The 144,179-nt window shown below is 36.8% G+C and overlaps 1 protein-coding gene across 3 annotated transcripts; it reads left to right on the top strand.

Moving 5' to 3' along the window:
- The first annotated feature begins 43,530 nt into the window (after nucleotides 1-43,530).
- Nucleotides 43,531-109,496, top strand: NETO1 (neuropilin and tolloid like 1). 3 transcript variants are annotated; one of them, XM_061364661.1, is made up of 11 exons: nucleotides 43,537-44,595; nucleotides 48,188-48,241; nucleotides 49,614-49,751; nucleotides 58,023-58,271; nucleotides 78,355-78,396; nucleotides 78,511-78,638; nucleotides 91,796-92,024; nucleotides 103,810-103,923; nucleotides 105,951-106,509; nucleotides 107,676-107,750; nucleotides 108,961-109,496. In XM_061364661.1, exons 1-10 carry the CDS (start codon nucleotides 44,568-44,570, stop codon nucleotides 107,734-107,736), a joined length of 1,602 nt encoding a protein of 533 aa, XP_061220645.1. In that variant the 5' UTR covers nucleotides 43,537-44,567; the 3' UTR covers nucleotides 107,737-107,750; nucleotides 108,961-109,496. The 3 variants fall into 3 exon arrangements, 2 of the variants coding, with proteins under 2 accessions (XP_061220646.1, XP_061220645.1); XR_009727101.1 differs by lacking the exons at nucleotides 103,810-103,923; nucleotides 105,951-106,509; nucleotides 107,676-107,750; nucleotides 108,961-109,496 and adding an exon at nucleotides 90,177-90,318 and having other exon boundaries at nucleotides 43,531-44,595; nucleotides 91,796-91,930; XM_061364662.1 differs by lacking the exons at nucleotides 91,796-92,024; nucleotides 107,676-107,750; nucleotides 108,961-109,496 and having other exon boundaries at nucleotides 43,532-44,595; nucleotides 105,951-106,145.
- The last annotated feature ends 34,683 nt before the right edge of the window (nucleotides 109,497-144,179 follow it).

Here is a 144,179-nt window from a genome sequence, read left to right as displayed (position 1 = left end):
AAGATCTGACATGAATGCAGCATTGTACTGCAGCTATGGTATAACTGTTCTTCTAGTCAGCATAAGTGTGTAAAAAATGCCCCTTTTTTACAAAAAAAAAATAAATTCTTCAACAAAATTGTGGAAAAAAAAGTTCTTTATTTCACAAATGAAAAGAAAATTCTAGGTTTCATTTAGCTGTTCTATGGCCATCTTCCAAGCATTTACACTTCTTCCCATAAAACTGATGACTCAGTCTGGCTTCAGTGCTCCTGATTCTGTTAATAAAACCCAGGCCAGAATTTACAAAGGAATCACAAGTCATGAATTAAGAATAATGATGTGCATCTCAGCTCTTTCTGCTTCCACTGACAAATGAACACTCTCAGAATAGCTTTGAAAGAATGAAGTGTTCAAGTGTTTTAACAGAATAAATGGATACATAAAGCACTTTTCCCTCCATACATAGTTAACATATACATAGTTGAACATATTTAACCAAACTTGTCTCTTTGCTTTTGCAAAGTCAGTCTCTTCTAAAGTTAGTAAGAAATTGAATAAAAATTTCTGCAGAATTTGCTTTTTTTTCTGTCATATTTTATTCCAGGTAATGTTTCTTCATTATTTTGCTTTTGTTTCTGATTTTCCACTACACTGTAAATCTGATTCTTAAGGTAATTTTTTTTTTTTTTTGTCCACTGAAAATAAAGATTCCTATACTACATTTGTAGGAAATTGTTTACATTATAACAGAGTAAATCCCATGGTAATTTATAGTTCTTGGGTTAATACTATCTTGTGCTCTTTGTTTTGCATGTTCAACATCATGTACATCAGGTTCTTAAGAAGAGGAGATGATGATACTGTTAAGAATATAAAAGTTATACTGGTCATTGCTGGTATAAGAAACATACTACAAGTATTGTTAATTGTGAAAAGAATAAAGCAAACCCATTATTGGCATGTTCATTTGTAGATTAATCTTCATATATGGACTTGCACTAGCTCTCCATCTTCATTTCTTACTTAAAATTTGCATGTTCTTTTCTCCTTTGCTATTATCATTTTGGCTTCCTTGCTCCTCTCACTCTTGCTTTGGCTCCCTCTCTCCACTTCTGTGTTTTTCACAAGTACTGTCCTTTCCAGTTCCTTCTGGTGAACTGGAGGGTGGTGAGGCACTGGAACGGGTTGTCAAGAGAAACTGTGGGTGCTCCAGCCCTGGAAGTGTTCAAGGCCAGGCTGGAAGGGACTCTGAGCAATCTGATCTAGTAGAAAGTATCCCTGCCAGTGGTCTCTTCCAACCCAAACCATCCTATGATTCTATGATTCTGCCTACTCTTTATTGACCCTGTTTGCCTATGGGGTAGCATAGGCAAACATGAAACTGGTGAGCACATAGCGTAATCAAATCCTGTTTGCTGTTAGCACTGTTTACCACACCAGGTTGTAATACTTAATAATTTTTTTGGAGATTAACAGCTCGTTTTTTTCAGGATATTAAAAATATACTAGAAATATTTCAATCTAACCACAGTGGAACTTCATCCAGTCTATATGGACATATACAGGTGGTTATTAAATAAATTACAGTTTTGATGCAAGCTGCAAGACAGCTTTTGCCTAGTATAAACCTGAAAAATCCTGCTATAGTAAATAGCTATTCTTGCAACAGTTCCTAAAGCTTCATTTTACTCTTTCATGACTTGCTTTTGATTCTAGCAGCAAAAAAATGTCAGTCTGCAATTTTTTATGTGCTCTGAGATGACCCTCCCTCTGAAAAGATTTGGATATAGGGAGTAAATTCTGCTCTCTAGAATGTTATTCTGTGCTGCTACCTTACACTCAGAGAGCAAGTAGTCATAATAACTCATTTTGGGGTTGCGTCTTCTCAATAATTAAAGAAACATGCCTAATTGACATAGTAACCAGCAGTGCCATAAATATTAATCCCTAGGCAAGGGAGGAACGCAGGGACTTCAGACAACTTGCCTATGATCTCATAGCAATTGAAAAAATAGATGCTAGAGTAGAAATGGTATTTTGGCTTTCAGGCTGCTGGCACTGTTGTATCTCAGCCTAGAGGAGAATCTTTATAATGTTGATCCCATGTTGTCAAGTCAAGTCTGAAAATGAGTCCTGAGCATTGCAGTGGAAAATGGAAGTCAGGTTAACAATACATTTAACTTGAATTAAATGGCAACATGCTTAATTGCAGCAAAACCTAAGTTCATGGTTGATAATCATAGTAATAAAAAAGCTGCAGGATACATTGAATGACCATACCTGTCAATGTAAATGCCCCAGTCAAAAAATATAAATGAATGCAAGTAAGTAGTGATACTCCCCGAATGCATGTTAAATAACTAGTGAGCTGAAACCAGTGACTCCTGGTGACAGAAGCAGGACATTGCATGGTGTACATAAAAAGGCCATGGATCCTCTTCTGTGAAACCATCAGCCCCTTTTAAATCTTTTACTGGAAAAGTTTTGTGACAAGGAGTTCCACAAGTTCTCTATGCATGGTAAATGAAAATTTTTCTTTAGTTTCTTTTGTATCTGGTTTATTTGATGCTCTCTTGCTCTTGTTCTAGACTTTAACTAGCAGTTAAAAAAAATTCTTTTCCCTTCTCTGCATCAGTCATGGGTTTATTATCTGAGAACCAGTCAGAGCATGAAATTAAACAAGACATTAAACCCTAAACACTTCAGTAATGCTTTCAGCTACCTGCAACTTACATCAGATTTAGATAATTTGGATAATTTTATTCTCAGCCTCATCTAAGGTAAAAAATTTACATAGTTTATCTAAATTTTCAAGCCAAAATCAATAATTGAAAACATTGTTTTTAAATGGAAGTTTTAAAATGGGCTGCACTGTTTCTAACAGAGTACAAAATATTGAGACGGTAGCTTGCTTTTAGTCTATAAATGTGTCTGACAAGTTTTCTGATAGTCCTTTACAAGGTTGACATTCAAGTCAAATAGAGAAACCTAGAAACCATTTATACAAAAAGCAAAAATAATAGAAGACAGACATGAGTTGATTAGAATGAAAACAGTGTAAGCAATCCTTAACTACCCACCCTTTTAACCAGTCCTTTATTAATGATGATTTGGGAAAAATATACTTAATCAGATGGTGTTGTTAAATCTTCATAAAACTACTAATAAAGCCTGACATTCTCCTACAAGATTAAAACAATATTACATTGCTGTTTGTCCACTTCTGTGAAGGCAAATGCATTTAAGAAGAATTTGCTGAACACTAGAAGCCACTTAATTGAGATTACCCAGAGAATGAGTTATCATTTTGATTATCAAGCTCTTCAGGTTTGCTGTCATGTTGCAAACAGCAGCAGCAGGTTTTTACCTACAGCAACAGATATTTGAAAACTCTATAGCTACCGTTTGGGTGCTTTTTACTCTGTCAGTCCCTGTAGTACTTTGCAGCTTTGCAAAAATTTACTCAGAGCACTTGTGACCATCATATTTTGGAAGCATTTAGGAAATACCACAGCAAGAGACGTAGTTTGAGGGAACTCTAAAGTAGATAATAAGAAAGCTCATTTGGTGTTTGGTGGGAAAGATGACATTTTGACCAGTTCACAAGGGACACTGCCACACAGGATTGATATTACACCTTGACTTCCACTGGCAACTAAGCCACTTTTGCCATAAAAGTCTCACTTAAGGCCAGATAGTTTATGTTTCATGGTAATGATAGGTAACAGTATGTAAGGTGAGAGGGCAAGACCTCTTTCTCTTATTGTGATGTCCCATGACTTGTTTTGATCCCAATCAGAAGGCAGAAAAGGCACACCTGACCATGAATGAAGCTAATACTCTTCTTTATTTTTATCTCTACTTGTGAACTATACCATGGAGGTTAAGTGAATTTACTTTTTATTTTCTTGTGTCTCCTGCATAATTTTTTGACCTGTAATGCAATATTCATCTAGCCAATATATTTCAAATGTGCCGCTCTGTAACATTCCGTGCCTTTTCTTTTTTTAATGGTTGTATTTCTTTCTATTAGCTGGTAAAATGGGATATTTTGATATAACCCCACTGATTGTGGACTTTTTTTTCTGAGTTCAAATATTTTAATTTGTTGACAATCTGAGCAATAAAAGTGATAAATAAAAAAGACAGTTCAGTAGAAGATGACTCAATGAAAGACTGAAATATATTTCATACATTCACTGTTATTTAAATCTCCAGTTTCTCAAAGTGTTTTACAAAGTGCAGCGATTTTGTCTTGGTAGAAATTTAATTTTCTAGAATGCTGAGCTTTCAAAACATCCTTATGTACCTATAAAAATTAAAAGCGTTTAAACTAAAATCTGAATTACTGGTCTGAATCAGTCACGCTGGATGCAAACCACAATTCCATGTCACACTACATTGGGGCAGTCTTACTGAAGCTTCTAGGACATGAGTCTCAGAGTAATACTAAAACAAAGATCTAAATTAATTTAACTTTGATTAATTAATCTTAATGTAAAAAACAATATTTCTCTCTCTTTATTACCTCTCCTGTCTTTAGACTGTTTTCTATTTTAAGATCTTCTGAAATCTAACGTGGTTTATTATTATTTTTCCCTTTCATAAATTATTAGTCTCTTATATTGATGTTAAGTTTGGGGGATTTTTTTATTTATCAGCCTGGAAAGCATCACTTTAATTGAATAGTTGTCTAGTTTATTTTGGCAAGAGTTTACCTATTTTCCAGCAAATTTAATATCCACCATGTGAAACAATTCTAGCCACAGAATTTGTATATATCATTGTATCTTCTTCAGTCTATGACTGTAGCTCATTTCATTTCTCTCTAGATGTAATCCATCTTTCCGTTTGTAACCAACTTGACATGGTTCTCTAATTTTATCTGTTCCACATTATTTGTTGTTATAAATATCTATTTTTCTGGTATCAGTGTATAATTGGGTTAATTTTCTCTTTGCTGACACTGAAAAAAAAAGATTTGGTAATCTAATTCCATCTTCTATATTCAAGTTATTCTAAGAGTCAAAATCATCCTCTCAGTAATACTGTGGAAAGAAATGTACCACCCCCTTTGCACTGCTGTGCTGCCTGCCCTATCTTAAGAATATCCTCTTGGTATCATTTCTGAAATCTGTCTTTCGATTGCTGAGATTTTTGTAAGAAATATGTACTAAACCAGTAGATCAATACACGAGATGGTACAGTTTTATCCCAGGAATAACCTGAGCTGCTTGATTTATTTATTCCTTTGCTCCCAGCTAGAGTCCAGGATGGCAGAGGGCATCATTCATCTTGCATCATTTCTCCTGCCTACATCATCTGAATAATTATGTGGTTGAAACATAAAATACTAAAGGAACTTGGATCTCAGTACCACCCATTTTCTGGTCTTCACTTGTCCTTGAAGGTGTATGCCTGACTGCTCAGGTGGAAACAAACCTCTTTAAAAGTTTCCAATGTGAATATTTTAAGTTTATCTCACTAAATCTCAATGCTCAGAACATGATCTTCCTAGAGACATAGATGATTTGCTGACAGTCTTGTTCTTGGAGGGTTTTTTTCCAGCCTGTTCATCTTGTTGGTGCTGTTACCTTTGTAGAATATTAAACTTTAAATTTTGTTTTGGGATCCTGTCTCTACTGCACTTGAGCTACAGCATTTAAACAGTCTAATAACTTAAGTACTAATAAGTAGAATGCTGTAGGATTGTTCAGCCTGGAAAAGAGAAGGCTCCAGAGAAACCTTATAGAAGCCTTACATTACCTAAAGGAGGTCTAAAAAAAAAAAAAGAGGGCAAACATTTTTGCAGGACCTGTTGTTACAGGACAAAGGGTCATGATCACAGTATCACAGTATGTTAGAGATTGGAAGGGACCTCAAAAGATCATCTAGTCCAATCCCCCTGCTGGAGCAGGAACACCTAGATAAGGTTACACAGGAACATGTCCAGGAGGGTTTTGAATGTCTCCAGAGAAAGAGACTCCACAGCCTCCCTGGGCAGCCTGTTCCAGTGTTCTGTCACACTCACTGAGAAGAAGTTTCTTCTCAAGTTTAAGTGGAACCTCTTGGGTTCCAGTTTGTACCCATTGCCCCTTGTCCTATCATTGTTTGCCACTGAGAAGAGCCTGGCTCCATCCTCGTCACACTCCCCCTTTATATATTTATATACACTAATAAGGTCACCCCTCAATCTCCTCTTCTCCAAACTATAGAGACCCAGCTCCCTCAGTCTTTCCTCATAAGGGAGATGCTCCACTCCCTTAATCATCTTAGTTGCCCTGCGCTGGACTCTCTCCAGCAGGTCCCTGTCCTTCTTAAACTGAGGGGCCCAGAACTGGATGATTTTAAACTAAAAGAGAGTAGATTAAGACTAGTTACAGGGAACACATCTTTTTACAATGACGGTGGTGAAACACTGGAACAGGTTGCCCAGAGAAGCAGTAGATGGCCCATCCTGGAAACATTCAAGGTCAGGCTGGACTTTGTTTTGAGCAACCTGATCTAGTTGAAGATATCCTTGTTCATTGCAAGGGGGGTTGGACTAGAAAACCTCTAAAGGTCCCTTCTGACGTAAGCTATTCTAAGATTCTGTGCTTCTAAGTAAAAGAATGTGTAGGGAGCACTCTTGTATTGGTAAATAAGAATTCATTCACTCATACCGGTGAAAGTACTGAAGAACTGATAAAAAAAAAAAAAAAAAATCTTCCAGTGAACTGTTGACCTAAAATATAATAAATGGCAAAACTATAGAAAGTCAATGCCAATAAACTGCTATGAGTAATAATCTTCACTGTCTGTTTGAGAGACCCTGATTTGATTTCTGGATTTGTTCTTTTTCCTTATCAGGCCACCAAGTAACTGCAGGATTCTAGCCAATATCCCATTTCACTAAAATAAGCCTATGTCTTTGGATGTTGTCCAGCCTTTGCTGAAAGCACAGTGACTGCTTTATTTTTCCCTGTAGTTGATGCCCCTTCAGCATTTAACCTATACTTGGTAAAGTATATCTAAGTATCAAAAGTGTGAGAATTGCTACTTAGGAACCAAACTACTCCCCTTCAAATACTTATGAGAAATTATGTTGGAAGAAGAGGTATAATTCCAGGGTGTGAACACAATAAAATTCACTCCAGGAAATCACATTCTGACTCCAATGAGAACAAGAAAAGTCAAGTATTGCCCCCATGATGAACGTTAATGCACAAAGCTGTGAGGCTGTATCAGAAAACTGTGCACCCTAAAGTTGATCTAGTTTTCCAAGCTTCACAAGTTTTTATTTATTGTGGGTAGAAAGGAACTAATACACAACTGGAATTAAGATCATACTGTCCTTAGCACTTTATCTCATTCCAGCTCTGAGGGGCTGATGCTGCAATACCAGCTCAAACATCCTTTGTAATTGTGGCTAGTTCCATCCTTTGCAGTGGATATCAAACAAATGAGGAAGAATTATTTCTGAGTTGTGGCATTTCACAACGCAGACTCAAGTTAATGCAGAGACTCAAATCCTCGTTTGTTATCACCTAGCCCTTTTTATACCCTTGTTTGGTACTTTCCCAACCTGCACATGCTTACAATGTTCAATCTCATTGGCCACTGTGAAACACTCCAGGTAAATAGTCCAATCATAATACTGCAGACCCTCTCACAATCCTCACATCCTCTGGCCTCCAACTGAGATTCCTGTCACAACTACATCCTGGCCCGTCTTCCCAAGGCTTGCTTGTTTATCTTTCCTGTCCTTCAATGTTCCAACTCATCACCCCAGGGCTTGTCAAAGTACCAAGGCCTCAGAGCTCATTCCCAAACTCTTTTTCATGCAAATCACCCTTCACTCCCCACACTGAGTAGAGTGCACAAAAGGTTTAAATATTTCATTGAGAAGCAGATGCTCAAACTGAGCTGGAAAGGCATAGAAATATTTAAATGTGACCATTTAAATATGTAAAATGCAATTAGACAGTGTTGTGGTTTAAGCCACGACATAGAAGTTAACTTAGACAAAATCTTTACAAAGTCTTGGAGCCTTACTGAGTAGCTTAACCTCTTTAAGCATGAGACATGTCCTTGAAGTGAACCAAGCCAGTGACTACAAATATGCAGTAGTCTGAAGTATTTCAGCTATACTATTCCAGTATTTGTTTTGCATGTTTTATATGTTATGCAACAAGCAAGAATTACCAAACTTAACTATGATTTGAGTCCCACTTGTTTTTATCTAGTTTGTATTTTAAAAGTGTGAAAAATTGTACAAATATCTTGGAATCTAATCTTCAGATCAGACGATTGCAGACAGAAGTCTTACATTTGTCACTTGAATTTTTGTCATTACATGCCACTTGTAGTACTGGGAATAAACCATACTATTTAGTAGGAAGTGTCATTTATGCTAATATGAAACAGTAGCATAGAGTTGCCTCTAGCACTGCATATAGATGTCTGAAGAACTACTGTTCTCTGAGGTAGTAGTGAGGACATAAAAGTTGTATAAGGATAATTATTTCCTCTATTTCCTCAAATTTACAGATATTGAACCACATTTTATTTTTGTTATGACTTCAAGACATTGTCCTTGAGAAATAATAGTTTAAAAGATAGTTGTACTTGCTAGTTAATTTTAGGAAAAAGCATTTTAAAAAGCCTAGGAGAATCTCATCTGATTATCTTTTCATTTGAAGAGCAACAAACCAAAGTCACTCGCACAAACATTTGGCAGTGATATCTGCTAAGATCATTAGAAGCTTTAAAATCCCAATGAATTCTTGAGGGTTGGCAAGATGCCAACATGACTTTCTGAACTCACTGGCCTAATGCAGGTTATATAAGACAACATGCAGACAGAAGACTAGATAATTCCAACTGTTTGACACAATTTACTTATACAGTATTCAACTATACTGTACAAGACACAGGTACCATTTGGGATGCATTTAGTATATGCTGCAGGTCCTTCAGTACTAAACCACAACCTTCAAATAATGACAGACATGATGCAATCTGGGATGCAGCAGCTGCTAATGAGTATTAATACTGCATAGGGAAAACAACTGTTTTTCTTGGCCTGTCAGGCTGGCTTTGATTAGAGAAACGCAGCAGAAATATTCAATTAAACAGTTCTTTCAGAAAAATGGCCCGTGAACCTTTTTCTTTGAGTATTTCCAATGTGAAACTGGACCAATATAATTTTCTGTCAGACTTGCCAATTCCTGTTGAATTTTAGCTTTTGTCTTGCTTTCTTTAAATATTTTTCTTTCATAGGCTTTTTAACAAACAGAATTAATGTGTCATGGCAATCATTGCTGAGTGAATAACGCAAGGACCACAGCAGAAGGTAATTAGACTGCACTAGTAGCTATTGCAAGGACCTACATATTTTCAGTCACATTGGTCTTGTCTACATAGTCTGTACTTGTCTTTCAGTTTTGTGAATTTTTATAAGAAGTGGATGAAATGCCTTCTTATATTTAAGAGGTAGCAGTGACAACATATAAATCTCAGCTTCTCTAATCAAACCTTAACTATACGACTGGATTGTATTTCCTATAAAGTGAGAAGCTGTTTTCTAAGGGTCTGAAACATGATTGACCTTAGGAGCCCAGCCCCTGAGCCCAGACTCCTAGTTCAAACACAGCAGCTGCTATCAGGCACATTAAGCCATCCTTTGCCAGCCCTGGTTCACCAGCTCATTTGGGAAAAGACTTGAAAGCATAAGTCCAGAGCAAAAATACTTCAGCAATTTCTGTTACCAGGGCTTGTGAGTCAAGGAAGAACCTGTCATCTCGTCAGAGGTTTTTTGCACATTTAACTCACAGCCCAGTGTCTTGGATACAGGAAAGTTTTGGGTCAGAAACAAACCAAAACTCAGATCCTTCTTTTATTTCCATGTAGGCTATATTTACCACATTTCTCCTCAAAGGTTAACTATAAGTAAACACAAGGAGCTGTCATGTAGACTGTATGATCCCTCACTGTAGTTTGGCCCTCCTTTGAAAGTGCCTTTATTAGGGGAAACACAGCTAGTGGGCAAAGAGCACGGATATTCCTCCTCCACCTTGGAGTGAAGCCCCTATAGGCTAGAGCTCCATTCAGTGGCAGTTTGGCACTGAATTCGCTTACTTAACTTGTAAACCAAAGACATGGGTTTGTAGGACTGTGCGCTTTAAATAAGTTGTGCAAATAATTGACAGTTTTCCTTCCCACCCGTCATTCCTGGAATAAATAACCAATGTGGGCTACAGTTAGAGAAATGAGCGCATCACTATGTATTCATAATGGGTAGCACATGTATTCTTGAACTACTTTATTTCTTTTGTCAGTCTGATTTGTTGTGGGTTTTTTTCCTTAGTATTTACCTTGTCATAGCTGTCCTACTTTTAACTGTGATAATATTGCAATAATCTCTATAGAGAAGTATGATTTTTACAGGATAATAGACAGCAACTGTCAAAATGAAAACAGCTTTCATTTGTGGAATTCTAAAAAAAGTCCTCTGCCGGCTAGCATAGCTATTCATAACTGAGTCTGAGTTCTGGGTAATACGTGTATATAACTTGTTTGTTTCTTAAATAATATCTTTATCAAAATCACATGAATTGTGGAAACATTTAGATACATTTTGCTCAGCTCTGCTGAGCATGATGGGGTGAAGGATGATGATTTTAGCAACAATCATCTGATGCACATTGTTATTCTTAGAGAAATTTGCTTAAGTGCCTAAAACGTTGAAGGTGCAAAGCAACAAAAGTGGTGGCAAAAAAAACCTCTTTTTCCTTGTGGATTTGTCTCAGTAGATTTACTCTTTTGCTCCACCACAGCCTGTGTCCTCCTGCCAGATATTTTCCCAATTCTGATTTCTCAGGCCAGGAAAAAGAAATCTAAGAAATGAACAAAGTGTTAATATCTGTATTGTGCAAATCCCCCCATATTCAACCTATATGGAGCTCATCCTCATTCAAAGTACTGCAACATATGTATAGAACATTGTGCACATGGGACAGGTAAAACTGAAGTTTCTCACTTCTTTTGCTTGCCTTGTAATTTAAGAGTGCCAAATAGAACTCAGTTTTTAGACACCAATTGCTAATACTTTATTTCTAGCCAATGTGGCATAAAATTGAATAATGTCCTGTTCCATTTTTCAGTTACCAAATGGCTCAGTTACCTGTAGGAGGGAAACGTAGTAACTTGGGAGAGAATCCTTCAGACAGGAGTGTATCCTAAAGGGTCATAAGAATCGGAGACTTGGTGTCTTGCTGTGAAAAGGTGCCAGACATTTTTCTCTGAAAATTTTGTTCAATACAAAATCCAAATTCTTGTGTTATGATTAAAAAAAAAAAAAAAAAGCAGCAGCTGTCCTTCCTTAAACCTTTTAAACACAGCTGTCGGTCATGAGCTTCATTTATTGCTAAAATCAGAATCAATTTGAGCCTGAAGAGATATACAGGATGCTCTTTCTCTCAAATGGTCTCTGTAGAGTCCTTAACAGTAGATCAATGTTTCTGAAATTTTATACAGGCTTTAAAGAGAGTATTGAAAGGAAATGCTCTGTTTCCTAGTGCTAGATATGGCTTGTTACATTTAGAGAGATTTTACAAAGTAGTTTCCTTACTGGTTTGTCAGCATTATTACCTGAAGGATCTGTTTGGCTTGACATACCTCATTCTCTCCCATCTGTCCACATTACCAGATGAGGTTAATATCCCCAGGCTATTTGTAAATATGAAAATAACGACCAGTGCTAGAAAGACTGCTGGAGACAGCAAGCAAAACAGATACAGGTCACTAGAAATTAAGGGGGTCCTGATAATAAATGAGGAGCACCATGGAATAGGAAGGAGTGCTCTTTGTATAGTTTAAAACCATGTTTGAAGGGCTTTCTTGGATGGAGGTCAAACCTCATTAGGTACAGAAGTGCAAATTTGGATTTAAAGTGTAATCCTCATTTCGCTTCTGTCCTGATAATTTCAGGCATGTAAACTGAACAAAGAGAACTTTTATTTTGGATTTATTTTAGATTTTTTTAAGAATTCCAAAAGTCATTATGCCCCTAATTCTTAGTTCATTCATGATCTCATCAACCTGACTACTAAGTGATCCATCTTCTCCTCCATTCCCAACAAATAAACCTCATTCTTTGATGTTCTTTGAATGCTAACATTCAAAAATGTTAATCTAGTTGCTCCTTACATCTTTTCTTGTTGGTTTATACAACTTATTTCTGTAAGATGTTTATGTAGGAAATCTGTAGGGTGTATCCTGCCAGCTTCTGAAGCCACACATATGCCTTCAGATTTAGTTAGCAACAGAATCACTGAGAAAATTAAGCAGAGTTAAAGAAAACAAACAAACATACAACCCCCCCAGAAAAAAAAACAACCAACCAACCAACCAGACAAAACAAAAAACACCTCACAACTATGTTTTAATGCTAATTTAAATTAGGATTCTGGTTCTTGAGTGCACATAAAATTCAAAGATTCATGCTTACTGACAGCACTGTGTAAATCTTACTTAAATCTTACGTATTGATTATTATATTACATTTTGGAAATGAACCTGAGTGAAATGATTGCTACAACATTCTGTCTATGATTTAAAGTAGTTGGGGGTTTGTCTGGATTTGGGGTGCTTTTTGTTTCTTTGATTTGGGGGTTTGCTGTTTTGGTTTGTATTTTTGTGTGTGCGTGGTTTTGTTTTGTTTGCTTTTTTGTGATTGTTTTGTGGCATTTGTTTGGTTTTGGTTTTGTCTGTTTTGGGGGGGAATGTTTTTGTTGTTTGTTTGGGTCTTTATGGCCTAAAATCTATCTGAATCCAGATACAGGCAGCCTTATATTTATGGACTAAAAGTCTATATCCAGACTTGAATGTCAGTCTTTTGCATATTTACAGCTCTGGGTGTGAATGTAACTGCTTGGACTGATTTCTATGGCACTGAACTAGTAGAAGTACTTTTTCTTTGGCATTTTCCTCCCACTTCCTTTCTTTTTCATTCACATCTCCCAGTGGAAATAGAAAAAAGAAAATGTAGAAAAAAAAGATAATACACTTATAAGCATACCTGGTTTTGACAGGGTTTTGCACAGTTTAAACTTTTAGATGAGGAGTGATCAGGATCCAAACAAGAAATCTATATGAAATAAAGCTGCATTTATATATTACACTGCAAATTAAAATATGGTAAAAATATATACACTTTTATGAACATATAGCCTGCTTCATGATGTGATACTTGCTACCAGTCTCCAGTGAGTTCTGTAGGAAAAAAGTATTTCCTCACAAGACTTAGTATTAACAGAGCAGTACCTTAGTAAAGGAATAATACACAGTGCTTGTTGCTAAGGGAGCAAGAGAAAAGCTGATGTGTTCTACAGTACTGTCACAACTGAGATCTTTATAAAGGATTGAATTTGATCATTAAGAGAAATTACCTTTGAGATTAGATCAGAGAAGGACAAGGTATTTAACTAGTGCTTTGAACACAAACAGAAATATCAGTTAATGCTTGCTCATATAGGAAGGTTGATGTTGTTGGTTTTGTTCTGTATGACAAATACAACTGCAGACAAATGACCTTGATTTCCAGAGTTTAACTTGTGTGCTTTTCAGCAAACTAGCCTGCAATTACAGAAAAACAAAACAATGAAGCATGAAGCACAGCTCTTCGTTGACTTACAGTGATTGATCTGAGTAAAAAACCATGGGTTTATTTTTGCTGATTCAGTAAGATTTCGGAAAATGCAACACACACGCATACGCACAAGGAAGTGTCTTAGCTACATTTCAAATGGCTCGAGCCATTATTTGTCAAGAGACCTGATCAAATCTAATACAGAAAGAAATCTCAGTATAGTTACAAAAATAGATACACAAACACAAGGATGACTGAGACACGATTTTATCTAAGATTTCAAGGAGTTTTTAGCAAAAAAAAAAAATAATATATATTAGACAAAAAAAAGGAAATAGAGGTTCACTGTGGTGTTCCTAGGCTCACATTTCCATTCTACCTGAGCTGCACACAGAACTTCAAATCAGATCTCCTGAATTCCAAGAAGTGCTCTAATTTATGCATTTTGGGGCTATTCTGCTTAAATATCTGTACTTAGTCCTAACAAACGCTTAAGTGTCACATCTCCTGATCGAATGTATTCAGTATAATGAATCAGCAGTATAGCACTTTTGAGTCTTGCCTTGTCAGCTTCTCTAAATTTTGTCCTAGAAGTACATGAAAGAACAATTTATTCTTCTGTTAGCTACCTTGTTGACCTTTGTTAAGTGGGTTTACAAGCTACTTAAACACAGTAATAATTTTTTCAGCTGTAATTTACCCTCTAGGTAGATTACCAAAACACTCACAAAGTTAAACACATTTTCACTGAACATCTGTTTATAATCAGTCTGGATGAACCTTGAACCAGGTTGTTGAAAAAGATAAACTGTTGTTACTTCTTGAGCCATCCAGGCTCTTCACAATGGGTATCCAAAGACATTCCAAAGTTACTGTGTATTCGCCTTTCAAGTTAACTAATTAAATTACATTAAGCCTCCGTCTGGTGATGCTTAATCAGAAAGACAGGATTTCAGTTCAGTTCAGTTTAATATAAAGTGCATTGCACCAAATCAATTATTCCATTTAAATTTTGAATGAACGTGTTCATATGAGTACTATCCTCCATATGAGGATCAGGTAATCTACTTTAAGCTAACACTTTTAGTTAACTTAATTAAGATTTTGAACATGCCCATGTAGCTCAAATCAATTTCAGCATTTATATAGGCATAAGGAAATTTAGCCCTCATTCTTTTACTTTTTTCAGGACATTCTAACATTCTAGTTAGAATAACTAGAGAGAATGTAAAATTACTTTTTTTTCCTGATAATACCTTCTCCCTCTGACTACTTGATTAAGTCAGAGCAAAGAGTTATTAAACACATTTCAACAAGTTAATATTACAGTAATGATATCTTAGGTGCTTGATCTTTAATTAAAGAAATATAATTCTTAAGTAAGTGGCATTCACTGAATTAGATACTCAAGTTAAAAAAAAAAAAAAAAGACAAGCCTTCTTAATAGTTTCTGTTCTCTTTGCAGAAAAATTAAGTGTAGAATACACTCTCTTAGTAACTTTCTTTTAGCCAAAACCAGGTTTGAGTCAGGGAAATTAAATAAATCTAATTTATTGTTAATTATCAAACTTTTCACTACTGATTCTTGTACTGAAAAAAATAAAAACTAACAAATAAACACTTAGGGAAAACATCTCAGCTTCCATCTGGACACGGCTCCTCCCCCCTTTCCCAGTCTCCAGACCCCTCACTGTAAGTTACATTTGGTCCCTTCAGAAAAGTGATGGATGTTGCAGGACGTGGGGACAAGCCTGTTGTGGTTCCAACTCTTCTGTTACAGTGTGGGTTCCCCACTGGCTGATGGTCTGTGGTCATGCCTCTTCCCAGGTTCCCATTTTGTCCCTGCTCAGGTGTTACTTTTTTCCCCTGTCCTGACTGGGAAAGTTAGCTTTGCTTTGATGTTTCTCCTGATCTACCATCCCTCCTGCATGCCTCCTTCCCCTGCCCTGGCATTGTCTCTTGTACTTCCTACATTGTCCTGCGTCCCTGCATCCCTCCTTTGGCACCGATTACTTGGTGTTTACCATCATTATTTAAATGTCTTCACAGAGGCACCATGAACACATTACATTGCTTCCGTTTTGGTATGCAGTGCATTTAAGATCTTTGTTGTGACAATGGCTGGAAGCAGCTGTTTCTGCAACATGGCAGCAGCTGCCCCCTCTACACAGGTTTCCCCTGTCCTCTTTCATTACCAAACCACTGACAGTTATATCCAGCACAATAATAGGATCCTAAATTTCTTGTCTAGTTAGGCAGACAATAAACTTGTCAAGATTTTCCTGTGAAAGACCTTTAGAGAGCCAAAAGGTGTACACTGTAAATAACAGATTTCCTGGTACTATTCAGCACCCTTGTATGCCTGAGGATATTCTGCTTCTGTCAGTGACCAGTTTAATAATCCACGGACCATTTCTTATAGTCCTCACCCAAACAAAACTTTCTTGCCTGCTAGCATGTTGATGCTTCCAAAGTGACACAGAAATTTCTTATAAACAAATAACAAAGGCCTCCCCATGTTTGAGGCATTTGCTTGCAAAACTGGTATCTGCTGGGAAAACTTAACCTGTTAAGAGCAAGACATTCATCAAGTTTACTGCAGAAATCAATCCAGAATTTATTTTATTTTTTACTTTTGACTTTCACTTAGACTTTGTCAGTCCCTCCCTAAACAAAACCAACAAACATTTGCTGAGAGAATGGGCATTGTCCACATTAGATTTTCACCATGAGCTGATAGTTGACTGGTAAACTAAATCAAGAAAAAAAAAATAGCCAGCTCAGTTCCTACATACTTCCTTATGGGTTAAGAAGTCAAAAACAATAAATCTGCTAACAAAATCTGACCATGAATTTAAAGCAAGTCATAGGTAAAATAAAAAGAGAGAAAAGATACATTGAGAAGAATGAAATTCAGAGGGTTTCAGGATAGTTTAAAACCTCAGAAATGGAAATAAGATCCAGAATTAGCTTTTGCATCTGATCCTTAAGTTACCTGAAATTACCATTTCATATTAAAAGGTAAAAGACTAAAAACTAAATTTTGACCCACCAGTCTCAGAATATCTGGCTTCAATCTTTTCATGTCACTACTTGTGTCAGCAACTTACAGTGACTATTGTTTGATAAATACCAAACAGAGCATCCTAGGTCATTATTTTTTCCAAGTGAAAGAATTTCAGAATCTCCAAATAGCCTTTCTACACTTATATATATACACACACACACGTTTTGATGTTTTCTATAACAGTTCACATAGATGTGTAATCATGAAACTTTTATTTCAAATTAAGGAACATGTGGTCTTAATTTAAGTAGGTTTTTTACTTCCCTGCATGCAAATACATTCAATATAATAAGAGCAAGACTACCTGTACTATGTATTCAGGTTTTACACAGCTTTTAAAGACCTTTACAAAACCAGTTTTAAAAAGTTTTCCTGCCCTTCTCACCAGGTCACTCTACTAGTTTGTAGGACAGCAACCAAAGACACTTTTATAACAAAAGCTTCCAACATGTGAATGAAACTTTAAATATCATTATGTAGATAGTCACTTAGCAGCCACTATATCTGAACACATGGTGAAATCAATTCAAATGAATATGTAAACATGTTTTTGAAGACAACAGCAACCTAAAGGAGAGTGCTACAATTTATTTATCCAGAGCACTTTTTGGTATCTTAAAATAAGACAGGCATAAGATTATCAAGACAAATATTTTTAACTGATATTTATAATTTTAAAATGTTTAAACACAAAGTTTAGATCCTTAAAAATATCTTCACAGCTGCAGAGGTTCCAGAATTTCCCAAATACTCAATTTTAATACCTAAAGGACCGTTATAAGCCAGCATTTTCTAAACAGAGCATATTTCTCTCTGACTAGATTTGAACGCTGCTGCTTAGTTTATACTGAGGGTCCAGTGATCTTCACAGTCTGATGATTTAGATGTGCTTCCTGGTTCAAAAGGCATGACCAGAACTACCTCTTTACCTCTCTAGCCAAAATTTGAGAGGATTCATACTTTTCTTATGAACTAGAATCAACCTGTGATCCACCTGGAGAGCTCACCTGGAACATATGAGACTCAGGAGTTGTCCTCTCCTGCCCTTACCTTCTCTTACCTACCTTTCCATCTCACTTGCCGTCTTCTATGCCCTGCCTTTTTCTGGATTATGATTCTACAGCCAGCTGTGGTCCATTTTTGACTGACTGAAATAATAAAACTGCATTTTTCTTACGGTGTTAGACTTTAAGTGTTGCACTCCATCATTTTGCAGTAAAAAAAGGTCTTGGCCTTGTTGAGAACACTTATGGTAGTTGTCTACAACTACCATAGGATCAGCTTGTCACAGGATACACTAAAAACCGCATTCATTATTGCCAAGTATAGCCAGGCTAAAGTTTTGTTTATGGCAGTAGGTAATTTCTCTAAACACTGAATTACTTCTCTGCATGGTGTTGGCAGCCAACAAGAAACCTCAGTCCTGTTTCAGGCTTGCACTTACCCTACTTCACTACTCTGAAATCACACCTATTGTAGCACATTAAGGACTTTGAAAGTTGAAACAGATGATCATAGAATGAGGTAAAATATTTATAGCTTTGATGAAATCTAGTATACATGTAATAAGAAGTTGCATTTAAAGTATTAATTATTACAGAATTAATAACAAAGTAAAAAATTTCTCAAAACCTTCTTCCTAGTCTGAATAGCCAATAACTATTTTAAGGAATGGGATGGTTGCTTATATTTAGCTAACTTCTTACATAAAGAAGAAAAATGTGACTCTTACTACTTTCACTGAGATCTCTTGTTATTCTTGAGTAGTAAAGTAAGGACATTTATTGCAGATAGCTATTTTGTTACTTGCTCTTGATGAAACAAATTCCTTTTTTAAAAAAATGTTTGAATTAGAAATTATGCCATTTGCAGTATGGATACTAGCTCTTACATTCTTTAAAGACTCAAGACCCCTATATATTTTGCCAAAGAAATAAGAAGTCCATTCTTCTTCCTTCTTGGCACTGCCTAATCCCCAGATCCTACAAAAGTGACTCTGAAAAAAAAAGCAAGTGCCAGCTTTTATATGTATTTCACAAAATGCACATTAAATCATGCACAATATTTATGTGTGTCACTAACAGTCAGAACAGACAATTTATCGTGAAAAATCTTTTGAAGTGTAACTAACATCTTCTTTTCATCTCCTTTGTAATTTCAGTCTCATTTGAAACATGTCTAGTTAACAGGAACAAAGAGTATCCTTAAACCCATCTTGTCATATTCTTTTCAACTCTCCCTCAACCAAGAGTTCCTTTATCAACTCAGAGCACTTTTTTTTCTATTCCACATGCTTCTTCTTCCTTACTATCCCACAGATGTAAGTACAGCAACTCAGAAGTTGACTCTACAGTCTGCATATGGAAAGACAATGCTAGACAAAGAAAATCTCTTGCAGTTTATTAATTTTCCTCTTGGCAGTGGTCTGTGTCTACCTGTGTCTAAAAGCAGTTTCCGTGTTCAAAAGGAAGCCAGATTTTCTGATGTCAGTGGCAAAGTCTGTGTATTTATGAACACACATGCATATTTGTATAAATGGAGAGTAAACAGAAATCTTAGATGGAAGGAATAATAACAAATTTATCAGCTATAAAAGAACATGATCTGTATGGCAAGTTAAGAAATGTACCTTTAAAATATATTGTACGATAGTTGATTGGGAAGAAAGGTAAACACTGAAAACATGTTTTACTTACTAGTCCAGTATAATCAACCTATGCAATTTCACTATTTCATTTGTCACAGTATACATGTACTGCAGTCCTCACTGTAGACAGAGGAGCTTCCAGGAATCTTGCTGCATAACCTAACAATAACTGTCTGACATTAAGAAATCCCCTGATCAAATTATCAAGATGATGATAGGAAAGATTGCTAAGGCTGAAGAATTTCAGGATTCCAGAAAAATAGCAAGTAGTAATAGCAACTCAAGGGACTAAATCAAGAAGAACCCATTACTGTCAATTTCTTACCTATCTTAAGAAAGAAAATGCATGCATTTTAAAGTACACTTTTCAGGTCACTTTTTATGTTTATTTTGCTTTTTTCAAAAAATTCCAGGGGTCTTTTTTATCAGATTGAAAAAAGGAAAATCTCTCATATGCTGTATATCTATTGTAGCTGTAGCAAAGTGCTATTGCAGTTCATCCTAAGAGCAGAAATATGTGAAAGGGGAGAAGTATGTATTGAAAAAAAAAGTACTCTACTGCCTGATATTGTGGAGAACTTATATTGTGTATCATGGGATTAAACTACAAGAAAATCTTTCTTTGGCATGTGCAACAATATGACAAGATAATTATCAAAGTATTGTCAGGAAAAAAGAATTATAAGCATTTATATATATATGTATATGTATATATATATATAAAAGGTACAAACCAGAGATATTTAAATTTTAGTTTGATTTGCCTGTAATAATCGAGGCACAGAAATGCCACTGTAAGTTCACATTTGTTGCCAAAGGTATGAACAGAAATATGGTCAACAGCAGCTGAAACATTGTCTTCCACTGTGTCTCTTTGTTAGATTTGTATTTGAACAGTTTGATAACTCCCTTTCCTGAAATGAGACTATGGTAAGACGTGATGAAATCTTTGCAGCAAAATAAGCCTAATAATATAAAACCCAAAAGAAATAAAATTCTTGAGACAGACTCCTTGCTTACTGTCAGTATGAACTAAGCCAATACATTAGTCATGGAAAGAGGAGGATATTTAGATGGCAAAACCACTACAGTAGTTCATGAACAGCAGAATTTAAAGGAGTTCTGGTGCGTTTCACCTCTCCTTGTACAATATAATGAAATAATTTTTGCAGTTACTGCAATGCAGCTGGAAATAGGGTACTGAATTTTTACTGACTAAAATCTGCATTGAAAATGCAGCGAAACTAAGCAATAAATTCAACGTATATTTGGTAATTTAACTTTGAACGTGCATGGCAGATGATTTCTCTAGATATTAGAAACCTGTGTCACACAGCACCAAGATAAGTTTTTTCATTCCTCTTTCCAGTCAACCAGTTTCTGTCTGCCTGCAGTTTAAAGAATTGATTTGTCTGATTTACCTATTGAATCATGCTCTTTGGAAAGCTTTAAAGTATGACTGATTCTTTCTATAATATTTGCTAGTTAGTGGCTCATATTTCAGGTGGCCAATTTACAGGGATTTCTTAATAGGAAAATACTACTTCCACTTTTCTAAAACCATTCAACGATAAGCTGGTCGTCCCTAGCTGGAGCACAGTAAGGTCACAAAATATTTGTAATTTTGAAGAAAATTTAGGATGCTTACAATACATAAGCTGTGAAAGTTAGGATAATGAGGTGAAGAAAAGATATTTTTGGTAGTGCATTTCTTTATTGTTTATGCAAACATATCTTTTTACTTGTGTTGTTAAACCTGTTGGTAACTTCAGAAATCTACTTTAATTGTTACTGAAAAATTACTAGGCATTGTCTTGATGAGAATACCCATTCATTCTTCCTGACTGTCATTGGGCAGAGTAAATAAGATGTCTCAATAATTTATATTAGTGCCTTAAGACAAGAACCTGCATAACCTTGTACCCTTCTGAAACTACCAAAATATTCATAAAGCTTTAAACAATTTATATGGATGTGTTTCTTTAACATGACAAACATCTTCTTCTGCCTTAATATACTGTTGATTTTCCCTTAAGACTGTAATCATTCAGCTGGCAAACACAGAATGGTCTCCTCAGCACCTCATAGAGGTGCATTCAAACTGTGTCTAGAAACTGAAACATGAAGCTGTTTTGGAAGATCAGGGAAAAGATAGCTCTTAATATTTAGGGGGGAAAAAAAGCTCTTATTTCTTCCTGTCGTTTATCACTGTGTTTCAGGATAGAACTGCATGCATGGGTACTAATTCATGTGCGAGTGAAATGCAAGTTATGGTGCACGGAGTGATGTAAGCTAGGTGTGTTGATACTGCCTGGAGCTTAAGCTCCTGAGAACTTCTGAGACTAAATTTGCTATGCCATCATCTGCACATGCAGGATACTTTCCTAATCATAAGCACTTATGATCATAAATGTTTCAGAAAGTATTTTGAGAACATGAATATAAGCAGATTATATAGCTGTTTCTTAGAGTCTAACAAATCTCATTTATGTACTTTTACAATTCAGCATCCTGATTAACTACAAGTTAAATGAGTACAACTATAACCCCCTACTGACAGTAAATATGATCAGACTTGTTTCTTTCTGGACTATTAAACCATATGATAGAGAACTTTTGCTTTATTACATTTGAAAGAAAAACAGTTCCTGCCAGGAAATATATACTGGCTGTAAATTTTAGAGGTCTTCTGAAAGTGTTTTGATAAAAATAGATCAGAGTGCAGTCTGAGACAAAAATGTGCTCAGAAGGAAGTAACTGTGACTTCATCTTATGTTAGAACATTTTTTGTTGTGTTGCATTGTTTCCCTATGTTGGTGAAAATATTATCTCAGGCTGATTGTTCAAGGTTCTGACCTGCAGATATAAGGTATTTTGAGTGAGATTTTTCAGTGTAGACCAAAAACTGTTTTGAATCTTATCATCCAAGTGAATACCCTAGCCTTTACACTTAAAAGGCACACGCTTAAAGCATTCAAAAGCTTCTATTTTATTTTGAAGCAAAAAAATGAAAATAAATCATAAGAAGAATGCAATTATTATCATATGCTGTGTTCTGTTCACAGATCTTGCAGCTTAAGGCAATGATCTTTATCAGCTTTATAGAGGATTACACTTGGTAGCTCATAAGACACTAGGAGTTCAAGTGATAGCTTATTTTCAACTTGTAACAAAAAAAGACCCAAGGACATGTTATAAATACCACTTTATTATTCATGTCACCACTATTAGGCTGCCTCTAACAACATTCTAAGTGGTATTTACCCACAAACTAGTACTTGAACAGCTTGTATAGTATGTGCTTCCCTCAAAACTAAATCACTATCAAAACTTTCATATCCCCAGACGTGACTATACCATTAACATGCATGACCTTTTTTCAATATATTCAGAACTGTCTTATTATTCTTGACACCACCAGCATTTGACACCATGTGAAAGATTTCAAAATGAGTGTCTGCAGGTGTAATTGCTAAATGAAATCTTGTCTGACTTTTCATTACCTCCTGGAAAAGCTACATCCTCTTTTTGCAATGACTATCCTTTAGAAATAGTAGAATATACTGCTCAAGGGTATTTTACAAACAGAAAGGCATTTTCTGCAGGGTGGTTTTACATTATGGAACACCTTGATGATTTTGAAACTGTAACATGGTATTAATATATCTGACAAAGTAAGACACTCTTGTGACCACATGAACATTAGTCACAAACCTAGATACGTCTTATCACCTCATTTTTCAAGATACTAAAGAATGCAGAGATCAATTGCTGCACACTGCTTGCCCCAAGGGCAGTGAACTGTAGGTGTCGAAGCAGAGAAGACTAATTAGTCACCTTTCACTACCTCAAGGTCAGAAGAGGTTTTTTGTGGCTTGTATAAAATGATCATCTACTCTTTCTCATGTCCCTCTGCATTTCCTCCTGCCTTGTAGCATCAGTATGGGCAGCCATAAAGAAAAGACTGTGATTCTGAAGTCCCACTTCTGTAAAGTGCTTTGGTCATCATCAAATCTTTGTATAGTAATTTATTATCTTCACAGATTCAGTTGATTACACAGTCATCTCGGATGTATTTTGGTAAGTGGATAATCTGTTAATGATGTCTGTTTATATTCAGATGCACTGTCATATGAATGTTCTGGGTCTTTTTGATACATGTCAGGATTTTGCAACTTTGAATGCTAAAGCCATCTTGTACTTCTATGTGTTTAATATGCATGTGTGGTAAACGACTGACCATCCTCATTCAAGCTTTCCTCTCATGACATCTTTGAAATAGCCTAATGCTACATTAATGCTCAAAATAAGTATTATCATTTCTAATGCACTGTGTGATCTCTGTTCATTCATAGCTGGTTAAAATTTCACCCAGTGTAAGCTTTTTTCCAGGAAAAATTATTTTATTTGGTGCATCCTGTAACAGTCACATTTTTACCATTGCCACAACTATTGTTAAAATAAAAATTTCACAATTCAATAATTAACCCCCCCTCACTCTGCAGCTTTAATTAATGACACGCAACTGCAACACAAAGACACATATTCTTTCTTAAACGGGCTCATTTTGCCTATGTACAACTCTTCAAGATTGGCTATGCGATTTAAATCAGATTGTCCACAACCGTATTACGCTTTAAGTAGGGTAAGCAGAATGGGCATTTCAGATTTTCAAAAGAAAAGCGTCTTCCTCTTGTGCTGTATGAAAATAAAAGCAAAGTTGTGACAGATGCTTCAGAAAGAGTTCTGCTTATTCTGGAATATGGCCAAACCTTATTAATGCAGTTCTCAAAAAGCATCAAATTCATCATGGAGCAAACACTCCCTTTCATCTGTGAGGCACATAACAAAATAAACCCACTAGTTGGCATCTTCATCATGGTTTTCTGTATGTTTCTATTCTGTTCTCTCTTCAGTTAGTCAGTTATACAAATAGAACATTTTCTCCCATCCAAACTGCAGTGTTCAGCCTTAAAGAAGTTTAAAAGAAGTCTGTAATTAAGGACAGAGGAAAATATCAATAACAGTTATGGGTCTGTGTTAAATCAAAAATAGAAAGGAAATTCAGTCTGCAACTAAGGATGAGAGACTTGCTTTGAAACCAAGAATTTAAATAGTTTTGGTTTTTTATAATGTACACTTACTCTTACCTATTGCATTGTATACTGTGGTCATTGCAGAATTTTGGGAATGTCATTCATTCAATGTGTTCAAAACATGTAAATGTAGAGTACATTGTTGTTTTGCTGCCAGACAGGGTATGCAGAAAAATGACTACACACTAGCTGTATAACATGCACAGTTTATTAAACAAGCACACTAAAGCAAATAAGCACACTAAAGCAAACAAGCACACTAATGTGAATCAGGTCTATCTCTCTCTATATATAGTAAATAAGTACAATAAAGCAAATCAGATATATATATATGTAAAGTACAGAGGAAAATTAACAATGCATCAAATCATTGCTGCATAGAGAGAGCAAAGATTGAGAAGAAATTCATCAGCAATTACCACCAAATCATCATCCATTCCCACACTTCAAGCTGGGAAGCCCCATTACAGCTGACACCAGGAGTCTCAGGTAACTGGGAAAATTCCTACATGGTGCACCCACCATGAGGGTGAGGCTTTGGATTTGGCTACAGGAGTGTCCTGCTTTTATACCCTTAGAAAAACAACCAGCTTTATACCAGTTCTGTTTACACATAGGGCTGTGTATTTTCTCATGATCTCACTGTTGTCCATGCCAAGACTACTGGCCAGGCACCTTGGCATAGCCAAGGATGAAGGTCATAGAACATCTGCACACCTATGTTTTCCGGCCTCTTTCCTACAAATAGTCACAATGAACATAAACATATATACTCTACCGAAAATACTGAATACATACGAAAACATATTTTGTTACATCTCTCAGTCACTAGGGAAATCAACTCTTGGCTAGTTTCCCATCCATTACAACTCTAAACCAAGTAACAGCAAAATTCCTGAATTAATTGCATTTCTTTCCTTTTGCACCTTCAGTCATAAAATGCAAGTGAATTTCATTCTTTCTCCTTTAAATATGACCTTTTAAGTGTAATATTTTGTAAAGACAAAAATTTAACAAGCCCTATTTTACTCAGGACTGTGAAAAAGAGAAAAGATTTTACTCAAGACACAGCTTTTATTACAGCCAAACTTCTAACTGTTCTGTAAAATGAGTGTTGATCTGTTTGGATTTTGGTTGGTTGGATAAGGTTTTTCTGCACTCTTCACAGCATTTTGTAGCAGACATGACTTGAAGAATTAACAGTTCAATGCCTATATTGATTAAATTTAAGATGAGATTTTGCCTCTGGGAATGTAAATGAATCAGATCAAATAATTGAGTATACACTTCTAGCACTAAAGCTGTGTAACCAGCTACAGGTTTTTATCTAAATTGCGTAATAAGCACTGGCTGTGAGACATTACTGACAATGAGTCTGGAAGCCAGGATTTCTAAATTCTGTAGCTGCTCAGTGTTAAATCCGGGACTCCAGAAAGCTGGGAACATTGTCTGGCCAAGAGAAGACCTTTCCTTTCACCTCTGGAGTGTGAAGAACCTGAAAACTTCAGTCTCAATCTCTTTTAAGGACACATAGGAAGACTTTGAGCCCTTGAGACTTCCAAGTACCTCAGGGAGCCTTGAATATTGTAAGAACTTTCTGGTCACCAAGCCAGAGGAAGATTGCTTGTCAGGACTCGCCTGGAGCTTGAGAATCTGAATATCTTCAAGCATTCTTGTGATCTGGTTGAGAATACACAGGGGGAAAACCATTAATCTTTAGGGGGGTTTGTAGCAGCTGGTTTAACTAGGTGCCTGATGGGGAATCAGGTAGCTTTCAAACAAGCATCATCACCCAATGAAAGTCTGTACCAGGACATACTAGTACTTGGCCAGAAATTCATGTGATATGACCAAGTCCAGGTAAAAATTTCACTCTTTTTAGACTCATGGAGCTTTCATGCAAATAATAATTTAATGTGAATTTCTTTTTTTTTTTTTTAACAATTCTAAAAAGCATGCTAATGAGAATATTTAAAAAAAAAAAATGCATTCCATGAAACCAAAATCATGTTCAATGTTCTATCCTCTACAATCAACAAGAGTAGATTCTTAAAGGTAAAAAATAAATATGGTATTTATCTTCCAGTTTTCCCAACTTCTCCATGTCACTAATAACTCTGTGGGTCCCCTATCCTACCTTTTGTAAGTAGCTTTGCTCCAAACCTGTAAAAGCTACTTCATTTCTCTCAACAATCTTCCTATCTTTTGATCCATATTTTTTATTTTAAGTTTTTTTTTTTGAGATGAGATGAATAGGACCATAGACAACATTTAAGAATGTGCTTTCTAACAATGTTGCCTATTTTGTTCTTTTTTTCCATTCCTGATGATAGCTAACACTCATTTTGCCTTTTTTGCTCTTGAAAATTCTGTCTGATATTATCAAAGAACTACCTAAAAAAACTTCACGAGGTCTTTCATTCATTATAATAGAGTCTGTTATTGTATGTCACTGGGTGATTTTTTTTAATTAATTACCTTGTATTATTTCATTTGAGTTAATCTGCCACTTTATCTTTCAGTTTCTTAAGGCTTTCTCCAAGTATTGTAAGGTCCTTTTGCAATACTTCCCATTCAGGTTTGACTCTTCTGCACAGTTTTGTATTCTCACACCATTGCTCCTAAAATTTTCAGATTTATTTGTGAAGATATTACATTAAAAAGGACATCAAAACGTTCCACAGAGAAATCCCTGTAATTGTGAAGCTGACCATTTAGCCATGTTTTTTTAGTTTTTTACCATAGGAAAGTCTTAGTTGTCATCTCTGATGTCTTTGTTTATTTAGGAACTTTAGTGTGGAATATACTGAAAAGCCAAGAATAGTCTATTAACCAAACTGCCTTTTATTTTCTCAAAAGTCTATTGCTGTCTTGGAGAACTCTGGTGATATCAGTCAGGGCTTTCTTCTACAAAAGCTGTGCTGCTTCTTTGAAGCATGCAGTATTTGTTCTCAGGTCACCTTTTCCTCTTTTTTTCTACCACTTTGCCTAGCTCAGGCTGATCTACAGTTATCCTGATCACTATTCGGTTTTCTTTCACAAGCTGGCATTGCTACTGTCACCTTTTATTCCTCTAGCACCAATTTGCTTAAGCAGTACTTTAAACGCAAGCATAAAGAATAGTTCCAGAGAGGGAACGTCCTCACTTAATCTGTGATGAAAACCAATACATAGAATTTATCTTTTTCTGATAAAACTTTAGGGTTTTTTACATATTCTCTATGTATTGTCTGTATCTGCCTTATATATATATATGCCTTTTATATCTGCCCTGTCAGATTTTCATTAAACTACGAAGCAACTGAAACTAAATTAACACATTCCCTTTTCCACTACATTATGTCTAACAGTAGTATGAAATCCAATGCGAATCCTATTAAAATTTTCATTTTATAACTCAGAATGTGAATGTAACATGTGGTGATATTTCTCTTAAAATACAGCATTTCATTAAATGAAACAAGTGATATGTTGATTTGGTTCATATCTACTGTGGAAATTAAACCTGATCAATGTGATATGTTGATTTAGTTCATATATACTGTGGAAATTAAACCTGATCAATAGGATTTTTTAAATTGAAATAATTTATTTTGTAAGGGTAAAGACAACTTAGTGATAAATTTGGGTCCATTTTTTTAAGTTCATTTCAAAGAAAAGTTAAGGACAGTATCAATTTTGTTAACAGTTATACAAATGGATGAGCAGACTGTAACTCTCAGAGCACTCTTGAAATGATCTTTGTATGACCTCAGAAATGTTATCACCTGTAATTTTACCTTTTGATATGGCAGTTGAGTTTCTGAATATTTGATAGTGAACTGGTATGATTTATGAGGATTATTGGTGTATTATTTTTACATTTTACAAATGCCATCATCTGACTGTTTCTGAGATTAATTAGAAAGTTTAGGGATTGTCTGGGAATTATTTAGATTCCAGAAAGCATGTTCCAATCACAGGGCCTTGTACTAGACTGTACTTTAATATGATATGCTGTGGATAAAGGCTGTCCGGAGGGAAATGAAGAAAATACTTGGCACCCCAAATATCTTAGATATGTGGTGTTATATCATATCCTATACCACAAACAGCACAAATGGTGTAGCTGAACTAAAACTACAGTGGTTTCCATAAACCACTGAGAAACTACTTAAAGTTTGCCATATATAAGCTTTCGGGGCAGTAGTTTGGCAAAGCATTCTACTGCAGCTAGTTTAAAGGGAGGTAACACGAGTGTTAAGCCCACTGTTTGTTTTGGGATGTGGTTTTTTTTTTTTTTTTACTCTTCTTTTGTTTTCTCTGATTGAGCCAAGGTCTAGACTAATCATAATGTTCAAGTGCAAAATCTAGTTCCCTTAATGGGGGAATAAGCTTCAACTGAGCAGCACCGCTGCACTCAGAGCAGTGTAAGCCCAGTCTCTTGAGGCTTAAACACACTCAGCTGGCCCATGGCATTTTGTCAGTATATGGTGGATTTGTATCCAGAAAGATTCAGGTTGTATATTAGCATAACTGTTTGTAATAATAGAGTTATTGAAGCATGAAAAGAAATCACCCAATGAGACTTTGTTATCTCCTTCACTAGAGAATTTCAGGACTGGCTACACAAACGTCTCAGAAATGACAAAGATATAGTTCATCTTGCTTTGTGCCAAAGAACTCAGTGACCTCTTAGAGTCCCTCTCTGCTTTATTTTCCTATGATTCTATGAAGATTCGAAAATAAATACAATAAAAGCTCTGAGATGCTCACAGACTGCAGTAAAGCAGCTATATAATGTTTTGAATAGATGACACCAATGCTGTCTTGCTGGGACTTCTGCCAGGTAAGTGATTTTGAACTACAGTTTTTCTGAACACTTATACGACTGAATCCCTCAATTTATTTCCAGTGAAGGTTTTATTCTTAAATCCATATAAAAAAATTATGCATCTGAACAGAAAGGATCATATGATTGTTATAAATGTAAATACCTCTATAACGAGTATTTCTCAGATTCGAGTCCATTTCCTTTTTAACCTTTGGAGATCTCTTTCAATTCTGATGGCTGTGCAGGTCATCTGATTAGTAACATGCACATGCAGGTCTTAGGGGTTCGTATGAGTCTTTTCTGACTTTCAAGCCTTTTAATATTGTCAGTGGAAAAAGGCAAGTTTTCTGTGGTGAAAGGCTCATTCTGGTATAACTTTTAAAGATTAAATCCAATCAATACCGTTGATTACTGTAATATAATTTATTTATGGCAATGTGAATAAAACTGAAAATTACCTTAAAAAGTACCTGAAAACATGAATAGAATATACATTCTGAAGCTAGGTATGCTATATGTGAAATTATTTGATATCCTAATAATATCCCTTGTTTGTATAACAATATGGTCGCTAATTAATTTATGACAAAGCATTTTTTTATTCTAAAAAGGGTTGGGTTGTTGTTGTTTTTTTTTTTTTTTCCACAAGAGTGAAGCAATAGCACCATCTAGAATAAGTATATTTTCAGTTATGTGTTAGTCTTTTCATATCTATTCTTTTCCTCTTTCTTTCCTAATGAGTAGAAGATAGCCTTAATGCACTTCTCAGCTTCCTAATTTGGTCAAATTTGGGTAGATTTTTATTACTTTTATTATTTGTATAATATGGAGGTTTAACTTAAATTCATATTCTTCTATTTAAAATAAGGTCTATAAGGTGTGCATAAAGTATGTCAGTGAAATAATTGTCATAAAGATAAAAAATTAATTAAGAGAATTTTCTTTTCCTCTACATCAGACTGAGAAATGACTGAACCATTCATACCAAAGTATGAAGATAGAATCAGATACTTGGCAGAAAAAGACTACACAAATCGATAAAGCTTAGAAAAGTATAAGAAACGGAGAATGGGCCTTAAACTTGAAAATGCTGAAGAACTTAAAATAAGCCTTGATGCACCATCCAGGATTTGCGCTCATATCACTGGGCCAATATTAACATGTGACATGACAATAGTGTAGCTTGCAAAAAAAAATCTGTCTCATATAATACCATGATAATCCTGATAAAATTTAATAAGAAAGATGATGGCATAAAATTTAATCTGTAAGCAAAGAACAGTTATTGTTGTGCAGTGCATCAAAAGCAATTTTCACTGATCCTGTATCAGTGAACAGCCAGCTCATTGAATGGTTAAACTCATTCTCTGAGCGGAGAATGAATGATTGAACATTCCTCTCTGAGTATCTCTGACAGTAATATAAATTCAGGAGCCAAATTCAGTAATGTTCCTCGTGTGGAGGTTTGTGCTTTATATTTGGAGTTTCAGTCTCTGATTCTGCAGTTGGTCCTGCATGACACCTGAGATAAAGAAGACTCATGGACTGTCCAACACAGTTTTTAGTTTTTGTGTTGCACCAATTAGTGTGACTAATGTATTTCAGGTCTTTGATATCTCATTGTCTTGAGTATGCAGTGAAATGCTTTTCTCTGTTTTTTCTATCTTGCAAACATATTATTTTATATTTGGGGAGGGCTAGGATTTTTTCAGTGCTGCTGTTTGACAGAAGAGGGTTGTTTGGTTTAATTATAACAATTTGTTGAAGTGAAACATACTGTGGTAATGAGATAGTTTAAAGAAAACATCTTTTAGGAAAAGGTTTTCATATCTAACACAGATTTTCCAGGAAAAGTAAATAGGAAAAAAAAAAAAAAAAGCCACGGTCAACTTCTTATCAATGACTTAGCATGCAGCATCCCTAAATTAAATCTGTAGTATGAACCACGAAAAACATATATTTGAACCAAGATTTCACAGATTCCAGGTGCAGGTTTCCTGATCAGCTCTTTAAAAGTGTTTTAGAGAAGACAAAATCAAAGAGATGAACCTTGTAGCTGGGAAGAAAGGGGAGTACTTTTCTGTCCTTTGCTCCACAGTGGTGATAAAGGCTTACCTCAGTTTTTTAAACTTTATCTGATGCTTTCACAGGCCAGACCTATAATCTACAATGAACTTCTGATATTTTCTTTTTACTAGAAAAGTAATCCTGTTGTCCATGTCTTCCTTCCCAAAATTTTAATTAATCTTTAAGTGTTCTGGTCCCTGGCCATAAAGTAACAATTGAATTAGAAATAATAAGGCAAGACAAGTATCATGGAGAGGGACCGACAAGCCTCTTCTCTTCCTGTCAAAAATATTGCCTTTTTCTTCTTGCACAAGCTGAAATTTTCTCCACATGGGAATTTCTGTGGTGATGCTTATTGCATTACTGCAGTTCAACTGCTCAGTGAGATAAGCATGACAGGCGTAAGTAATAAGGCAGATCTATGCAGTACAAAGGACCTTCATACACAGACACCTGAGCTAGCCCCAGGCAGTGCTGGTATAATCATGTGGCACACACAGTGTGCTGTTTTAGAAAATAAACTGAGTTTCCCATGGGTGCCTTGCAGCTCAAGCTTCTTCAGACCATGGTGATCATAGAATCATAGAATATCCTGTTGGAGATTCCTGTTTGGCAGCGAGTGGGATCAGTGCTAGTTTGGGAGCAGCCATGCTATGCTTCATGGTACACTCCTTAAATACCTGCTGAGACTTTCATGGCTTCATGAGGAGACCAAATCAACAAACAGGAGACTGCAAGATTCCGGTAGAAACCAAACTGCCTAAACCTCACGTGTCTTCACATGTAGAGTTCCTCCCTTGTTTATAACGTAAATTTTCGACAATCTGGACAAGTGGTAAATTTGCAAAGTATGGAAAACACACCTTCAAATATGTTATTTTTGAACTTACATGTTCTGTGAACCTATAGGTGGCATCGTCATAACTGCACAACTGAGGTCTAGCATCATATGCATATGAATATGGTGAAATGACTTATTATGTGCCAGTTAATTTTCCTACTCAGCTCATGTTGGAAAGGAATCAATAACAAAAATGCACAGCATAACCAAGAAATATGGTATATGACATCTAACTTTTGGGGGAGGGGGTGTTGATTTTTCTTTTTTTTTGAGTCAGTTTATAAATAGCAGGAACAGTACGTATGTCTTTAATATATTTCAACTTACATTTAAAGTGTATTAAATGCAATTGATTTACACTTTTTTTATTTGATGTTCTGAGTACAAAGAAGCAGGACATTCGTATTTAGTGTTCTTTTAATTAGAATAACAGTTTACTCTAAGCCCTGGAATTAATTACTTTTTGAACTGCTTCTCTGCTTTACTAATAATGTTTGGCAGTTTTCAAATAGAATAGCTAAACTCTTCATTTTTAGAAAACTGATGCAGGATACACTGAGTAGGCTGAACTGTAATTTAAAAAAACTGTCACGTGTAAATGCATACTATTCATTTAACCATGAAAACCTCTGTGAAAATTGGCTTATGTGCACTGTGAATGAAAGGCCAATCAAAGGATGAAAACCAAAGCTAATTTTAACATTACTGACCTAATGACACTAAATTTTGTCCTTTAAAGACAGCTGATTATTTTTCTATGAGCCCAGCCCCTAGAAAAGAATAGTTTGCATTTTACATGAAATGTGTACTAAAAATGCTGGGGCTCAACATATTTTTCTTAACTATGATGTGATATAGGACTTAAGTGACAGGACAAGCATGTTAAGCTAGAAAAAGAAGTTTTCACCTGATAACAACTTACTGATGGAAATAATAGTCAAGGAAGGCCTCTGCATTTATAGTTATCTTCTTGGAGAAATTACAACCTTAATACCTACTAACCCACCTTGTCCCAAAGTGTAATACAATCGTTTTCCTCATTTAGAATTTTTTTATATAAGTCTCTGTAAAGTAAAAGCCTCATGCATGCAGAACAAGAAAACCCTAGATAACCAGGCATTAATAAAATAGGCTCTGACATAAGGCAACTGATTTCTGGAAGCTGTAAAAAGACCCAAGTAAAGCTCAGACATGGCATCAGAGTGTTCTGTGCCATTATAGGCAGGGACTGACTGTGTGAATCACATGCAATACTGTGGTGGTTTGACCCCAACTCTTAGCTCAGCCCCACACAGCTGCTCACTCACTCCCCTCAGTGGGTGGGACAAAGAATCAGAAAGGTAAAAGTGAGAAAACCTGCGGGTTGAGATAAAGACAGTGTAATAGAAAAAAAAAAAAAAAAAAGCTGCATGTACAAGCAAAACAAAGCAAGTAATTCATTCAGGCAGGGGTTCAGCCATCTCTGGGAAAGCACAGCTCCATCACATGTAATGGTTACTTGGGATAACAAAAGCCATTCATCCCTTCCTCCTTCTTCTTCCCCACAGTTTTTCTTGCTGATCATCAATGATTTAGATGAGGGAATTGAGTGTACTATCAGCAAGTTTGCTGATGACACTAAGCTGGGAGGGGTGGCCGACACGCCAGAAGGCTGTGCTGCCATCCAGTGAGACCTGGACAGGCTGGAGAGCTGGGCGGGGAATAACTTGATGAAATATAACAAGGGAAAGTGTAGAGTCCTGCATCTGGGCAGGAACAACCCCAGGTTCCAGTATAGATTGGGGAACGACCTGTTAGAGAGCAGTGTAGGGGAGAGGGACCTGGGGGTCCTGGTGGACGACAGGGTGACCATGAGCCGACACTGTGCCCTTGTGGCCAAGAAGGCCAATGGCATCCTGGGGTGTATTAGAAGGGGGGTCATTAGTAGGTCGAGAGAGGTCCTTCTTCCCCTCTACTCAGCCCTGGTGAGACCTCATCTGGAATATTGTGTCCAGTTCTGGGCCCCTCAGTTTAAGAAGGACAGGGACCTGCTGGAGAGAGTCCAGCGCAGGGCAACTAAGATGATTAAGGGAGTGGAGCATCTCCCTTATGAGGAAAGACTGAGGGAGCTGGGTCTCTATAGTTTGGAGAAGAGGAGACTGAGGGGTGACCTTATTAGTGTATATAAATATATAAAGGGGGAGTGTGACGAGGATGGAGCCAGGCTCTTCTCAGTGACAAACAATGAAAGGACAAGGGGCAATGGGTACAAACTGGAACACAAGAGGTTCCACTTAAACTTGAGAAGAAACTTCTTCTCAGTGAGGGTGATGGAACACTGGAACAGGCTGCCCAGGGAGGTTGTGGAATCTCCTTCTTTGGAGACATTCAAAACCCGCCTGGACACGTTCCTGTGTAACCTTATCTAGGTGTTCCTGCTCCGGCAGGGGGATTGGACTAGATGATCTTTTGAGGTCCCTTCCAATGTCTAACATATTGTGATACTGTGACATTATGAGGTATGGGATATCCATGGGGGTCAGCTGTCCTGGCTGTGTCCCCACACAACCTCCTGTGCCCCCCCAGCCTATTCACTGATAAGGTGGTGTGAGGAACAGAAAAGGCTTTGATTCTGTGTAAGCACTGCTCAGCAGTAACAAAAATATCCCTGTGTTATCAACAGTTTTAGTCACAAATCCAAAACACACCACCATACAAGCTATTATGAATAAAATTAAGTCTATCCCAGCCCAAACCAGCACAGTTACACAGGCAACAGTCTCTCCCAGACATTTGGGGTGCTAACAAACACTCCCTTGCAGCAGCAGTTGCCAGCTCCACTTGTGTAAGTACAGTTGGGCGGTGACTCTGGAGTGCCTTTCATGTTCTGCCCAGGTCAACTGTCCCCACTTTGTGGATGCTATCACTTAAATTTGCTTGTATTGCTGAGAACCTCAGTGTAATTCTCTTTTCACTCATAGTCACAGTGTTGAAAACTCAAACACCTTCTGGACGTTGTAAGCTGGGTGGTATTATCCTGAATGAATCCTACTCTGGTGGATGTTGTCCCCGAGTACTTGTGTCATGTGAATTCAGGTCCTCAGAAGTATTTAGTCTCCTACCACTGGGTGTTGTTCTTAATAGTACATTTGTAAGTATTTGTAATGAAGCATTTTTACCAAACTGAAGAGTTAAGTTTGCAACGTTTTCCACTAATATTCAACTATCTCCATGAGGATTATGACACTCTTGCCTTCTTATATTCACTCTTTCCTTCCCCTGGTAACCTTCCCTTTTCTCCTCACCTCAAGATTAAGAGTGAAACAATACAATAAGAGTCTAAACTACATGTTAATCTAGAATCTAGTAATTAAAATGGGGCTTAATTTGGACTGATAAATGTGCATCCATCATCTTCAGTGAAATTTTCTTGATTTAGACCTGCTGACCAAGACAAGCTTCTGCTTCTAATTCAATGTTCCTGTATAACTCTTCATCTTTTATCGTCATCTCAATCTCGTTTTCAGGGCATCATTTATTTACTTGTAGATTTGCTGTATGTGCTACATATACAACTTGTGTGCTAGACATAGCAAAGATGCTGACTTACATGCCACATTGAAATTCCTTTTCTCTCCAATATTATAAATAAGTTCCTGTTTTGAGCCAGGTCTACAGTAATGAGTAATTTCAAGGTATCTAACAATAACTAATTTGTGTCCAAACTATGTGACCTGCCACTGTCTCTCTCACTCTCTCACAAGGATAAAAAGTTTTGCAAGATGGCACGGTTATGCTGCTATTTCTGCACATCATATTACAAACATTCCCTGACTTCCTAGTGTAAAATAAAAAAGCGTATTTGCCTTAAAATGTATACATAACTAAATTAAACTTTTCCCTTAAGATGCAACAAAGAACACATATATACAGTTCCTACATATATCACATTCTTTTTAGATACAGCTTTCAGGTGGGACCCAAATTTGGTATTTGGATATACGCACACTAAATGCAGCTATGGGAAGAAGAGTGTAGGGAAAGCTGCAATGGGGTGGCTCAGAAGCAGCCAGAACATGGCTATAGAGCCTACTTAATCTGCATATTGTGCAGAGATCCCAATGGCATCAATCATTAGTCTATAATTTATTACCACAATAGTTACCAGCTTTATTTCCAGACATTTTCTGTTCACACATGGAAGACAAATAGACAAATAAGTGCTCTGTTATCCAATATGCATATAATTAGTTACAGATGATACAGGAAGAATAAAAAATTCCCTCAAAAGGGAAAGCTCTTATGAAAAGCAAAATGAGCAGGCCTGGAATTGTCTTATTTGGGTGAGGAGAAAGTTCCTACAGGTCATCAGCAGCTTCTGTTGGCTATCTGTGGGCACTGGAGTCCTCCTCCTATGGAGTTTGCAGTAACTCAATCTTATTGAGAAATCCATCCTATGATATAAATTTTACTCCTCCTCTTTGGAACATTGCAGTTTTATTAGATTATTTGGTTTTGGATTAACATTTTCTTCAGCTGGCATCATGGGGAGGATTCTTTTTCTCCCCTTTTTTAGGATTGAGCAAAATCTCTGCAAGGACTTAATTCCAGTAAATATGGAAATAAATGCTCTGAGTGGTATGAGTATTCGTACTTGAATTGACATAGTTTGAAAAAGATGAAGTTAGAAACCTCAAAGTTGGCTTATTTCTAGCCTTCATTACACAAGATGAAGCAGTGTGATTATGAATAACTAATTATGTGTATGCAAATTTATGCATATATGTAACATTTGATTTTAGGAAGATTTAAAAATGTAAATATAGTTTAGGATATAAAAGTGAAAGCCTAGATATTTTACAACTTTGAAAAAAAAAATCACAATCTTTTGTTATATTAATATGAATCACAGTGGAGCACACTTTCCTACCTACAGGATTACTTTTGGGACTTAAAAACAGGCAGGTATATTATAATTTTGAAACATTCTCAATAATCCTTTGAATGCTATAATATCATATTGCTCTTTTGGGCCAATCAATATTATGTAGTACACAAATTTAGTAGCACTTTTGTACTCTAGTATTAGTGATTTGGATTAGACTTATCTATGTAAAAAAGATTTTTACTTTCACACAACATGCTTGTTGTGTGGAAGCTAGCTGAATGTTATTCCTTGGAAAAAAATGCAAGCAGCAGTTTTAAAATAAGTTTTCATTGTGCAGTAATTTATAGAAGCTTTGTAAGGAATAAGATATCTATTTTAAAATTAATTTGAACTTCTGCCATCTCAGCTTTCAATTTTCAATTAGGTATATTCCCATAGTTTGTCTTTCACAGTTGTCTTCAGATTCTTAACCGGTGACTGAAGATTCAGAATATAATCTTGGGAAAGGTTTACCATGAGATTCCTGTACTCTCACAGTTCTTTCTTTAAAAAAATGATTATTTATCATTTTTTCTCATCTTTAATTTTTTTTTTTCTTTAAGGTTTAGTTATTCTGCCCAGAGAGCAGTAATCACAAAATTCCTACTGGATGAGCTGGAAAGGATAAAACAATTTCAAATATTCTTGTTGAACAGCTTTCTTTCAGATTTTGCCAATAATAAGCATGGAATTTCTTGAGCTCTCTCAGACAGCAATATGTCCATGTTTAATTCATAAACCAGCTCACCAACATGTGAATTACCAAAAAAACTCCCATATTCTGTACTCAGAAATTCTGTTAGGAATGACCCTTATTATTGAAATGGCAAAATCAAAGGTTCTTGAAACCCTCAATTTAATTTATATAAAGATGAAATAAACAAGATTTTAAAAAATATTTAAATTTATTTATTAATAGTGCAAAATTATTTTCTTCCTTCACCCCAATGGATTGTATTGTGTACCCCATGAGTGAGTAATCTCTCCCCATTTGGAAACCACTGCTCTAGATAAAGCAAAGAAAACTTTGGCAAGGCAACCTCACCAATTCCTATATCAAGCTACAAATACTTTTTAATTCATTTCATTGCAGAGGGAGATTAATCAAATGGGATGGACAAAAAACCCAATACAAAACAAAGCAAACAGAAAAAAAAAACAGGCAACCAACCAATAAAAACCACCACAACCGCAAAGAAGTAAGCACCCTGTAGAAGTCTCTTGTTTCATTGAAATCATGGGGTATTGTGCAAACCCAAACTGCAATTAGTAAATCCCATGCTAATTATGAGTAACTTCAGATAAAAAATGTTAGCTTTTTCATCTTTTCTTGTTTAAAGTGCTTTGATCTCATATTTAAGTATTATCACCCATCCTGCCTTGTAGAAGGGAAACGCACTTCAGTTTCCAAAAAAAAAGTATATCAGAAGAGGTGCTCTAACCCTGTTGTGTTCAGGAAAGCCTTTGTCAGAATGGTGCAGAGCCAGGGTCCTCCTGCAGTTATAGGAGAGAGGTCTGCGAATGATGAGAAAATGGATAATGATAGAACAGATTTTATTTTAAGGCTGCAGAAGTTGCCATTATCCTGATATCAAACAGGGGTATATGCATTATGCCTCTCAGTAGGTGTTTCATCACGAAAAGAATAGAAAATATTTCAGTTCTTCTTGTTTCAGCTTCTATCCCAATTGAAAGAAACATTGGAAAAGTCCACATTAATAAGTAAAACTGCAAAAGGAGATTATCTGAAAGGTGAAAGAGTTGGTACTGAAATCTCCACACTTTCTCTGTATCTGGTTTAAGGGCTATTTATTTAGGTTTTACTCTGTTCATGTGGATTGCATGCCCTTTAGAAGCTGAAAAAAGGGCTGCTCCTGGAACACATTTCTCAACTTAGTTTCATCCATAAGTAAAACAGCTCACACTCAAAGACTGCTCCAATTTTCAATCCAAAATGTGGTAAGTGGGGGCAATTGGGAGATTCACTTCAAAGCCACACTCCTAACTGAACTAAAGCATGAACATAGATGTTCTGATTGGCTTGGTGATTCATTTTAGTGCCTCCAAATGTCACACTGTGTATAGCTATATTTTTCTGAGCCTGTAATTTGGATTTGCTACATTTTAGCAACAAAAACCATTCACAGATTGTGACAAAAAGTGCATCTGCAATTACATACATCAGCACAGAATCCACACTGTTTTTGAAGAAAGTGAAGTGAAATGTCACTTTATCATTTCTTCTTTCCCATCCTCCGACATTGTAGATTGCTCTCCATAAATCAGGAAGCCAATTTCTCCTCCATTTCATAACGTTGCAACTTTTTCCAGTTCAGAGAGTTCCTCAGTAGGGATGTAGGAGTAACTTGTAGTTACTCTGAATGTGTTGAGTCTTTACTAAAGAGAACTTAATTCACATAGCTATTAAGGGCATAGTCAGAATGGTAGTCAATGGAAGAGCAGGGACAGAACAAGACTATTCATAATGGCCAAGAAAAGGTAAATGCTTGACAGACTCTGTTTTCACAACAAAGATCAATGAAGAAAGGTACAGGGATAATTTATCTAGGATGCCTCCATGTTGGGGAACTTGTAGCTGAGACTAAATATTTTACAATTTTAACTGAGGCCAAGTAACTTCCTCTGGTTCAAGGAGAAAATTATCCTGGTACATTGTCTAATCCTATTGTATGTAACAAATAAAAACAAGCTAATTAAATCCTGAATGCTAAGGAGCTTATTTTTCTCACTAAACATAAAACCAAAACTGTTCCTCTCCTTTGTGCTCCGTTGTCCCCCATTGCTTACAGAATCACAGAATCATGGAATGGTTGAGGTTGGAAGGGACCTCCAAAGGTGATCTAGTCCAACATCCCTTCTCAGGCAGAGCCACCAGTCCAGCCCAGGACTTACTTCTGCTATTTGTTATATAAACACATAAATTAACCACAGAAAGGGGAAAACCAAGGCAGAATTCATTTTATTTTCTTGTGGTTAAACAGCAGCATAAGACAGTTCAGATGCAAAGCTTTTCTTCTGCTTGCTAATGCATCTGGTCCTTCACTTAGCTCTCAATAGGAGACTGCACATTACTTTCTCTTACAAAACTTTTAGAAATATTTTCAGATTTGTAACATCTTTGTCTTTTTTTCATTTTGAAATCTTTAGAAAACATTCCATAGTGCTTAAACTGGTCTCCAAATGGTTGACCTCCTTTCTCCCATGCTAACCATCCTCAGGCTGAGCAGTGTTTTAAGTTAACCTGAAGATGCTAGACCACAGGAAGTACTTCACATCTTGCTGAACAAAATATTCTGGGTTCAAATAAACTCCCATAAAAATCAATAGAGAAATTCAGCTGTGAAAGTGAAAGAGAGAGAGGCTGACAAAAGTGGACTATATGAAGAGATTAACATGTAATGGATGGTTTAAAACAACAAAGAATAACTACAAAGAATAACATTGTATGTACTGAATCAAGGAACATAATTGTGTTTGGTTGTCTTGCTTATTTTTAAAAATAAGATTTCATCTGACATCCAGCAAAGAACTAATAAAAGTACATGTCTAATCTAAGAGCATAACTGCCATTCCATATCATAAAGCAATATTCTTACTCTAAGGCAAATGCAAAACATAAAACAAAGAAACTTATACCCATTTAAAAATCGACAGGACTCTTACAAAGTAAAATCTAAAGGACTGCAAACCACACTAAGATGTCATTTGAGACAATTGTTTCTTGTCACTATTCTGGGTTTTTTTTTTTGTTTGTTTTTTCAGTTTTGTTTGAGTTGTTTTTGTTTTTTTTTTTACATTTCATGTTTTATTAGATGTTACTGTCTTTCTCCCTTGTTTTATTTTATTGCCTAGCAGAAATCTAGGGGTATGGCTATTGGCTAATTAAGGATGAAAAAAAAAGTAAACTAAGTATATAAATATTTACCCATACAAAACAAGGGTAGTGAAAGGCACCTGCTGGCTGGCAAGCTACTGCCTCTTCAGAAACAGTTTTTACCATAACTTACATAAACAGGTTTTGCAGCAAAATGAGACATAATGGAAAAAAAAAAAAAGTGAAGGTGAAGACTTCAGTAGTTGCAGGAAGTTCAAAATTTCAAACTCTCTACAGGAGGGAGATCTATTGAGGCAAAATGTGATTTTGACTGGTATCTTAACTTACAAACTTGTGCACTTGCTTATAAACACATTCAAATGAGCTTTTAGCATCCAGCTATGTAGATCCCAAGATATCCCCTTAAGGTCTCATTAGCAGAACATGCAATGGCCACTGTGGCCGTTCCTCAGCTATTTTGTGGATGTCTCATTCTATAATGATGGTGGCTGATTACACTTTGGCATATATTAAGGGTACTTGGTATGTACCACATGTTATTTGTCAATGCTATTACAATGGTGTCCTCAAAGTTAAGAGTGCAAATTACAAGAGTTCTACGATCTTTAAAGATGAAAACACCCTATTTCATAAACAGAAAAATCTTGAAGCTCACTGTCATATGATGTGACGCAGCACATTCAGAACAGCAAAATCAGCTGTTTTGTGTCTACTTATTCTATAGCATTTTTTTAAAGTAACTATAACTTGAAGCTTATCCATATGGATGTCTGCATCATCCTGCAGAAGAAGCATCTGACTGTCTCTAAACACTCCTATAACTGTTTTCCACACTATCCTCTTTCAGCTAGTCTGCTGTTGCTTGACTAAGGCAAAATGCACATCTGTATTATAGAAGTTTATCCTATCAATAAATCAGGCAACCTTCAATTACTGCACAAATAAAGTTCTTTAACTTGAGGCGGGAGAGAGTAGGGAAGGTCAGAGAAAAGTGCTGAGAGGGCTAGAAAGCAGTACAGGACAGTTTATTGAGATTAACAGCTGCAGACTTGATGTTGCTAATGGCAAGATAGATTACACAAAACATAGGTGAATCCTTTTATGGAGTCTTATATCTTCTATATTCTTTATTATAAGGAGCTTACTGCAGAGCCCTGCAGCTGAATTCTGTGCCCTTCTCACCCATCAGGATTTTTACATGCTCAAAGCCAGACTGGCTGAGGTGATGGCTGCCTGGCCATTTGAATGGATGAATTCTGATAGCCAAGATCACCTCAGACTCATCCTAATGGGCATGCTGTTATTGCTGACTGGCTGCATTTATAGTCATCGATGGCAGTTACATTCTTGATACAGTACAGAGCAAACAACCCATGGCATGAAAATACCCTCTGAGGTCTTTTATTAAAACAGGGTGATTTACAGGAAAAAAAAAAAAAAGAAAGAAAAAAAAAAGATGCAGTTGCGCTGTTCAGTGGTGTCCCAAACGGAGTGGAGGCACCCGCCTCATGAAAAGATTCCCTAAAGACAACAAGTAGCCCGACAGCGTTATTACTGCCCACCAGACAGCCGTCAGATCCCGGGTGGGGATGCTGACCCGACTCCGCGGGCGCGCACTGCCCCTCCGCGCCCGGCCGTGGAGCGACCAGCCATGGGCGCCGTCTGATCTGCGCTCGCCTCCCCTTTGCCTCTCCCGCGCAGAATTGAATCCCGGGATGTATTTTATTTTGAATTGATTTACAGCCTACACACACACACACACACACACACACACACACACACACACACACACACACACAACACACCCACAACACACCCACCCTCCCGCACCCCCTCCCCGGCTGCGCGCTTCCAGGCGCACTTGTTCGTAGCGGACGGCGTGCGCATCAGGTGCGGGTGAGGAGGAGCGGAGGCTCCCCTTCCCCTAGAGGCCGGCGGCTGCGTGGGGAGCCAGTGAAGGGTCTGGGTGATCCGCGGGGCCCCCGCCTGTCCCCATAGTCCCCGCGGGGGCAGCTCGCCCGGCTCAGCTCCTCCCTCGCCTCGGCGCCGGAGCAGCGGTACAGGGGGACCGGGGAATTCCACCCTGCTCCCCTTGCACTTTTGTTCCACGAATCTTCCCTTCCCCTGGCACTCCCCTCCGGCCCAGGGGAGCGTCTCGCCCCCTGCCCATCCTCGCCGCTCTCCCCTTTCCCTGGCCGGGGCCGTGGGGCCATGGGGGCGCGGGGGCAGCTGCCGGCTACCGCGGCGCTGTGGGGCCGGCATCCGGGGCCAAGAGGGGACACTGCCCTTTCCGTCCGTCCGCTCCCCCTCCTCTCATGTTTTTTTTTCGCTGAGATCATTTCAGTTTCTACCAGTACTCTGATTTATATATTTTCCATACTCCACTCTTCCCGCCCTGGCCCATATCCCTCCGCAGTCTCGCCAAAGCGGTGGGTGTTTGAGGTGGGATGTAGCCGGGGAGGAAGATAAGCTTGAGAATAGGAGGGGGAGAGAAAGGAGAGATTTTGCTGCCGCGTCTGGGCTGATTGGAAGAGGCAATCATTGTATCTGCGGCCGGAGGATTAGCAGCTAAACTTTTATTGCTTCCTTTTGTGCGTGCGTGTGTAAATGGAGAAGTCGCCTCTCAAGGGAGAAAATCTTTCCCATTTCCCTTTGGCAGGTGCAGTTCAAGGAGGAACTCATGAGCATTTTGTCTGATCCACGAACTGATTAGGGGAGGGGAAACAATCCCTCTCGTTACTCACATCTTTCGCAGTTTTGAAATCATTCTTTCCCCACCACCGCCACTCTCCTGCCCTTTCCCTCCCCTTCCCCTGCCCCCGCACTGAACAAACGCAGGAGTCTCCAGGGTTTTCTTCTGCTTCTCACCCTGGACTGGAGAAGTGAGGGGACATCTCGCTATCCTCATCCACCTCTATTTCGCTCCATCCATACCCGAGAGGATTTCAAGCGGTGCAATGTGTTTTCAGTCTCTTGCCGCTGCTACCACTTGATACTATGCTACGCGCAGGGAGAAGGTTTTGCAAAAATGGATTTGTTCGATTTTAAAGGATTTCTTCTCTCATAAGGATCACATTGCACACAAATATGACTAAATCCCCAATTTGGTAAATCTTTCTTCCCCCCACCCCTCCTCTTTGGGTTCCCTCCCGCCCGCCCCCACCCCTTCAGAGGAGCAAGCACTGGAGCTGATGACGGACCCATTAATCCCTTCTTCAATGCATCAAAAGAAGCCGAAAGGCTGGAAGTCGCTGGGCTCGGAGTCCTGCAGGAAATGCTTCGATCTGCTTTTGGTTTTGTATGAAACTGGTGACTAGGGGCTAGGCTCGCCCCTCTGCCGCCGCCGCCGCCAGCCGGCACCTGGATGCGCGGCCCGCCGCCGTGCCCGCCGCCGCCGCGATGCAACGCTCATGGTGGTGCTGATGAGAGCTCGGGTGCGATGGGATTGAGCCGGCGGTGATCATTTGAAGGCGGTGAGGGAGAGCGAAGGAGAGGAAGGGCTGCTCCACTCTGCTGTGTGTGGGCTTAGGGTGTTTTTTTATTATTATTATTATTATTATTTCTTCTTCTTTTCCTACTTCCGTCCTCTTCCCGCCACTGGAAGTCCTCCCGTAGCTAAATGGAATTAGTGGAGACCGAAGCCCCTTGTGTAAGGAACAGACATGACCCATGGGCGCAGCTTCTTTCACAGTGAGTATGCCCCTCTTCCCGCCCTCCCCCGGCTGAGCTCCGCCGCCGCGCTCAGGCTCCTGCCCTGCGCTGCCTCCACAACTAGCGTAACGGGACGGTGAGACCTCCGCGGCGTGGGGGTAGATTCCCCCCCGCACAGGCAGTACCCCTTCCCCACCGCCCTCCGGTGCAGCGGGAGGGAGCCGGTGTCTGTCAGCGCAGTGGGGCGGGGGCCACCCTCCAGCAGGACGGGGGGTCCATCGGGGCGCGAGGCGCCTGATGGCTTTCAGCGTGACGGCGGGAGAGAGGGAGAACGGCCCCCGCTGTCCGCTGCGGTGCGGTGCAGCCGTAGCCGGGTCTCGAACCGGCTGGCATGGGGCGAGTGGGAGCGGGGCAGCGCCGAGTGCCGCGGCGGGGGCGGTTACAGCGGGCACGGATCCTGCATCACGGATCCTGGATCACGGATCCTGGTGGGGTGGATGCTGCCGCCCTGGGGGAAATACTCCAGGAGAAGCGGGGAGGCACAAAAATGTGACAGTCATTCGTCGAAGACCTCCGGGGGCCCCACGCTGCGTGGATGGGACCCCCTCTCCAGTCTTAGTTTTGGAGAGCCCACTCTGCTGAAGGGGGTTGGCTGGGCACGGTTCTTTCCAGCACCTGTGTGTGCCCACACCTGTACAAGAACAGCTCTATGGCCAGGTGGTGCTTGGCCAACTCTATCCTATGCTAAGTTCTGTCTATGCCAAGTCACAGCCTCCAAAAAGCTGCCTGCCCAAGAGGTAAATCTCTTAGTGTGTAATGGAAAAACGCACAGATCCAAAAAGATGCAAAGGTGCGTAATTAGAGTGGAACTAGATAGCATGATTATAATTACACCTGTTATTAGGAAAAAATGGGGGAGGAGGAAGACAAGTGAGAATGCAATGAGAAATTTAATGGAAACTTCTTTAAAATAATTCCCTAATCCAAACAATCACAATATTGTTGCTGTACTGTCAAAGCTTCCCAAGTGACAGTTTCTAGTGAGTGAAGATTGCATGGCTGGTCTCTTTAGGGTCTTTTTTTTTTTCCTCCTTTTCTGTGAGAAGCACTGTTCTTTTCCTGTGGCTTGAGAAATAAAAAAACAAGGGGTCACAGAATAAAATGGCCTGCCTTGCCTTAAGTAAAAAATACTGTGTTATCTGTTTCCCATAAGGCCTAGAATTTTAATTGCTTTCTGGCAATATACAGATTTTGGTGATGCTGGTGTTAATGCCATTGAATCAGAAAGCTTTCTCTCTTACTGAAATATGGAGAAGTATTTCATTTCATCTATCCATATGTTAGATATGTCCCGATAAAAAACTTAATGTTTTAGTCTCATCTAATAGATTTTGTTATTAAGATTATTTTGACTCTTTAGTAATAATCAGTACTGACATGATGGTATGCAAGCGTAGTTCCCTGTTTTGGAATAACATCACTCTGTGGCTTGGAATCATCCTTTTTAGCAGTTACAGCTGGAATTGTAAAGATCTGTGTTTTTTCTGTCATCTCGGTAACAATATATGTGTGACTTGGGCCAACTCTCTCCTCCGATTTATTTTTTTTCCCATGTAGAAAAGGAGGGGAGAGCTGATAGGTAAAGGTGTTTGAAATGAACCTGTAAGAATCAGATGTGAATTGTTATTCATTGCCTAAGAAGAAATATTTCTCATATGGGTTTTGTTTGGCTGCTGTGCGTCCTATTCTAGCTCCCATAAATTTGTTGTCAGGAAGAACATCATCAGCTGGTTCCATATTTTAACAGTATTCCACCTTATACTATTGAAAAATTAGGTTTTGACTGGTGAGGATTACAGGCATAGATGCAGCATGTTCACTGCATGAAACACAGCTAAAGTAAATGAGCAACTTCTAAAATGGGTGAATCCTGCATTGCCTTAAGATTTTGACACAGCTGGTAGGGAGAGTCCCAGCTAGCGCATATTTCCAGAATCCATCCCTGAGGAGAGTAAGGGCATGAATGACTGGGCAGCATTCAGATCCGAGCAGATGATGTAGTGTTCTCACTGAATGTCTCCAACACAGAAGTTTTTAACTACCAGCTCTGCCAACATCCGTCTCTGTTAGCTGAGGGATTCAAAAAGACAGGGTCTTGTGAGGGATTCAAAAAGACAGGGGCTGTGAGCCTGATGAAGAAATAGTGAGTATGCTGCCAAGTCTTCATTTTCCCAGAACTAAAGCCTTTCCCTGCTTAATAAGATAGCCATCATCCATGCCTCAAACCCTCTGTCACATGGAACAGGGTCAAAGGCATAGAAACAGAGATCCCAGTGCTATCAGAATACTGGAAATATGGACACTGGCTTCCTTTGGGGTAAAAATGGCATACAATTTGCAGTGTAAAAGCTGAAAATCATGAAAGCACCATCTTTGAAAGGGTCATGCATGTAGGTAGTTGCTAGCCCATGGTGACTTTTGGTGTGTCTTGGGGGTAAGAAGAGGAAAGCATGCCATTTGATTACGTTTGTTAAAGACCACAAGTCCATCAATTTCTCATCATGGTCAGCAATACAAATGGCAGCTGATCAATCCAAAATGCTTGGAATAAACACACAACTTCATTTCCTCTTTAACTTCAGTGTGTCTGGGCTTAATGCCAAACTAGCTAGGGTCAAAACCCCAAGCACTCCAAGAACTTATGAATCTGTTTTGTTATGCTTTTACTATCCTACTTTCTCCACAAAAGTCAAAGAAGGTATGGGGGATGACAAGAAAACACTATAATCAGTGCATGATTCATCAGATAGCTAGCTAAGTCACTTTGATTTTCCAAAGCAGTCTTGTTATGACTGGCCTAAGTATTTGTCTCTTAGCCTTTTCTAGTTAAAACGTTTTATTCAGAAAATCCCAGAAGCTCAGAAATTATGTCCAGGTTGAAGCCTATCTCAGAAAGGTCACATTTGTTCCCAAGAGGCATAGCTATCCTGTCATGGTTAGAGATAGGAGATTTCTCTTTGCAAAATGGGCTGTGGATTCCCTGCAGCACAAGGCAACACCCTCTCAACAAGTCAAACAAACTAAATTAATGAGAGTGTTAAGCACACACAATGATTTACTTCACTGGGGATTTGCAAATGCTTTGATAGATGTGAAGAACCCAACCCCTCACTTCTTCCTTACTCCCAGCACTCATTTTCAAATTTTATTATGCTGTAGTGAGAGACGTTAGTGAGTCCAGTGGCACTGAAACTTAGCAGGGCTTTGTTAAAAGCAGCCACTTTTCTATTATTCCCAAGCTATGATTATATAAATAAACACTGGTAAGGCATTTTTCTCTAATACTAAAAAAATAAAAAATAAAAAAAGGAGAGAAACATCAGTGCCTGGGGATTTTATGTTAAACCCAGAAGACCTCCTCTTTATCTGTATACTTTTACAAAGTTAAATACTTACAAGGACAGATCACAAAGAAACTTGTTTGTACAAAATAGGCAATTTTAAGATGCAAATAAAAATGAAACTTTTTTTACAGCAATTCCATTTAATTTGTGTTCTTCTAAGATGTTTACAATTGATTTGATTGCAAGCACTGTCACACTGTGATATTTAACGCATGTTTCTTTTTCAGTTGTAGCAAGTCTAATCATCTTACATTTGTCTGGGGCAACCAAAAAAGGGACAGGTATGTAAACTTCAGCTGGTTTTTTTCACATTATATTAGAGTCCAAAGTATGAATTTGAATTGTTAATTCAGTTCTTGAAATTTTTAGTAGCTCACCTACTGCCAGTGTCTGTCCTTTGTTCATTTGTGTTGAGTATTAGTGTGCCTGTACATGTGCAAAAAATCCAGTGGTACTTTTTTTTAACAAGTTAGTGACTTGTTCCACAGTTAGACCTAACTGACTGTGCCTGATTCTGTCTGTCTAAAGACTGTAACATACCACCGCTTTCATATTGGGACGTCCAGTTTGCGGACTGAGCTATTTACCCTTAAGATAGCTTGTTGAATTCAAAATCTGAAGTTAGGTATCATGAGTGCATTTATGCCAGGTGGGGCTAGAAAAATGTTCTTAAAGCCCAGGATGCTAAGTGTGTTGAGAGCCAAGTGGAGAAAGCTGCTAAGCACAGTGTGTGTATGAACTTGTGTCTGAATGAGTAGTCCTTGTAGGCCTGAATTCATTTCAGGAAGTTAGGAAGTGTGTCGTACTCAACTTGAATACAGACCAGGAAGAAAGAGAAATGCTCGCAGAGCATAAGGCGGATCTCAGGTGGTTAAAATCATCATTGGAAGGTACCTGTCTCCCTTCATTGATCATAAGTGGGAGTCTCAAACAATGCATCTCTGCACATCAAAGGCTTAAGTTAAATGGGGCACTCCTTGGACATAGGTACTTCATTCACAGCAAAACACAGGAGTCCTCTTCAGGTACCTGTATGAGGTCTAGAACCTACTATACTTCCTTTTAATGCCAGCATAGGTATTTTCCCCTCTGAAGAAACCATCTTATTCTAGCCTACTTGTTAAAGCATGATGCCCATAAAGTGATGCTTCATCTTCTTCAGCCTGAACAGACTCAAAACTTTGTCTCCAGGCTCTCTGCCAATGTGCAGAAAGGAGTGCAAGAGTTTCAGGGCTAGGAAGAAAGCAAATAAGAAGGCCTGACTCTGCTCTCTGATTCATCTAGGAGGAGGAAATTTGGGGATGTGATTCCTGGCCTTAGAGCTATTTATTAATTTTACAGGAAATAGCAAGAAAAAAAAAATATCTGTGAACTATAATCCAGGAATTCCCCCATCTATCTCTGCCTGGTGAATATAGAGTCAAGCTGCTACAAATTTAAATGAATTTATATATTCTATCATAAATCTCTAAATTTTCTTGATTTTGTGACTTTGATGTATTCCCACATTAAGGCAAGTAGCTTGCTGATAGAGTGGCTTGCTGAAGCCACTGACAGGAGGAACTGTTTTATTGTCTAAGAGAGTTCAAAGTGTCATAGGGACATAATAATTTGTGAGCTAATTATATAATGCTTAATGTGATTATTTCACAGAAAAGCAAACTACTTCCGAAGGACAGAAACCAGTGCAGTGTGGAACTTGGACAAAATATGCAGAAGGAGGCATCTTCACTTCTCCCAATTACCCCAACAAGTATCCTCCTGACAGGGAGTGCGTCTACATTATAGAAGGTGACCAGCTGAAGAATGTTTATATTCAATCACCACTGTATAAAACCTCCAAGAGCTTTATTTTATTATGTGTGAAGAGAAGGTAAAGCCTATGTGACTGTGATAAATCTTTTCAAGAGAGGAGATTCAGAGAAGCTCCCTCCCTATACTTTTTAATTTTTTTGTTTTGATTTGGTTTGTCATTTTAAAATTTTGTAGTGTATAGCAAGAAATACTGAAAAATACTTGATTTTTTTTTTCTGAAATCATTCATATATTAGTTCAGGTGGTAAGTATGCGTGATTCACTTAGTAATAAACACTATATAATTTATTACAGGATATTCAGAGAATGAAGAGAACCTAAAATGCTATAACATGACAGAAGAAAGAATATTTTAAAATTAGTAAAATGTGAACACACGAAACAAGTTTTTGAATTTCATATGAATTCTTTACATTCATCATAACTGAATCAGGAATGAGATTAAAGTATAGTATAGTAAGGGAAAAGTATATATGTATATATGCGTATAAGGCAAAGTATAGTAAGGGAAGTAATTCAGAAAATATCCATACAGTGAGTATAAAAAATTTTCCATCCGATTGTTCATGAGAAATAAAAATAACCAGATTAAAAAAAGCCCCAAGAAACAAAACAAAACCAGAAAAGAATAAACGTTAACACCAAACAGCTGTAAAACACAGCTTTCAAAGAGTAGACAGTTGCGGGCATGGAGGCGTTATAAAGAAAGGATAAAGGTGGATTACAAACAAGTGAATGCAGTTTCTTTTCATCAGTCTTAGCACAGTGGATGTTGAAAGGATTATTGTAAAAACGAATCAGTGGAAAGTAATGGAGATTAGATACTGTCAGAGCTTGGTAGCAGAAAAGATGGATCAGGTACAGAATGTTAAGTCACCAGAACCAAGAAAGTTCATTCATGAGTTGTGAATACATGCAGAATACAGCATTGCTGCTTGTTCTATCCATGCTTGGTTGGATAGAATTATCAACTACAAATGATCGACCCAGCAATTACAGAAATAGTTATTTTACTAAAGATGCAGGTAGTACCAAGAGATTTCCAAAGGTGTATAGTTGATTCAGATTGAATTAGCTGATTTAGAACCCTCCAACTAGACCCTTTTAAGAAACCAGTTTGCCTTTCCAGATCTAGTGTTGAGTTACTAAAATATATTTAATAAAAAAACTTCAAGGGGAATGATGCATAGTAAATGTTTTGGTTAGGAAAATAAATCACAGCCGAATGACCAAGACCTCTGAATCCCACTCTAATGTTAGGTATCCTGACTGAAGTCACAAGTAAAGAGGTGATTATAAATCATGGAGTCAGCCAAACCCTGTAAAGAAAATTTATGTCTGTCCACTCTTCCCATCTGAGTCTGAAATTTAAGCAGATGTATGGTAAACGTTTAAATTCTTTCATAGTTTAGTAATTGAGCTACAACAAATTTAAAATAAAGAAAAAACCCATAAATATATAGGTTCAATATGTACTGCTTAGTGCTATATATTTTGTTATGTTGATCTAGTTCTCTTCTATATGCATTGATAAAATTATCTTTCTGACATTCCTGTGAGGATGGGAAGAAGCAAGCCTCTTGTATCTTCAAGGATCTGAAACACAGGGATGTGTTTTATCATTAAAGAGAAAAGGTGTGGGGAAAAAAAAAAAAAAAGCAATAAACTGTTTTTTTTAATTCAGTCTCTCAGGCCAAAAGGTGTTCCTCCTTTTAGTAAGAAAGCACCTGAAAGCCCTTTATTGTAAAGACCTTTGTCTTTATTACAGTAATTAAGTACTTATGAAAATATAAGTTAATAAGATGAAAGGTGACAATATATAGTTAATATATTTTGAAAATATAGTTAATAAGATGAAAGGTGGCAAAGTACCCTGTTGAAATAATCTGATTTAAAAGAGCTTAAATTGGAAATACTGAAGAGCAATTTAAGAAGGGAAGATTTACTCAATCAACTTTTATGGTGAAGATGACATTCCATGTTGATGAGTTTGGAGCGATGTGTAGTAAAAGGAGTAATCCAAACTTAACAGACATCTTGTTGTAATTTATGGGAGAAATAAAGTTGTCAAAATCCAGTTGCACATAATTTGTCATGACACTGATATTTTCTGCTTCCTGACCAGTCATAACAGTTCGGATTGCAACTGGGTATTTTAAAGCCCATGATGATAGCAGCTCTATTAGTATATAATCTGATGAAAACCATGCATAATGCACAACATATTCAACTCTCATCTTTCCATGTCTATTTCTGCCCTCTTAAAAAGGTCAGGAATAGACATACCTGGAAATATCACAAAAATAAACAGAGATGTAGTAAGATATCTAAGAATTGATATTTTAAAATGTAGCAGTTTTAAAAAAAGGCAAAAGAAGGTCAAGAAACTGAAGGACAAGAAACACTATTTGTTAATTTTGGTCAGTTGTCCATATTTATTCCTTTTTGCAACATATACAAATGGCAGAATAGTATAAAGAAGGCTAGCAAATGAAAACTTTTTCCGTACCTTTTATTTTCTCTGGAACTCATTGGCATAAGATGTTGAAGTCAAAGGAATGCAAAAAAAAAAAAAAAAAATCCAAAAGATTAATTATTTTACTAATAGCAATATCTTTGAGGTCAGATAACAATCTATGTTGTGGATAATCTTTGATAATCCAGGACATAAATATCAATTTTAGTGTAAGACAGAAACATCTCCATATGCATCTTATTCCTATATTTGTTATTGAGATTCAGTATACTTCAAATAGCTTCTATCTGCTGTTGAATACCAAAAAAACAAACTAGGCAGACTGTCAATATGATCCATAACAGCATTCCCACACTGCTCTCCCTCCTTTGTATGTCTCAGAGAGTTCAGAAGTCCAGGGCTGTGTATACCATAGTGACAGCTGTATGACGTGAGTTTAAATACATATATGAATCACCAGGTTCCTTCCTGCCTGCTTGCTTTTGTTCCTGCATTTTTTGCTATCAAACACAGTCTGGGGCAAATACTTATGGCTTCCCTCAAAACCAATTCCTACTGACTTTAGTGACCTTAGTGAGGACTCTTAACACGTAGTGTATTGTAATAGTATAGAATTTCACCTCCGTAATACAATTTTTTCCACCCATATTGTAGCTTATCTTATATGCATGTAAGCCTTTTATAATTTCAAAATTACTTTGGTGAAGTAAAGGAGCTGGCAAAAATTGCCATGATCATAGACTGTGAGTTTCTAAAAGAGAAAAGGATTTCTGACTGTAGAGACTTCTATCCTAGCAGTTAAAGGCATAAGCCGATGAAGCTCAAACAGCTAGAAGTCCAAGTCCTTGCCCTTGCCCTTGCCCTTGCCCTTTCGCTCTCCTCTCCTCTCCTCTCCTCTCCTCTCCTCTCCTCTCCTCTCCTCTCCTCTCCTCTCCTCTCCTCTCCTCTCCTCTCCTCTCCTCTCCTCTCCTCTCCTCTCCTCTCCTCTCCTCTCCTCTCCTCTCCTCTCCTCTCCTCTCCTCTCCTCTCCTCTCCTCTCCTCTCCTCTCCTCTCTTTTATTCTATTTTAGTAGTAATGATAATTAACTGCTGGAACAACTAGGAATTTTAAAGTCCAGATTGGATGCCTTTCTAAACAAATTCTTTAGGTCATCCAGAAGTCACAGATTCAGTACAAAACTTATGCTGTAAAGCTTCTGCTGAGTTCTACCTGCCTTTCAAAATTCATTGAGAATTTGTTCTTTTACTGTCTCATTTGGCATACGGAAAATAGGAAATAGCTGAGTGTATGCATTAAATTCCCTGTTGGGCCCAATTTCACTCTTATTTCATACATTCATGACTCCAACCTGGCAAAATTCACAGCTGCCTGAAATGACCGCAGCAGTGGCAGCATTAGCCTTTGCCAGACTGCAGAAAATTTGGCATGTGTGCTCCAAAGGGAAACGAGCAAAGGCTTTTGTTCGTGTTAAAAATATCTGGGGAGTGGGTTATTCATACTTTACACAATGTATCTTAAGAATTGATTTGGAAATCCTTCAGGTGAAATACTTGTGAGATTTTATCCATTCTTCAGCCTTTAGTAATTAAACGTTGATTTGAAAATATAGGTATGGACTAAAATTGCTTTATGGAGATATGAAATACCCACTTTATATTTTTGTGGTCATTTAGAGATATCTCTCTGGAAGGCTTTCTGTGTTTTCACTGAAGATCATTAGACTCTTTAATCCTAGATCTTTCACAGGTGTTAGAAAGTGGTTGTGTATCACTGTACGAAGAATCTGTGCTTGAAGTAATTTTGAATTTCACAGTGATTTTTTTTTTTTTGTGTTCAAAAAAGTTTTCATCAAAACAAGAAAATAATCCTCTTTTAAAAGGAGGTTGTAGGTGGCTTTCTTATCAGTAACAGCTGGACATCCAGAAAGACCAAAGATTATTGAAAACTGTCAGCAATGTCGCAGTTCAAATAGATGGGATAGGTGTAGAGTTCAATTTATCATTTCCATGCAGTAGACTTAGACAGATTTTTGCTTAACTTCAGCTGTCAGATACACAGATTGAGAGGCTGATCAGAATTAAAATCCTAATTGTGTGGTTTTGCTGCAACTGTTCTACCACAAGTTGAAACCCAATGCCTTTTTTGAACTGAGCATAAAATCTCAAGACAACACTTGTGTAAGATAATTAGATGAAAAACACGAGGAGACAAACAAGTATTAAGTAGTCTTTTCATGGTATTAAACATTTTTGAAGAAAGAAAAAGGGAAGTTAAACATGGAAGATTTTTAAGATTTAAAGTCATTTTGTGACATAGATCCAATATATTAGATTTGGACTTGACAACAACATTTCCTAAACATTATAGACACAGAAAAAGTTCTGAAGATGTGAGTGGGCTTTACCTGTGAATGATACTGGAAATGACCATTCCATCCCTCCTTTTCTGGTTAGATGAGCATATTCCAATCCAGTCTGGAGTAATTGCATGTTCCGGTCTTTTTGTTTGGTGGATTTGGTTCGTTTTTCTGTAGCTATATGTTCAATATTATTAGTCCTTATTCTGGACTTATTCTTACTGTATTTCTGTAAGTTTTACCATGACCACTTTTGCACACACATTGACGCAAAAGCTGTGGCAGAAGATGTGTGTTTATACAGTACCTGATCACTTTAGCTTGTGTTTGGCAAAGAAACCCTTCCTAAAGCCAGATTATAAGTGATGATACCCTTTGTTTAAGAAATTTTACTTTTTGCTAAAAGCAAATTCAAGTTGGGAGTTTGAATTGTGTGTTTTCATTCCTTATGGTCATTTCTAGGAAGATATGAATAATTTTGTTTCTTAGGTAGATTATTGCAAAATAACCCCACCAATCCCTCTAACCTTTATATATTGCACAAGTTGAAGCACAGAGGTGCATTTAAAAGCACATGATGATAAGGTGCATGGATGCATGTACAGCACCATTTCTTCCCTTTGCCCAGCCTTTTGCAATCACCACAGTTCGCAGTTACAGAATGACAAAACTGTTAGAAGAAGGGACCTCATCCTGTTTGGACTGCCTTGTAGAGCATGCTGGAACACAGGAAGTGCTAAAACCCTAAACAGGTCAGGAAATGTTCATTGGCCTTAAGGCTGATTCATAGATGCAATCACACATGTACAGATTAACTCCTATCACCTTCCCAGTCAAGAGTACAGATGCAAACTACTTGCAGTAAATGGTCCTTGACTGATGTGAACCACCACATCATGCCTAAGAAAGGGTTTAGGATATTCTGACTGGTATGGCCGAAATGATGGCAGGAGATGATTTAGCATTTAAGGAGTGTGAACGGTCAGTAGTCAGCCCCAAAATTCATTCCCCAGTCTTATTTTGAGGTGGAGAAACAGTGCTAATGAATAGTCAGTGCTCCATTCTAAAGCTAGAGCACCCTTTATACATGAGAGCCTTGGGGGAAAGTAAAAATTCTTTCTTGAGTGCTTCCTGAGCTAACGTGATTCTTCCTGATCCTCTAGCAAGAACTGAGGTTTGCTAGGAAAAACCTCATCTTGGTTTTGTTGAAAAATAAACAAAAGCAGAGAAAAGAAAGCTAGACTAATACTCTTGATTGTAAAACTAGCTTTTGATGTGAGATTCAGACAGCTACATGGTGGTAGTTGAAATCGCTTTTTTTCTTTTTCACTTTCACCAAATCAATACATCTTATGCATAACTCTCTAGGTCTGATTCTTTTACCCACAAAACCTCCTTTTATATTATACTGAGGCTGTAATTGGCTTTAGGGCTCCTTTTTAACACCAAAAATCATACCTAATTACTGAGCTATAACTCAGAGGGGGCCTCATGCCCATTGTTATCACATATTACATGAGTCTTAGATTCAGAGAAGACCCATTAAAGGTTTAGTAACCAGCCAGCACTTAAAAGCCTCCTGTTGGCATGAAATAGAGTAGTGAAGGCCTAACTCAGGTAGTTTGTAAAGGACAAACATGTTATGCTAAGGGGGTAAGACATTTCTGAAGCAGGTATCTCTTTGTTGCCATGGAAAGCAGAGCAGCCATGTGCTGTGGTGTGATGCTGTCTGACACAATAGTAGCAGAATTCATCTTCATATCTACTTCACAATATTAAAACATTACAATGAAGATTTAGGTAGGTTAATAGCATAATATTTGAATAGTTAGTTTACGATTTTCAAGCGTTAATGAGCATTCTTAAGTTTACTTGAAGAGTTGTCAGGATGGAGTTTTTGATACCTGACTCTGCAGTCCCTAGGTGAATGATGAGTAGTTCTCAACAAATCTCCTTAAATGGAATAAACCCATACAAAATATGATTCCATCTTGAAAAGTCTTAATTGTTCTCTACTACCTTAGTATTGCTTAGTTAAGTTTAAATCATAACACATGTGCTTTATTAACTTCTTCAACGTTTTGTATAAAATAAGGCCGTATTTATTTACATGAAATAGCTGTAAATATGATCTGTGTGCTCTTCTGTAAAATCATAAACTTTACCTAATGTCTTATTTAGTCTATTTTAAATATTCTCTCTTCTTATGGGAGTAGTGAGCTCATCCCAAAAGATCAGTTTAAACATTTCAAAATACATGCAAGATCTAGGTTCTTTTCACACTAATAGTTTTGCTATCATTCCTGTGGAAAGATATGGACAGGTGCTGCCGCTGGAGTTGCAGCAGTTTCCATGTTAAGCTTATGCACTTGGCTTGGAGTTTGATCTTGCATGTTTTCATGTGAAAAGAATGATAATTCAGGCAAAGGTCATAACAATTTCAGGCTCTTCTAATAGTGTAAAGAGTAAGACATGAATGATCCCATGAGAGGCACAGCAGGCGGTGGTACAACAAACCCTTGTCTTAGCAGGCTTTGTCAGCAAAAGCCTATATTGCACCATGATCTAGACACTGGAGGCATACTCTTTTGCTATAGGCAGGATTAAGCTATAGGAACAGCACACCCTAGGGATGCTGCATCTGTTAAAATTTATAGACAAAACCTTGAGTATTTTTTTCTCCTTTACTATAGTTCAACCCATAACTTCATTGATTTATACAGAAGATGCCAGGGAATATTTGTTTTAGACATCATTCTGACTGCCACTAGCCTTAGTGGATAGACATGGGGGGGGTTTATGTCTAATTAAGTGATCATTCTAAAGTTCCTTCAGCATTTGCAGTAGGATGTTGTTTGCTCTTTAGCTAAACGTTAATTTTGCTTAATCCTCATCTGGTTTAAGTGAGAATTCATTACATTTGTCCTTATGTTTCAAAAGAGATGATAAGCAATTCTGTGTAAAAACAATTACACTGGAGCTTGTCATTGACTGCAATACATATGGAACAGAATTTGTCCTTCTTACTATAGAACAGTTCTGATAATATCTTTCTTCATCTTTGCAAGCATTAGGTAAAAAAGTATTCCGATTAACATTCCGCACACCCCTAAATGTAAAAAACCACTGTTTTCCCACATGCATAAGTTTCTTAGAAGCCAATAGTTTCTAAACTGTATCTTGTTATACATCATAGGTATCTCTCTTAGTTTTTCCAAGAACTTCTGTCATGAGCACTTTTTAAAAGGAAAACAATAGACAAATAAGCTGATGGTGTAAAAAATCTATAAAAATATAGAGGTACAAATAATGAGTTATTAAACAAAATATTATAATGCAAACAAAATTTCTTCTGTTTTAGGTTTGAAATTCTTGGTTTAGAAAATAAAAAGATAATTTTCTTTTCACTTCTAGCTGCCCCTAGACAATGCATTGAACTACACTTTGATGAAAAATATTCCATAGAGCCTTCTTGGGAGTGCAAATTTGACCATATTGAAGTACGAGATGGACCTTTTGGCTTTTCCCCAATCATTGGACGTTTCTGTGGACAGCAAAATCCACCTATGATAAAATCCAGTGGCAGATTCCTATGGATTAAGTTTTTTGCTGATGGTGAGCTGGAATCTATCGGGTTTTCTGCTCGGTATAACTTTACGCCTGGTGAGTACAAACCATCATAGTTTCTGAAAGAAAAAGCTTAGCATAGTAACTTTGCTAATGTTGTTGTGTTGTGCTGTTGAATAATATCTTTAACTGGGATTATGTTTATTATCAAGGAAGGTATTAGCAGGTAGGAAAATGATAGAAAGTACATATGTCTTTCGCTTATTCAAGTAAAGCTTATCCAGAGAAGACATTTTCAAAACATTTATATCCAAGATGCATGTATTCAGCTTCTGCAGTGTTTGAAATAATTGTTTTCAATTGAATTCTGTTATAGAAAATAATTCAAAATGTTTCATGGGAAGATGTGTGTTTTATGCTTGATTCTTACAATGTGCAGCTGTTCTCTTAAAATAATTACTGATAAAGTATTCTAATAAAAAAAAATAATAATTATCTTAGAAAATTCCATCACTGCTTTTCCACTTCACCAATAATTTACCCACATGAGGAGTGGAATAGTTCTCCCTTCTCAATAAAGCAAACTATTACAAATATTGCCAGAGGAAGTGTGAGGTTCAAATAGGAAAATGCATTAAGTGCTTTTCTAAAAAGATGTAAATCTTAATTGTAATTGTACAATTATTATTTGTTACTTTAAAAATTTAATTCATTAAAGTAAAACAAAATTCATAGTCATACTTTCCATTAATTTCTCTCCTCCCCCACTTATTAACAAAAGATTGCTGATTTTAAATTTCTTTTTTGGCTGGAGCCACACTACACTGCACTGCTGGATTTGATGTATTTCTGTACCTTCTTACGTATTGAATGATGAGTCATACCTTAATATAGCTTGCTCTAAAGCACTGTAATTATTATGTAATTTTGTCTATTATGTCACTATTGTTTCAGCTAAATTATTGTATTAGGTAGAACAATATTCTTCAGCATATCTGCTAAAATTAACAGGCTCCAAATTCTGTTTGCTTAATTATTCCAGTAGCATCATAGAAGATTGCAGGACTAGTTGAATTTTCCTCTCTGCAGTTGTCTTTCCCTAATGCAAGGAAAGTAGTTCTAAAATAGTTCTACCCAACATAGTTCAATTTTCTTTGAAGTGAAAGATACTGTCTTCCATAAACATATTTAGAAAGTTCAAACAGCAACAGAACAAAGAGTTTCTGTAGCAAATAACCTGATAGCCAGATATATGTATCTGTTGTAAATGAAAAGACAATGGATGCAATTTTCTATATCCACAAAACTCTCTGAAAAGTGACTTAAATTTGTATCTTTCATTTACCCTGGCTCTGTAGGCATTTGCAGTTTTTCTCCCCACGTCCACCAAAAGTTCTTTGCTTGAATTTCATGTGATTCTTGTTTCAAAGAGTTATGTATTAGGGCTGAAAAAATGTTCATAGCACAATCAGCAGCTTATTCTGTCTAAAAACTCTCAAGTGAAAAACAATTTCATGGGCCATGTTTTACCCTCATTCCTTTTCTACTATGTAAGTTGAATTTCTACACAGAGATCAATGCTGGTAAATTGTGATAGCAGCATGAATTATTCCAGACTTCAGACGAATACCAATGTCTTCTTTTTCTTTTTTTTTTTTTTTTTACTTTTTATCTCCATAGATTTCAGTATGAAGCTCTGTAAATGATAGAGGGTTTCTAAGAATATTGGCCAAGTGAAAATGTGATTAATTTGACAAGTGCAAAATAGGACTGCTGCCTCCTTGTTCATCAGTAATGGGAAGCAGTTCTCATTCTTCATTACTTGACCAGTCCTTTACTATGTAGACATGAAAAAGGCTTGACATTTTGAGATCTGTTGTTCAAATGTGTGCACTGGGATGGGGCACTATCAACTCATAGAAAAGACCTATGGCTTTCAAGAGTGTATAAAAAAGTAGCATAGAGAGGAATTGCCTGCAGAAATTATCACCTGAACAGTTCAGACCTTAGGCAGTGACAATTTAGGAAATGTAATTATGAACAAAGGAGAGATCAGAAGAAAATTTTCAGCTATCCTCTTTTCAAGGAGCATTAAAAAAAATTATGTAGAGCAAAGACACACTTGAAAATTACTGGTGCCTAAAGCAGATGAACGCTACGGGGAGATACAGTTTGTTGTACCATCTCACTGAGAGCAAACAACGCACTCTGCCTATCTGCAGCCTGCAGAGGAGGCTTTCTTCATCCCAGTGACAAGTGCAACAGGACTATTTCTTTACTACCAGCAGTCTTTCATGTTCCCCACATGTGTGGTTCCCCACCCACCACTGACACATTCTTCAGCTACTACTCTTGCATTTGATATCTTGACGGAGATTCTGGTTTGTCAATAAAGACAAGAAATGCGAAGTTGAATGTGTGGTTGTGTAGCAAGATTTAAAATAATTACTTAAGCAAATTTGATTCAATAGAAGCTGCAACCATTTATTATTATTTTAATAGTACCTGGAGAAACAGGGAAATAAATCATTTACTAGGTCTCCAGGGTGTACAAAACCAGCTAACTGGATGTTAAAAAAAAAGAGATCAATTAAGGTATCAGGAAAAATGTTCCATTTGAAGATCTATTAGTCTGTGCAAATGGAAAGAGCCTTGTCACCTGAAGCATTTTAAAACTAGTTTGGACTAAGCCTGGGGGAAAAAAAATCATATAAAGCAATCCTAAGGAATGGGCTAATATTTTGCAATTACTAAAACTTTTCTGTTTAATAATTTGTTTGACTCCTTGACTCCTTGGTATTAAAATGGTTGGAACTCCATCCACTAATGCAAAAGTCCACTCAGCAAGCCACTTAGTTCTTTCTTGCTTTTACTTTTTCTTTGGGCCATTGAAATGTCTACACCTGAAATTTCATCACACACCTCTGGGTCTTTAGATGGGTCTTTAGACCCTAATTTTTCCTAAAAGGACACTTTTCAAGAGCATTTTCTAAAATGGTATTAAATCACTGTTCTGTTTAGAAAAATTCATGTATTACTTCAAGGGAACTTACCCTTGGCAACTGTTCTTTAAAATGACGATTTTTTTTTTTTAGTGTAGACAAAAGTTCATACAGAGAGATGTTTATTTGACATTTCTTACTCAGCTAGAATAATCAGATTTCTGTTTATCCTGGTCCCTGATTTTGAAGGACAGTAGCTTAAGATAGCACATCATTACCTTTAGTTCCTTCATTTAGTAGGAGCCATCTGGGTTTTTATTTAGCCTCATTAATATAACGGTCAATCAGCAATGTTTTCTGTTTGAGTGCCTGGTAATGGAAAAAGCAAAAATGCTTTATACTCTTCTGTCCCAAAAAGTGGAGCGTAAAACACTGCCTAATCAGAATAATGGGACTTTTACATCCCCATATAAGTGGTACAAGTAGCTGTAGAATGTCAGAGTAATAGAATAATAACATCATTTATCTTGAAGAAAAAAAAACAACCCATGGCAAGAAACCCAAAAAGCCAAATTCTTCTTCATTGGGAAATTTCTGTATTTTAGGACTCATGAAATATTTAACATTAATTTCTAAGAAAATAGATAAGATACTGTGGAAATGTGTTGCCACCTAATGTACACATCCAGTCTTCTGTGTAAGGAAGGGGTATTTCCCAGGCATCTGGGACAGCTGAATGCTTGTGGGACATTGCTTACTTGAATTTATTTATTTATTTATTTATTTATTTGTCATTTATTTATTTTCATTTGCTCTTCTGACCTGATCTGATTGCTTCTAAGTTAACATCAGCAGTGGCAACAACTTTTAACCAACTTGTAATTCAGCTGTTTTAGAGAAACAGTAAACAACCTCAGAGCCATGAGACTTTGAATGAGTCAGTCTTTTTCCTTTGGAATAGGAGTTGTTTTTTATGAGAAATTACTCATACTTCTTCATTCAAACTTCTGAGCCAGAAACTACTGATGTCAAAAAAAAAAAAAAGTGTGAATATTTTTTTATTTATTATACTGAGATTTATAGATCCCAGCACTTCTGATTGTTATAAACAGCTTCTTTGATTTAGGAACTTCTAGTTCATACACGCACTCAACAGTCAGGCACTTCATTGCTATTTACAATGTATTAGGGTATCTGGGCTTGTGAATGAGAAGGAATTTCCATGAAACATCTAGCATGATGCCATTGTATGTTACATTAAAAATCATGATCAGCTACAGTAATACTGTATTTTCAAGGGAATCTGATTTGTGTTGTGCTGCTCTGTAGATTCCATTAGCTTACAGGAATTGTAGGATTAGGCCTGAAGTATTTCAGTACCATAAAGGTGAGAATGTAGTGGAATAGTATGCTATTTTGAATTTCAAGCGAAAAATAATTCTTCATGTGGAGCAAATGAGTATCTAAAAGGTCTCATGGAATTCTCAGGTCCTGCATTACCTCTTGTCATCACATACTTCTATTTTTCTTTCAAAAATACTCAAGAAGCAACTATAGAACTTCCTGGTTTAGAAATCCCTGTATGCTGGGACTGTCATATTACTAACAGAAAGAAGCTGAACAATTAAGTTCCTACCTTGTTGAGCTTTGATTAAAAATAAGAGCAATAGAAAGATAAAATATAGTTTTAAGTGTTCTAATAAGAAAGAAAAAAAAAGATAAATCTGCATTAACTAGGCACATTAGAAATGTATTTGTATTTACTGTGTATGAATATCAGAGTGAAAGGGCTTTCCAAGGCATGTAGTGTTGTCTTTGACACTGGGATTGCAAGGAGCAAGATTCCAACTCATGTCAAAAGTTTAAATTCATATCCTTCTGTTGATAGATCTTAGAAGACTTTCAGAGTAATTTTATTTGGGTATTTTCTGTGTCAGCTACTGTTATGGAAGACCCGTTTCAGGATCCAAATTATTATGAATGTTCTTCTGATTTTTTACCTAAAATAGCCAGCTTTTGTCTTTGATTATATCAATGTTAGTTGTTAGCTTTGAAACTTTTTTTCTCACCAGGACTACATGCTACTGTGTGATCAGGTTAGGGATGGCAGTCATCTTTTTTAAGATGTCAGTTTCCTTGTCTACATAAGACAAATATTTATATAGGTTTTTTCTAACATAGGCCTTTTTTTCAGTACCACCCCTTGTTCCTCCAAGAATCTCTTTTCTGTAGCTGTTCCACAAAGTTGCACACAGACTTACAGAGGAGGATACTCTAGGATACTGTACAGCAGTGCAGTTTCAAATAATTCTTTTCTACCTCCACAGGAAATGCCCTTCTTGTTATATGGGTGATTTCACTAATAAAGGTGATTATGGTGTTGCATTGCAAAATATTGCTTACAGAGGAACCACATTTCTCTGACAAAGTCTGTCTAAAAAGTCTGTCCGAAGTCTGTCCAAAAAGTCTGTCCTGTTCCTGGAAGGAACTTTCAACAAGCTCAACATTTTTTGATTAAGCTGCATTTTTACAAGAGCATTGCCATAATTCTCAATATAATTTATATTATTACTTGTTATAGAACAATTAAAACTAAATCTTAGGAGAGGATTTTCCTTAAATGCATCCTTTTCTTATGTTTTTTGCCCTAAGAATACAGTTGGCTTTATGCAAATACTGTACTTAGCCTACCTTATGCCTAATACAGTTTATCCTTTGTTTTAAACTCTTGCAAATGTGGAAATAACCAGTGTCTCCGTGAATTTGTTTTCCCTATTAATTCTTGATTTTTCTGTAATATTTGTGAAGCACCTTGAAATGGCAGAGAAGGAAGATTGTATGGAAATGGTACTGAACAGCAAACCTGAGTGGTCACCTTCCACAAGTGCTTGGAAACAACCTGTTTACAATGAGAATTTTCACTAGCAACATGCATATTCAGAGTAGCACTTCCAAACCCTGTTTTTAAGCATCTTAATCGGTAGTGCGCATTCCAACATTTTAACACTTGTTTCTTCAGGGGAAAAAATGAGAAACTTCATGCCTCGTGTATAATAAGTAAAGAGTTTTTTAGCACTCTTCAAAGTTGTTCCAGATCATCTGACTTCCTTATTTGGCATATTTTCTACTAGCTGTTACTGGGGTGCACTCCTGGCTGATTGTGTTGGGGCCTCATCCTGGCAACACTGTTGTCTGTAAGTTCCTCTTAGTGACTTTGGAGATGATGTCTGCAGAGATTTTGCTGACACTGAAGCAACTCTTTTTCTTCACTTACATGAAACCATTGAATTTTTATCTTTATGTATTGTATCTATAGGTTTCTGATGTGTTACAAATATAGCCAATGACTCTTGACAATCACCTCAGTGTTTTTTGGCCCTTCTGTTAGGCAGATAAACTATTTTTTATTGCAGCCACAGAGTTGCAAGTGGCCTGATTCTTTAGCTGTCCATATAGAAAATTGTACTTTTGTGTTAGATATACATCCATGTTCACATCATTTATTTTCAGTCACCCCAATTTTTTTATTTTGATATTTGGATAGATTCAAGTAACTGCGATTGCTGCTTTTTTTTTTTGTTGCTGTTGTCCGTTCATTTAATGAAGTATTTCTCAATTCTAACAGCAATAATAAGGATCCTTACTGGCATATTTACCTTTCCTTAAAAGCTTTATTACTCTTTGAATAGTGCTTCTAGATAATTCTCCTTAAAGAAATGCACACAACCACTTGTTAGAAAGCTCCCAGTCCTTTGTAACTAATAGAAAGAGTTCTTCCCTGGTTGTGCACACTGTAGTCCTTGGAAAAGTCAGTCATATTTCTATTTCTAGAACTGAATATTTTCGCATTTTGCAATAGTCAGTAAATTAAAACATGTCCTCTCTTAGCCTTTGTTGTACATACACAACTGTTTAGCATTGGTTCATTTTTGAGGATAATATTAATATTTTTTGTAGATGTCAGTCCAGAGAGTTTCTTTTGATTACCAGTACTGTAGTGAAAGTTATTGAATATTGTTTTGTATATTTGCAGTTCTAATAGCTGCATGTCAATATGTCTTTTGTGCTATTGATGGCTATGACCTATGATGATTTCTTTACTGTCTGTTGAGAAATGCAGACTATGTAAGTTTTTCATCAGATATCACATTTAAGCTTCTTTGCTGCTCAGGTCCAAAAGTAAGATTGTGCTTCCTTCAACTTTGATAGAAATTTTGTCCTAACTATTTTGTAAATAATTTTTTAGCTGGCTTATTAGAGTATCTACGCCTTTGAACTCTTTTTCTTTGGGAAAGCCAAAGCCAGTAAATCATTTCTGTTGAATTTATGTTCAATGCCTAGATATTTTCAAGTTATGCTTTTGTTTGTTTGTTTGTTTGTTTTTGGGGGGTTTTCTTTTTGTAGCAAGTCCAAATGTTAGGTATTTTTATTTTTTTTCTCTGCAAAACCTGTTCATTTCCCCAAGGCCTTCAGGCCAAATAGGAATAACAGCTACTATAATTTAACACTGTAATCCATCAAAAATCTCTGAAATTACTTTCTGATATGCCCAAGGATAATTCCAAAGAACAGTTGCTTAAGCTTACTATACTCAAATGCTGCACTGACAAGCCACTAAATCTAGTCCCAATTTAGCAAAGAACTTCGGGAAACCTACATTTAAGCATGTTCCTAAATCAAGGCAATCTCTCAGTGTGGGTACTTACTTAAAGGAAAGTACATTTAAATACTGTTTTCTACATTTTTATCTATTGAACTAAGACAAAATGAAATACTTGTTTATTTTGGATGGCTGAACTACTATTTCTTAAACTCTTCTAATGATTCAAAAACTAGTTTTCTACCTTTACAGAAGTTATGTAGTAAATATATTTATATCAATTCAGTGTTTGTGGTTTTGATCAGTATCACACTAATATAGGCTTAAGTAGGCTCACTAACCCTCAATTTTCACTTCTTTTCATATTCTGTCGCATAGTACATAGCAAGCTGTGTTTTTGCTGGTTAGAACATCATAATTAGTAATTTGTCTGTCTTCCTGCTATTCTTCCTCTAGATAGCCTTGTCCCTAAAAAATCATGTCAGAATTTTCTGAAAAAAATATTTTCTCTATGTAAAAATGTATGTATTTCTTAAACCATGCTTAGAACAGAATTCATTATGATACGTTTTTTTCGTCCAACTCAGTATTTTTAATCAGGTACACAAACTGCAAAATGAAGTGATACTAGTTCTGCAAACTTCTTCACTGAGTACTGGTTCCAGTCAGATTTTAAATTTGAACATAAAGTTTTCAATAGATTTTTTATTACATTCCCACCATTTAAACTTGTGATAGTGCATAATTGCCAAATCATCTTTTTAAAATAAAAATGAATCTGTACTTAAGGACAACTTTTTTGAGAGGGACAATAATAGAGGCCTGTGGTTAGTTGGGTTTTTTGTTTGTTTGTTTGTTTTTGTTTTTGTTTTTGTTATGTGTTCTTTTCTCTAAAACTGGAAGCTAAGCTCCCACATAAAAATCTCCACAAACAAGAGATACCTATGGAAAGCCAAGATGATCTTTAGTATCTTGCTTTTTCTGAAAAAATCTCATCTCTTCATTTGCTGATTTAGGAACTTAGTAAATGTCAAAACTGAGGAGTAGCTGCCTTTATTGCACACCTTTCCAATAATGAGGAAACTCAGATCTCTTGAGCCTGAGCTAGTTCAGCTGCAGATCTTTCAAAGAATGGGGTCTGTCTTCCGTGCTGCATGTTGTTGACAGCTATGACTATTTATGAGTAGTTTATTTACTGTTTGCTCATTTATTCAGGAATCTGCAGACATTTAAAGCACCTATATTCTCTGTTCATTCGCTTTCTTAATTCATTTAGAACCAAGCATGAAGACATTTAGATGGTGAAACATCTGTTGAAATAAGCAATCATTTAAGCGAAAGAACTGCATTTAGGAAGATTCAAATTCCAGTTTATTTTCATTGTGAACCTGCCACTTTGCTATCTTTCAGTTATTTTTTTCACAGTTGTGTTGTCTGCTGTTTCTTTTCCCTTTAACTAAAAAGGCAAAAAACCCCAAAACCAAAATAGAAAACTTGATTGTTGCTAGATATTGCATGCTAATGATATTTTTTTATGTTATTGTTATATGTAAATATTTAAAGCTACTTTCAAAACTTTCATTCATAATTATTGAATGAAAACTACAGGATTCCTTAATCCTTCCTGTCTTCCTAGTTCTCACTGCAGCACAGTGTTCATTTAGCTAGTTTAGTCTGATGCATAAAAGCATTATCTACGACGTCATACAATAAAAAAAAAACAACCCACACCAAACCTCATCTGAAAAGAACAAATTCTTCTCTGGTTTAAGACTGAGACTTCTATTAATACCAATGTACCTCGATTCATAGGCAGGCAGGTTGGGTCTATGCTTGTATTCTGGTCTGCCATGATATATTCCATCTGAGTTAATCATGGTTTGCAATCATGTGGACATACAGTCTAATTGAAAATCCTTCATTAAAAATGTTAGTTATACATAATCAATTCAGGTCACATTCCTGTGAGCACAATTATTTCTGCCTTTATCAATTTTCAAGACAGATATTTTGTTTCTTATTAAAAAATAATGATGTAATAAATACCACAAATATTTAAGTATACAAATATCTTTCTTTTGAAATTGAGAGATCCAGTGCCCTAAAATTATCTTGTTCTGAAGACTTTTCTCTGCTATGCCAAATGCGCATTGTTTACTTGATCATAGCATAGTCTGCAACTGCCTAGGTGAATGACTGTCTGGCATAAGTATTTCCTCAAATAGGTTTCTAGAAGAGAATTTAACTTCAGTGAGACAAAATGTTTTGGTCTGTAGTGCACAATCTAAAATGGACTATAGATGAATTTATTTTTTTTGTTAGAAGTTTAGGGTGATGTAATTTACCAAGCAATTAAATGTCATCAAAGAGAATTAATTCATTGCAAAATAATTAAGCAAGTGCTTTTGATCAACATTTAAAAAAATACTGCTTCAGAGATCATTCCACGCTAGAGATGCGGAAAGTTTATTTGGATACTTTGATGTCAAAAGACTATATCTAATACCCAGCAGTTTGTGTTAAGAAAGATTGCTTGCGTCATTAGTAAGATGATGGGAACAGAATTGCCAAATATTTTCTGATAATTGTTTTAAGTAAACTGGTGTCTGTAGCACATCCATTATTAAAAATGTGTAATAGCATGACAGAAGCAGGCAGCATGAAACGTGTTATTCTAGTCACATATCAGTCCCCTAGATGACACTGAGAAGGCAAAAGATGTTGTGTAACAGGACTTACAAACATCATTTGCCAGATGTTATCTGATAGTTGAAGCTCAAGAGACAATGTTATCAAATCTGCTGGTTGCAGTATGTGGGTTAATAAAAGATTGTATGATACCACTTCTTGTTTTCTCTTGATTTTTTTGCTTTATTTTTATTCCTGTATCTTATTTCTCAACTTGGTGTGAAATTTAATATTAACAGAATGTAGAAAAACATGTTTAAAAATACTGTTTTCTTTAATGCTAATTTCATTATGTGGATTAGGCAGGTGGTTACTAACTGCTGCCAACTATGAAGTCCATACTGAAATTATATAAAATAAGTTTATAGGTTGTGGGTTTTTAAATAAAATGCATGCTGTCTTAGTAGTTTAAAAATCAGATTTGGGTAATTTGAATCTCTGTATTTGCATGTCCTCTCCCCTGAGGAATCATTTGTAGTATTAATATAGTTGTTTGTATTCCAGAACATTTTGTATACACATATAGATAATGATTTTATAGCACTTTGAAATTAAAGGGTCTATTTATCTATTTATTTATTTATTTTATTGCTAGAGCTTTAAATGACTCTTTCAAATAAAGCTAAGAAAAATCCTGCTGTTTGGCAGACAAAAACTTGATCTGGTCAAATGAAATTTAATTATTTTGTTCTTGTTGAATAAGCAGCTGACCCGTACTTAACAATCCTGAGTGCTGTGACTGACCGTCATGTTTGTCCTCCTGCTGCTGAAAGTGAAAACTGCCTGATAACTCATTTCTTCTGAATATTGCCACATCAGAAGAACTGGCCAATCTCTAATCAGTACCCACTCTGCTGTTCTTTTCCCAGTCTCTTCAGCCAGTTAATGGCAGTATTGGATATTGTATGAAGTAGACATAAGGACTTAGGAACACTGCTTTTTCAGAGTGTGATTCAGTGAATCACAGTGTCTTTTTCATGGTGATTGTGATGCAGAAGGCCGATTTTCATTGTCTATATGAGGCTGAGCCAGTCAATCAGTATAGCACTCAATAAACCAATTGCTGAATTCAGTTTAGATTGTGGGCCTAAATCTGCTTCTGTTAGAATCAATATTAAGAATGTAAGTAAATCCAGTAGAAATCAGATCGTTGATTCAGACTGGTAGCTTTTGAATAGAGAGGGAAAACTGAAAATGTGTTTAATTCCATGGAAACTACAATTTTTTAACATAAATTTACAAATTAGAATAATAGAATTAAAAAATCACTAACCTATACTGGATACAATCACTGTTTAGAGATAGTTGGCTCACTAGATTCTGGGTTGAGGAAAAGTTAGCAGTAACTGAGATTTTATAGACACAAATATAACTATGCAAACTCTACAGATCTCTAATTATTCCAGACCCATTTGTTTGCTTACGTTCATGACAAGCCAGTTTGATAATTATTTAGTGAACACAGAACATGTGGCATAAATGATACTCAAAGAGCACTGAGAATCTGTTAGAAGGATCTTGTTTAAAGAAAAAGTCTAAAAGGTTGAAGACAATACCTTTTGATTCAGAATTTATCATCTTGTTTTTTTTCACGTGGGCATATGACAAAACATCTTCCTGTTACTGATGAATCTTTACTCACTAAGTGGAAACTATTTTGGGCTAGGGTTGGTAGGAATTGTTTTTGTTTTGGTTAAATGCATAGTAAAGCATACAGTAGGGGTTTCCTCATCAAAATAGTTAAAGTTCCAGTTGACCTGTTGTTTTTTTCTAACAGATTATGTTAGGTCACTGTTAGCAAGTAATCATAGTCCGGGGTGTTCTCTGGCACTTTAAATTGCATGAAATTGAAGAAGAATGATCTGTTTGAACAGAAGGGAATGTCACTCTCATGAAGCTGTAACCAACAGGAAACAGATGAAATGCAAGGCCAAAAACCTAACTGTAAAGCCTTTCTTAAGCAAGAATTTATGAAAGTATTTTACTCACATAATCTCAGGAGAGGTTCAATTTCATAATACTGGAAAGAGTGGAGGGATTATTGGTCCCTTTCTGTATAGTTGTTATTTCCTTTTAATATGTGAATGTTAACTTGTATTAAAAAAAAAATAAAATAAGTTTGTGGGTAAATTAAACAGGAATTCGCAGCTTAAGACACAGAGTTATCTTCCTCCTGAAACAGTTCCTCAAAAAAAGCTGGTACCCTATGCTGTTACAAAGTTGAAGAAAAGAAGGTGCAAGATTATCGCCAAGAAAACTCCACAGTATTCTGTATAGCTCCCTGAAAGCACAATTTCTAGGCATAAAATATAAAAGTAGCAGAACAAAAAGGAAAGCTCTGATGTCACTGATAGCTATGCTACTATGAATGCAGTTGTTTCTAGCACAGGGTGTTGATATGCCTTCCCCAGCAATTCATTGACTATGTGGCTTTTAGAGTTCCTCCTTTCGATCACTGAAAATATCTGTGGTGGGCACATAAAATTACAATTAGTGTTGACAGTTTTGCTTAATGAATGGATTTCACTCTTCCTTTAATATGTTCTAGTTTTGGTTGGTTTTATTTTTTTTTTTTTTATTCTTCCTAAAGGAAGACAGCATTCAGGATCCAGTGGGGATGAAAACTTAGAATTCTCCCCTTGATCCCAAACATCGTAAGATTTATGCTCTGCATATTGAATATATTTTAAAAACATCCTGTGACACTGGCTTTTGGAATCATACAAAGATTTTGGAATCATACTTTTATAGGAGAGCAGTACAACATAATTTAGCCAATAACTTTCAAAAATCTAGCAGTTGTACAGTAAGGTAATGAATAGCTTTTTGTCTATGACTCTTTCCCTTGTTTCCATTTTAAGATCATATTTTCTGGAGTATTGTGTCTGGTTCATCTCTTTTTGGCATCTTACATGGTCAGATGATTAAGCAATCTGTAGTTTTTACAAACACAACTCAGCTTCCTTCCAGTACTCTCTTGACACAGTTATTCATTTTAGCGAAAGCCCACCTCATGCTTTGCTAGGCTGTAATAGAAAAATACTGGAGACAGTGCAAGGAATCTCTTGGTGGACAGTAAACTATTCACACATGGAAGCTAGAGGAGGTATTTGTGTTTATCATGTGAGATACAATTTTCTTTGAAAAGACTCCTATAGCATACATGCCTTAGCTGGCGTGGCCAGCTACAGCAGAAAAATGTTAGTAGGTGTAAACACTGTGCTGATATTTCTGTTTGTAGTGGAAATGTGTCTTAATGTGTGGTCAACTACAGGTTATTCAGTACTGTTTGAAGTAGCACAAGTAATATATTCTATTAACTATAATAGCTGAAAAAGTATTGGAAACATTGCAATGAATTTATTTATTCTATTGAATGTTCTGAGGTAAAAGTAGGAGAAAACATTTTTGCTAAAATAAAACAACAAATTTATATCACCAAGTGTCCAGGGTTCAGCTGTAACAATTATTTTCCTTCCTAGTAGCAGTGCTGTGTTTCAGCTTTAGCCTGAGAACAATGCTGATAACACACCAATATTTTTTAGTTGTTGCTAAGTAATGTTTAGCCTGATCAAGGACTTTGTAGCCTCTCATGCTCTGCAGTGAGGAGGGGCACAAGAAGCCAAGAGGGGAACAGAGACAGGACAGCTGATCCAAACTAGCCTCAGGGGTATTCCATGCCCAGTATATAAACTTAAGGGAGTTACCCAGAAGGCCCAGATCGCTGCTCAGGTGATGAGCAGTTGCATTTTGCATCACTTGTGTTTATTGTTTTTTTTCTTTTCCCTTTTTAGCTCTGTATTCTCTCCACTTGTTATTTCCCTTATCATTCTTATTATTGGTGGCAGTAGTAGTTTTGTATTATACCTTAGTTACTGGACTGTTCTAATTGCAAACCATGAGATTTACATTCTTTCAATCCTATTCCCTATACTGCCTGGAGGGGAGGGGGGGTGAGGGGGCGGGGAAGAGGAAGTGAGCTAACAGGTGCTTAGTTCTGAGTTACTGGCTCGGCTTAAACCACAACACAAAGTTATTCCCACAAGTTCCCTCTGTCCTGAGAAATTCACTCCATGGACTGATGGACTCTGAAAAGAATATGCAGATTTAGCACTCAATGACAGCTAGCAATTACCACGTATAAATTGATAAAATCTGAAGAAATAATTTCTAGCAACCAGTTGTGGCTAAGCCCTCTGGATCATTTTTCCCTATTCTTCTGCCATGAACTTAAAGTGCTATTTCTTGGGCTGGTCTAGTAGTCGTTTATAACAAATCAATGAGACAAATGTCAAGCCTCACTAGTGTTGTGCTAAAATTGCATGACTAAGCTATGCTTTTTGTTTAACATCATTCAGGAAAAGCTCTGTAGCACTTTTATGTTGTACATCAGTCTTCCTAGTGAAGTTCAGAGACCATTAGTCAATCACAGAAAGCCACTGGGATATTATCTTGGGGAGATGCACTGACTGATAGTCAGTCCTGGCGTTGTCAGCTGCACTGTTGCAGCAAGGCTGCATTGCTCATTCAGTCTTGTTTCATACAGTCTCGGGCATCTAGTAGATAAAGGTATATGCAGTCCCTGAAATATTTGTCATAAGATCATTTTTCCCTGTGTTTCCCCACACAGGGTTCTGCATAAGGATAATATGATGTCTAATTGGAGCACTCAGCCACTAGAAATATATTACAGAATAGAAATGATCCACCAAATAATTCCACACATATCATCAAGCTGGAGCATGACACTTGCCCACCCATTCTTACTCTCCTTTCCCACAAGAACTGCAACAATTACAGTTTCACATGAAAGAACTCAAAGGTGGTAAGTGCAAAAGCAAATGCGAATATGACTTTTGCTATTTCACCTTGAAGTTCTACCTGCTATTAGATGAGCAAGAAGTCATAAGAAGACAAATAAGCCAAAAAGTTTTGTACTCTGGAGAATTTTGAGAAATGTTTTTGAGGAAGTAGCTCCATAACGAGATTTTGTCTTGCCTTTGCTGATCTGACACACAACAAAGTACACTAAAGCTACTACTTGTCTTAAGAATAGCTTTTATAAATGGATTCTGCAGCATTGCAATCCTATGCAATGCTGCATATGATTATATGAACTATAATCGTATTTAGAAAAAGACAGCCAACCTGCTATACTTATTTTAACCAGATTCCTCTTATTGAAATAACACAAACTGCCATGCAGAAGTTTGACTTCCAAATCATTTTGTTTTGTTTTAGTTTTTCTTTTGTCACATTTACTTATCTCAGTTAAACTCACAAAGTATCTTTATAGTATAATTAATATATTAGATTGGTTTACAGACTGCACTGCTATAGTGACCTCATTAATATGAGATACACTGCAACTGTGAGCAGTAGCTAGACATTTGTATACCAGAAGTTAATTCTTGTTCTTCAACATATATTTGGAAATGAAAAGGCGGTATCACCAGAAAGTGGAAATCCATGTCTTTGCATAACTTCTTGCTAAGACAACTTGAACTGAGCAGACAAAAAGCGCCTGAGTGAACTCTATTGTAACAGACATGTGATTGAAGAGGTTGCACCTAGCTTTCTCTTTTCATTCATACAAAGGCAGGCTTTGACATTTTAGCCTGCTTGCCTCTCTTGTCTACTCTGTAAACTGTCTAGAACAGGGTCTTTCTCCATTTTAAATTTTGTTTGGCTGGGAGCCATGTTATAAAGAACTCTTAAGAGCATAGGTCTCAAACAGTGTTTGGATTATCTGATATGTGTACCAAAATCCCAGCAGTGGAAGTTTCAGAAAGACTTTCAGAGCTGAAAACATTTATCAGGACAAATTTCATTTTCAACTAACAAGACAATTTGTATATTTTTGCACATTTATTTCACTTAGTATTATTTCTACTAAATACATTTCCATTATTCTGTCCAGCAGAAAAGCTAAGCCCCCTTTGTCCAGCTCACAGAAAATGTTTACTTATAGACATGTTTTTCTATTTTAAAATTGTTTTAGTGATTCTTTGAGCAGATTTTTAAGCTTTTAAATTCTTTTGGTCATCATCTTCCAGTATTTTTGCTGTATCATCAAATACTAGGAAGCAACCACATAAAATACTGTAGAATAATCTGGCTGTTCTGTATTGAGTTTGGCAAGATCTGCTTTTGCAGAGAATTATATTTCATTCCTCAAGATGGCAAAACTGGTTTAAGCTCCTAGAAATCATTGTAAAAGAACTTGATTTCAAAAACTTGAAAATAAATAGCTGGTGGCTTGCTGAATACTGCAATTCTCTTTACTTTTCCATGAGCATTTACATGTAAAATCAGGTCTCTAAAAGACCCATATGCATTTGTTAAAAATCTGTTAAATATTGATAGGTAGAAGTTGAATGCCTGTTTCTAGTCAGTCAGAAACAAGAAAATGAAAAGACATAGCTACATCTGTCTCTTGAATGAGTAAAAATATTTTCCATGTTTATCATTAGGAAATGTTTTCTACATATTGTGTCTATTTTGTGTATATAACTATTAAAAAGAGATTTTTTTTTGTATTCACGAACAGCAGAAAGCCCTTTTATATTTCAGACATCAACCCTTTGTAATGTATAGTTTGATCAAATAATTCCTTCATTTCTCATTTGTAGAAGAAAAGAAAGAAAAATACTGCAAAAGTTAATCACAGTCATGTTTTGTACCTGCACCAGGATTCTGTGGCGCACATTTCCTGCATCTTGACTTCTGACCATACAGTAATTGCTTGTATTCTTTACTGTATGTACTGTACTTCAGTAATTGTGTGTATAATTGTTGCAGTTAAGTATATTCTAGCCAAGCTATGCTATGGAACACACCAGCTCAATATTCCTTTTTGGATTCGCCATCCCTGGAAGTGTTCAGGGCCAGGTTGGGCAGGGCCTTGAGCAACCTAGTCTAGTAGAAGGTGTCCCTACTCATGGCAGAGGGGCTGGAAGTAGATGCTCTTAGGATCCTTTCCAACCCTAGGCATTCTATGATTCTATGATTTGTCTAAGCTCTGCTAATATCTTAGATTTTTTGGCTAGGTTTTTTTCAGTATTAGCCCATTCCAGTGTTTATTATAGAATCACAGGATCACAAAATGGCTGGAGTTAGAAGGCACCCCTGGAGTACCTCCTGTAAACCCCTCTTTTCAAGCAGGGTCTTATAGAGCTCCTTGCCCAGGACCATGTCTAGACAGCTTTTGAATATCTTCAAGGATGGAGACTCCACAACCTCTCTGGGCAACCTGTGCCAGTGCTCAGAAGCCCTCACAGTGGAGAGTGTTTCCTGATGTTCAGACAGAACCTTCTGTGTTTCAATGTGTGCCCATTGTGGTTTTTTCTGTCACTGGATACCACTGAAAAGAGCCTGGGTCCATCTTCTTTGCACCCTCCATTCTGATATTTACACACTTTAGTGGGATCACCTCTGACCCTTCTTCTCCAGGCTGAACAGTCCCAGCTCTCTCAGCCTTTTGTCATATGAGAGGTGCTTCAGTCCCTTAATCAGCTATATGATCCTTTGCTGGACTGTCTCCAGTAGCTTTTGTACTGGGAGCTCAGAACTGGACACAGCACTACCAGTGCTGAGGGAAGGAGCACCTCCCTCAGCCTTTTGGCAGCACTCCTAATACAGCCGAGGATATTTGTGGTCTTATTTGCCCTAAGGCCACCATTATGGGCTCATGTTCTACTTGGTGTCTATCAGGATTCCCAAGAGCTTTTTTGCAAGGCTACTTTCTATCTGAGTGGACCCAGCATATACTGGTATATGAGGTTGCTCTTCCCCAGGTGAAGGTATTTGTGCTTCTGCTTGTCGAACTTCATAAGGTCCCTGTCAGTCCATTGCTCCAACCTGTGGATGGCAGCATGACCCTGGACTCCTCCCAGTTTTGTTATCAGTGAACTTGCTGAGGGTACACTCTGCCTCATCACCTAGATCATTAATGAAGACGTTAAACAGGATTGGACCAAGTACTGACCCCTTGGGTACACTACTGCTTGCTGGCCTCCAACTAGACTTTATGCTGCTGATTCCCACCATCATGTGCCTGGTTGTTCAACTAGTTTCCAGTTCACCCCTCTGTCTGGTCATCCACAGTATTTTTTTTTACTGATAAAGGAAATTATAGATTAGCACCATTTTCTTCTTTATTTACTTTAAAGTTTCTCATTCTGCTTGTTTGCCAGTAAATCTAAATAACCTGGCACTGATTTTACACCTTATAAAAAGTTTCAAATGTAGTTCTGTGCTTCACAGAGGATTTACAGAAAAGATTACAGTAACTAAACATTGCAGGAATCCATTATTTGTGGAATCAGTTGCAATATATCACCAAAGGAGATTTCTGGATAACCTTTATTTTGTTGGCTTTGTTTGGTTTTTGAAAAAAGACATCCAATGCTTCAGAAAGAGCCACAGATATTCTCTTGGATGCAAGATCTTCAATTTATATAACATTTACACATTTTCACATTTCTTATGAAAATTCATGTGTTTCTTTTTACATGTTTCCTCCATTAAGGTGATCCCATAAAAAAAAATTCTGTGTATTGCATTCCCCTCAAGGCCTATTGCCTCCCATTTTTCTTTTTCATTACAGGTGATTAATCTTATTTTTAAGGGAAAAAAAAATCTGTCTTGGGAGGTTTTCCTAATGGGAGCATGATTTTCATTAAGACTATCTGTCTGTTGGAAGATATAGCCAGTCACTCTTTAGATATCATTAAAAGGGTTCTGACTCAGCCAGACTAATAATAACAACTTGATTGAATTACATACCAAAGAGCTGCTGAAGTATAACCTGTTTAATGGTAGACTATTCAAAAAACCGAACAAACCACCACCAACAAGCATTTGCTGGTTAAATATGCTTAAACATGGTTTAATTTTCATCATCTCCGATAACGCTTTATTTACACATTCCTGTTCCATTATAAGAATTTTGGTATACTATCAATGTTTAATGAAGTGTATCACCTAAGGTGTCATAGATTCTATTTCACTAACACTCTTGAGATGTCGAAAGGTTGCACAAAGACTTTTTCTTTTAATTCTGAGCAAGATCTACCATATTTCTAGCATTCTAACAGATTGAACACTTTAGTGTTCATTGTTACCAATGTTACTGAATTGTTAACAAATAAGAACTTCCTTTCAGAATTGTTTCATGGGTCAAATTTCATGGTCTAGATTACATTTCAGCCTGGATTCTTGCTGCTTGCACTCCTTTATAGGAAAACTTCATATGGGAGAAATCTTGTCAATACCTTTTTCTTCTTTCCTCCTCTGTACTTTGCTAATGTTGGAGTGTTTTTACTAAATCAGAGTGATCCTTGCAAATTTAGCAAAATGAATAAATCTAATGATTTGGATGGTAATTTGAACCAATAGTCAAAGTAGGTTTCCTTTTGGTATATTGCTTTCAGCACTAGATATCAACATCTGAGGACATTAACTCAAGTATTTCAGTACATGTAGTGTTGTTGGTTAACATATCTATCTATTGATCCATAAAACTGCTTGACAATTAATGCTAATTACCTCCTCAGTCATATTTGCAGTCCCTTAAGTTCATGAGTATTTACTCATGATTTATATTGTGCAACTGAAAAAGATAACTGGGAAAAACAAAAGCAGCCTGGTTATAGAACAACAGTTTTAAAAAGTGATCTTACAACTCCAGTTTTTGAACTCTTCAGAGACAGAGAGAGGCAAATGCAGCATTTCATAACAGAAAAAAAAACACCCACAACAGTCTTGGTCTAATAGTATCATTAATTTCTGCATTACTAATTAATGTGTTGCCATAGTTTTGAAACATTTCTTATTTCTGAGAAATATAAGCATAATTATATTATGAAGTGCATTGTCAAATTTTACCACATAGACATTATAGCCAAGATATTGAACAAAATTAATTTTCTCTTTCTCAATTTTTAAGATCCAGATTTTAAGGACCTTGGTGTTTTGAAACCATTGCCAGGTTGGTATGTTGTTTTGTGTTCTTTTTTTAAACTTGGAAGCCTTTGCACTCTTCTGTAGAAAATATTTTTGTTTGCTGTTTAGGCTTCATTTTTTCTGGTATTTTGTTATTTAGTTTGTGAGTTTGAGATGGGAGGACCTGAAGGAATTGTGGAATCTGTACAAATTGTCAAAGAAGGAAAAGCTTCTGAAACTGAAGCAGTAGACTGTAAATGGTTCATCCGAGCACCACCCCGATCCAAGGTCAGTCCTTTCTCCACTTGCTGATTTGCAGTTTAATTTAAGAAATTGACTTTTCTAATATGTTGTGTGTTTCTTAGTACAGTCCGATCTTGTTTAATAACTTTACTGCTTGAACTTATAAACTATTTTTTTCCTTTTGCTGTTCAAGGGTAATTTGTCACTTTAGCAGAAACAACTTACTTTCTCTATAAATAATGATGAGGGCAGTGTTAATGGAATGTTTTTTCCATAAGTAATTTTTTTCAATTGATCTTTACTTTTTCTCATATTTTAAAAGAATCAATGTGTTTTTTTAAGTGGGAGGTAATCTTGTCACTTTAACTTTCAATATATTTCAAATAACTAATATTGAAACTACTAAGTGAACACTGCTGGCTACCTAAGATCATCATTGTTTCTCATCTGAGAACCGTGAAAAAGGAGCCAAAGTAAATTCAACCTTCCTCTGTATGAGAACTTTAGTTGTTCTGATTCAGAGCCACAGACAAAAGAGGACAGTATCCTCATTTCTTTCCCACCACAGTCAGCAAGCTGTGCCTTTGTAACAAGCAAGAAAGGGCTGCAATGAGTTTCACAATTATTTTCTTGGATTCTGAATTCCTCTCTTACCCATGGTTTATCAGTTGTTATATGGATTAATTGTTGCAGACTACGCTACCATTTCTCCTTTCTTTGCAATTGGAACAGCTTTGTGCCTCTCATCTATTTTCATTCACAACGTTAAGGACAACTCCACATGGTATTCTTTCTAGCCGTGTTTTATAGGACAGGAAGGGTTTTACAAGGTAGAATTTACATATCTACTAATCTCTGATATCTTTAAACAAATAAGGGTTATTTTAGTATATTCTCAGAGTGGATTGTACTGAATATATCTGTTTCAGCATTTGGTATCGAATGAGCAGGAGAAAGGATTTCCAGAAGAGACAAAGTTATGAATATCAGCATTTTTCTATTGTGAAAATTCAGGAATTGAGTAGTTGGCTCATAAAGACTACAGATAAATCATTTCCAGAATATACATAATTTTTTTTTTCTATTTTTTGGATAAATTCAATATTCATAGAGGTTTCTAATTAAGTAGATGAGGTTCCCACTTTGCTACAGTAAGTAGCTACAGTCTAATGACTGGCCTGACGAATCATTATTGCATATGTTACATATTTAGGTATTAGTAGAAAGAAAACAGGTAAACACAAAATTAGAGTTGTGTGTATTTATTAGAACCAGCACAATTAAATAAGCTAATAAAATTTTCCTGTAGTCTTAATTCCAGTATATGTTTGTTTGGTCAGATAATGTGATTCTGATATTCTTATTTGATCTAACATTAACATTCTGTATAATTCAGAGCCTTTCTAGAAATCCCATATTTATGTATCTGTAAGTGGGACACTTCAGTCCTGATGTAAAAATAAAAATTGTGTAGCTACATAACCATAAACTGTGTGATAGAAGAATGCCACCTTACCACTGTTGATAGAGGATTAAAGATTGTTTAGTTTTTCATTAACTTCTATACCTGTATTTAATTGAGTTGCACTTCAAAAAGCATATACCAGTAGAAGAGCAACTGGAAGAGAGAGTGATGAGAGCATTCTAGAAAACCTGAGGAAACACTGAGAGTTATTTAAGGTCATCTAGAAGATTTTGTGAATAAAAAGCTTTAATGACAAGGAAGGAATACTCTGGTGTCCATGTCTGTGTGGTAAGTCCTGGCCCTGCACTCTGAAAGATTCACGTTAGATACTAGGGAAGAAAATTTCTAACATCAGGGAGAGGATTATAAATGACTGGTTAAGGAAGTTTGTTTAGCCAGCATTGCAAGTGCAGATTAGGTGACAGTCTATGAAAAATGAGAAAAACATTACTAATCCTGCCTTTAGGAAGGAGCTCGTGCTGGGTCATCTCTTGATGAATCTTGCTGCTCCCATCTTACAGAATTCTCTGGGTAGAGAGATAGGGCAGTATAAAAGCACATAAATCAGTGTTTCCAAGCATTTGGAGTTGAAAGCTTTTTCAGCAAGCTAGGGAAAAAAAACCCAACAGTTTTCAAGCCTAGATTCCTATCAAAGTGGTAAGTCCAATTTAGCACTTGAACTTTCTTGGTGTGATTTTCACACACACAGACACATATATATATATACACATATATATACACACACACACAGACACACAGATATCTATACACACATGCACACATACATATGGTTATGGTATCATCATACTGGGACAGGCTGAACAAATTTTAAATGTCATGGAATAAAATAGTGGATAAAATAATTAAAAAAAAAACCAAACCACAAAAAAACCCCAAACTTATATGCAGTAAGATTTATTAGTAAGATTGGTCAATTGACCTGGATTGTATTGTCCATATTTTACAGTCAGCTTCCTTTGTGCTTGTCTGACCTTGAACTAATGACATATTCAGTACAGTAATTTTGTGACATCATTCTAACTTATGACATTTTGCACCAATGAAAACAGTCTTTTCTGCTAAGAACAGTAGGAACTCAGGAAAGGTCTTTAAATCCACATGTTCCTGTACTCTGGGCTGCACAGTCTGTTACTGGGAATTATGCCTAAAAGACCAGAGTTTCTCAGATATAGTTTGGGTTGGATCTTTGCATCTTGAGTTTCTTAATTAAACTGTGCCAGAATGTGGGCTGCTTGCAATTTCATTTGGCTTAAGCTCATCCAATCTAAACTGCAGAAGTAAGATCTTTCCTTGGTTTCCAATTCCAGATTCAAGCCAAGTCTGAGCAAAATATATGAGCAATGAGATCAGTCAGGGAGTATGAACTTGAATTCTCTGAGCCTGAGCTTCAAACTGACAGTCTGAGTGTAACATTGTTGCTATCCTCAGCAAGCTGGAATGGGACAGAGAATAGCAAATTTCTTGCACACACTTAAAATAGAGCCACCACTGATTACCTTATAGCACAAAGAATAAAATACCAAATATGCATGCAGAACTGAAACTTTCTTAAAGTGCAGAAGACAGCAGAATGCGGTTTAAATATTGCTTCAGTCAATACACAGACCTGGAGCCTTATATTTGACAGTGGCTGGTTGCAAAGTGTGTGTTTCATGTAATCATTTGAAGTCAGTTCCTGCTGAGTAAGGTAGCTGTGAATCTAGAGTTTAGAAATCCTGGGGGTTCTGTGCTTTGTCTAGAAGCTGACTTCTATCACTAGTCAGAGCAAAAATGGAAAATGAAGGAGGGAGCTGCTGACTGACTGTGCCAGCCCACCCAGAATAGTAAAGAGCTGGAGAAACCTCCTCATCCCGAAATTCTTGTCTAGAACAAAGCCCAAAGGAGGAAGTGGATAAGCTTATTGTACTAGGTTTTGAAAAACTTCAGACATATTATTGTCTACAGCATTGTATAAGCAAAGAATCTCTATTTATGAATAGAAAATAAGAAAATGAAAAGAATGATAGTATATTTCTCACTTTCTGTTAAGGGTGCAATGTTGGAGGAGAATATCAATGACAACTGTTTTTCTGTATTGGATGTGTCAGCAGTTTTACAAGCACCCCCAGAAGACAGAACCAAGTTTCCGATCAGGTAGCACTCCATTTGGTGGGCAACTTTCCCATCAAGGTACCATTGTGTCTTGCTTGTTCCTTGAGAGATTCTGTAGGGTAAAAAAAAACAGTCAGCACAATTGGACAGTAATAGTAATAAAACATTCACAAAGATGAAGTCCTGATGCTGGGAAAAGAACAGTAAGCAGTGCTTATAACCAGAACCTCTGGGCAGCTTGGGAAAGGGCATCCTAACTACGGACAGACAAATATGCATTTGAATCCGGTCCAGTTGAAGTCATCTATTCAAAAGGAATGAACAAATAGTGACCTCTGTATGTACACCACGAGAAAAAAAATTAAGTTGGAAGCAAGTTAAGAAAAGCGATGCCTAATTCTCCTTCCCCACCTAAGCATGCTACTAGGCAAACAAAATATCTTTACAAATTGTAGGATGCAAGACTTAACAAAAAGCTCAAGAAACTGAAAGGATTAAATAATGAGTGTCTTGTTTTGACAAATCACAGAAGTACCCTTAAACCCGAGCTGCCTGTAGGTGGGAGTTGTGGAGCTTAAACCCGAGCTGTTGTGGAGCAGTGGGAGGGGGATGCACAGCACAGGGGAGGGGGAAAGGGCAAGGGTGGCCACAGGGGCAGGACATGACCAACAAGGAGAACCAGGTGGCGCTGGCCATGGCAGCTAAGCTGTGGTGGTGGCTGAGTTTGCACATGGCCCCAGCTCAAGCCAGGCAGCAGCTTAACAATGCACAAAGCTGGGATAGTGAGAAGTGAGGCCAAGTGTGGGACAAAAGTCCCAAGTGGGACTAAGACACTTGCATATTTACAAAGGGTAGGTATTACTACCTGGTAGAGGCTCTAAATGACCTGTTTTCACAGTGGACCTTGTATCCATGTGCTTGATGAAATAGACGTTACTTTTGGTTCCAGGTGCCTGATTTAGGATTGAATATAGTCTGGAGAGACTGGGTTGTTGCACATGGATTTCTTAGGCAATTAAGAGGAAACATGCAGTGAAGCAAATTGCAAATCTACAGGTCTATATGAACCAATCTGACTAAATGAAATCATTTTCTGTTCTCAAATGTGAAGTAGAAACTTGTGCACTTGGAGGAGAGCTGAAAGAAAAAAACAGCTTAAGCTTCCAGCATTGGCAGACTAACTTATCCCTGATTTTTGGAGGCTTCTTCATCAGGTGTAAAAGAAAAGCTTAAAGTAATATACTAAAATTTAATAGAAGTCGTTTGAGTGATAATTCCTGAAATATTGCAGAAACATGGAATACAGAGTATGGAAACCCTAATATCCATTGACACTATTACAGGCTTCAGATGAGCTCTATCTCTGAAGAAAGTCTGAAGCTTGCTAATGTACAGATAAGCAAATGGTATTATGAATGAAAAAAAAACAATACATTTATATTGCAACTGTGGAACAAGGTAAACAAATGATGTTTAAAGAAGTAGAAAATACTGTTTACCTGTGTTAAATTATTAAAAATGCTTCTTTGAAACAGTTTTTGTTAGATGAGGATGCAAGGCAAGTGCGTGTGTAGAATCATGTATGTAGAATGTCTTCTAGCAGGCATGGTATACAAAAGCCAGAGTAGCACTGACAAAACCCATTTTGAGTTAGCATGGATCTATTCCATTCAAGTATAGAAAAATAACCAACCAAAGCAACCTGAAACCAAATAATTGTTAGGAAATGTGATAAAAAAGCTACTGATTAATAAAACATCTGCCAAAGAGGACAGCAGAATCAGGATGTGCTCTACAGTTTTCAGTGTTAAAAAGCAGAACAGCACCCAGGGGCTGTAAAGGTTGTCACTTGCAGGCATTCTGCCACTGTATGAGAGAAAAATGACAGTTAGAACAAATGTCAGTTACTGGGGGCTCATAAAAGTCTGAAAAAGCAAATAGGACAAAGCAAAGAAATCCAAAGAGCTTCATTTGTCCAAGAAAATGGTATTTTGATGTCTGATCCTAGCTGTGAATCACAGGGTGTTAGAAGTACCATATAAGGTTGTCACCTTTGATGGACAGTGTTCTCCAAGCCCCAGCTGAGAGGAAAATATGAGGTATGGAGTTATCTGTTTGCACAGTATGGTTCCAGACTAGTAACAGCAGGCCCCAAAATGTCAAAAAAAAAAAAAACCCAAACGCAAAAGAAAACCAAACAGAACATGTCCAGTTAATACTTTCAGGCTGAAGTGGATTAAAAAAAAAAAAAAAAAAACCAACAAAAAACCAAAACCCCAGTTCAGGATCCAAACAATAGGACAAGCTATTTTAGAAGACAAATCCAAGCATTGTAAGTAATACGTATTTTAGCTTGATATATTTCTAGCCTTCTTGCCTTATGTTGTGGTTTAACCCCAGCTGGTAACTAAGCACCACACAGCTGCTTGCTCATTCTCCTCCAGTGGGATGGCGGGTAGAAGACAACTCAGGTTGGGTCACTCCTGCACTTACAGTTTCTTTGTTTCACTGTTTCATATAGTAATTCCTGTCACATGCAACTCAGATCATGGGTCATAACAATTTTAAAAGTATTTCCATTACAATCTCCACCCCAGTCCCATTGGGCTAGGTTGTAGGGTTTAACATTGCAATGAACTCCTCCTCTTGCCATTCCACTCGCACTTACCCACGGACTGTAGTTCTTCTGGGTGTACCTGTTCCAAGTATCCACAGTCTTCAGGGTATAGCTGCTGTGCCATAGACTTATCCACAGCCACAGTCACTTTGAAGTACATCTGTTCCAGTGTGGCCTTCTTCATGGGCCACAATGCCTTCAGAGAGATACCTGGTCCAAGCATGGCCTTAGGCACAGCCACACATCCTTCAGAAATAAACCTGTTCCAACATGGCCTTACCCATGGCTGCAGTCCCTCCAGGGGTGTACCCGCTTTCCTGGGGGCTTTTCTGTTGCCACATGCTTTGAGGTACTCCAGCGTGACCTCTTGCACAGCCACCAGTGCTTCAATGTGTACCTGTGCATGCATGGACCTCACAGCCACAAATGCTTTGAGGTGTAACTTCTCCACTGTGGATTTATTCTTGGGCCACAATCTCTTCAGTGGTATACCTTCTTTGGCACGGACATAACCACAACCATAGACACTTTGAGATGTACCTGCTTTGGCATGGGCTTATCCACAGCCACAGAGACACCTCAAGGTGTCCTGCTCCTGCATGGTCTTACCCACAGGACACAGTCCCTTTGACTCGAGCTCCAGCCTTTCCAGCACAGCAGCGCAGGAACAGCAGCCATGCCCTGGCCACCTGCCATTCCAGGCGTAGGGCCATTGCTGTTATCAGAATGCTCCCAGGCACAGCAGTAAGGTGATCAGCAGTGCAGTGCTACAGCAAGCAGCAAAAGTGAACAGCACCCACTAGTGAGCACTAGACTTTAATATAACAGCTAGGCAAGCAAGCCCGGGACAATCAGAGGAGCCTGCCAATTAATAGGTGAATAGCAATAACAGCCCACAAATTTGATCTAAAGCATTCCAATCAAACCTGTTGTTATCTCAAACCCTTTGGGCATGAAAAGGGACTGTCATGGTTTAACCCCATCTGGCAACTAAGCACCACACAGCGGATCTCTCACTCCTGCCCCCAGTGGGATGGGGCAGTGAACTGGAAGAGTAAAAAAGAGAAAACTTGTGGGTTGAGATAAAGACAGTTTAATAGGCAAAGCAAAAGCCGTGCACACAAGCAAAGCAAGAAATTAATTCACTGCTTCCCACGGGCAGGCAGGTGTTCAGGCATCTCCAGAAAAACAGGAATCCCTTGTGTAATGTTTACTTGGGAAGACAAAAAACATCACTCCAAATGTCCACCCTTTCCTCCTCCTTCCCCCAGCTTTATATGTTGAGCATGATGTCATATGGTATGGGATATCCCTTTGGTTAGTTAGGGTCAGCTGTTCCAGTTGTGTCCCCTCCCAACCTCTTGCGCGCACCCAACCTATTTGCTGGTGAGGTCATGTGAGGGGCAGAAAAGGCCTTGGCTCTGTGTAATCAGTGCTGAGCAATAATGAAAAGGTCCCTGAATATCAACACTGTTTCCAGTACAAATCCAAAACGTAGCCCCAGACTAGCTACTATGAAGAAAACTAACTCTACCCCAGCAGTGCGTCTAATCCCATAGACCTGAACAAGGCGCAGAATAAAGCAGGCACTGCAACTGATCACTGTGCAGTGTGGAAAGATGGGCCATTTCACCCCGTCCTGTGCTTACAAAAGAATTGACTGTAACTAGAAACTGAATATGTAAAATCTGGATGTTAGTCCCTGACGAAGAGGAGGTTTTTGTCTTACACCTAAATTACTTTTGGCAGGTGAATGATGGCTTTTTGTTTGTTTGGTTTGGTTTTAAGGGACTGAATGTCTGTGCACATATATTAAGTCTGATATGCTGGGATATGGTTTGAAGCTTTTTCCTGACTGGCCTGATCAATCATGTTGTCAGCTCTAAGCTTAAGTGATTGATTAAAAAGCAGAACTCATAAAAAGTGATTCACTATGAGGAGATTATAATCTGACCATTTTACTGAGGTGATATATTATCTATAGTTTAAAATAATTTTTTTTTTCATGTATGGAGTCAGAGATCTGTTTTCAAATTTAATTAAAAAAATAGTAAAACTTATCCATCATTTCCTTTTTTAGAATTATGGTGACAATGCAAACCTTAAAGGTGACAAGACAGTTATTTGAAATGTTTGACAGAGTATAAATAGATATTCCACAGTTGCAGTGTGGCTTTCTGAGTTTTGTTGCTAATGGCATTGGTATTTGCAGCCACATCTTGAAACTCAGTAAAAGCTAATACTGGTGCACTAGCAGCCTGTTTTTCTAAGTAATGTGGAACTGATGATTTCAAGGAAGTGTCTTATTAAAACTTTACACAGAAATGTGAAAGAAGATATGAGAGTTATGCTGCTTCTTTCGAATAAGAAGTCTTCAGCAAGAATGTCCCAACTGTGTTAATATAGTGTGTCAGTATCGACAGAAATGTTCATTCCAAAAGTTCTTATTGGCATCACTGAAGAAAAAGAAATGCTTAATGAAGGCAGATGGTGGCATTTCAGGGCTTGATCTTTTTGGCATTTTTGGTGGGTTTTTTTTTGCGGATAAAATTTTCTTATCTATTATCCTGCTGGTAGAAATAATAACTAAGATCTCGGTAAATTAAATAACCTGAAATATTAATGATATTTTTTTTCTCTCACTTTCTGCTTAATTTCTTTTAGTGAGATCCACATACCGGTGAAAGTAATGAGAATATTGCCACTGATATCAAAAAACTATGTGCAGGAACATTTTGCTTTAGATAACAGTATATCATGTCATTAGGTTTATTCTTTGCCTGGGGAATTCAATTTATTAGTCATTTTCTTCTGCCAGTGTGGGTCTTACAGCTGGTGACAGGAACAATGGCAAAAATATAGTCATAAATCCATAAAAATTGGCAGAGGTGTGCAGATGCAATTAAATTATTCCAGCTCTTTAAAATAAAATCTGATCCAATATCAGGTTGTCAGTTTGTGTAATTAGTTTCCAAGTTTTTTTTTTTTAATGCCTGCAGTCTTAATCCATAGGTCTGATCTAAATAGGTAAATAAAAAGATACCCACAGATTTTAGTGTGCCTTGTATCAAGTCCTCATTACTTTATATAAAGTTTTAGAAACAGTCATCTCCAGAGGAGATGGTGAGAATGAAATTCCAACTCACTTCAGAATATCAGGAATTTACTTTCTCTAGTTTATGAAACTTTATACCATTGGACAAGGTGCCATCTTTCTTCTAAAGGATAGACATAACTTTATAAGTCAAATTTTTCTTTCCAGTGGTTCCAGTATCTACCAGGTCTGTATGTGTTATGATGTTAGCTGAATTTATCACATACAGGACGAACTTGCATGACTGACAGCAGAACTGAGGCTTCGGAAGAACTGAAAATTATGGTTTCTTCACTAAAAGACTCAAAGAGAAAAGCAAAGTTATTGTTCTCCTGATTCCTTCTCAGCACTTACAACTGCTACTCCGAGAAATATTTTACTATCTTATAAGGCTAGTCTGCCACCAGAAAGTAGAGAATGTCAAATGATAAGTCCATAGATATAAGACTTTGGCTATACTGTTCTATGAACAATCTGTTTGAAGAGATCAGAAATAATTGATGAATGCTGGAAATTGCTGTGAGAGCTGGTATTTTATAACCACTGAAAGGATTAACACACATTTCCTGTAAGAATAGAACCAGACATAAATTACATCGCAATATTGAAATGGGATAACCTATGCAAGATATATGTTTGCTTATACATACACACATACGTACGTACGTATAAATGTATATACATATATACAAAGCAGCAGGGTAGAAACAGATAACAAACGAGCAAGTGTAAGAGGTTTTTGCACTATTAGGTAAAGTATAATTTTACTGTTGTTCTGCAGTTGGACTAACTGCAGTTGGAGTAGGTAAAAGCTTTCCTTAAAAGTGAAATGTTATATATGTACATAACATTATATCTCTACAGTATATCTTATCCTTATATGGCATATTGTAAGGTATAGATGGTGTACACATAATAGGCATATATAGCATAAAAATAATGGTTCATGAAAATAATATGCTGGAAGCTGTCTGTGCTTCTCTATGAGACATTTATATGACATGCTTTGCTTCCTGAAAAGCAGTCATTTTGCATATTTGTATTGCACTACCTGTGACAAAGCTGGCTAGCACTCAACTGCCCATCAGAGGCGGGCTGCTTCTGTTAGCAGAGGAAAAGAAACAAGGTGCACATTTAACTCCTCATTCTAAGTGAAACTTTATGCAGAAATGGACTACGGACTACCTCAGCAGCTTCACAAGAGAGGTTGTGTACCAGGCTTTCACAGAACCTGTTATGGTCTTGTTCGAGCAGAAGCAAATGGTCTCTAGGACACAGAAGCAGCTCTCTGGTGTGTTCTAGCTATGGCCAGTTTTTTGATGTGGGTGTCACAGCTCTGTCTTTTCCCATACTTCCCACCATTACATATAATCTTGCTCTGGCAGGACAACAGAGTGCCTGCACCAGGTGGACCCCAGGAGCCACTAACGGAAGAGGATCTTACCAAGCTATGAGAGTGAAGAGTAAGAGCCCAGTTCTTCATGGCTGTGTTTGAGTCAATGACTGGTCCAAAAGTCTGGTCTGCAATTCTCTCACTGGACTTTTGCTGTTTATTTTTGCTTGGTTCCAGTTAATTTCTGCACATTTTCATATACTTCCTATCAGAGGTGTAATGATTTCTAGGAAGCAGCTGGCAGTGAAGGTCAGCCATATGCCAGGTGGCCATGGAAGTGGCTAATGCTATATAAACAGAAAAGAGGAGGAAACACACTGAAGATAAGGTTTTGCTGAGGGGCTAAAGTAAACAGGTATCAGTAAGACAGAAATGCTCTAAATAGCTGGAGAACACCAAGAGCAGCAAGGATTTGGAGCATGAGGAGTTATGGAGGGTCAGGTGCCTAAGCAGCTGGGGAAAGGAGGAAGAGGCTAAAGAATGAAAGAAAGACTTTTAAAAGGATGTAACCAGTGCAGAGGAACTTCATAAATTTATTTTCTGCACGGATCAAATCTTCACAATTCAAAACAAATTTGTAAGTATGACTCTTCTAAGGAAGTAGGTGGCCTGTTTTAACAGGAATGTAAACTTCATGTTCCCCAGTAGGAGAGGAAATGGCAGGACATTTCAATACAACACACATAAAAAGTAGTGGCTAGTGTGAGAAAATTTCAGCAATGCTGGGTGACCAAACTCTAGTAATTTTTCATTCCACTTACAGGGGTGGATCAACCAGTAAATGAAATTAAAAATGCTATGAAAAGTATTCACTGATATAAGATATTGCTATCTGAATTGCACTTTGCTGTTAACTGTTCCATTTTGTAGAGATTAATACTGGCATCTTCCTTAGTGTATAGTATTTAAGAACCAGGATACACGGTGAAAGTAGAATTTACTTAACTGCAATTTAATTGAAATAGATTCTTCAGAGTTCTTCTGGAGGATGGGAATGCTGGAACATAGTAAGGATTACTGTAAGGAATAACATACTAGAAAAAGGTGAGACAAGCAAAACGAAACATAGTATACAAAATTTTGTATGCAAGCAAAAATTGTTTTACAAATATTATTTTGAGAGAGACCAATTGCAAAGCATAACAAGGAATGAAAATGTAGCATAATACACTACCTGAAAAGGATCGTTTAAATATCTGGGCTATTACTAAACAGTGTCAGACTGCTTAATAATACATAGTTCTCAAACCGTAACAGACTTAATATATTATTGAGGTGAAGTGGTGAGCTCTGCTGCTACAAGGATATACTATGTCTATGTACTTTATGCAAATCCAGAGAAGCTCTTTAAGCAATTGTTCTGTGCCTGCAAAACAACTGCCTGAAGTTAATGGGATTGTTTGGAAAGAAGTGTATCTGATGTCTAATACAGTGGAGTTTCTTGGTTGTTTTTGCAAGTGAAGATGTGTATAGCTGGATTCTGTATATGCTTACTGGCTTTTTATGCTATTTGTGCCCTACTTGGCCTTTCACCTTTCTGTATCATTCTTCTGAAATTTCCTGGGTAGGCTTGGCAGTTTGATTATGTATCATGTGCCTTTTGAAAATATTACCTGTCCTCTCTGTTACTAGAATGTTCTATATTGCTTGTATTATTGCTTTTAAGATGAGTGGTTTTCCCTATTAAAGTCTGTATTGAGTTGAATATCAAATAATAGCATTTTCTCCTCAACTCTGCTGCTTTTTAGGGTAGATTTAAAGAGTTCTTTGCAAAGGCCAATACATCTATTACTTTTATGAGAGAGCTTAGCTTGCATGCAGGAGACATTTCCAAAAAAAAACCAACCCCCCAAACCCCAAAAGCTTTCTAGGTTTCTATCAGTTTCCACAAAATATGCCTGATTTCAACCCTGTTAAATTATGAAAATATATACCATAAGGCTTTGTTTAGAAAAGCTGAGATATTGGCCAGATTGCTGGAAGAAACATGAAAATATTAATGATCGAGTTCTGCCTGGCTCCCACATTCTCACTTCCTGAATCAGTGTAGCTGAGACATATCATAAGGATGACACATATTGACTTTGGGGAGGGAGCAGCAATTATTTGCCTTATTATATTCCATGTCAGGCATGTAATAGAGCAATACTGTGCCAGCCAGCAAAAGAAGAAATTTCTAGCTTGTCTGGCCTTCAGCTTGAAGGACCATTGTGCATACTTCTCAGAGTCACGTATATATATGGAAACTAGGACCTCACTGCAAAGAAGAACAAAAATATTGAGATGTCCCTCTAGATTCTACTTTGAAGCAAGACAAAATAGCAAGAACTATAAACACCACTCAGTTTCCATGTTAATGCTCTTGCAAGGAGGTGACTATGATTCACCAGCTCCAGAAAAGTTACTGTGATGGTAGCTTTGTGTGGTCGTTCTCCCACAAGGTAAAACAAAGGTATTTTAATTTTTTTAGTGGTTGTGAAGTGTGTGTACCTGTTACTTTTGTTGTTTGTTTGTTTCATAGATCTATTTGCGATTCTTGGACTATGAAATGCAGAATTCCAACGAATGCAAAAGGAATTTTGTAGCTGTCTATGATGGAAGCAGCTCTGTGGAGGATTTGAAAGCAAAGTTTTGCAGCACTGTTGCTAATGATGTAATGCTGCGAACAGGTCTTGGTGTAATCCGCATGTGGGCAGATGAAGGCAGTCGAAGCAGCCGATTCCAGATGCTCTTCACATCCTTCCAAGAACGTAAGATCCTAATCAATGCATCCACCTCTCGGTTTGATAAAAGATACAAGTCCCCAAAACTGTTGAAGTTTTCTTCATGCAGACTAGTCACTGAGGAATGTTTCCAAACAAGCTATGCAAATATTCAGAACAGGTTTTATTCCAAGAATTTGTAGTATGTAGTAATTTGTAACACAGCAGATAGAGCACTGGTTTCAGAGACACATGTGCAAGTAGTCATGACCTGTCTACCTGTATGACCACAAGTTTTATCTGATCAGCAAGCTACTGGCTGCTATGTCTCAGTTTTCCCTTACACAACATGGAAAATAATACGGTTCTAAAAGTTTTTACCAAGCCTGAACTTTTTCTATGAATTTAATTTTTACATCTTATTATGACAGGCATTTGAAAAATACTTTATGATTACTTTATCACAAATGGTGCGTGTATATGTGCATGTTCCAAAATGCATATATAACAATAAATGTATGTGTATGATATCATTAAGCAGGGAATTTAATCATTTTTTGTAGTAATATCACTTTTTGAAAGTCTTACGTGATGGTTTGGTTAATATTCTCTATGTGCCTTGCTTGCATTCATATGTTTATGATTTCTGGACTCAGATAACAAGCAAAACAGCCTTTGAAAGAAACAAAAGTTAGTTCTAGCCAGTTTAAAACAAACAAACAAACAAATCACAAAAACCCCTCAAGAAAACCGAATAATCCCATTCACTGAAAAGGATTGGCACAGGTTACTACCTGTGAAAAAAATCTGATTTGTTTTCTTTGATGAACATAATGCATATCTGGTCCCTTGAGGAAGAAGTATACTCATTGATTTTCACATGCTGATTCATGTTCATTTTTAATGCATTTTTTGGCTTATGCATCACGTGTCTGACACGAAGGTTTCTGTGTGGCTGTCAGTGATTGGAATGAAGTGCAACCCTACCAAGCACATTCTTCATCTGTATTCTGTGTGTGTATACCCTGCAATAAGGCAATGAGACTGCTGAGAACAGCCTCTGTAATTCCTTAATTATGGCTCTGATTAGAAATTTCTGACAGTCTACATGCCTGAAACTGCATACGCCACTGTACTTTCACACTGCAGCTTTAGGGTGGATTGCATTTTTCTTGTCTGTAAATCAGTCCAGGGCCTAAAAGATACTGAGAACCCTCAGCTGAGATGATACTGCCCTTTTCTCATTTCTGCAACTGGAGTTGTCTTGAATATTCAAGATCTGATTCATTTTTTCACAAGGCATCCTGATCTGTTACCTTAGAAACAACTGCATAGACACTGGAGGTTCACAGCATTTAAAGAACCGGGGAGTGAAACACTGTGATGACTAACTTGAAATGAAGGTTTGAATATGTGTGTGTTTTCAAGGCTTTCATATTTTAAATGAAAGATTTTTTTTTTTCTCTTATAATATTCCCAATATGTTTACGTGACATCCTACATCTTATGAGCCACTTCATTCTTGTAAACAGACTGCAGTTAGAATAAACTAACTTCATGGTATTCTTACTGGGAAGTTGAAAATATTAACACGATGTTTTTTTCTGTAAATTTATTCTGATCAGTCATTGCACACTAAAAGCTGAAAAATTTATTAAGGGTTAAAATGTGCTCTGAGATACATGTATGTAGCCTGCTCATAAATAGTAGAAGAAACTGCATCTGTGGTTTTAATGCTGGAAGCTGACTTTAACGCTTTAAAGGTGATGCAGACTGTACTTTCTGTGCCATGTCAGTTGTCTGTAGGTGCTGCCCTGTGCTGCAGGCTGGTGCTGGCTGTCAGGAGTCAGCTAGAGCAGATGCTGCTATATGCGCTGCAAAACACATCTTGTAGCATGTAAACTGCGATGCCTTTCAGCAGTGTGTGGGAATAATTAGATCATCTGCATGGAAGAGAAGGAATGTCAGACCTCATTCAGGGAGATGCGCATCAGGGAACAGACACCTGTGTCTCTACTCAGGGCCAAAGAAAGAGGAAAAAAGCTATTTTGTTCACCTACAGATGAGAAAGAAAAAAAAAAAAAAAGAAAGGAAGATGACATTTATGTTGTGGTTGTGTGCATGGGAAAGAGTGACAAAGTAAATTCCTGTATTTCCTGTTGCTGTGGGACTGACCATGAGGTGTTACGATCTGTAGCTCCCCAAGTCCCTCTCCTTAGTGTGGAGACTGAGCTCCCTTACGCAAGGCACTGTGCACTGGCAGTGGGGTTTTTTTGTGGAGACAGGCTACTTAGCCTGAGGAATGCTTGCTTTCTGTGTGAGTCTGTTGAGTATCAATTCTTGCTAAAGAGCCATTTTCTTGGGGACTTGACAGCTGTGTAGAAAAGAGTTTTCTTATATGATTATTTTCTTAGAGTTTGATTTGTGTATTCCAGTTAAATTTGAAATAAATATGTGGGACTGGGGAGAGGGGCATCTAAAACGTGGTCTTACAAGTTTCCAAATCTCTAGCAGTGATGTTCTGCAGAACAGCAATGCAATTAATATGTCTGAAGGAAAAGCATATAATGCAGGAAGTTAAATTTTCTATGTCAGAAAATCAGTAATGTTTCTCACATGATCAAAATAGTAGTAGATCTCTAAGTAATGCTTAATAACCTTAATAAAAGCTTAATAATTCTTAATAGCTGATAATTTAAAGTGATGATCTGATAATTTGCAATCAGCATTATGAGATATTCCAACTATCATTTTGGGGTTTGTCTGCTGGTGTCTTTACCTTTATAGTTGTTAACATATCTTCTAAAGCATACATATCTAATATTTTTTTGTGTATGGTAGTTACATCTACAATAGATTTTAAATTTTCAAGAAATTAATTTAAGAATCAGAAAAAGGAAAACAAGAAATCTGGTGTCATCAAAAGGTGTCTCTTCATCTGGTAAGAAGACTTGAAAAATGTGGCTTTGTTTTTTCATCCACCAACTAACTGTTCGTTTCATTTTCCATGACTATGAGAGTAATTGCCAGCCTGATTAATGACAGACATTCTACACCTACAGATTCTTCAAGGAGCTGCTGCTGAGCAGACACACCTACACTTTAACCTAAAAGCAGATTTATAGAACCAGGGCATATGGAATAAGAGAAAATCCCTCTGTATGCACAGCAGGCAAGATGTTCGTTCTCTTGCTTCTCACTGCTATTTGGTTGCACTGCTTCCTCCTCTGTCCATAGCCCTGTATCACAAATCCCAGATGAGGAGAATGTCATTCCTTCTTCTATTTTGTTTCCCCTTTGAGCTCTAAGCCTGTTTGTAAAGCCCTGTCACATGTGGCTTTCCTAACTGAGCACAAGTTCTATCGTTTCAGTTTTCTTTTTATTAACAAAACCGATATTTGGATAGAAACCTAGGGCCATGTTTAGAAGAGCAGTGCACAGTTTTACTGAGAAACAGTGCTCAAGTCCTTGTTTACAGCCATAATCCCTGAAGATGATCATCCCAGCATGGTCAATTCTCTAATGGGGAAAAGGCACTGCAGATATGCAGTATTAATGACTGTGTTTATTGTGGTAATGCAGAAGAAACTACTGAAATAGGGAACAGCAAAGTGATAAGTGCAACACAAGTGAAGAGACGGTTTCCCTTTGCACTCCCTTTAGGAACGTAAATAGATTGCAGTTTTGGTGGTTTTGCTCCCAGCACTAATATATAAAAAAGGAACTAGTGGAATTGCCACCTTAGTTGTGCACACTCACCTGTGATTTTCTTCTTTGTGCTGTTTGCAGCTCACTCTAGTGAATATCTATCTCTTCACTGGCCAAGCAACTCAATAGCTCTCTGACCCTGAACAAAATAGCTGTTTGTATAAACTGAACAAAGACTGGAGCTCTGAGCATATGCTTCTGAGCTGCCATTCTTTGCTTGCTTTGTATCTCAAAAAAAAAAAAAAAAACAACAGTCATGAAATCACATATAAGTGTTTTTTAAAGACTAGATTATCAATGTGTATCTGGCATTAACTCTCCATGAAAGTTACATTTATCTTGAACAGAGCTGCTTGATGATGACAGTGAAAAAAAATTCAATATTAAGCACATTTCGAGTGTCTGTATTTTAATGGCTGTATTTTAATATGTTGGGGTTTGGTTGTTTGTTTTTTTTTTTCACTAGTGGCAAATGAAAATAGAAGTAATTTTACTTTAGGTAATATACTTGTGGTGTACAGTATTAAAACCATTTTAATAATTTAATAATTTTCACAAACTAAGTGAAACAGTCTCTCAGCCTGAGTGATGGGCAGCTCTTTGGAGAGGCGAAAGAAAACTTGTTTCAAGGATGATTCAAGAAACGTCTGAAGAATTTTTCTTTCATTAAAGAAAGAAAGCTCTATATTTCAGCAATGAAGAGTGCAAAAATCCAAATTATCTTTACCTAAAGGATTCATGTGCAAAGCATAATGCAGTGAGCAGTCCTGACTACGTGAAGAGTAGGTGTGAAATCTCTGAGTTCAGTGTAAAATATTTCTCTAACCATTGTTCAGATTTCAGAAACTTCCCATTCACTCTCAGGAGAAAGCAAGACCTTTCAAAAATGTTATGACAAGCAGGGAAGGGGGGCAGGGAAAGACAGAAGCCTAAAAATAGCAAGTAAGGTAGTGCATTCATTTAAGATTAGGAGTCCTGACGGAAATCCTTGTCTTGAAACAGACTCAAAGGGTAAATCCACACTGTTCAATGAAGTATGACGTAGACACAGAAGCTAGCTTGCTCAGGAAAGGAAAGGAGTTGCACTTAACTCTGCACAGTGCTGAGAAAGACTGTAAATACACTGAGAAAAGCTCTGCATGCAAGCGAAACTGACAGACTTCACATCAGGTCCATAACAAGTTAGCTTTTAGCGTCATCTTGTAAAAATGTTTTGACCTGGCCATGTTTGCATTTATAAAAGTATAAAATTTGCCCCCAAAAATGATGCTCAGCACACAGAGATAATGTGTTTTGTTATTAATGTCATAACATCACAATAGTATAACACTCAGAATATATAATTGCTATAGTTCTTTATATAAATTGGCATTTTATTGTATAACTGTGCATGTGTTACTTGTGAATATTTATTTTGTTGTTTCAGTGAAAGCAGCCTTTTTTTTTAATATATAAAATATGACTGCTTTTATTTCATGTTACTTTTTAAAAGTGACATATGGAAGGACTGCTAATGCTCTTTATGTTTTTCTGCCTTAGGGCTACTCAGGATTAAAAGAATTTATGATCATTTTACATTAATAAATGAAAAAGTGTAGATTATTGGCTCCATATGCATTCCCAAAACCTTCCAAAAGCAAGAAAATACAGACAACGCCATTGCCTCAATTTTTATGAATTTTGAAAGCAGTTACCTTCAAATGCTGAAATCAGGCTTTTTTTGAACACTGTGATGGTAACCTTCTTGAAAGATGATCATTATAACAATCTCCTAACTTGTATTGGAAAAAAAAATATTTACATGCCAGGTAACAGAAATAGGGTTGTAATTATTGTAGGATTTTTAAAGTATAGGTTTCCTAAACCTGAAGAAGATTCTGGGATGTCTATTCCTGTTAACCCACAAAACACTTTGCTTGTATATCTTCTAGGTTAAGTGCACCATCTTGTGTTCAGTATAAATAATTGTTGCAAAGCAGATGAGGTTACATTATAATTATTTCAATAACTATAAAATCTTTTTATATGTTGCAATATAAGATATCCCTACACGTCACACAAATTCTTAAAAAGAAAATATTAACATTAAAAATAATGTAGAATGAAAGTGCTTGAAGGTTTTTTCCTTTATACTATTTATATAAAATATGATTTTACATAAAAATAATTGTTGGTTCAAATCCAAACTGGATTTAATAACTAGTTTAAACTATAGTGTTTTCACACAGAAACATTAAAAAAAATATGAAAAAGCTCAAAGTTATTAAAATACAACAGGTTGAATTATATGTATAGTTCTAATTTGCACACTGGTGTTATTATGAATTGTTCATTGTGCTGAATATGCTATCTCGCTTATTTCTAGGCCAGTATCTTGGCAGAGCTTGACTCAAGGCAGCTTTAGGACACAGGAGAAATAACATAACTGCGTGTTCCCAGCTGTTACTTTTTAATCTAATTATGAAGCCATCTTTTCAAAAGGGTTGAGGTTGGAATGGGCTACAGGATATGGATTAGTCCAATCCTCCTGCTTAAAACAGTCAGCTACAGCAAGTTGCTTAGGGCTGGCTGTATCCAGTTGAGTTTTGAGTATCTTCAGTGATGGAGTCTCCACAACCTCTCTGGGAAACGAGCTCCAGCACAGTCTTTGACCAGCCTCCAAATGTTTGTTGCATTTAAGGGGAATTTCCTGTATTTCATTCAGTGCTGACTGCTTCTTGTCATGTCACTGGACACTGCTGAGAAGAGCCTGGCTCTGTCTCCTTTGTTCCTTCCCATCAGGTGTTTGTACATGTTGATCAGATCTGCCTGAGCCTTCCCCAGGCTGAAAAGGCACAGCTCTCTTAGCCTCAGCTGGTATGCCAGATGAACCAAGCCTTTGATGGTCTTTGTGGCTTTAGTTGGACGTATGCCAGTATATCCATACCTCTCTTGTGCCCAAGAGACCATAACTATGTACACACTCACTGCAGATGTAGCCTTGCCAGTGCAGAGAAGAGGGGAAGGCTCATGTTTCTCAGCCTGCTGCCCATGCTCTTTCTAATGCAGCCCAGGATACTGGTGGCCTTCTTTCCCCATCTATACAGCCACCCAACCACTGTCTATCAACCAGTCCTCCCAGTTTTGCACTGCCTGGAACTTGTGGGTTGAAAGCTTTTAGGTAGAGAAACACAACGTTCATTGCTCTCCCCTCATTCACCAAGCCAATTGTAGCAGTTATGTCAAACATCATTTCCTTTTCATAAGATCATCCAGACAAAATTCTTGTCCTTCATGTGTTTGGAAATGGTTTTCAGCATTATTTGCTTTGTCACCTTCCCAGGGATCAAGTTGAGGCTGACTGATTGAATGCTCTCAGCATTCTCCTTGATTTTCTCAGAGATGGGGGGGCATTTCCTTTCTTCCGGTCCTCAGAAATCTCCTCCAATCACCATGATCTTTCAGAGACAGTCAAGAGTGATTTCACAATTACATTAGGCAACTACTAGGGGTATTGCGTTAGAGCCCATGGGCTCATGTCTGTCCAGTTTCTTTAAATATTCACTAACCTGGTCCTCTTCCTTGCTCCAGGCTTTCTCCTTCATCTCAAGAAGGCATACAGTACCTCAGTCTTTTCCACGTCATTTGTCACCAGGTCCCCTGCCCTATTTATCATCACACTCACATTTACCTCATCTTGCTTTAGCAGCTGACATACTCGTAGAAGTCCTTTATTCTGCCCTCTACAGCCCTGCTGCTATCTCTTTTATGTGTCCTTTTTATGTTTGAGTTTAGTCAGGAGTTTACTGTTCATTTGCAGGCTGCCACCTTCACTTGATTTTCTGCTTCTCCAGGTAGATAACTATTGAGCTTGGAGGAAGTGATCTTGCAGAGTCAACAAACTCTCCAGGAACCCCTATCTTTCCAGAGCCACCTCCCATGGCATTCTTCCAAGCAGACCCCTCAACAGTGATTTTTTTCCTTCCCAAGGATCAGAGTCATGATCCTGCTTTTTGCCTTATTCCCTCTTTGAAGCAGCTTACACTCTACCATCTCATGATCACTGCAGCAGGGCTGCAGCTGACATTCACATCCCTGGCTGTTTCTTCCTTTTTATAAAAGTATGATGCCTACCAGAACTCCCCTTATCAGCCTGACTATTCATTAGGGGCTGTAGTGATAGGACAAGGGGTAATGGTTTAACACTTAAACAGGGGAAGTTTAGGTTGGATATAAGGAAGGAGTTCTTTAAGGGTGGTGAGGCACTGGAATCGGTTGCCCAGGAAAGTTGTGAATGCGCCATCCGTGGCAGTGTTCAGGGCCAGGTTGGACAGAGCCTTGGGTAGCATGGTTCCCTGCCCATGGCAGGGGGGTTGGAACTGGATGATCTTAAGATCCTTTCCAACCCTAACTGTTTTATGATTCTATTACCTGTGTCAGGAAGTTACCATCAGTGAACTCTGGAAAACTCCTGGATTTATTGTGCCCTGCTGTGTTGTCTTCCACATATATCAAGGGGTTAAAATTCTCCATTAAGACCAGGACCTGCAAATATAAGGCTTCTTCTAGATCTCTGAAGAACGTTTCATCTCCTTCTCGTCCCTGATTGCAGACAGACACCAACTACAGTATCACTGGCTGTGGGCCAACACTGGGATGCCTACTAATCCTGAACCAAAAACTCTCACTTGGATCCTTGCTCAATTCAAGGCATAGCTCTGTGAATTCATGCTGCTGTCTCATATAAAGGGCATTATATAGTTGTGGGGAAGACCACTGATTGACAGAGTAGGGGTTTTGCTGGGTGGAGAGGTTTGTATTGTTTTTTTTTAGTTGAAGCTAAGGATAGCAGTAGCTTCTTTTTGTGAAAGCATCCACAACCTTTCTTCAGATTTGTTTACACACTGAGGCATTGTCATGATGTTCAAGACTTAGGTTAAGCCATCAAGTGTTGCTGCCACATGCTTTGTCTGCTTGATTCCATTCTCATCCTGTGTTCTGTAACAGCTTCAGGAAAGCATCAGGACCAGATTGATCTTGATGTAAGAGAATCCTGTTTACTACCAGTTCATGTATCTTTTTGCTATTACTAGAATGTCCGTGGTGCAGCATCCCAAGACCCCTCTGTTCTGTCTCTTCAAGGTCAAGCTCCTGAATTGCACCAGCGTACAATGGGACTGACATGTTTTCAGCTTCCCTTGATGCTTTCATTCATTCCAACAGAAAGCCTTCATTAGAGTGTGGAGAATATATTGGTTTTTTTTTGTCCAGCTTAATCACTCCAAGTTCAAGACGGCTGACTATACTAATTTTGTAATTATGACCAAAAAAAGGGAGTTGATTGTCATTAGGTTCAGGAATCTTAGATTTGGGATTTTCTCATGCTAAGTATGTTGCATTTAATCTGAAATTGCTCTGCTTCACTATTAATCTAGTTTTGACATTTATTCACATACCATCTCTTTCCTCCAGAGTTCAACAACACAGTTTAGAGGAACTGAATTTTTCTTTCTTTTTTCTTCTTTTCTCTTGTCTTTCATTTCCTGATCTCCCTGTCATCAGTTTGCATAATTATCCCTTCTTAAATCTGCTCTTATTTTTCTCTCTAATATCTGAAACATTTCCTAATATTTTTCATTCTATATACAATCTCATCATTCCTTTCTGTACAGAATATCTTAAGTGTCATCTATGTCTGCTGTGCAGTTTTCTCTTTCTTTCTCTTCAATTCCTTTACTACTTTCCTCTAGTTCTCCTTTCCTACTTACCACCACCATGCTTCTAAATTCCTGTATTTCACCCTTGTACAACTGTCTTTCTTTCCCTTAAATTGCTGTCTATTCTTCTGGGAGTTGTTTTTTCACTATTAATTTTTTCATTGTTGTTTTTACATTCAGGATTAAATCAGATTTTAAAGCAGCAAGAGCATGGGTTCTGCCTGCTCAGATACAATATTCTGTCTTCAGCACTTCACTTCTAAGGCCTTTCTTGCCACTCCGCATGTTTTTTGGTGTTTATTTGGGTTTTTTTCTTCTTCTTTGTGGCTTTATTAACATAAACTTTCCTAATCCTGTCTCTTTTTTTCATTCCCTTGTCACTCTTTGTGCTTTCTCAAGTTGCCATGTAGGTCTTCCTTTCTTGTATACTTCCTACTTACTAACGTGCAACTTGAATGAATGGCTACATAGGTCTTCTTTGGTGTCCCCTTCATAAATTCTCTCCATTTCACTTTTTTGCTTAGAGCAGGCAGTATGATCCTGTTTGTGTGTTAGAAAGGACTAGTTCCCAAAAATCCTTGCCTTACCTGGAAGCAGGGACTGAAGCTACAGTGCAAAAGGATAATAATGCCTCTGCTGGGTTCCTTATATGATGTATCACATCATGATGTGATGAAGTATCTTCCACGCTCAGCCTTCACTGTCCCCAAATGAGAAGAACAGAATTGTCATCACTTCCCCAAAGCACACTCCTTGCTAATACACCTGTATCATAGAATCATAGAATACCAGGTTGGAATGGACCTCAGTGATCATCTGGTGCAACCTTTCTAGGCAAAGCATGACCAAGACTAGATGTCCCAGCACACTGTCCAGCTGAATCATAAAAGTGTCCCGTGCTGGGGAATCCACAAATACATGCTCTTCTGTTCTTTCTGTTCAGTTTAGAGTAAAATCCTTCCTTAACACCCAACCAGGGTCACTTCAGCCTAGGGGTGGTAAAATTGAACAAGGGACAGAACCAGTCTGGGTTATCATTTTTCTGCATTGGCTAAAAGATACAGTATATGTATATGGTTGTATCTGAGCAGATAGTTGATTGTTTGGGAGCGTGTACAACTTTTGATGTCATTTACTATTTGTTTAACAGACCATAACTGCTCTAAAGAAGACGTTATAGTCAGTTATGGATATCTGAACTTAAGCACTTATTGAAAAGTGGATTTCTTGACATGATATATAGAGTCATTAAGTTTGACAATATAAATCCTCTGTACAGCCCTTAGTTGGCAAACCACTGAAGCAGTCATCTGCTCTGAGCCAGCCTCTGCAGTATGCATATATGTTGTCATAGGAACTGCTTTTAAACTTGCAGAGGAGAAAAACTGCCATGAAGCATCAAATTCTAAGTATCAACAATATGAGTATCTCCTTTCTGATTACTTACGCTATTTTTTAACTTTCCTTTAAAAATAATTATAATATTGCTTGTGGTTTGTTTGACTTTTAAAAAAAATACATAAACAGTTTATTTTTCCAGATTACAAAATTTGTAGTTCTTTTTCTAAATGGAGGAACACCTTCTGGTTTGTTTTTTAAAAAATAAATACAAGGAGTAATTTAACTTTACTCTGTTTCATAATTTTAGAGTACATCTTTACAATACTAATACATAATGATCTCCCAAAACTTGAGTAAGTAGCACAGTTCCTTCTGATGTTTACAGTTCCTCCTGATAGCTTCCAAGCTGCTTCTTCACAGTAATAGTAAATGGACATCAGTAAAACCATCGTCTTGCAGTTTTAATCTGCATAATTCTCCTAGACCTAGATTCTCCTAGGCTTTAGGGATGCAGAGGACTGTTGCTTTTTGCCAATCTTCATATTTATGCTCGAAAGGGTACTTTTTAAACTGCAGCCTTTTTATGACCAAAATGCTTTAAAAATAGATTTATTTTCTCTGTGTATAAATGTCCAGTCACAGTTGGTAAGAGGACTAAGTATGTGTCTTGAGTCACAAGTTTTCATATAAAACTGGAGTTTTAGCAACAAACTTCAATACAGATTATTATTCATACACTAATTATGTCTGGGATAGAGTTAATCTTGTTTTGGATCTGTGGCTAAAACTGTTGGTAACACATCAGTGACTCCATAACAATGTACAGGGGGCCAACCTACTACAGCCATGAGAGTCAGACTATAGGAAAGTCCATCTGTTTCAGAACTGAAAATCTTTTGCCACAGAACAATAACTAGTTTATGACATGTGTGCTCTCAGTGCTGCATGTCAACTGTTGAATAAGCTCAAGAAACCTGTGTTGTATAGCTTTTTTCTATCACAGATTTCATGATCACTCCTAGATGTGTTTGTCACAGAGAGCTGAATGATTTACTGCTTAACATCAGCTTTTTCTTTCTTGTTTTTAGCCCCTTGTGAAGCCAACACATTCTTTTGCCACAGTAATATGTGTATTAATAATACATTGGTCTGCAACGGACTCCAGAATTGTGTGTATCCTTGGGATGAAAACCACTGCAAAGGTAATGTGCAGAACTGGAAATGTCAAGTCATTTTGCCTGCATGGGATACAACATATTATCCTTAGCTTCTTGTTAAGCATATGCCAGATGGGTCAAAGCTCAGGAAGAACAATTTAGGGAGAGCATACGTCAAGCAACTGAGAAAATGAAGAGAGGTAAAATTACGGATGGGTTTTCCTTTTAGTGTCTGCATTTGTTTTGCTTGGTGTTTTGTGTTGGTTATGTCCTCCTGGCTGGTTATGTCCTTCTGGAAAGCTTTCTGATCACCTGGTCTCTGCTTCCCATACACTCTAAAATGTAATTAGAAGTCATATTTTTGTTTGTTTGTCATAGTTCCCTTTGTAGTGGAGTAACATACGGATAGCAGGTGTCTTCTAGTTAACATTCCATGCCCATAATAGCCCAGGTGGGCTAAAAAGCCAAGGTGAAGTGTAATTAACACTTTAAGAAAGCAACCAAATCCACCTGTAATCAAGAGAAATTGAAGAGCAAGGAATAAATACAGGAAATCAAGCATAATATCTCTTTTCATAGGTGGGAGCTGATGTTCCTAACCTGGTGCTGAGAACAGTTTCTAAATATTGCTCTGTGTTTCTGGGAAAAAAAAAAAAAAACAACAACCAACCAAAAAAAAATCAGCGTCTGTGTTGTCTTCAGGGAAAAGAGCTTAACAATCTGACATTGAAAGCTAGGGAGATAGTTCACTTCCCTCCCACCCTGCCCTCCGTCTGCTGCAGATTTGTTCCTGGAAACATGGGATATGCCAAATTTAGGAACCAATCAAGAAAAAAAATTCAGAATGAGGTGGATTAGCAGTCAGGCCATAAGTCTGCTGAAGCCTGTAAAATCCTGACAAGCAGTGCGACAGGGTAAAACACAAATGAAAACATACTTCAAAAGAACACAGTAAAACTGTGACATGGCATAATATTCTTTAAAGAAACTAAACATATGAATGAGAAATAATTATCTGTTCTTTATTTATTCAGCACAGGGGAAAACAGAAAAACTTCCCCACTCTTTAGTTTACAGGATTATTTTCACCTTTAATTTGTCAAGAACTGTTCTATTGGGCCTTGTGAGCTTACCCTCTCTTATTTTCTGACTGATTCCAACAAAAAAGTTGCTTGTTGCTGTGTTGCTTTTTCTAATTCTGCTACTTCCCCAGAGCCTGTGTCAGTCAGAGAAACCCCAGGTGACTACAAAAGCAGACAATAGGGAGTACTGAAAAGTTAATTTTTGTTATCTAGGAGATTATGAAGAGATGGATGCTATTGCTTTGGTGCCAGTAACTTTAATTTTAAAGGCTTTTTGTTAAGCCCTTTGATACACTAAATTGTCAAGAAAAATTACACTAAACTGGGTGTTGCAACCTAATCACTGTTGTTCAGTCTTGCTGTTCCTGTGAGAGACTTACATGAAGGCTTTTTGACATGCAGCAGTTCTACAAGGCTCAGTCACCATCTCATGTGTCTGCAGTCATATGAAAGCAAATCACAGAGAAATACTGTGGTGCCACTTTGGGCGCCACAAAGAACTGTTGTGGTTTAAGTCCAGCCTGTAGCTCAGAAGAACACAGCCATTCCTTACTCTCCCCCCTTCTTTCTCCCCCTGCTTCCAGAGGGATGAGAAAGAGAATCGAAAGAATGTAATTCTCACAGGTTGAGACAAGAACAGCCCAGTAACTAAGGTATAACACAAACCACTGCTGCTACCACCAATAATAATAGTGATAAGGGAAATAGCAAGGGAAGAGAATACAACCACTCACCACCCAAAGACCAATACCCAGCCCAACCCGAGCAGCGAACTACCTCTTCCGGGTAACTGCCCCCAGTTTATATACTGGGCATGACATGCTGTCTTATGGAATACCCCTTTGGCTAGTTTGGGTCAGGTGTCCTGTCTCTACTCCCTCACGGTTTCTTATGCCCCTCCTCCCTTGCAGAGCATGGGACTCAGAAAGTCCTCGAGTGTCTCAAACTACAGTTAATGCTGTGCCTTTTTTTTTTTCTTCTGTCACACAGAAAAAAGAAAAGCTAACCTGTTGGACCAACTTACAAATACCAGTGGGACTATAATTGGAGTGACTTCTTGCATTGTGATCATCCTCATTGTTATCTCTGTTATAGTACAGATCAAGCAGCCTCGTAAAAAATTTGTCCAAAGGAAAACAGACTTTGATCAAACAGTGTTTCAAGAGGTATTTGAGCCTCCTCATTATGAGTTATGCACCCTCAGAGGGACAGGGCCTACAGCTGACCTTGCTGATGTTGCAGATGACTTTGAAAATTATCATAAACTGCGGAGGTCCTCTTCAAAATGCATTCATGACCATCACTGTGGATCACAAGTGTCTAGCATTAAGGGCAGCCGTAGTAACCTCAGCACAAGAGATGCTTCTGTCTTGACAGAAATACAACCCCAGCCTGTAAAACCACTCATTCAGCCCATGAACAGGAGAAATATCCTTGTCATGAAGCATAGCTACTCACAAGATGCTGCAGATGCGTGCGAGATAGACGAAATTGAAGAGGTACCAACCACAAGTCACAGGCTGTCCAGACATGATAAAGCTGTTCAGCGGTCAGTATCAATAAATTTTTGATGAAGACTATTGTGTAAGGACTTGATTGCCCAAATATATTCACTCTTTATTCAGCAAAGGCATATTTCTTCTTTATTTATTGTTTAAATTTCTGTTTCCTGGTAGCACATACCATTATGCTATCTCTCCCTGCCTCTCACTCATCTCTGTTCCTGTTTCCTGAAGGACCCTGCATCTCAGTTCTACATTTCTACTTTATATCTTTCTTTTTCTTTCACCATTTTGCACATACTCACATGCATACATACAGAAGTCAACAGAAAACAGGTATAATTTTTAAAAACCAAAGATTCTGTGTGAATCTCATTTTTATAAGAGCCACATACATGTGGCTGCCTTTTGACTGAGGTGGCCTTGAGTATCATCCACTATAGGTCTAATATCTCTAAATCCATACATGAATAAATAAAAACATACACATATTCATTTTGATGCATGGCCAGTAATGAGAAACTTAATTCTGGGGTAAAGAAACCCCTTTTCGCATGAAAAATTATTTTTCATTTAATGAATTTCAATATTTCCAAACTTTACTGTAGCTGTTCCATTATTAATCACAGTGTCTTGGTTTGTCATAGTAAAATATAGATAGATAGATAGACTAGAACATGAGACAACATAGTGAATAAAGAAAACTCATATATTTACACATAAGAATGTAATTAAAATGAATCTTTCTAATCAATAAGAAAATTGTCAAATATTTGACAAATTTTTAAAAAGTCAAGCATATTTTTAACAAAAGAACTATTTCTACTGTATATTGCACTTTTAAAGACTATAAATATGAATGATTAAAAGTTTACAAGTACAAGAAAAAGAAAAGCAGATGCAAAAGCATTTATGAGCAATTTATTTGAAAAAAAACTCACCCCCAGAAACTTTATATATATTTTTTGTATTTTTCATAAAAGCATTATTTATGCAGTTCTTGTTACTGTTTACATGCCCTTCATATTTTCTTTGCATATTAATGCATTTCTGTCTCTTTAAAAAATGATTATTTTAATCTAATTGCATGCCAATGTAAATTTTTCCATTAATATTGATCAGATTATCAGGTTGTACTGTTAAATATCTATATGTATATATTTTTTGCTATGCAAACATTATTATTTTGAATGAAATAGCCATAACATTCCAGGTTCTGCCTCATTGGGTCTCTAAGCAAACATGAGTCTGAGTACAACACAACTAGGGTCTAAGAGACAATACTGAGGTAAGTAAACATACCTTTACAACAACTGAACAATTTGTTGCTTTCCATTGTATTTGCTATATTACTAAAATGCATGTTAGTTCTCAAATTACATGTCAACCTTGTTTGGAGAGAGCCATGTTTGAATAGTGAGAAACCTGAAAGACGGATGACCACTTTAACATTTGTAAACAAAGCAAAATCTGTTAATTCCTTATTCTTGAAAGCATTATAGTCATCCCCTAGCTAAACATAATCTTAATTCCAAACACTTTATAAATGCAGATGCTTTGCATGGTTCTGGTGGTTTGTTTATTTTTTTATTTATGAAAATAAAATTTTGAGTCCCAGCATACAAAATAGCATGTAAAACCTGGTAATCTAACCCAAGACAGGAAGATATGGAACTGTCTATTTTCAGTTCTTGTTATTAATCCAACCTGTAGAGGTGTCAGGGGAAGGGTATGTGGTAGTACTGAGAAATTTAGGTATTTTGTAGCAGTAATGTTAATGTTTGCAAATTAAACTTCCTTTTTTAAGTCTTTTCCTATTTTATTTGTGTATAAATTGTTATCAACACTTAATAAATATAATCTCAGATGTTTATAATGGAGTTGTAGATAGCTGCTAGTTTGCAAATTTATATATGTATATGTGTATATATGTATATAAACTTAGATATGTGTGTATACATGTTCATATGTATATATTTATACAGCAGTTTTACTGGGAAAGAATCTGTTAATGCTTTTACTGCTTCTAGATTAGGTAAATATTTTTTATGTATTTTTCCTCACAGGTAGAACATATTTTAACTTTGTTTTGCTTTCAGACAACTCCTCATGCAGTCTTTCAAATTCTGAATGGAAAAATCTACAGTGAATTATTTCAGTTTCTGAGAGTGGACATGTTTCTAATTTCATTTCATTGCCTTTGTCCAAACCCAAGAAGTACAGACATATCCCACTTCCTTAGCAAGATATTCCCATTTCACAATAATATATTATTTTCTAATTGGGCTGCTGGCCACCAAGTGCTCCTTAGTTTTTAAATACATTTGGAGATTTGCTGCAAACCTGAAGAAGAAATTAGCTCCTGAGATCTGTCCTTTTTTTTTTTTTTAATTTTCTTTGATATGGTTTATGTCTGTTGTTTACTTGTATGTTGCGTGATATGTAGGAGAAGATTTTCATTGAACTTTTGTTATATGTACATTGTTTTCATTATATAGACTGCTTGAGAATAGTGCGCTCCTGGGTGATTTTGAACATGCTACAATGACATGTGAAACTGTCGTCCTCGGAAACACCAGCTAGAGGTTTTATGGACTCTCTGACCAGCTATTCTCATATCATGACAAAATTCATCAAACAGTGTTGAGTAAAATTCCTAGAAGGCAATAAGACTTTGGTTATTATGCTTATCAGTCACTTCTCTTTTTCTTTTTCTCTCTTCTTTTTGTTGCAAGTTAAATTCCCAATTTCAGGAACAATTTATTGAAATCAGGTATTTAGCCATTCATAATCTCCTCAATAGAAATGTTTGTTGGGTAAGCATCTAGCAATATGACTGAATTTGACATTGAGAAAATAATCTGCATGTATGTTTACTGAATATTTGAGTTGGCAAAAAAAACCCTTTATTAGATACATTGTAAAAAGCATGCATTCACAATTATTGCTGTTACTGTTCCATTTCTGTGTCATATGCTTGCTACTTGTAACTTTTTATATAAAAATACATAAAACAATGTATAATAATTTCTTACCTTGAGTTTAATGGCAATGTTTTCTTTTACCAAATATACAAATCTTGTGTAATTCAGAAGATTTAAGTTCAAAATGTAGCTTCTAGGAACTCGAAACACAGGTACATCGGAGAATCAACTGTCTCACATCCCTCACTTACTGAAAAGCAAAATGCATTATTTTTTTTAATTATTTAAATGAATTCATCATACATAAAGTTGATTATTGCCTAATTTCAGTTAAAAGATTTCTGGTAACCTTTGTATTCAATTCTGTACTCTTAACTAAGTTATTTCCATGGCAATTAGCAGGAGGTTTCCTTCAGTGTAGCAGAGATTTTTATCAGTCATACAAATGTTATGGCTGGGCTCCAGTTTTAGTATTGCAAATATAAAAAATTTCCTTATGCAAGATAATCTCAAATTCATAATTCATGCTATAAACATTAGTAACCAACAGCAAAATCAAACTTAAGTGGTTACGTTATTAGAGGAATTTTTTGAGATTGAAAAGCCACAATTATGTAATGTTGAAAACCCCCTCTTTTAAGAAGTCAATATGCATAAAATTATAGTTTTATTACTGTTTAAAGTGTTTTCATCCAAATTCTGTTTCAAAACAAATCCCAGTTCCTTCTTAAACATATTGTGTCATTCCTGGTTGTTAGCTTTTCCTACATAAAAATTTTTCTAGTTTTATTGGAAAAGTAGGAAGAATTACATGGATCTTCCCAAAGCATAAGTAGCTGAGAAGAGATTGAAAGATTGACACAAAAAATAGGGTGATGTATATCAGCTATTTAAATATATGATACATAATTTGCATCATTAAAAATACAGGTATTCTGATTTATACAAAACAATTTCTAGAAATGTGATTTATAAATGACATGAGAAGAACAAGGGTTTCAGGTATTTGCCTTTTTTTTTGTATACTATATTTGTAATGGATTTTACATAATTTGATTTTAACTTGATTAATTTGTTTGTTATCACATGCTAGCTGCAAAAGCAGTCCTCCGTTGGCTGCAGTCATTGAGTCATCTTTCAATTATATGGATTTTTTAGCATGTATTAGTAGTTCCTTTACAAATCAATATCTCTTACTAAGTTCATATACTTCATAACTGTTTTTTTTCTTTAATCTTTCCAAGACCTCTCTCATGATCCTTTCTTAAGTATATTTTTTGCCACATCCATGCATCCATTATAAAATCAAGGAAGAATGAAAAGCTTCTTGAAGGAAATACATAAACATGCACTCACATTTATGTATATTCATAAGTATTTGCTAATGGAGATAGTGTATAAATAAATATATAAGGAGAAATCTAAATATGTGAATTTAGATTTGAATTAATTATATTTGTCACCTAGGGAAATGCTGAAGCCTTGGATTCTAAAATTGCTATATGTAAGTGCCTAAATTCCACTGAAACACAGGGTCTAGTCCCTCCTAGAGAAGCACACAGTGAAATGCAATGATTTTTCCAGTGAAGTGTTAACCTGTATAAACAGAGCAGGCCAAACAAAGTGAGGATGGTAAAGCTTACTTGATCTTGGCAACTCCTTTAGAAACAAATTGTTTAATAGCTAGGTATAACCTTAAACAAAACCGCTATTGTGACAAAAGATGTGTATATTAGGGGAACGTGGTCAAATTATAAATTTTTCTATTAAAAGTAAACAACAGTGAATTCAAATACAGTTAAAATGTTATAACTGAAATATTTAATTTCAATTAATTTTATTCTGTATATAGTCAGTGTAAATATTAGCCAAGTCCACTACACTGCAAACAGTAAAGATAGATAAATTTTATTGGGTATCACACAATAGTGGAATAACTCAATGTGATCTATAAAACTCAAAATATTAAAAGGAGTTGTTTTTTAAAGTAAATATTTTGCCTTTCCTATACGTATTTTTTATTATTATACAGCCACTCTTAAAAACAGAAAGCAGTTCAAGCAAGCTGGTTCAAACAGACAAGATAGTTTAAGCAACTTCAAGTTTATGCAAGTTCAACTAGCTATAAAGAGAATGCTAAAACCTGGTATTTGACTACATACTGTAAGCGAGTTTTAACCTCTTCTATTATACCTTTTTAATTTTATGGGAAGAAAGTTTGGCTGATTAACACAGCTACATGTGTACTGTATAACATTTTAGTAAATCACTGTGGATTAGCTTCATGCATTTTACCTGATGTTTGCCTTAAGCTAAACCTAGGAATGGTATTTACTAGATTATTTTGATTTGACTGGTTTAATGTGTGTGTGTGTGATGTCTAGCTGTTGACAGTATGCTTATTTCTTATATATTTTTTAAAGGTGAGGTTTTTTGTTATCGCAGCTCATTACCATATTATTCCTTTTTTTTGGGGGGGGGTGTTTTTTCGTTTGTTTTGTTTGTTTGAGTTTTTTTCCTTTTCTCATGGGTATAGTGTTATGTATGTATTTTTCTTTTAGGATGATAGTGTGCACAACCACTCCCAAACATTTTCCTCTGCTCTATGAAATAAGGGCTTTTCAGTTTGTGAAGTTTTTTCTGCATCATCATTTAAAAATCTCAGGAATTCCATTTTGTAAACCATTCCAGTGTAAACCGTTATTATCCTTTTAATTCTAAGAAACCTCTTGTGGGGAAAAAAAAAAAAAAAACAGGTCTGAGTAACGTTAATACCTTATCCTTCTATTTTTCTCCATTTTTATGATGGAGTTACTCTCCTGAGACTAACAATGATGTAACCAGTGGGAAGAACAGAAAAAGTAGAAATGTTTCCTGCTCAAAAAAAGAAAAAAAAAAAAAAACAGACAAAGAAAAGAAAGAGAGAAACAGATAAAGGTATGGTAATTACAAGAAGGAAGGGTTGTTGCTCCCACTAACAAATTTGCAGACGCATTTAGGACAGATTCCATAGCCACAAAATAAAAATGTCCAACTACCTATGTACAAGTCCGAAAGATACTTGTAATACTTGTGCTTTAGAGAGCGCTGTCCTTCAAACAGGAAGCTGTCCCTTTTGTGTTTTCTTGTCTTCTACTTTATGTGAAATCTCCCTGCTACCACAAAGATATTCCAGCTGAGACAGCTGAGGGGGCACAGCTGAAAAACTAAGTGATACAAAGGATGAAATCTGAACCATTCAAAACTCTTTAATACAAAAAGCCATACCTGATCTAGAAGTCTCTTTCCTGACTCAACATTTGGTGTGAAGTCCTGGACTCATGGTCTCATTGCTCTTCTTTATCATTACCTTAGCATCATCTCTCTTTTCTTTTTGAGGATCACTTTACATATTTATCACTGCTGATTTTCATTTCTGTCACAATGAATTTAGTTCTGTTCCCTCCAAATTCATGGAAAATGCTGAAATTTTACTAGCTCACAGACCGTGTGTTATCTTTGCATCCACCTGGCTCATTCCCATGTATCACTTCAGAGCCATCTTAAGCTTACCTTACCTATAAACAGCAAAATGAAAACATGTGATTGCAGCGTATCTTAATTACCTTTAATTTATGCAGGACAACAAAAGCTATGAAGACGCATGGGAACGAACTGGAGTATGGGCTTATTAAGGACACCGGATTTGTGTTTTAATGCCTGTGCTTCATTGTTGTCTGGGCCATCTACCTCTGGGATGGCATTCCTGCTCCTGCTATAATTGTACCTCAAAGTGCCACAAAGAGAACTCACCTCCACTCCTTTTATTCCACCAATGACAGCTGCATCATTGTCAAGCCAAATTTTGTTTCAAGCACTTTCATTTTTCCTCCTATGCTATATTTATATTAGTACATCCCTTCACACAACATAAATCACTCTCCTAGCCTCCTTCACATGGCTAATAAAACACATTTAGGCTGCACAGCCTGGCAAACATCAGCCAGTAGCACGTCAGGGCTATCATCAGCAAGGTAAGAACATCAGCTAACAGGAGAATCAGGAGTTGCTGCTTCCCTCCATTTTTTTTCCCCAGGAAAAGGAGTCATGCTTGTCTGCAATTTCCCAACAGGGTCACTATGAGAAAAAAGGGAAGCTTCCATCCCCTTCAACAGCAAACCGTAACTAGAAGTAAAAAATCTGAGCAGCCCATGATGAAAAACTGAAACAAGCTTTCTCAGATTTCATCACCAAACAGGCCTGACCAACACCGTGCAGCAGCATTTCACCTCTTAATTCTCAGATAATTGAAGACTGAAGTGCAATACTACTTTATCCCAGGAAGCAGGATACCATAACTGCAAGTACTGATTCTATTCAGGGCTCTGGAAGGACTTACAGCTGTTTGCATAAATGTAGGAAGGCAAGGGCTTACAGGTCCTACGGTGGCAGGCCTGTGCTGCCACATAGATGACAGCTCTGCAATATCTAGTTACTCAGAACTTTTAAGTTTGCCACTCTTTATTCTGTCCTCAGTTCCACTGAGGGACATATTAAAAGCACTCAGCTATGCATAAAATGGTGGTTTCATTTGAAAGTGATTACTTGGCATATAATTTAGTTGGATGTGAAAAGCATCCATGGCACTTGCTGCAGATACTGTAAAAATAATAATAATAGTGGGGGGGTGCACAGGTCCTAGGTACATGTATCTGGTTAAATGAATCATTCAGTTGCATTAACTTCACCTGTAAATGAAGACACCTTCCATGTGAGATTTCTCTAAACTGCAGGGCATGATTCATGCTCTGCTCACATCCCTCTAGATCCTGCATTTTCCTGGGCTGAATAAAAAATTAAAATCAGGAAGGAAAAATCAGTTTGTTAAAAGAAAATAGCTTTCACCATCTTTAGTGAAGCACAGAACACAATTTACTTTGGGGAGGGAAAGCTTCGGTCCTCATTTCTTGCTTAGTGCTAGAGGAGCTTTCAACATCAGTGAAAATAAAGGTGAGCTGTCCTTTCCCTTGGTTTGACAAATCAATGATTCAATGCTCTATACTTAACTGACCCACGTAAGTGAGAAAAGGAAGTAAAACAGTAAAAGAGAATGCCAGAAATCTAAAGTAATCATATTTTCCCTGTGATCAATGCAGCAATAATATTTTTAACAGTTAGAAGACCATAAGCTGAATACTTGGTTGCTACACAAACCAAATCCTAACCCCATTTTGTAACAAATTTTGTGTTATCATAAAATTGAGTTCAACTGAGGAATATAAATTATTTTGTATTTGTATACCAGTTTTCAATTATAAATCTAATATTTAAAAATCTGTAACAAAGACCCTTTGTTTTAAATACCCTTTTTTGGGGTACAGACATTTTAAGTATAAATGATTTTGCTGGCCCCAAAGAATTACTCTTTTTTTTTGTTTGTTTGGAGTTGATTCTCTGCATTTTGAGTTTTCCTTGCCAAACAGAAGAGATTTTTAATTCCTTTCCAACTTTTTCATTCACACATTCTACTGACTGTTTTGGTGTAGAAAACACCCATGGGGTGATTTTGATATTCTGAGTATATCTGGCAGCTCTTTAGCAATGAAACAGTACATTAAAGCTCTGCCAGCAAATTTCTTCAAATCTAAGTTGCATGGCAAAGATGCAGGCCCAGAGAGTTGTGCTGTCATTTGAGAGTCACTTTAGTGACATAAAGAAGTTTGCTAACTTTCAGTGTGTTGGTGGAAAGTCTACACCAATTTAGGCATTGAGAATTAGTCAGCTAGTAATAACTTAAAATTGTTAGAAATAATATAAATGTCAGCTCCATTTTTTATTATTGCCATCACATTGGTGGTTGAAAAAGCATGATATTAATATTGGAAACTTTCAGTTCATAACAGAAGGGAGCAAAGACAATGTGACATTACTATTATGTATGCTAGAGTTTTCAGATCTGTGATTCTTCTTAAAATCATCTAGAATTCTTAGTTTTATTCCTCCTCCTCCTTTTGTAATGCAAACTTTGTACTCTTTATACTTGTATTGGATTAACATGTCTTTTGCAATTCAGTAGCCTGTCTTGGTGGGGACTCAAAAAAAATTTGCTGTGCTAATATATACAGCTTTTTTTACAAAAAGCTATCAGATGTCATAAGAGTTTAGCTGAATCACTTAATGTGCTGCTGGAAAAAGATTAGATCCAAGATGAGTAAAAATAAAAGAGGAGGGTACTCTGGAAGCTGTGTGTGATTTTAGTTCTCTAAGATTTAATTAGTCAGCTGGCTTTGATCAAAAGACAGAAATCTCAACAGGCATGCACTTTTATGGAAATCTCAACAAGAACATAACGTTTATGTAGCATGAAGTTTTAAACACACATCTGTTTGGAGTATATAGGGAAAAGAAAGGGAACATTTAGAAACTTTTTAAAGGTCTGCAAAAATGAGTGGTTCTTCTCTCTCAGAATTAAATACTTTTGGCACAGGCTCCTTTCCATAGAATCTGTGCACCATGATGAAGCAGACATTTAAAAATGAGGTAAAAAATGCAGTTTTTGAGAAGCAACAGAAATAGATCATGGTAGTGAAAAAGCTTATAAGTATGGTGTGTAATTCTGAACCTCGTAAATAGTAGCCTGAAATTCTGACAAACTTAGCATCTCCCTCTGATTTCTGTACTATAAGGCCTCAAGCTGATACATATGAAAGGGTAACATCCAATGAAGTCACAAGGAAACTTCTTTTCTTACTGAGGCTCCAGTCTAGCTCCTGAATTGGAATCTTGTCATCCAGTCTGTGAGGGTGGGTTCACCGTCCCTTGCTGCTGATGACACTAAATGGGCTGCTTATTCAGAGACAATGCTCTTTGTGACAGACCTGTTGTAATTTTTCCTAGCACTGCAAATCCCACCTTCACCTGTGACAGTAACAGGTTAGTGGGTGACAGAGAACTTGGCCTAGTTAAACTTTAACTATACATCTGTATTATCTGGATCTATCTCTACACTTCAGCAGTCAAAGTAGATATAATAGGGTAGTAAATTTAATTTTAAATAGCTCTGGATTTTCTTTACCATTCTTGAGACCTGTTCACTGATAAACACCCATCTGAAGTATTTCTTGTTGAATGTGGCTCAAACGACATTTAGCTTGAGCATGAAACTCTGAAGATCCCCACCCCGACATTTACGTAACATTTTGAAGCTCTCCAATCCCTTCAAGAGCTGTTATTCTGTTGGGGGATGACTTTTGTCAGTGGTGAGTACCAGCTGGTTCACAAAGAAGATGAAAATCTTTGCATCTGAAGATTGCTAATATATTTTCTCAATGTAAAGAAGAATCTGTATACTATAGCCACATGGATCCTTCTACTGCTAGGGTAGAAACAAAACCTAAAGTTTCAGCTAGCTAAGTTTATGCTATAGTTGTATTTTCAGCATGTGAAAACAGTCCTTATTATCTTCAGTTTCAAAGTACATACAAGAGAAAGCGGAATGCAAAGAAGGCTGCTGAGAAAAAAAACAAAACATCCAAAACTGCAACAGTGGTAAGTAAATAAATCAGTGTAAACTTGTGCATAAAATTAATGTACAGTATACAATGGAGTTCAGCTGCTTCTGCTCCTTTTAGACAATTTTTAAATCCTCTAATAAGTTTATGTTTTGGGAGGTTTTTAGACATGGATCAGGTATTGTCTACTAAAATGTTATTTATTATTGCTTCATATAGTTCTATGAATTATGAACATGCCTAAATACTTTTGAAAGCTGTTAGCTAGACAGTTCCAACACTTCTTTTCTTCTCTACACATTTTATAGATTATTCAGAAACAGGAACTGTGGTATGGAAGCCCTGTTAAGCCTAGTATTGTTTGAAAACTAGGGGAAAAAAAAGCAATGAGGTAATATAAGGTTATGTTCAAGTTCCAAATCCACAAAACCCTGAAAAAAAGGCCTTTCAGAGAAAAGGCAGTGTGGAGTTATTTCTGAAGAGCTTGCATTTGTCCTTTTTCATATTCTGATGTCTAAAATGATAAGCACTGTGAAGGAGAAAGGGAGAAGAAAAGCATAATCCAGATTTTTTCTTTCATGTTAATAATAATGCTTATCTCTACATCTGCTGCTTGGGTATGTATTGTTTGGGAACAATTCTGTGCTGATACAGGATTTCGGTCATAACATGAAGTGCTGATGCCTGCCCAAAGCTTGTTATTGAAGTTTCATAAAGTTCATAAATCCAATAAACATGATTTGAGAATATTACGGCATTTTGCCTTTGCCGTTTTCAACAGGAAATATATTCTAGATTAATAATTTGCAGGAAGCTAAAATTTGAATAATAGTCATGAATCTCTCCCCTACCCCTAGTCATGCATATAGTGGGCCTTAACACAGACTAATTTGTAAAAATGCTGACATAAGCATACAATTTTCTAACATGGGTTGCTTTCCATCACTTAATATGCATATGTCCCAGGTACTTGGATCCTCCATTATGAACACAAGAGCTTATATGTCCCCAGACAGCAATAACCAGTCATCAGATTGCTGAAAACTGCAAATGTGCCCAAGTAATGTTGCAAGTATTTGGACTGATACTGCAGGAGGAAGTTGGACAGAGAAATACAAAAGAAGGCATTCATCCATTTCCAGATTATTTCATGCTTGGCATTACAAAATGTATTTCAATTGTTATGACGATGAACATAAATTAAAAAGATTTATCAGTTTGCTGGTACTGTTTTATTCTGGGGGAAAAAAACATACAGCTAGAAGTCATGATGCTTAGAAAACATCTGTTCTAACATTATAACTAAGGAAACTCCATACTTATTTTTGTTTTGCAATTGTTTTTTATGTCTTCCAATCACTCTTGATGAACGTTAAAAGCTGTTAGTCAGGGGAGCTTAGTGTTTCAAAGCCAAATTTGCTTTCAGAAGATCTTAGATGGGTTGGACACTTACTGGGATAAATACAGAAGGAGCCAAGGGGAACGATGGGTACTTGATATTTCCCCAAGCCTGTGCCATTGCAGGGAGAGTTAGGAAGGAAATAGCCTTGTCTGAAAAACTTCTAGAGGTTTGTTGTTCTCCTTAACCCTATTGTACATCAGAAACCAAAGCACTGTAAATAAAGTCACTCTTCTGTGTAAGGACTTCTTTTGCTGTCATCAAAAAGAATATGAGAGAGATTCAAGCTGTCTGATTTTCTTCTAATTTATTATTAGGTGATCGTTCATCTGCACTGGTCTTCTTGAAACAGAATTGGTCTCTACTTCTGAAACCAATCTCCCTGGTCCCAGCTCAGTCACTGTCACAGATGACCTAAGTCAATGAAGTGGCAGCAACCACTAGCAGCTGGAGGAATGTGACCCCCTGAGGTGCTGTTGTTGGCAAGGAGAAATGGAGGTCTTTTCCTGATGTACTGTTAGTGCTCTTTCACCACGAACAACTGATAAGTCATCTTGCATCCAGGAAAAGGGACTGAAGGTTTCTTTGTGTAGCTCCTCCTTATATGAACTTGCACCTTCTGTAAACTTACAGCAGGCACTGAGTAGCATAGGGGACTGCAAGCACAAGGGGGTGTATCTTTTTTCCTTAACTAATTCTCTCTTGATACCTCAGGTCTTAGTGTAGGACAGGATTTAGATGCTTCAGTCGGGCAGTCAAATTCTCTGAAAAGACTCAGTGTCCAGCATTGTTATTTCAATTAATTCATAGTCAAAGTTATTTTCCTCATGAGTACTTACTTATTTTTGATTCAGGTAAAACCAAACTCAACTACCTCTGTCTGTGACAGATATCAATAAATCTTTATTTCTGTCTGCTAAAATGGGAAGATGAAGGGAAAAATGTAACATATTTTATCTGAAATCAGTTCTTAATTCAATTAGAGCTTCATCTCAGCCCAAATGAACTTACTGGGCTTTTTGCCACAGACTTTAATAAGGTTAGAATCAGACTCATAACCCACAGTTTCTTCTTTCTTCCAGATAACCAATTAAAATATTAAATATCCCAGGGTGAATGCTTCCTTCTCGTCTACCTGTCCGTTGATACTGCGTTATCACTTTTTCTTCTGCTTTTCATTAAGTTTTAATTAAGAGTTCCTTTGTGTGTAGGTAAAGGGGGACTGTTTCATTTTAAAACTTTAGAGAAAAGATTCAGTTTCTGATGGTTTCTAAAAAGAGGAAAAATATGAACTTTTTTTTTTTTCTAGTGGAGGCTTAATCCACCAAATGTGCTTGCCTGAGGATGGATTCGGAAATGAGGTGACGAATAAGGGATATGAGAGCAAGCATGCACTCTCCTCTTTTAATTAAAAAAAGAATAAAATAATCATTTGATTAATAAGAATTTGGTTCTCATCAAGGCTCTCCAGAGAAAGTAAACCTCCTTTCTATTTCACAAAACGCCCATTGTGAAAACAAGATTAATACTACCCATTGTTGGTTTCATTTCTGAAACCTCATTGCATTCATATCCATTCATTCCTTTTAAAGCTGTCAGGCCAGTGCTTATTATTTTACATCAGTGACAACTAAAAGTAATCCCTTTTGATCCAGTTTGTGGCATTGGTTGTGTGCCTGGCATGCAGGTGAAAATAATGTGATACCAGGCACTACAGATTCACATAAGGGTGTGAAGGAAGAGATGTGGGCAGAGCAACACCTCTAGAAACATGCTGGAATGCTAGTATGTTCTGATATATAGAATAGGATACTTACTTTAGTGGTGGAGAGAAGACAGGAAAGAGAAAAGGAATGATTTGGCTTAAAGTAGGTACATAGCCTGGCTGCTACTTGAACAAATGTATATTTTTCTCCTTTCAGGTAGATATTTGAAAATCATCACTTTGGTCTAAGCAAAGGTTTTGCACTACGATTACTGGCTTAGGCTGTATGTGCAAGGTGAAAAAGATGATAGCTGGTGATCTTTATTAGGCATCTAAAAAATAAATAAAAATAAGATATTTACTTGAAGTTAATATCTGTAGGGGGATTGAAGGCAGAAAATAAAATCCCACCCACTCTACTAACTTACTAAGTCAACAAGTTATTTCTAACTATGTTCAATGTAATTAAGTCTACTAACTTTTTTTTTTATTGTAAAAACCTAAATTACACTGTCTAGGGTGTTAGATGCATGACAGTGATTCCTGCTCCTTGTAAGAATTAAACTGCTGTCTCCTTGCAAGTTTTTCTAATGGCAAAACTGTTCTGTGAATTCATCATGGCCTTGTTTATTGATCTCTCTAGGTCTCCAAGCAACATTGCAGACTAATCTGAAGTTACTGTCAGAAATGAATATTGAAAGCTTTAGAACTGATAAACACCTTTGTCTAATTGGTGACTTAAAAACTAGCTTAAACAATATATTGGATGCCATCATAACATTAATTTTTCCCTCTGATAAAGGTGTTTGAGCATTTTCCTTTTTCCTTGCTGTAGATGAAGAAAGGAAAAAGAAGAATTTTTCTGAATACAGTATTGTGCTGTAAAATCTTCTCCAGCAAATCATTTTATCATACAAATACTTTTTCTGTCTGAAAATCAACAGGGAACATTTTCTATGCGCTGTACATCTTGGACAAATTTCAGGGTTTGTATTTCGGCTATTGTCACTCTAGGGGCAAGAATTTAACATTTGTTTAGTTAAATGAAATGGGAGTCATAGATCAAGATATTATTTGCAATCCAGTGACCCTGGCTAATTTTAGTAGCTCAACTCTATATGACTTGAGCAAGAAGCTGCTAAACCTCACTTATTGATCTTGCTGATCATAGCTATGCCTTTCATCTAGAAAGTGATAAATGGACATCCTTGGATAAATTTAAAACCACATCAAAGCAAATTAGTGCTTTTTATTTAAAAAAAAATAGATATTAAAAAAAACAGTGAAGCTTTTTTTGGTCTATATTGGCTTCAGCCAACAACAGATGACCTACATGAATTTTCTTCTTTTTTCAAATGATCTAGGTGATGGGAGGCTTTCATTTGTTTTCCGTTAAGTTTAAGGGACTGTGATTAGAATGAAAAAGTACTGATTAGATATCAATTTAAACAAGAATGAAGAGATGGAAAAAGGTACTGAGTCAAACTGGAAAAAAAACCTTGTACTTCATCTGTTCAACAGGCTTGCAATCGAATTAGCTTTTGTGTTACTAAATATTAAATTCTAAGCTGAAGTAGTGTATCTGGGCAGAACTTAGAATCATAGAACTTGTTCAGTGAAAAGAAAAAGAAATAAATGTCACAGACATTTATCTCAAATCAGGTGCTCCTTGATGTCACTCATGACTATGTGAGTTTTAGATGTTATTAAAGATGCTGTAGATCAAGGCAAATTTTCCTTTGCCAGAAACAGGCAAAGTATGTAAAATGATCTGTTTATTTTACAGAAAAAAAAAAAAAACACAAAACCATGTGGGTTTCTGTTTATTTGGGTTTTTTTTTGTTTGTTTTTAAATTCAACAAGGAAAAGAAAGAGATCCAACCCCCCCCCCCCCCCAATTTATTATAATATTCAGGTACTTAGGGTAGAAGTACATGAGCCTAAGGTAATTCATAATATGCATACAAACTGTTTTTTCTGTATTTTGGGAGAGTCCTTGAATGACCAAGTTTATACTTATGAACATGCAAAATAAATCCATTCCTCTGGAAAACTGGCACATTTTTCTTTGCAGATTTAGGATCTGCTTCCTTTATCTCTATATTAATTATTCTAAATGTTAGCAGCAGGTTTTGGAGTTGCTTTAAGCAACTATTAGTCAAATAGTATTTCAGAAATGGCTTTGATAAAATATCTGAAGTAAAAGTGAAGGCAAACCCAGTCCTTCTTCAGCTCAAAACTTAGTTTAAATTGATATATTTCATTGGCTTAGTAGTAGGGTAGTAACATGTCTGCAAACATTACAGTGAATGTGCTGATCTGTTAATAGTAAATCCCATTGAAATTATGGTAAACTTAAACTGATTATTTATTAAACTCTACAGTATACTTTAGAAAGATTTTTATTATAAAGTGCATGCCAACCTACTATTTTTTAGTGAAACAAATAGTAATCAATTACAAAAGGAAATTGCTTCTACTTTTGGGTTATTCTTGTTAGTATGAATAACCAAGCTAAAATAGTAAGTGCTACTAATAGCAATTTAATGAAGTATGAGCAAAGGATAACACTAGAGCTCTTCTGAAATGGCTGATCTGTGCAGTGGTTTATCAGAAATACAAATTTTAAACAGTAGAAGCGCAAACTGTATTGGTTTCAAATTTTTGTTGTAAATCCATAGTACAGATATATTTTCTATCTGATTTTAATTACACTGTAGCAATTCTATCCGTTTTCTGTCTCTCTGTCACATCTTGTGCTAATAACATTCACACTTCATATCTGCATGTTCTGAAAATTTAAAGCTGTTATTATTTGTAATGTTAATATCTATCTGCCACTTTTCATTGTTTATGAACTGATTGTACTTTGTTGTGCAAACTGAGAAAACACTATGAGAATCCTTGTATCTTATCTTGTCTGTTAGTTTAAAAATACAGCCAAAAACCTAATATAGTTAACTGCACTAGAATTTTTTGATTGATCAATTCAGAGCCTACCCTGTGTTTTTGAAGTGTGCACGGAACAACATGTATTTCTTTGGTTTTTCCTGTTCTTGTTGTTTTCTCATTAGGATGCTTAAGGATTTTGACTGAACTAGTGAGAATGAATATAACTAGGAACTGGAAATGTCCCCAGTCAAGGTTTTCTTGTTGCTGAAAAAGACCTTGGCTTCACCTTTCAAAATCCAGTGGACAGCAATCTAAAGTGAAATTGTTCTGCTGAAATTGATGGGAACTTAGGTACTCCAGGATACTGGAAGGACATCTTATTATTAATTCTGCATTTATGAAGACATTGGATTTAGGGCATGATCCAGAGCCCATTGTAGTCAATGGGAGTCTTTTTCCATTGACTTCAGCGGGGTTTGGATCAGGCCTTTACTTCCTAAAATGAATGAGTCCCAGCGGAAGTCTGCTATAAGCAAGTGGCATCCTTTCCTGAGATCTTAGAAGATGCTGAAGACACCAGTATACTCATACTTCGCTCATGAGTATGGCTATGTGTATGGCTCATTTCCCATGGGGAATCCTCGGCATATCTTAAAAGCAAAAAAACCCTTAAAGTCTAAGAATTGCCAGTCACATTCAAAATAGTTTGTCTAGAAAGCAGGGCTTCATATTCATATCATAAATTGGTAAATTATGAGAAACAATGTAGGTAAATTTCTGAGTATGTCTTCGTTCCCAAGGGGAAAGGAAGAATTTGATTTTAAAACTCCCAGAAGTCTAGCATGTGAATCCTTAAAATTCAGAAATAAAAAGCAGTATAACTAGAGACCTCATTTTGTGTGACAATGGCTGTAATGAAAGCTAATAGTAACAACACAAAGTCATTGATTTTTCTATTGGAGTGACCATTTTAAGAATTTTTATTTCTATAAAAGGGATCTAAATATGCTACAAAATGGAAAGGAATTAAAGGATTTCTTTAAAAAGAACAAATAGTAGGGGGTTACAAAGTTCCTGTTTTGTTGTTGTTTTTCCTGAATAAGTTTAAATAATTTTTTTAAACTAAAGAGCAGGTAGAAGAAATTTAAATCCTTCCCTACCTGTTGAACTTGTGTACTTTCCAAGGAAAAGTGCTGTTTCAAGTCATGTAAATGTCTGAAATCCTGAAGGCCTGAAAGCATAGTCTGATCAATGACTTCAATGTTTTTGGCTTCATAGGCTTGGTAAGCTACATTATGTAGGCGCATAGACATCTGCCGGACTGTCTCTGTCTGAGCTAGCTGCTCAAGATTTCCTTTACAGGTAGCAACTTTGCAGCAGAAATCTTATTATGCTCATGCAGTTGTTTGAAATCTGTCTGGCAAGCTATGCCTTGAAACTACCTCTATCTCTCCACTCATTATGAGAGGAATAAATATGACAACTCAAAACACATATACATTCACACATATGATTTGCTCCTGCATCCCTTCAGATGCAAACTGAGAGAGAACCTTAAAAACCTCGTGATCAGGTTACCAAAAAGCCTGCAGTCAAGGCTAGAGGTTCAAGAGTGAAGTGTCTCAGAAAGCCTTTTGGCTTCCAGAAATCCTTATTGTAACATTGAGAGGACCTGGACACAGACAATTGCAAATTCCATAGCTCTAAAACAAATTATTTGCAAAGGAAAGAAGAGGGAGCCTGAAAGATTTCTGTCAGATGTTCAGAGACATCTCAAGTCCAGAAACTCCTGATACCTTCTATTTTTTTTCTTTCCTTGTGAGGGTGTTTGTATCTTCCATTTCTGGCTGTCTGCCTAAAGTTTCAATCAAAAATTGTCATATTTTTAACAGAGAGTTCTGTCCTCCTTTTCTAGGCATAATAAGATGCATAGAGAGAAATGAAATGTCTCTGAAAATTTTGTTTTACCTGGAACATATACAGAGACTTATGTGTAGTATGTGCCTAATATTTGACAAATATAATAATCTCTAGTGAAAAAATAGTATGGGGTGGGTTGTTGGTGCTTCTGAGGCTGTTCCATCCCCTACAATAATTCCATAAAGGTACAGTCCCCTGTCTCACAGCATCTAAGCTTAAATAGAAATGAAGCTGCTTGAAAAAATCTTTTCTGGAAATATCATGATATAGTGAAACTTCTTAAGAATTCTTGCTTTTGCATCTAATCCAAATTCTTTTCCCATTACAAATTGAATGCATTAGTTTTGTTAGTTAAGACAAATTTTACAGGAAAATTTATAGTCAATGCATTGTAATTTGGATCATTGTTTCATCTGATAATCTGTCTTCTTAAGAAAATGTTACATTTCTTTTTAGATGACTCATCTCACACTTGATCGGTGTGACCTTTTTTGAGACCATTTATGCAGTTTTTGCATAGACCATTATGCAGGTGTTGTATAGGTCAAAAATTATCTTTCAACACTGGAAATGTACATTATTAAGTTTTGAAAGTTATATTTTGTGGGACAGATTGGTATGACTATAGTTTGTAATGCAATCAAACTGTAAATCTGTATATGTAAATTGGAAATACGGTATTGAGGTTGACTTTGGGCCACTAGTTTCTGAAGGTTGCACGTATATTGTATAGTTTCCTAATAAATGTTGCACTCACTTGTTCTTTTATAGAGTCTTTTCAGTTTATTATTTTTGTATTACTAGTTCTTAGACTTCATGCAGGAGCATTAATTAAAACTGTTAATATATTACCTGCTCTAATGAATCTTTTTGTCCTCACTTGCAAGAGAATGTTGGTGATATGCCTCTTTATATTCTTGAAAAGGTCCTATGGTAACACTACTGAAAAGTTTTGGAATTTTTTCCTTCATATTGTGTAAATTACTTCTGTTATCTATGTTATTAGATTTTAATTCAGTACAGATGGGTTAACAAACTGTGAAGGGCGCACACTATAAACCTTTCAACTGCTTTGTCAAGAAAAGGCATACAAGGAAAATATGTGTGCTAGGATGAATGGGATTTGGAGGATCAGCAGTGTGAGTGACTGATGTTACAAAAGAAGGTCTGTATTTAGTTTTATGATGATGAGTTACGTCTTCAGCTTGAAAAGGAATCCGCATATGTGTGATAATTCAAAGTGACCAAATTATGGGATGTCAATAAACTTCCTTTTGTCTACTTTTTTTTTTTTTCCTTTTCTTCTTCTTTGAAATAACACATAAATATGAAATGCCACTGTGGTGTGTTAAATTGCATATTGTCCCAGCTCAGACAGCGTGTTCTGCAGAAACTTTGTATGTCACCTCTAGAACTTCGTATTGTCTACAGACCAACTAAGAGTTGCTGTTGTCTTATCTTTAAAATCTTTTATGTTATGTTAGCTGTGTAGATATTTATGAAATTATCACTGTCTCAAATACATTAGGAATATCTTATTGCTATTTAATTAAGAAAATTAATCAAAAATTAAGAAAATTAATCAAAAATTATCAAAAACTTAATGCCTATACAGGTTTGTTTTCTCATTGATTAAGGTTTATTTATGATAATAACTCAAAAGCATATAGAAAAATAATTCATCCTCTCATATGCAAAAAAGGAAAACAAGTGGGTGTTGATATGAAAACTAATTACTTAAATAGGTATTACACATACGGATATTGAGTGAAACGTTGACAAACAGTACCGATTACTTTGTACTGCATCTAACGTTTGAAATAAGGGTATAAAGCAATCTATTACCATGAAGAGAGATCTTTACGAGTAATGAAGAGTAATAATGTTGATTTTGTACAGAGCAATCCATGTTAAGAGAGAAACCATATTAAGGCCTCTTAACCTATGATTTTACACACAGAAAGCAAAATAAGCATTTTGATTCACAGCTGATTGACAGTTTCAAATAGATTTATGTCACTGGAAATTAGTTTCATTGCTTAGATTTGGTATATCCCAGAGTACTAGCATGCAGGAATCTTGAGTTTTGAGAGCTTGAAAGAAAGTCTCACTTTCCATACTCACCTATGCAAGGAAAAAACTACTGTTTCCTAACTGAGCTGTGGAAATGTGCTACACGCAGACACACACTCAGACATTCTCTTTTATACACATTTGAACTATTTGATATTCGCTGTTTTGACGACTCAGTTTCAGTACTTCTGGTCTGTTTTATTTTTGAGAAAAATTTTTGAAAGATGTTCCATGAATTATATGAATAGCAAATTGAGATCTGATTTTGTAAAAATAAGATGCAGATATAGCCTCAATTTCTTTATCATGCAGTCCCCAGACCACATTTCTGTGATGGTACAGGCTCTAAGATTATCTGTAGAAGATGTTTATTCAGCCTGGAAACATGCACTGTTGGCCCTGTTAAATCTTACCCATGCAAGCTGAGAAGAGCTACAGTGGATCAACCACTACCTCGATTTTGATAGGCATACAGACCTGTATGTTTCAACAGTTTCACCATGCATAAAACCCACATTCTTCACATGGCTGTGGTGGGCCTCTCCTGTTATTCCTGTAACTAGTGAAACTCTCCAAATGAAATATTTTATAATTACTTTCTTCATATCTTTTATAAATTTTTATCACTTACCTATAAATTCTGGAGCTTAAGTTCTCTTAAGTTTGTAGTCAACTACTACAAACTGCCAAATGAAGTTGAAAATTATAAATGTCATATAAATATGACATTGAAGACAATAACTGCAACTATTAATTTAAATTTCAAATTATCTTGTGTCAGTATTCGACTATCACTTAATCTCCCAGACTAGCATTGAAAGTGGTGATGTTATTTTTGGTTTTGGTTTTGTTTTTTGTTTGGTTTTTCTTTTTGTGTGGGTTTTGTTTGTTTTTTTTAATAGAGAATACCCTGCCCTTATATTTTTTTTAGGCTATATTAGCTTTGAAACAAAAATTAGGTAGTTTAGCTTTAGTGACAGACTAGAATATTTTCATTTCAGTCTGTGCAGCATTAAAATTCCAAACCCTGAGCTTCTAATGTTCAGAGAAGAGAGAGGTTTTAGATAAATTACTCTATTTTGAAATCAATTCTACATAACACACTGAAAATACAGAACATAAATTTGTAAGGAAATTCACAGGTGAACTATCAAGCATATATTTTGCTTTCTGTCTTTCATAAACTTATCAGGTTAAAAGGACATAAAGTTTTCAACAAGATTCCTTTATTTTGTCAGGTATTCATCTGTTTGTGTGTGTGTTCTTAAATTTTGTTTTTGTACTTTATGGCACTATCTCTTCCAGGTTTCTGATTTATTTGTATTCCAGGAGTAACCCAGAGGAAAAATAGCACGATGGATCTGATAATGCATATTAATTGCCAGAGCATAGAATAAAGAATAGGTGTTTCTATTGTTGGAGGAGAAAAAATGCATCCTTTTGGCTTGTGGAAATGTTGAAAATATTGTATGCTTTCACAATACCAGATGGTTTCTAATTACTAAGGCCATTGCCTGGAAGACTGTTTTAGTCACTGACAAACTCACATCCTATTTGCATTTAAATAGCTCTCAGATGTACCTAATAGCTTCACAATATGATGCTAGTAGGGACACAACTGTGCAGTCCATTCTATACAGTAGCTTCACTGAAGTAGTTCTATACAGTAGCTTCACTGAAGTAGCTACTAGCTTGCTGTCTGTATAGAAAATGAACATTTCGGATTGGGTATGTGTATGTGGCTGTTGCGTAATGACTAGCTACCTTTTACTTCATTCTTTAGAACAGGCTCCCCACACACACACATACACACCATAAAAAACCTCTATCTTTAACATGACAGACTCTTTCAACTCTTTCATTATAATTTTCCCAGGGCTAATACAGTATTGAAAGCAATAAAGTAAAATGAATTGCTTCCAAGTACTACAGGTACTGTGACAAAAAAACTCATTTTACTTAGAACAAAGAAAAAAAAATCCATTTCTTTATATAAAGCTTTCATCATAGTACTGCCAAGGCAGAGTCATTATTGCATTTCGTCTAAAATTGACTGAACTTTGGTTCAAATATAAATTCTATTTAGTGCAGATTAACTTCATAAAATAGATTGTACAAAACCTGCACTTTGCTTCAAAGGCAACAGCTTTGCTGTGTTGCTTGTGAATCCTGTGTTGGCAAAAATTTATTTGGAGAATGTTTGTTACATAAAAATATAGGTATTTGAAAGTTTAGGCAACAACTGCGTAACCCCCAAACTTGTACACTGCTGATCACTGAAATACAGAAACTTTTCTTTGAATATTTTTTAAATAATATGCTTCTGGATTTTACTATTCTAAGATCGAATGGCCAAAGAGATTTTTTTCTGATTTCTCTAATTTAATGAAGGTGATAAGGTTGCTATTAAGAGATTATGTGATTCTATCTCCATCATATTCATTCAGAGGCAATCCTTAGAATTTTTCCAGGCACAGAAATTTCATTTATTTACAGACTTACTGTAAGATCTTTAAAAGTATTTGATTTTATACTTAGCATTCATAAAACTAAGAAAAACACTAACTCCTTATAGTTCCATTATGCCAACTAATGCCATACACTATTAACTTCTGCAAGCTCTTTCTTTATAATTTCTGTTTCAGTGATAGACCAAAGTATCTATCTATATTGCTAGAGCAAGCTTATGTATTGTTGCTGTAGAACAAGTGCTATGTCAGCAAACAGCAGTGCGGTACTGTCATCATATCAAATCTAATGCAGCAACACATATTATACATGGCTTTTGTGAACTGTCAGATGAGGTGAGCATGTACTGATGTTAAAGGAAACATAAGATGGGCTGTTAATTGTTTGCATTAAATACATTGAGTTACTTTTTGCACTTTTTGTAGGTTAGAGATTTAGTCCACAAAAAGAAGAGCTTTTCTGTGACAAAACCTTAGTCCCACTGAAGTTAATGTTAAAAGGTTTACTGAGCAGAACAGGCCACATTTCACTGCTGATATTTACACTCACTGTAAATCAAGTTAGTGACTAAACTAAAAGTTAGTGGCAGCTCTCCTGCATTGCTCTGTTTGTTTGAAAGTGATAGGCGCAAATTTACCAGATATGACTGCAGGCACTTAGGACAGGAATCTTTTTCTGACTGACTGAGCATTAATCATACGCTGGATCAGGAAAACCAGCTGCTAGAATTTCCACCACCCACACTTCTAAAAGAAATATGTAACTTTGCTGAGGCTCATTATTATTATATAACTGATGGCAGTAGTCCTACAGATGGCAGTTCACATTAAAAAGCATGGAGGCCTGATGACAACTGAGAGTGACAGGAATTTTTTCCTCTGACTTCAGTATGATTCTCGAATGAAGTGCTGTCTCTACCTATAGTTTATCTACATCTTGTTTTGCTTGGTTCCCCTTGCAGTCAGCAGGAAGGCATAGGCCTCTCTAGAGAGTGATTCATTACATCCAAAGTCAAGTGTGAAGTATGTGATGGGTGATTCACCTGAGTTATTTCCTTCCATGCATTTGGAGGGGAATGAAAAACATGACTAATATAGGGAAGTCAAATATCCAAATCCCTAATGAATCTTTTAAATGGGATCTTCAGAATACCATGTTGAAAATCTTAACACAACTAAACATAACAGACAAAAATAAGTTTAAATTTAGTTTCAAGACCCACAGCCAAGTTATGCTCAAGTTTTCTAGCTGAGCAGGAGAGAAGGATGAAAACAGTTTTCCTTGTTAATTCTTGTATTCTATATATGTGATTCCTACAGTGCAGGTGGTTTTCTCTTCCAGTAGCATTTTTAAAGCCATCTGTATAAACAGAAAATATCGAGGGCAGAACTCCACTGGTGTCTGACAGCCAAACTGGGCAGGCATATGCTTTATATTGCTGGAGGAATATAAAAGCAGGCATTATCCCTCCCTGCTGTCTGGGAAGTGAACAGATCTAAGAACCTACATAAAGACATTGTTTACCCAACGTATTGGTATGACTCACTTGGTTCTAATAAAAAACTAATTTTGAAATCAGTATTGTGATGGCTACCTTTAGGGATATATACTTTTGTAGCAATGCTGCAGTAGAAAATAATTTAAATTGATCCTGACTTGAATAAATAATATCAGAACCTGTAAAGGCCACATCTAATTTCAAGTGCTATTGCTATTGCAAAGTGCCCTGCCCAGGAAAAGGAGAAGACGATCTAGTAGGTACTGAATATATGTGTTGAGTAAATAGAGAAAAAGAAGGCAACTGTAGACCCCCAGATCCAGGTTCCACATCAGGAAAGTCCAACAATGCAAGCTTAGTGTCTGCCTTCCATCTGCATGCACCTTTGGCAGGACTGGGTACTTAGGGGGCATTCAAGGCAGCAAAGCAGCTCATCTCTTGGGAAATTCAAGCAAAGAAATTTATTCACTGGAGTTCTCCTGCTGAAAAAGAACTGAAATTAAACAATCCTTTCCACATGTTAGATTCGCTTCCTGCTTAAGGCAATGGAGATATCTGAAAATTTGTACAGGAATGTCTGCTTCTGTATTTTGAAGTCTGTAAAGCATATCTGGGAAAACCCCCGAACTTCTCCTGAGAAATCTACCAAAACTAAATCTTGACCTTCACCCTGAATTGCCTAGACAAGAACAGAAATCTACCATCGGGGGGTGGGGTGGGGTGGTGTGGGTGGGTGTTGATTGGTTGGTTGATTTATTGGCTGATTTTGTTTGGTGTTTTTGTGGGGTTTGGTTGGTTGTTTTTTTTCCCCAGACAATTAGTTCATTCCACACTACCTGAGGTATTAGTTTAATATTTATAAATTTTGCAGAGTTTTGAGAGTTACCTGGTAAGGATCAGCAACACACTAAATGTTAACAGAACCTCCATGGTTAGCTTAATTATCACAGAATCATAGAATGGTTAGGGCTGGAAGTGATCTTAAAGATCATCTATTTCCAACCCTCCTTAAGTCAAAGAATATAAAAAGCAATTTTATCTTTAAAGGTTAAAAGGAATATCAAATTAATGGAAGAGAATGGTTGCTAACTCAGCTTTATTTTCAACCTTTTTAATGACTAACACAATGAAAGCTAAAGTTCATATCTTCCTCATTATGGTCTACAAAACCATACTTTTGATAATTTTATATAAATTTATCTCACCACAGAAAAAATATTACAAAATAGTAGCATAGATTGTGATGAAAAGAACCAATACATACCAAACATTTTTGAGATGTCAAATGTTTTTTAAATAATGTGACTGTAGCAGGCACAGATTTATAGATCACTAAGTACTGTGTAATATTTTACCTCTTATCCATAGCAGAAAATGTAAGGAACTGAAAATCCTGATAAAGCAACTGGATAAAGAGTGGATTTGCAATTTAAAAGCAGTAAAAAAAAGGCATCCTTGGTACTACTTAACATTGATACTAAATTAAACCAAGGAAATGCATTACAGTCATTACTTCTGAATATAACTATTGAAGAAGTGGTACAATCACCATGAAAATTCTCAAACTGGACTAAACTTAAGGTGTTTGAAAAAGTTTTTGGCTAGGTTTATGTTTAGTTGATGTACACAGAAATAACAGAGTCAAGAGTTTGTATCCCAGCAGGGCAAGAGTAATATACTCGAAGAATGCAATATACCAAATTTTGCAATACTCTGGGCAAAGTGAGATAAGCAGGGAAAGCTATTTCACAGTTAGGGAAGACCTATGAATGAGATGAATTACAATCAAGGAAGAAAAAAATACGTCCTTGGTACAAGACTGTACCAAGTGTGTACCATGAGTGAAGTGATTTCTGGGGCTGTGACCCTGCCAGCTGAGTCACAGCAACTATTTTGTTGAAGAGGAGAGGAATATCAGGAGTTGGGCGATTACTGTTGCAGCTGAGAGCAGCAGCGATAGATCTTGGCTGCTGTCCCATACTCTTCTGAGCAGCAAGCTTTGATCTACAGGGCCTTTACTACTCTTCAGCCCCTTTCATGCTCAGCCTCTCACTTTCAAGGCAGGAAAATCCAGTTCTGCTTTTATAATCTTCATTGCTACTTTCTTTCCTAGAAAGAGACAGGGGCAAATTGTGAGAGCAACAAAGGTATTTTGAGATAGCTAAATCCATTGAGCATTTGTAAAAATTTACTAAATAGCAAGCTTCCTGCCATGTCTGCTCTCTAAAAATTAGATTTTTTTTCCTTTAAAATCTATTTGCCTGGTATACCATTCTACATTTCTTTGCTAATGTCTGCCATTCTTTAATCCTTTAATCTCAAGCATATAAGAAAATAAAAATACCCACTAGATATCTGTTATGAATCAAGCTTATTAGTGCAGTGTTATCATCTCAAACTATTAATTTTTATTATGTCAGACTACGTGAATTTGGTTTTTTTATTACCGGTTTTTCCTATTCATCAGCCAGTCTTTTGTAAATTTTGTCAATTTCTGCTAACCAGTGGAACAATATCACATGTTTTTCTATACTGAAGAAAGAGCTGTGTCACTATATGAAGTATAAAAGGGTATGACTGGTGTGTAAACTAACAAACAGCAGACCACAGGCTAATCATAGAATCAGAATAGTTAGGGTTGGAAAGGACCTTAAGATCATCAAGTTCCAACCCCCCTGCCATGGTCAGGGACACCTCACACTAAACCATATCACTCAAGGCTCTGTTCAGCCTGGTCTTGGACACTGCCAGGTGTGGAGCATTCACAACCTCCCTGGGCAACCTATTCCAGGGCCTCACCACCCTAACAGGAAAGAACCTTCCCCCTATATCCAATCTAAACTTCCCCTGTTTAAGCTTTAACCCGTTATCCCTTATCCATTTATTCATTCAAGTACCATTTTCTTCTGGACTTGTTTTGCATCAAAAGCAATTGCTACTGTCTTATATAATTGAAAGAATAAAACTTTTTTCTTTATAACATTATTTCACTAAATCCAAAACCTCTTTCAAAGCTGAAGAACGATTTCACTTGTTTTAAGGAGTCACTTCTCAGCAGAATTTAATATGTATGTACGTACATAGTTACAGAATTTCTTTGTTGTCATTGTCATAGTTACTGCTTCAGTGAGATACATGTCTGGGTGCAGTTCTGTGGTCTGGAGAGAAGACCAAGAAAACCCTGTGCATACCTGCTAACTGAATTTATGGAAAGTCTTTTCAGTATAATTTTAAAAATCTTATTGTACACAGCAAACACACCAAAAGTACTATTCTGAATTCACTTACACGTAATGAATTGCATCTGTGTAAAACTAGAATTTAAAAAATCATCCACAGTTATCAACTAAATAAATGGATTGAGATCTGAAACATCATGATCAAACTTTTTGTAACCTAAAGCAACAATTGCTGAAAGGAATCCACATACTTGAATTAAAACAAACAGGGAATCCATGTAATAGAATCCTGGGCAGGTTGACTTCCTTTAAGGTTAATTATTTGTTTTCTTTTTGATATTATGTGGTCATGCTAGAGTAATCAAAAACTGCAAGGAGTTAATACAGTGTGTTTATTGTCATCTTGATGGAAAGATTTTAAGAGACATCTGTGCATCAATAAACCTCCCTGTTGTCGATCATTTGAAGCTATCATCTCCATGATGGTAACATGCAATACAGAACTACGTTATTAAAACCCATTTTAATACTTGTCTTGTTATGCCTCCCACCAAGGATTTTAAGATAGCCCTTGCCATCTGAAAGGAAACAATTTTTTAGTGGCAGAATTGCCAAGGACATTACAGGGCTCCCTGGAATGCTTTCAAGGAAACGTCAATCTGATCAATACTAAAGGATTTCAGAGCTCTATAAAAATAAGGCAAAGCAGGACAAAGCACACATCACATGAAATAGAAAAAGCTGAAGTTTCAAGAACAGTTCTCTTGAGATAAATATCTTCATACGTGTAAATGTATAGGCTAAATGCAGGAAATGTGTGAGGTAGATTGAATTAGATAAATTTATGTGCACTAAGACTGTCATAAACCTCTTAACACCCTACTCCAAGATGAATAAATTCAAGCACCACATGTAAATAAATCTACTACTACCATCACTGACCTGATTTGTTCATTTATACTCACACATGGAAACAAGATTAAAAACAAAAACAAGGCAAATATTATATAAGGAATCAAAAAGGCCAGCTTAGGCAACACACATTCTGGATGACTAAAATTCTGTGAGATGATCTGACCATTATTTTCTGACAATTTTTTAGTAATTTTGGTCTAAATTGACTCAAACAGGTAGTTTCCAACTATTATTGACCAATGTTCAGTGTGGGTGTTGAGAAGTATCATAGAATTTGAGAATGTCTGGGCCAGTACCTAGGCCAGAAGTTATTATAGTTCTAGTTAACTAGAATATAATTCAACACTGCCGAGAAATACAACAGGAGACTTAATTAAAGCCCATATGATCCATAACTTGCATGTTTCCACTGAAATCTGAAAAGTCTTTGAAAAATAACTTGCCTTAGTGTTTTCCTGTTTTATTATTTAAAATTACACCTAGTTGTGTTCTAGATGAATCAACAAAAATACCACAGGTTCCGTGACAGAGCACTGGAACAGGTTGCCGAGGGGGGTTGTGGAGTCTCCTACGTTGGAGATATCCAAGGCCCGCCTGGACAAGTTCCTGTGTGATGTACTCTAGGTTACCCTGCTCTTGCAGGGGGGTTGGACTAGATGATCTTTTGAGGTCCCTTCCAACCCTTGGGATTCTGTGATTCTGTGAAAAAGTCAAACATAAATAGACAATAATAAAAAGGTTTCAGCAACTTGTTCTCTGACAAAAAATACTTTTTTCTGTTTTCTTAAACCATTCAGGACAAGAAAGAACATTTCAGAGAAAATAAAAGCAATGATATATGATCTAGAAGAAGGAAAACAACAATTATTAATGAAAATAAGCTAAACAAACTTCTTAAATCATAGTGTTAAACATCCACGGATTTTAAAATGAGTATTTTGCAGAAGGAGTATAATGTTAAATTTTAAAATGAGAAAAATAATACAGATCTACTCCTTTGTAATTTAATATTGTTTGTCAGGAGAAGCTGTAGTATGGATTGGCTAGGCTGTTAGTTATATGGCATGCCCCAGTACACAAGCACGTACAGGACCGAGATCTATATAACTAATCTCATTGCAGCATAATACGTCAAGCAAAAAATTAAGAACTGCTATTCAGATTTTTCTGGACACCTCTGCAAAAAAAATCTTTAATTTGTCACAAGAGTCTCTTATATATATGTGTGTGTGTGTGTGCATATATATATATATATACACACTCATGCTGACATTTTCATACCACCTCTCAGGTTGTGAGAAGTGTGACACTTCTGTACAAGACATAATTATTTTGCCTAAGAGTGAAGGGTTTTAATGGAATGGATCTGTCACCCTGTGCGTGCTTTAGATATGAAATGCCTTTTCCCATCATCCTATAGGCCAGTGAAGTGCGCTTGCATTTGCCTGGCAAAAGGTTTGTTAAAACTGTAGTGTTGCCTTATCTTTTGAGAACAGCTGGCTCATAAAAGTTTCACATCGAATTGCTTGAGCTCATTCATATTTCAGAACATATTTATATCTGCCAGTGAGCAGTTTTATAACATCCCTCTTATATTTTACATCAACAGTATTAATTACAACTTATGTTGTTCATTTGCTATTAAAAGCAACAGATGGTACACTAAGTTGTTTCTTCTTCAACATAAAGCATGCTCTCTGTTAGCATTAAAACTTGTTTCTGCTCTGAAAAGGGATGTCTGTGAAATATACTTTATGTATTTCACATTTATTGTTTCTCAATGATTCTTGGATAAAATAATCTGTTCTTTAGAAGTTATAAACTGGGTTTTCCAACTGCTTACAAGTTTGGGTGGTTTGTGAAAATAAAGCTGATTTTAATGCTACCAGAATCCACAAAGGAATGAAGCTTTGCAATGATGATTTGATCTTAAAGGTCTTTTCCAACCCAGCTGATTCTATGAGGTACCAGTTTAGTTCATGTAACAGTCAGGTACAAATTCTAGCTCAGTCCCCAGATCTACTAGCCTTACCAAAAAGGAGGACCAAAATATGCAAACCAGAAAATTACTAACCCTTCTCTTAGACCAGCCAGATAAACTCTTGAATTATTTCTGTCAGCTTAATGAAGTCTACATCAGCCTGAAGCTAGCGCTTGATTAGGAAGCATCTAGTACTTAGGCAGATCATGTGTCTTTGGCTGATCTGGCAGATGAAGTCTCATTGCTGCCCAGACAGTACAGATTATTATGAAAAACTCTGGTCACTCATGGCTACCTGTGTCAGGGCTATTTTCTAAAGTTTCTGTTTCGATTGCACAGCTTTAATTCATCTTTTCATGTAAAGCAACAGGAGTTGCTTCACTCAAATGACAGTATAGAAGCAGTGAGGGCACAGAGATTGCAAGAGGCAATGAATACCTTACTGCTGTAAGAACCTATCTATCTCACTGGTTTGCTCCACTTGTGAAAGAGATAAACTGACCAAAGATACATACAAAATTACTAAAAAAAAGTACTTGTTCATATGACTTTTTAATTGATGCTTTTAATTTTATTTGTACTCTGACAAACCAGTATTAAGAAATTCTTTTCTCTCTGTTGAGATGCAACACTGCAAAAATTGTCCTGGTTAGTTGTCCTGTGTAAACTTTAAATACATAGGGAGAGGTACATTCTACCATCTTTAAAACAACCAGTACACATGTTCCCCCTTCCAAATAACAGCATAAGAGAGAGGAATAAAGACTTCTCTGACCACGGTTCAAGAAACTGTCATACAGCATTTGGTGTTTTACAAAGGATAACAGAGACACCTAATGGCAAAGAAAGAGAATAAAACATTCCTGTTAGGAAAATTCCTGGTAACGTGAAATATGTGGAAAAGAGCATTTTCCTTTTGATAATCTAGTCTGGTTGTAATATAGATGGATACAGAAATAATATGAATTTATGCATTTGACAATAGTTGGTGATAGCTTTTAACTGGTTATTTCACAGTATCACACAGTATCACAGTATGTTAGAGATTGGAAGGGACCTCAAAAGATCATCTAGTCCAATCCCCCTGCCGGAGCAGGAACACCTAGATAAGGTTACACAGGAACGTGTCCAGGCGGGTTTTGAATGTCTCCAAAGAAGGAGATTCCACAACCTCCCTGGGCAGCCTGTTCCAGTGTTCCGTCACCCTCACTGAGAAGAAGTTTCTTCTCAGGTTTAAGTGGAACCTCTTGTGTTCCAATTTGTACCCATTTCCCCTTGTCCTTTCATTGTTTGCCACTGAGAAGAGCCTGGCTCCATCCTCGTGACACTCCCCCTTTATATATTTATATACACTAATAAGGTCACCCCTCAATCTCCTCTTCTCCAAACTATAGAGACCCAGCTCCCTCAGTCTTTCCTCATAAGGGAGATGCTCCACTCCCTTAATCATCTTAGTTGCCCTGCGCTGGACTCTCTCCAGCAGGTCCCTGTCCTTCTTAAACTGAGGGGCCCAGAACTGGACACAATATTCCAGATGAGGTCTCACCAGGGCAGAGTAGAAGGGAAGGAGGACCTCTCTCGACCTACTAACCACCCCCCTTCTAATACACCCCAGGATGCCATTGGCCTTCTTGGCCACAAGGGCACAGTGTCGGCTCATGGTCACCCTGTCGTCCACCAGGACCCCCAGGTCCCTCTCCCCTACACTGCTCTCTAACAGGTCGTTCCCCAATCTATACTGGAACCTGGGGTTGTTCCTGCCCAGATGCAGGACTCTACACTTTCCCTTGTTATATTTCATCAAGTTATTCCCCGCCCAACTCTCCAGCCTGTCCAGGTCTCTCTGGATGGCAGCACAGCCTTCTGGCGTGTCGGCCACTCCTCCCAGCTTAGTGTCATCAGCAAACTTGCTGATAGTACACTCAATACCCTCATCTAAATCATTGATGAATATATTAAATAATACTGGTCCCAGAACCGACCCTTGAGGCACTCCACTAGTTACAGGCCTCCAACTAGACTCCGCCCCATAGACTACAACTCTCTGGCTTCTCTCCTTCATCCAGTTCACAGTCCACCTCACTACCCGATCATCCAGACCACACTTCCTCAATTTAGCCGCAAGGATGCTGTGGGAGACCGTGTCAAACGCTTTGCTGAAGTCAAGGTAGACCACATCCACCGCTCTGCCATCATCCATCCACCGTGTTATTTCCTCATAAAAGGCTACGAGATTGGTCAAGCATGACTTCCCCTTGGTGAAGCCATGTTGACTGCCCCTCATAACCCTCTTATCCTTGATATGCCTTAAGATGGCACCAAGGATAAGGTGTTCCATCACTTTCCCAGGAATGGAGGTGAGGCTGACTGGTCTATAGTTACCCGGGTCCTCCTTCTTGCCCTTTTTGAAGACAGGAGTGACATTTGCTTTCCTCCAGTCCTCAGGCACCTCTCCCGTTTCCCAAGACTTGGTAAAGATGATGGAGAGCGGTCTAGCAATGACCTCAGCCAGTTCCCTCAGCACCCGCGGGTGCATCCCATCTGGACCCATGGATTTATGGATGTCCAGATTGCTCGACTGGTCTTTAACCCATTCCTCATCGACTAAGGCAGACCGCTCCGTTGACCTATCTTCATCCGGGGTCTCAGCGGTACAGGGCTCTTCAGGACTGCCTCCGGCAGAGTAGACAGAGACAAAGAAGGCATTCAGTAACTCTGTCATCTCTGTATCTTCTGTCACCAGGGCACCCGCCCCGTTCATCAGCAGGCCTACATTGCCTCTGGTGTTAGTTTTACCTGCCATGTATTTGAAAAAGCTCTTTCTGCTGTCCTTGACCCCTCTCGCCAGCTTTAATTCCAAGGAGGCCTTAGTCATCCTAGCAGCTTTCCTACATCCTCTAGCAGCAGCCTTATATTCTTCCCAAGTGGCCAGCCCTTCCTTCCATGACCTGTAAACTCTCCTTTTCCACTTGAGCATACCGAGCAATTCCCTATTTAGCCACGCAGGTCTCCTGACCCTCTTCCTTGACTTCCTACATGTCGGGATGCTCCAATCTTGAGCTTCGTTGGTTCAATGTTCTCACTTCCAAATAATTAATTCTTATTTATTTTTTTTTATCTTCTATACAAATATTATTGCAAAATGATTGTTTTCTTAATAAAAAAGAAAATATTTTTTAATCTATTTAAAAGTACCATTCAATCAAAGTATAGCTTTGTCAAAACTACAACTGCACTGAACTGGATTTTTGATACAAGCTCAAATAGCTAGGAAGATATGAAGGGACTTGCTCTGAGGATTTTCTTACAGAGAAAAGTAAACATTTGAAAAGGCAATACCTGTCTCCTCCTTCTTCTTCCTAAACATGTGGTGGAAGTGCAAATCACATGACAACTGACAATCAGGTTCCACTTGTTCTTTATCAGGCACAGATCAATTTCAAACAAGCATTTCAAATTCACATATAAACCAGACACAGACAGTACATGAAACTCAGTGCATTTGGAATAGCTGCCTCTTTGAACAAATGTTACTCTGCTGGCATCAACAGAGAGCTCACCAAAATCACAGTGACATGTGGAGATGTAATGTTGAAATAATGTGGTTCCTGGATACAACAGGGAGAATGGAAAAGGACGAAGACTATCAGTCTACAGCCCTTAAAAAAATCCTGTGGAGTGACAGACTTGCATAAAGCATACTGAACTCTAGAAGAGAAAAAAGTTCATGGGCAGTCTTTGGTGTGTTTAAGATACTAGGCTGCACAAGAAAAATAAAACGTGGTTGGATGCTTCTGTTTCTCCTATTGATCAAGAAAGAAACAAGGGTGAGTGCGAGGTCTTACCCTCTGTGATCAAGCATCAGTGAGAGCAAAGGGTCGGAAATTAGCAGATTATTGCAAAGTACTTGTACCAGCAATGAAAGAAAAGTGGGACTCTTTTCTTGTCCCGGAAATGTCTGGACATTAGGCTGGATTGTAGGGTTGTGATACAGCCTGAAGTGAAAGTGCCAGCCCCAGTTACAAAATCTTCTAAGACATCCATAAAACTGTAGTTATGCTATAATTCTTTGCTAGATTTCTTGCTAGACTAATTGCCATAACATACTACTGACCACGCCTATTAGACTGGTTTGATAAATGATCAGGTTTTGTGAGTCATTTAAGGAAGTGTTTAAAAGGTTGTTCATTTCAAAAGGCTTCAGAATCTTTACCTTTTTTTTTTTTTAACCATCTTTCTATAGACAACCTTCTACTTAAAAATATTCAATGTTAACTGGCTATGTTTTCCTACTCTATCCTAGCCACATAAAAAGAGAGAAGAGGATGTCTAAAGAAAAATAAAGGATCACATTTCCTTTTTCCTCTCAGTAGGAGAAGTCAAAAAAAGCCTCACTCACACATACATCAAAATTATGTATGGAAATTAAAAATCAATTTTCTTCCTCATTGAACAACTCCTGTTCAAAATGATATTTCTAAACTTTTCCTGGATTTGCTCATGCATACTAATCCCTGTATTATTTTTTCATATAAACACTCTGTGTCATGTAAGTGCCTTTTTGCCTCTTTTTTTAAATTTTAGTATCAGCAGATACAAACCTGTTTTGTCTGACATAGAGAAAAGTGAGCTCTTCACCCAACATGTATTTGTAAAAACAAAAAGGGGCTTAACATAGAAAATACGTTTCAATTTTTAAATGTCATAGTCCTTTAAAGATAATTTTCCTTATCATGGAATTTGCTATGAAAAAATACATTCATAGTGAGGCAACTCATGCGTTGATGTGCTTTTTATACCTCTCTCCTTAGAAGAGAGAGAGAGTAGACAAATCTACCCCAGTCTAGTGCTCTGTGCTTGTTTTGACCAGGAGCTTTCCTAAGTCTTAAAATGCCTCCTCCTTACAATGAGCTTCAAATCTCCAGTTTACCAATACAAATTTTTAATCTAAGTTATACAAAGTTATCAAGTGCGATGGTGTTGTCATGTGGAAGCGCTTGTGCCAAGAAGCAACAAGTGTTTCAAATAAAAATTTGAACAGGGAACCTTGCCTGCACAAATCGTAAAAATTGTTTGGTTTCAGACTTAGTAATCTGTATGCAGTAAACCCACCGGAGCCTAGAGGTGCCTATTGACTTAAATCTAACCTCATCTCTAGCTTTAATAACAGCCATGCAGCCCCTGCCAGAGCAACACAAAGCTAGGTGGCCCTGCAGATGCTTGAATCAAATTTATACGAGTGCCCACTCTATAAATAGCTACAGCTCTAAATTTTCAGATGACTGGAACAGTCTTCCTATACCCAATGCCAATTCCAGAAAGCAAAATGAAATTAAACCAGGTTTTCCCAATAGCCTGTATGATTTCTCTTGGAGGCATTAGTCAAATCTGTGGCTCACTAGGCTCTGATAGTCTGATCAAATGAGCCATCCTTGGCAGACTCAGAATGAATTAGGAAAAGCATCAGCCGTGGGAGTGTATTCAAAGCTGGCCACCCTTGGTAGCCCCGGACACCACCATTGGACCAGGCTTTCCAACCCTTGAAGGTTGCAGCACTAATTCTGAACTGTTCAGTCTCTCTATACACAACCCTTGACTTAGTTTACAGTTCTTTACTAACCTGAACAATGCTCCCAACCCTAATTTTAGCTTTAAATACACCCAGGAGTCATTAGCAGCTCCAGAGAAATACAAAGCAAGTAGATCTCTGCTGATGTATGCGTTAGTACTATAATGGTGACCTTTAGAGCATGCAAGCATACCCTTCTGTAATCTGAACCAGAATCTGCTCCAGTAATTTTTTTACTGAACTCAGAGCTAATTTTTTGCTTTTCCTGGTAAGTACCAGTCTCACAACAAACATATATGCCCTATGTTCAAATATTTTCATTAGCTTTTTTTTTTTTCTAGGTCTGTCAGCTTGATGAAAGGTCACTTTATACAGAGGTCTGCAAAAATGAATGACAAGTTTAACCTTCTTTATTATGTATTATTTATACAAGAGAAAAGTGTTTTCTCTTGCATGTCTTGTATGTGTGGATTGTTTTATTTTCAGTTGTTATATTTTGTATGCTCAAAACTAAATTTGGTAGCTAAATTATGACATGACAGACCAGAGTTTCATTTCTAAATGACTATGGCAACTGCAGCTGAGATCTGCATTCAGCATAAACAGAAAATGTGAAATAGAAAGGAATAGTAAACACAACGATCATTATATTACATTTTTCCTTACCAGTTGAAGCAAAATAAACATCCATATTCATCAGCAGGGGAAGACTTGAGCACAGGTGATGGACATTGGCAAACAATATTACCTACATTTACACTGAAAGTCTTAGCTGACATTTCCAGAATTGTCTTCCTCAACTTAATTGACTGTAAAGACCATACACTGCATGAAGAGACCTGAAAACTAATTTTCTGAGGCAATTTCAGACCACTGCCACAGTAAGCAGAAGTGCGGAACAGGTGAAAGCTTTCCAGACTAAAAAAAGTTGGTGTAAATATAAAATTAATATTGCAACAGTATTTTATGCTGCCAGAGGTTAAATTGTAACATAGATATTTAAATGAAGACCGATTTGTTTTTTTAGAATTAGTTTTAATTAGAATTAGTGTTTTTTAGAATTGTGGTGAAAGTATAAACATCCTTAAACTGTTGCAATCAATAGCTGAATTATTAACTTACTAAATAAATACGCAGTTTTCCGTTTCCTCTTTGTCCCAGGGTGGAAAGCAAAAAGATTAAACCTATCTCAGCTTTAAATTCTGTACTTCTAACCACCAGGGGGGCTTACGTAATCTTTGAAAACGAAATGTGGGGAGCTTAGCTGATGACAGAGAAGGTTTAGTGAAAATGATATTCACCCCCTACCATATAGTAGAGAATATTTTTACTTCTTCACCACCAAAATTCTTCACAAAGCATTTATCAAATACTATTGTATCAGATTCATACGGAAGTAGTGCTGGCATCTCATTAGACTTCACCTAGACTTGTATTTCTGTGCACCCTGTAGCTGCTGCTTTGTGAGAACTTCCACTTTCAGCCTATTTTGTATCATACTGGGTGTCACCATTGGAAGAAAGGAAGAAGGGGAAACTGAGGAGTTCTCCCCAGCCTCCAAAAGTGTTAAATAATGCTTAAATATAGATTATTTTTATATATGAGTCAAACAAAATACTAACAGGAAGAGCTTTAATGATGAGGAAAGGATGTTTTTCCATGAATCACTATCTTTTACAAATATGTTGCAATATACTGCTGAA

This window comes from Neopsephotus bourkii, unplaced genomic scaffold (assembly GCF_033783945.1).
Source record: "Neopsephotus bourkii isolate Nb327-2 ecotype Australia unplaced genomic scaffold, CSIRO-AGI_Nbou_v1 NB_1248, whole genome shotgun sequence".
In the NCBI taxonomy this organism is placed as follows: Eukaryota; Metazoa; Chordata; class Aves; order Psittaciformes; family Psittacidae; genus Neopsephotus; species Neopsephotus bourkii.
Note: the sequence above shows the minus strand (reverse complement) of the source record. Positions and strands in the feature narration are given on the sequence as shown.

Coding starts and splice junctions, on each gene's coding strand:
- NETO1 (XM_061364661.1), top strand. CDS start 44,568: ATGACCCATGGGCGCAGCTTCTTTCACA. Junction 44,596..48,187: donor TGGGCGCAGCTTCTTTCACA/GTGAGTATGCCC, acceptor TTTCTTTTTCAG/TTGTAGCAAGTCTAATCATC. Junction 78,639..91,795: donor GAGCACCACCCCGATCCAAG/GTCAGTCCTTTC, acceptor TTTGTTTCATAG/ATCTATTTGCGATTCTTGGA.